Source organism: Pyrgilauda ruficollis, unplaced genomic scaffold (assembly GCF_017590135.1).
Source record: "Pyrgilauda ruficollis isolate IOZ18807 unplaced genomic scaffold, ASM1759013v1 scaffold70, whole genome shotgun sequence".
Lineage (NCBI taxonomy): Eukaryota > Metazoa > Chordata > Aves > Passeriformes > Passeridae > Pyrgilauda > Pyrgilauda ruficollis.
In genome coordinates, this window is record NW_024528822.1 from 2,192,412 (window position 1) to 2,336,590 (window position 144,179).

A 144,179-nucleotide genomic window follows, 5' to 3' on the forward strand; every position below is an offset into this window, starting at 1 on the left:
GCAACAACAAAAAAAGCAAAAACTGTTTAGTCCATCCTAGTTATTTGCTTGCATTCATGTTTTTAAAATATTTAATACCATCTTGAAATGGTTGAAAAAAACCCAGAGAACCAAGAAAAACTGATACAGCAGGCAGAGAATGGTCAAACAAAGACTGAATGAGAAGCAAAACTCAGCCTGACCACCTCTGACAGAATCACCCTTGCTCTCTCAAGTAGAGAAACCAATACTGTGCTTGAGAGAGCAGTCAGATGAATTTAAGACAAGTGGGAGCAAATTTTTTACATGAGCTCTCACATTGCTCTGATCCCCCTGCAATGCATGGCAAAACCAAATAAGCATCAGAATTTTTGTCATGACACCTTGCTGAAAGCAACTGGAAAGCTCTGGAAATCACAATCTAGCTGCCTGTTATTGTTAGGAAGTGCCATACACAGTTAGTGTCCCAGTTCCTGGGAGGTATGCTGCTTTAATACAAAGCTGATTTTAATCTGCTACTTTGAAGTGGTTGAATATAAACTGTTCACTTTCTTTCTTTGACAGGCACAATGGAAAATAGAAGTCCTTTATATTTGGAATGGAAAATAGACCTATTTTTTGTTTTGATATCCATTGTTAGATGAGAAGTGCATAAAAAAATTAGGACAACTCATCATGTCTTAGTGGCGTACGAGCCCTGCCAGTGCCTCTGTTCCAAGTTCCAATCAAAAACTGAAATGCAAGAGCAGAAAAATAGTAACATTTCCTTCTTCCAGCAAGAGCCCCAAAAGGACTGTAGGAAGTATTAATGAGAGAACACAGTATACAGTACAGACCTCTTCAATGTCCCATATCTTGAGAAATGCCAGAAGCGTCAAACTCAAAGTCCATTGGTAAGCTATATAGCCTTGATATCCCTTCATGTTCTGCCATTTCACATTATTTGTGCTAGAAATAGCAGGCTGCAAAACCCAGGTTAAGGAAAGGCTAGATACTGGTACTGCAAGTTTTTTGTGTTTAGCTGTGCATGACTCCTAGTCACTCCTTGTCCCACAGGTTTGCTGAGAGGCAAGCCAGACAAGCAGGGAATGAGGAAGAGGGGGGAAGATATAGGAAAGAGAATTAAGGACTCCAGAAAGAACATGAAAGAAAACTTTTATTGGATTTGTGCTCAGAGAAGGAAGTTGCTTTAGCAAACTAGAGCACAATATTCATGTTATATTCAAAGTTGCTTATCTGGAAGTTGTACTAGCCCCAAGAAAAACTGAATAATTCTCACCCTTCAGATAAACTTATGGGTTGTTTTCTAGTTTTGAAGGTGTTTTTAAAGTTGGATTTTTTCAATGCAAAAAAATGTGTCACTAGCCTTGGACTGCACAGATTTCTCAGCAGGAGAGATTTCTGAAGAGAAAGAAACACTTGGAAACTGATTTGACAGGCAATTTTTACTGTATAAAATTAATGGTAGCTGTTTGAAGCTTCACATGTGTCTGAAACATTAAAAAACCCACAGCTGAATTTTTGATCTGGAAGCACAGAAGATCAAAAAAGCATTATACTTTTGCCAAATGGTTCCAAAGTGTGGGGCAAAGCTGCTTACTTCTATGTATACATTTTAAGTCCTATTTGTAAGTTAACCATACTTATTTTTCCAGACTTGGAATTAATATTGGAAGCTACTGTAACTATTCTCTTGTACCAACTCAGATCTCACTTCTCCCCACAATATACAAAAAAGTGTCCTTTCCTCACCTTTTGTCTCCTACAATGCATAGATTTCATCATGTCATGGATAAAGACTGTATCTCACTACACTTTTTTCCTGGATGTTCTTTGAAATCAAAAGACTTCATTACAAAAAGTAAATCTCTTAAGAGTATAAATTGTTAGTGAGAGCAACAGTAAGAACTAGGGGCACACAATTTGCTGTGCAGGTCGGTCCTGCAGATTGCAACTCCCCTACACACTGCATACCCACAGAGAGGCAGACATTAGCACTGCTGTGAGCCTCAAGGCTGCACTGTTTCTTAGTGGAAAATGATATAGCATTAAAAATGAGATCTTTCATCTTGTATTTCCTTAGTAGATTCTTTTATTGTGGTGATAAATTTGGAACAATGAGATTATTTGATTAAACTTTCTCAGTCACTGCTGAATGGACTACCCTGCTTGTAGAATTAATAAAAAGGCCAAGACACCTCATTAACATGCTCGGTATTGAGCTGGATTGGCAGCAGCACAGCTTAATCCTACCAAAGGCCATTTGCCGAAGAAAGTCAGAAAGCTTTTAAATCATATTCTTAAAGGTTGAGTCAGGAGATGACCTTGCAAAAGCTGTAGTCCTAACTGTCCAGACTTCCATTCTGCCCATTCATGCTAGAGCTGCTTACTGCACAGAACAATATGTTAAATATTATGGTTTCTCCATATGCAATTCAATGCATCAGGCTTTATTTTGCTGTGCATGCTGATTGGAAAGCTAAATACAAAAGCTTAGTTTTGAAAAAGCCACATATGCCAATGTCCTCTAGCAGGGTTTTTGTGTTTAACTGTTCTTTCTCTCTTTTTTGGTAGCTGGAAGTATCCTAGCATCACATGATGGTCTAAAGGTACATTTTCATTTACAAGAATTGATACAGACATACCACACCACTTTAACTGTTGCCTCACAGTCTGTATAAGCAAATGCAGCTCAGAAGGATATGAACAAAGTGGATGAAAAGCATGGGTACATAATCACGCCTATCAAAACATCACAAGATCAAGATTAATGATGTCATTGTTAAAAATCATTCATCTGTGACACAAAACTATAGCAAAATTTATTATCAAGTAAATTGCATTATTGTCCTAATACACAACAGCCTATAAAAGAGATCTCAACCTTCTGTTTTGGAAGCAGTGCTTAGATTATTTACTTAAATATGTAAAGTGAATGTCCCAGGTAGTTAAATAATTCTTTGTATCTGGTCACCTAGGTGAAAATAGTTTTTTTCTATATAGACACAAGCAACTGCATTTCTCAACAGAAGCACACTAGTTTCAAGTCATTAAAATTTATGCAAAGTTACCTCTAAGCTCAATTAACCTACTTCATGCCAGTGAAACTTCACCAGCTTACTAGACTTGTTTCCAGTGTCTAGTCTCTGAGCTCACAGGTAGGCTCTCATTGTGAAGGGTGACATGATTTTTGTGATCAATTGCTTTAATGTACTCTCAAAAGAAATGTGACCACAAGAGAATTTTATTGCAAATATCTTCTTCTATTTTTGCTTAAGCTAAACACATAAGAGGGTCTTAAAAGTTCATAGAACCTTGTGTTCCTCTCTTGGTAATGTTTCTTCTAAAGTGCATTTTGCTATTCCTTTTTCTAGGCTATCTTTATTAGTGTTAAGCTAAAGATTTTCCTTGTATAAAGGTTTTCCTTTGCTGGCCCTTGCAAAATTCCTGTTAAGGTAAAAATGGGGAATGTGAAAAAATTAAAAAATTGAGCCCTATTAACATGATAAATATGAGGAGGGCAAGCTAACACCATCCATGTAGGTAAGGATGGGATCACATTATGCTTACATATCTGCATTAGAAAAGGGACACTCCCCTTATCTGTCTTGCAATACAAATATTGTCCTTGAAAGAGTAATCCAAAGACAAAAATTACAAGTTTTCCTAAGACAGAGGACTCCATGGCACTTCAGGAAATGACAGTGCTGTGTGAAACAGAGGATCTGTAAGAATGTTTCTCCCCCACAGTCTTCTTCAGGTCACTGTGAGGTTTTTTTAAATTGAGTATTTGGCTTTAGAAATAAGTAAAAATGTTAGCCTTGACATTTAGAATCTGTAGTAAATAGAGAAAACAAATATATTGCAAACCTCCCTAACTGGATTTTTTAATGCCTGACAGAAATAAAAAATGTAGTTGTATCAAGTAGCTAAAAAGAAAAATAAATAGAATAAATAATTTTTCTTTTCTTGTTCTCCTGCATTTGAGATTTCACACATTAAAAAGTTGAAAACCAGCAACTTTTTATGCTTTACAGTGCAATGAAGATGCAATTTGCACCTTTTGTGTCTCACATGGGATTTTTATATTGCCTTGGATGCACTTTCATAAACATCAAAAAAGAAATAAAGTAACCCAAATAAAACACAGCCACTGTTACTTCCTGAACACTGAGCTACAGGCAATCCTTCAGTACTCATACACATTTGTGACAAGGGTTTTAACCCTCAGCTACTACTAAAATGATTGTCTTGTATCCTCAAATATATTTCTCTACTAAACCAAAACAAATTCTCATCACAACATATTTTAGCCTGGCTTTTGACATCTCTTAGGGAGAAAATTTTTATTTATTCCTTTTGTTGTCATATATAAAAGAGCCTTTTTTGTGGCTTCTCCTCCCACCTGCTCAATTGTGAGTTACTATGATACCATTCAAGACAAAAGCCCACCCACACAATGCAGTTATTGAGGTGGCTGTTCTATGCCTCCAATTCACTTTGGCTGCATTAGTCCATAAAAAACAACCTGGTCCTTGCAAAGCCAAATCATGCTCCCTTCCCTCCCTCCTCCTGTTGTTGTGGATATTCTTTCCTCCGCCTGGTGTAATATTCTTCAATATTATACACAAACAGAGATACTGTAGTATACAGAAGCCATTTTTTAAGCCTAATTTTAACAGCCAAATTAAAAAAAAAAAAACCTCAGCAGAAATATTCAGCTCTGCTCATGACTTTGAAGAGATACACAACAAATATGCACTTTACCAACAGCAGTTTTCCATCCTAAAACAATAAAGTGCTTTGCTTAGACATGTTTGCTGCAGCCTCCATGAGCATTATGGAAGTAGCAGGACACACACATCAAAGCATGGATTCAGTCTTGTCCATCTCTTCTCCACAGTAGAGACATCAATCTCCATTGCTCACTGGCAGCAGCTATTTCATGTGCCAGGCAAAAATCACGCCAGTAAAAACACAGATTCAATATTAGATTTTGAGGGAAGTGTTGCTGCTGTTGCTGCTATTACACCATTTAGTGTTTTGTATTGCATTAGTCAATAGCTACCTCTTTATTTGTGGCCTCCTTGCTTTTTTTTGTTTTATTACATTTTAGTTGTCAAACAAGATTGAAAGGAAATAAATCCTGGGGCTTTTGTAATGACTTGTTTTCCCTTTTCTGAATGCCCATTCTCTGGTTAAGTATGAAGGCTTTTTTCATCCCCCCCCCCCCCCCCCCCAGAGTTATCATTTAATCTGATGAAATTTAATTACTCTTGATTCTTATGCTTTACTCATGTGTGCTCATCAGCTCTCTGGCCTATGAGCCAGCTCAGAGCTGCAGAGTGTTATCTGTGTCATACCTTTCAGAAATGCAGTTTGTAGCACTAACTTTCAGAAAGGTTCTTTGGTGACATTTTGTAAAGATAAAAAATGAAGTGCAAAAGAGATTTCCATGCAGCCTGAAATGCAGGGGGGTGTTAGGAGGAGCAATGCTTGCCTGCTTCCATGGCTCCAATTTCACCACATGGAATCACAGAATATATTGAGTTGGAAGGGACTCACAAGGATCGTCAAAGTCCCACTCCTGGCCCTGCACAGCACCATCCTCAGGAGTCTTACCATGTGTCTGAGAGTGTTTCCCCAATGCTTCTTGGACTCAGGCAGGAACATGAGTGAGGCAGTCATCAAAATGACAGAAAAGAACAGAAAAGAAGCAGCCAAATCACAAGGGAAAAGTAAACAGCACCAAGGAAAAAAAAAAAAAAAAAAAAAAAACCACAAAAAAAACCCCAAAAAACCACGAGCCTCCTCCCACTACTCAAAAGCAGAAAAATGAAATTTTGGAATGAAAAAATTGTGAACATCATTGAGAACTCATTAATATGGAATCTAAATAGCTGAGCATCATACAAGAGGACCCATAATTGTCCACCAGTGGTAACAATTATCAGCATGCCATTTTCTACTGAAGTTCAGCCTTCCCTCTCTTACCTTGTTCTAGAATAGGCAGGATGTCTGTGGAGCACCTGCTTATCACCTGAGGTCCATTTTACTGCAGAGGTTTGCACTTTGTGCTGTCTGTGTTGTGGTATTGCTTGACACAGACCAACAAGACAAGCAAATATATACAGTGGAAAGGTCAGGGAATGACCAATTAATCTGATTTACAGAAAGTTCCTGAGATATAAAGAAGGTAAGACCTCTCATGTGGCTGTGGCTGAGGATAAAAAGGTAACTATTATGCTCTTCACTAATCAATTATATTTTTTACTTGAGTTTAAAAACTTTTTTAAACCCACACTTCATTTCTATACCTTTTCTAAGCATCTGTTGATTTTATTTGGTTTTAAGTTACTCTACCTACATGGATTCAATTGCCAGTGTTAAGCAAAAAGGACAGAGAGCTGAAGGGATGCTAGGAAAATGTCCCCTGAGAACTGTGCAATTCTGTAATATGAAATTGCCCAGGTATGTGCCAGCATATACATGTTCTTACCCTCTGTTAGTGCCTTCCCAGTAAAGTATGTGTGTCTGCACACACACACACACACACACACACACACAGAGCTAGCCAGCTAGCTCCAGACCATGGCACTGATCAGTTCATTCTCCAAGCTGCTGTACCAGTTGTGGGCCCCACTGGAGGCTGCTCACATGGGGCATTTTTGCCGTCTTCTGCAGGAACGTGGTCAGGCCCTAAATAAACAAAGGATCTAGCTGTAAAGGTGCACCAAGAGATTTATCTACCCTCCCTTCCTCTACCTGGGATCCAACTCAAGCATAAATTTTTTAATAGAAGAGCAGTTTTGTAGTTGCTGGCCACTTTGATCATCAAGGCTTTAAAAAACAACCCATTGGTTCTGTTCCTTTTGAAGTTGTACACAGCAGGATCATTAGCAGTAGAGAAGCAGACAGATGCAGTGTTCAGCATTAGGTTCCTACAGTCACCATAACAACATTAAGTAGGGATGCTGAGCTGTACCATCACTTAAAATGAGACTGACAAGTGCTGCAGAGTGGTGGGCAGGTGACATAGCTTTTGTTTGGAGGCTGTTCGCTCCAGCAGTGAGCCAGGAACATAGAAAATGACTAAAAAAAGAAGTGAGGGCACTCTGTGCTTGACAGAACAACTGGAAACTTTAAGCTCTGCTTGTCTCCTGGGAAGAGATGAAGTTTTGCAGGCCTTGGTAATTAATTGCGCAGCTTCTAGTTCTGGCTAGTCTGCAGCTTCTGCTCTGATTGTCAAGCTAGAAAAGCTTCTGTAAAAGATTGTCTTCTTTCCTCTCTTCCTCTGTCACCCCAACTCTATGGACCATGATTAGATGCAACTGTAATGAGCTCGGTTCAAAATTTGAGAGTCATTTATGCATAAGCACTTGTGTTAGATCTTCCTTTTCTAAACATATTATTGGTGGAAAGTAGTGGTTGAGGAATCATATAAGAAAAGTTTCATATTTCTCCAGAAACTAGATGTTTAAACTGTGTTTAATAATTTCTAGGCAATTATAAACATTATCAACATTAATTAACAGTCTCAGCTTATCTGCAACAAGATAACAACTTGTGGCACTCAAAGTCATAAATCCTTTCCAGTGACAGCTCCATGACTGTGAAGTGCAAAAATCCTTCATATTGATTGCTTAGTTCTAGACTGTCAGGCAATATAAATGGGTAATCAAGGACCTGGTTAAAACTGCAAAACAATTGTTAGCAATATGTATTTTAAGTTGAACTGAAGTGATTCCTAAATTTCTATCCCACTTGGAGATAAAGAGAGCCCTGAGGTACAACACTGGATACTTTATGGCAGAAGATGGTGCAACTGGCCTCAATCTGCATGTGACCAGTTGTTCTACGACAGTGTCTAGTCAAGAATCACTTCTATCAAAACAGCATTTCTCAGTGCTGTAGGTAGCTTTGACTTTCTTTCAGATTATGACAGGAGACCCCAAGATAGAGATTTAGTATCACCAAAACCTTATGGTTGACGTGGAAGTGAAAGCCCAGTTCCTAGTTCTGACATCTAACCCACAACACCCAACAAATGATAGTGAAGCTTCAAGCACGCACATTTTACAGCAGCTGACAGTAATCCTGCAATACACTTCACTATAGAGTCACCTGGTATGACTTTTCCAAACCAAAAAAACCCACCCAAAAATCCATAAGCAGCAGTCAAGTAAGATGAGCTCACCTTGGAGATAAGAATAGTTTGACATTCAAACAACAGCACAAGAGTTTGCTGTCAGGAAGAAAGGGGTAGGGGAAAATAGAGAAGGACCTTATTTTAAGACTTGTTTACCATCATAGTATTGGCGAATTTATGCTGAGTTACTGTTAAGCATTATTTGTGGTAACAATAGGCACAAGCACCAAAAGGGAATTCCCAGTTGAATGAGTTTTGGTGCTATATAGCATCAAGACACTAGGCTGTCTCAGTAGACATAAGTGAAAAATGGCATTTCTTAGGAGTTTAGAGAGGTTAATTTCAGAGAAGCCTACAGCCTCCAGGTGGTGCAAAAGCAAGGCTTAGAACAGGTGAATTTAGCGCAAAGCTCCATGTAGAAGGTTCTACTGCTGCCACATTTTGCCACACTCTATTACTAGCACTTCTTGTCCATGCAATGTAATATACTAATTTGTCTAAGATGTGATAATACTAGCTTAGTAAAACATATCTACAAGGTTCAGCATTAGAATGAAAATCAACAATACCACACTGACACAAACCTCTTTATTCCACCAAGTGCATTCTTGTTAGAATAATAGCAGCTCTGTTTTCCATTGTTCATGCATTTGTAGTTTTCCACTGCTTTGAAGATTACAATGAGTGTATTGATTTTCTCATGTCTGCACATACAAAACTACAATATAGCTCTGCTGTGGAAAAGTCCTGCATACTAATATCCTAGCTGGTGTGTCAAGGGAGCTGCTTGTGGGCACTGATCTCTACTTCATGCTGAAAGAAACGGAGCCCTCTTTTTAGAGTAAATTAGAAACATGACAGATTCTACAAAGATACAAATCAAATAACTTCAGCAATTCTAAAAGGAGCATTCCGTGCTTATGCCAAAGCAAACTCTGAGCTTACTAACTGAGCAATTTTTATGTCTAGTACTATGAAAACTTGCAGGAATCAAAGAGCAAGAACTTTGGAGCAGAATCAAAAAGCAATGTACCTGTGCATCTCAGTACCCAACATTTTATCAGAATAATCCCCCGAAACAGCAAAATGTTTTGGCCCAGTGCAGTACAAAGTGCAGTAGCATAAGCACTACTACCCCTAAATATGACAAGTGTTTGTAACTTTAATCACATGGACATCCTTTTTTAAAATAACATTCTACCACATATTTTGGAAATTTTTGGGAGGAAATAATAGTACATGCTGGCCTTTGATTTAGTGAACATGAAAGTTGAATGCAGTGCATAGTGCTCATTATAGGCTGCACCATCTTAGAGCAAAACAGTTCAGAGGACAGGTAAAGGTAAAATCTAAACAGAAAACAAAAACAAACAAACAAAAACAAAACAAAACAAAACCACCATGTCTGATGGATAAAAGCTCTAAGAAAGGAAGACAAAGATTGCAGAAGATTAATTTAATCCTAGGATTCCCAGGCTGGCTGGGACTGTCATGTGTCTCTTTCCATGCTGGTGTTGGTGTTCATCTAGTACCTCCAGCACTGCTGGGTAAAAGCCCATCAAAGCTTTTTTACTGACATGATGGTGTAAAAAATTAGATTGGCTTCTTGAGTTCTTGAGCGTTTGTGGAAGCACTGAAGTTTTATGTTAACGCTCCACACCAGGAACAATGAAGACACCATAAAACAGCAGAATACCTCATACCTTCATTCTGACATGAAGACAGTGCTTTTAAAACATGAATGAACATGCCTTTCATCAACACTTCACATTTATTTATTGTTTCAGTCACTTATATCCAGCCACTTTTCTGATGACCCTGTCTGCAGCTTTCACCAGGACTCTTTCAACATTTTTTGCTTAACAAGAACAGGACACAGGTGTGTGTCCACCTGTCCTGTTTCCTGAAGAAATCCTAATAATTTATTAGTGATTGGTCTAATCACTAATGAAACAGTGTGGAACTTCAGGATTGTGTTCTTCTCCTTTCACTTCTCTCCCTTAATGGCTCACTGACCATACCTGAATAAAAAACCTAATAAGCTTGATTGAATGAGCTTTGATCTTCCTAAACATCTGAGACATGGCTATAGCACTGACCTAGGGAAAAAAGTGAGATTGAACATCCTCCAGCACTCATTTGATATGGAAATAAGTCTCCAACTTGCACTGTTTTTATATTGTCATATCTCCATCCTGACACTTTTAAGTCAGTGGCCAGATTTGCCTTTTCTAGAGGGACTAGAGTCTGCTGGCAAGGTTCTTAGAATGTAACTACTGGCCTTGTTAGAAGACAAATATTTCTTCTGGATTCCAAGGAGGTTCTGAGTCAGAGTCATACAGCTGAGATGTCTGACCAAAGGAACACTCACCAGCTTAATAATGGCAGCTTCTAGAATACTGCAGTTCAGTGTCTCTTTTTCATGCATATTCAAGACTTTAGTCATCATCTTTATCCATCACAGAAATTCAATAAGAGCTTCAGAACTGACCCTTGATCAGATTATAGAGCTAAAGTCAATGTGAGAGATAATCTATTTTCTGTGGCCAGTGAGGATGCACCAGTTTCCCTTGAGGACTGCTATGGGCAGACATATGAAAACACTGTCATGTTAACACCTCTGTGATAACATAATTAGTTAAAAAGGGGAAAGTTGCTGTGCAAGGGCAATTACAGCTGGAGAGAGGAGTGAGAATATGTGGGAGTAACAGCCCTGCAGACACCAAGGTCAGAGAAGGAAGGGAAGGAGGTGCTTCTCATTGAGCAGGTTTGTTGGCAGTCCCCAGGAGGGACTTATGCTGGAGAAGTGTGTCAAAAAATGCAGCCCATTAGAAAGACTCCCACTGAAGAAATTCACAGAACTTTCCTCTGTGGGAGGCACCCCATGCTGGGGAAGAGTATGAGGACTCCTCCCCTGAGGAAGGTCCAGCAGAGAAAACATGATGAAGTCTTCCACAGCCCCCATTCCCTGTCCCTCGGTGCTGCTTATGAGAAAGGAGGTAGAGAAAATTAGGAGTAAAACTAAGGCCTGGGAAGAAGGGAGGGGTGAGGGGAAGGTGTCTTAACATTGCAGGTTTTTTTTTTTTCTCAGGATCCTACTCTGATGTGATCTGTAGTAAATTAAAACTGATTTCCCCAAATCAAGTCTGCTTTGCCTCTTGCAGTAAATGTTGAGTGATTCCTCCCTGTTCTGACTGTAATGCAGGAGCCTTTCATTATGCTTTTTTCTCCCCCTTCCCAGCTGAGGAAGGGAGTGACAGAGCAGCTGTGGTGGTGGGCACCTGGTGTCCTGCCAGTACCAACCCACCACATTTCTCTACTTAGCCATCAACACAAAAGAATTTTGTTACTGAAAAATATTGAGCTACTTGAACTCTAAGAACTGTTTTGCTTGCTAGAATGTCAAGGCTGACACTGACACATGCATGTTTTCATTTACAGGGAGAAAATGCATTTGAACAGAAGGGAAAGCAGATCAGACTTTGCAATACTTTTCAAAATACCGTCCATTTGCCTTGACTAGATAAGCTTTTATCAAGATCTTATAAAAAAAAAAAAAATTAACAGCATTTTTCTCCTCTTGCCTGCTTTGATCAGTTGAGAGGAAATTAAAAAGGCTGTCACTATTCGGCCTTAGCACCAGAATCCTATTGAGATGAATGGTGCAATTAACACCTCTGAAAACATTTGCTTGACCATTCAAGCAGTCCAGAACATCATCTTTCTCCATGTAAACTTTTTTATAGTTGGTATTTAGTAATATCAGTAAATGTCAGAGATATTAAGTAGAAAAATTTTTCTAATTTTCAAAACTCAACCTGTAGAGAATTCTTTTTCCTAAGAGGACTACATAACTTTTCACTGTCCTGGCCTGAACTGGAAACTTAAATATCATTAATCTGCAGGTAGAAAGATTGCATCCAGGTTTTGATTTTTAAAGCACATTAGCCTAACAAATTACCCATGTCCTGTTCTGAGCTCCTCTGTTCAGGAAGGACATTGAGGTGCTGGATTGTGTCCGGAGAAGGGCAGTGGAGCTGGTGAGGGGTCTGGAGCACAAGTCCTATAAGGAGCAGCTGAGGAAGAGCTGTTTAGCCTGGAGAAAAGGAGCTCAGGAGCACAACTGCTTGAAAGAAGGTTGTACCCAGGTGGGGGCTGGTCTCCCAGGCAACCAGTGACGGGATGAGAGGACTTAGTCTTAAGCTGTGCCAGGGGAGGTTTAGGTTGGACATGAAAAAAAAAAAAAAAAACTCACAGAAAGGGTGATTAAATATTGGAATAGACTGCCCAGGGTGGTGGTGGAGCCACCATCCCTGCAGGTGTTTAAGGAAAGACTGGACATGTCAGTGCCGTGGTCTAATTTGCAAGTGGTGCTTGGTCGTAGGTTGGACTCAATGATCTCAGAGGTCTTTTTCCACCTAAATGGGTTTTTTTAATTAGAAAACTCCAAACCAACAAACCCTTGGTTTTACCTATTCTTAGCAGCTCAATTGTTAATTTTAATCAAAAAGCCCTGTTAGAGTACAGTAGAATCAAACTGTATTCTAGTATTAGTGTTTGTCTACCCTTCATATGAAATAGGAGATCTAAAGATCTGCAGAAGAATTTGGGCAGGTGCCGTGGTTATGTAAATATTAATAGTTGTGTTTGTTTAGGTCTTTAGTTTTTGGAAAAGTTTGATCAGTTAGAACATGGGATGTTCACCCAAATATTTCAGAAATTACCTATTTGTAGATATCTAATACACCTTTTCCCAAGACAGGATATTTAGAAAGCATAATGTTATCTCCTTTTTGTGTGTACATCTACTACTGCCTATTTAGGACTACTTTAGAAGATGAACTATTGCATTCAGCAGTAGCCACTTACTTTCATTCAGAAAGGGATGTAGGGAAGAGCTCAATACTTCATCATCACACTTTTAATGCTATCTGGAGTCCTAAGCTGGTCGAGGGTGTTACCACCCCCTGTAAGCATTCCCAGTGCCAGACAGAGAGCATTACTGTGATTTGAAGTCAGGCATCCTCTCTGAGATCATTGAGAAGATAATTCAGCTCCAACTCATTCAACAGGATTCGCAGGGTTTTCAGAATAATTTCCTATAGATTATCTGTCTTCAGGAGCAAGAAAAATAAAAAACTATTAAATCAATATCAAGGAGATGGGAAATTTCACCTCCTGCTTTTCTTGAAGCATGGGAAGAGAGGGCAATCTGAAAAGCCAGTGTGCCCAGGATGAAGATGTTTATAGAGGTTCCCTTTACTGAGCTTTATTTATGGTTTATTTATGGTTTTCGTAGCTCCACAAGACAAATATCTTAATTTTGCAGTTCCATCAGATCAGCATTAACTATTGCAGAGGTCTTGTTGACTTTATACTTCAGTCTGTAAGATGCAGCAATAATGCTTATTTTCCAACCAAACTGAAGATCAAACCCAGCTTACCCAAACAGACACTTTGGAACAGAGTGAGGATGGGTTTAAATGGATCTCTCAACAGTGATAATAGAAACCTGCTGAGCACATAGATCACATGCCAGAGCAGGCATTAATACCAGCTTTATGTTAGTCCTCCTTTTCACTCTGGATAGGAATAGAAATTCAATCACCTGACAATGTTAGTGAGATATACATAATTTCCTTAGTTCCACTTTTCCTTCATGAATATCAATCCTTTCAAGCAAAGAGTAAACAAGGACTTTAGAGTAAGCAAGAGAGCTGTACTCTAATCTCCTATGCAATACGATGTGAAACACCTGGGAGGTTTGTCTTTACTAACACAGATTATGCAATATCTATTTTCCCACATTAAATATCTATACTTCAATGTTCAGTATTCTGGATTCTGTATTTCAAAGATGCATATCCTACTTCTTGCTAACACAATGAGTATTTGTATTCCACTAGCAATTTGTGATAGGTCCTATGATCATGAAGAGAAAAAATAGGTAAAGTACTTATATTTCTTGTTAAGATGGTTAAAAGATTGTTATAATATATTCCTCTAATTAAGTCAAGTAAACCATAACACAGCAGCATACAATAACAGCAGCCTAACACAGAGTGTACCTACTAGAGATCACTGGTTCAAAAGCTTTTCTAACTCAGTTAATGTATTATGTATGCGCTAAGTGGCTCCCCCTTCCAGCTTAATCAAGATTAACTGTTTGGATCACAAATCCTCTCTATTCTCACAGTACTGAAAACAATTACACAAGTACAAAGAAATTTAATATAAGAACTATGTAACTGAAAGTAGGAATCAGCATTGATCTACATTATGTTTAAGTTCTGCAGTTCTGTAAAAAAGTCAATTAATATTCAGTTATTACATAAAACATCTTCTGTAGAGTTGGATGTGTGCCTGAAGTGCATCAGCTTCTGAGGGGGGAGGTCACTAGAAGTACTTCAATAAGAGCTACTTTAAAATGAAGACCTGGGTATTGTGTTTTTCCTAGCAATTAACAAGTGTTTCTCTTCTTTCCTTGAGAAAGCCCAGTCCTAGATTCATTATCAGTATTTCTCAGCACATGCCTAATTGATCTTTAGCATAAAATCCCCAGCCATTGCCCAGAAGCAAGTTTTTCAAGGAATAGCTCCTCTGGCAGCGCAGCCTGTCCTTCAGCAGCCCTTCTCAGGCTGAAGCTCCAGCCTGTCTCAACCCTTACCAGCAAAGATCTTATTCCATTTGTTTTCTTCTGTCTTCCAGGCTCTGCAGTTAGATGATCACAAAAGTAACCACAGATTACTTCAGCTGAAGCAGAATTCCTAACAAGAGTATTCAGACACAGCTCTTCCTATTTTGAGAGTCATACACTGCAGTAGTAAGCATTCATACAGATGGAGTAGGTCCAGACTGTATTTGTGGAAACATTGAGCTAATTGTAATTCTTTAATTTTAAGTTTACTTCAGCAAGTATCAGTTATGAAAAGCTCATTATACTGTGGGTGCAATACTTATTCAATGTGTTTTTTCCAAAATAAGAATGAATCCCTTACTCAGAAAGTATCAATTTGGTTTTCTTGTAGCCTTTCTGTCAAATATTTTATAAAAAGCATTATATAAATCTGGCATTATCATGCCATCTTGGTATCAGTACTGTATTTTGTAAATCATATTTTCACAATTAAGGAGCATCAGAGATTCCACATGTGTTGAGGACTCTCCGTGTGTGGAGACACGAGGCTTGACTCCATTTCAGAAGGCTGATTTATTATGTTAAATATTATATTAAAATACTACATTAAGACTATACTAAAAGAACAGAGAGATCAGAAGGCTACAACAAGAATAGAACAGAATAACAAAATCCTGTGACTGCTCACAGCCTTGGCACAGGTGGCTGTGATTGGTCATCAATGGAAAACAATCCACATGGACCAATCATGGATGCACCTGTTGCATTCCACAGCAGCAGATAGTAATTGTTTACATTTCTCTCCTGAGGCTCCTCAGCTTCTCAGGAAAGGAAAAATCCCAGCAAAGGATTTTTCATAATACCATGGCTACACACTCTGTGTGTTCATCCTCTGTGACTTAAATTTGAAGTCTTGTTCTGTGTGGGACAGGGAGGGTTGTGGAGCTTGTCCTTTTCCCTCAAACAAGTATATGTTATAGCATGACTGAACCTCAGAACAGAGCATATTCCAAAGCCAGCTTTAATTTCTCTGTGTTGAGAGGTGCTTTACTGTGATTAAAATATGTGTTAAATTCTAAAAGACCTTATGTTTGAGTGAGGGAGCTGAGGAACTGTGGGGCATTGCCCTGTTGCTCACCAGTACTGGAGCAAGATACCCCTGTATGTTTTGGGCACTGACTCACTTCTCAAGTCTCTAAATTACCAGTTTCGCACTGGATTCTCACCAGCAACTTCTTTTGAGCTACATGGAAAGGTGAATGTGTCAAGCTCATGTCTGCTGACAGTAGACCAAGAAAAAGAAAGAACCAGATTCCAATTTTACTGCTCTGATTTTATGTTGTCACATAATTACAGAACTTCATTTCCTACCTATAAATGGAAAAGCTCGTTGCAGTACATTTTTGCAAGCATAATTGCATACCCGTGTAGTTCAATCCTCACTGTATTTTATACTGTGCATTTAAAAAGTTGCATTAGAAAAAAACTTGATGGTTGTTAGTTCTGAACATATTTAGGAAATTAAATCAAGCTTAAAACCAATGCTGAAATATTTGACACAAACATCAAAGGCAAATAATAATAGAAATATCTACTATGTACCCTGTTCTGCAGTTCCTTATTGCCTCTTTGGGTAGGAGAGGGAGCATGTACCAATTTACCTATACTAACAACAGCTTCTACAGAGTTGTGCACCTCTGATAAATAATGTTTTGCATGCACCTCATTAAATGTGTGGCAGGTGGAGTGGGTGGGAGGCAGAAAAAAGCCCCTTCTCCATGGTATCACTTGGGTGTAGTTCCAAGGACGTCCTTGTCTTCATTTTGCCCAGAAGAGCACACGCTGACTGATGTACTCTGTGTACCCAAACCTTCATCTACAGGCATTCTGGGTCTATGGACTGTGCAACATAAGGCCAAGAAAGTCTAGCCACCTCTAGACTAAATTTCAAAACACAAATGTGCTGCTTGTGGTCTGAAAGGCTGTTAAAAAAATTAATTAGCAAAACAGTTTAACAAAAGCAAAACATATATGCAGGCAAGAATATTTATTCCTTGATGCCCAAGTATGTGCAGTTGCCTCCCTCAGACCTTGTGAGACCAATTCTTGTATTCACACTATTTCGAAATCCCACTTCATTGCTTCCTGCTGTGCAATGGAGATGTAATCACTACAAGATGGGCCTGAACCTCTGTCTTACACAGTCCAGTCAGGTAAAACCTATTTCTTCCCTTTCCAGTTCCCTCACAGTTTTTGGCCTATTGTCTTCTCTTGTTCTATGTGAATTTATAGGTGTGTTCTTCAGTGGCAAACACATCTCCTTTTTATTTCTGGTATGACTGAAATAAAATGGTAGAGTCCAAACAAACTTAGTGGTTGGCAGTCTTCAAGCAAGCCCATGGGAACACACTTTGCATAAATCTATTCACACATTCCCATAAAATAGTAGGTGGAAAGTGGAGGGAAGTAAGAAAGATATCAGTTATCTTAATACTATTTTCTTCATCGTCATGAAAATCAATTATGTCTTTTTTCCTTGATCTGTACCATTATTTGTAACCTGGACCATTATTAGAGCTTTATGAAGGACAAAAGAAAAAAGCAAACCATAATGCTTTAAGCAGCATAAGCTCTATGTGGCATTACAGATGAGTTTAGGTCTCGGGGATCCATGCAAACACTATCTACAAATTTCACAGCTTAACACTTCCAGAAGAACAATTGTCTTTCTGACAAAACAGAGTCTCCCTGGTGAAAGCAAGATTGCACTTAATGATATTTTAAAAAAACCCCAAACCTCATTATTAAAAAAAAAAAATCTATTAAACAAGTAACGTAATATTTATTTAAAAGGCAGCTTGAGAAATTGTTTATTCTGATTATTTTAAAATTTGATGCTTTCAAGTTGTGATTCCAGTTAGTGTAGGAACCTTGCAATAATAAAATTGTCTAGGAAACAGGGATTCATAACAAAGTATTCGTTTCAACTGAAAATTGCTGTCAATAATTTCTTTTCCCATCCAACCTTTCACCAGTGTGTTCCTGATATCCAAAACCCCAAGAAGCAAAGTTGATTTTCTACATTATATACAGGCAAATCAGGGAAAGTCAACCACAGTCCCCCACACACTGAACAAAAATGCATTGGCATAAAAATACATGGTAACCACAGGGCAGAGAAGTACAGAGGTAAAAGCATCTCCTGTTCTCTTCAGTAAAAACAGACTGAGCAAGGTGCAAGTTTTTGTTCAGAGCTGGCACTGAGGGGGCCTTTCCTTCAGCCACCAGGTTGTGTGTTACAGAACCCAACGCCAAAACTGTCTTAGTCATCTCCTGATAAAAGACATCTACAGTTGTGCAGTTACAGCTTCAAGAACAAAAATGTCAGCCCTGTAGCCCTTGTGAACCTGCAGTGTGGTCATGACCCTGCCTTCTTGCATCCTCATTCCAAACATATTTTTTAAAATTTGATGTTTCTTTAAGCAGAGTTTCATTACCTGGTGGGTTGTACTGCAGCAGGAAGCCACTGGGGCAACTACTGCAGCATGAATTTTTGAAGTGAATGGACAACATTATTACTAAAGTTTTATCTCATATAGGAACACAGACAAAGATGTAACAAAGTCCCAGGCTTTAGAGAGCATGGATGTTCTCTGCCATACCACCACTGCTCTCTTTTAGGTTTTAATGACATTGCACATATGCTTCCACCTTCCCTGTTGTCACTTTCTCAAGAGCCATCGAAGGCCATCCCTCTACATAGGCAAACAGCCCCCAAGAGCCAGAGCTGGCTGTTATTTCCCTCAGATACCATTTCAGTGATTTAGTTCCAAAACAACAGGATATGAGCCAGATTGTTGGCCAAACAGAACACAGAAAGGCAGGATGTGCCTGGGGTGGCATGAAGATTTCCAGTGGTTTTACTTCTGTCTCTCTATGGCTGTTCCCAGAAGCTCACCATGCCAAGATTAACATTGATAGAGTTGGTACCCATGGCATTCCTTGCTGGGAGCAAAAGCTGTCTTGATGAGATGACAGCCATGCTCTCTGGCCACTGCATTCACTTGGCTGAAAATTGTTGGATTTAGAAGCCTGGGAGGAGTTAAGACACCCAAAAACATGCTCATTGAACTTTCCATTAAATTTCTCATGCTCCCCGCAAAGTACCACAGAAAATCTCATGGGAAGGTAGGAAAGGACCTTTATGTAGAGATCTTTTGGGCTAAGTTAGAAAGGAGAGGGCACTTGCAATGGACATTTATGACCCAGGGATCTCCCAGAAGTAGCCAGGCCACATCCATGCACTCATGACTTCACTCCAAAGACAGACACACAGCAGCAGGTGCTGTGGAAGAAATGTGCTCTGCACCCCATCCAGCGTGTCCCCAGCCTGGCGGTGCAGGAGGCCAGGGCTTCCCACACACCTGCTCAGCTGAGGCACATCGCCACCCCAGTGTCACCTGTACCACCAAGGGCAGCACGCTGCTCCAGAGGGAGGCAAGCTGAGCTGCTGGCTCCTCTCCACACATCATGAAGAAGGTAAAATTATGCAAAAGCTAACACAATTTCAACCATAGTTAAACTTTCCTGGAAGGCTCTTTACAGGGTTTAATAAAGATTAAAGCAGTAGACTGCTTGAAAAACTATTGTCACAACTACAGAAGTTAATACAGAGTATATTCTCTACTGAGACATTTCAAGAATATAAATTTAATATGCAATTGAAATGATGATTTAAGTTCCCTATGGATTTTCAGGGAACTTTCTAAGGAGATCTGCCATGGCAAAAACCCATTAACTTATATCAGACTCTCAAGGAATCTCCCATAAACTGATTAGCATCCAAACCAGAAAGTACATGACTTAGCCTCTATTTCCTCTGAGAAGTTTATTTCTAGCCCTCCCCTGCCTCTTAGTCCTAAAATACCTTTAGAAACTTATGATCCTTTCTAAAAAAAGATACTGAAAGTCGGGTTTCTGCCAAAGTCATAATTAATAGTCAAGCAACCAGACTCACATACTTGCCTCATTTTTTCTGTGTTTAATAAATAGATATTCTAATACAGATAACAATTTTTATTGATGACACAGAGGTATAATGGTTTTTAAATTAAGAGAAAAAAAAGAAAGTAATATCAAATTATAACCTCTGAAATAATGAAGATAAAAAACAAAAAAGAGGAATACATTGATTTGCTCCATGAATGGTTTCCTGAAAGTTAAATTTCATGCAAAGCTAAAACATGGGCTTTCTCATTTGAAATTTTTAATAGTTTAGGATTACATAGATAATTATGGGGTTTGTTTTCTTTTTCCATGCAGACAGCTATGTACTATAGTCAATAGTCAGGCTCACTGTTGACAAAATAAATGAACTACATTTTAAAATCTTTCGTTGTGAGGAATTTGCTTCAACTGTCTAATCACTTCACAACAATTCTTTGCACTCATTTGACTTTCTAACAGTCTCTTAAAAAAATTGGAGTAGGTAAACACAATGCTCTAGTGCAATATCAGCCTCAGCAGCCCACAGAGAGTTCCCCTACCTTCTGCATCCTTTACCCCTCGACATCAGATCAGCCCACTTTCCAATATAATTACTTTAACACCTCATAACCCATGTGGAGGTACAAGCACCCTTTTCTTTCCACTGTAGCAGCCTGAAAGAGTTAAAAGAAGCCTGCTTCCTCCTCTTGCCCAAATTGCCTATTAGGCAGGATTACTCTAGAAGGAAGCTTCTCAAGACAGTCCTGGAAAGGGTGAAAAATTAGAAAGGTTCATAAGAGATCTACATGTAGGAAATTAATAAGAGAACCCTTTGCAGGCTCACATGGGAAGTGTGAGGGATCTTATTTTAAACAAATCTCCCCATGTCCCTCATATCAACAAAAATTAGGTCCAGAGTCCATCTGCTGATATGGAATTCTGACCCACTCTTGCTGTAGTATCAATGGTGCTAATTTGTGGTCTCTTAACTGGGGCTGGGTGGCGTAGGTGTCTATGCCCCAGGCACCCTGGGGGAGAGGGAGCCCTAAAAAACCCTTACTTGGGCTTCTGCAGGTGGCTGTGGGAAGAGGGAGATGCCTGTGCTTGTGCTGGGTAGCACAGCAGGTGAAGGCTATTGGAGGAGGTGCAGTGTGACCTCAGTTGGGAGATGTTAGCTCAAAGTCCCTATTCAGAAGTGCTGTAATTGGCAGAACTGTGCTTCAGGAAGCTGCCAGCTGCTGACAACTGGTGAGCACAGAATGAATAGTTAACGGTGTGGGTCCTTCAGCCTGCCCCTGCATGCAATCTCGTCCTCTGGTTTGGTCTAGTAGTCCAGAACAAGTCCCTGCTTCCTCTCACCCCAAAACTTGGTAGCTGGCACATTTTTGTTCAGTGTGTGGGGGACTGTGGTTGACTTTCCCTGATATGCCTGTATATAATGTAGAAAATCAACTTTGCTTCTTGGGGTTTTGGGTATCAGGAACACACTGGTGAAAGGTTGGATGGGAAAAGAAATTACTGACAGCAATTTTCAGTTGAAACGAATACTTTGTTATGAATCCCTGTTTCCTAGACAATTTTATTATTGCAAGGTTCCTACACTAATTGGAATCACAACTTGAAAGCATCAAATTTTAAAATAATCAGAATAAACAATTTCTCCATCAACCAAGTTGTGACCGGAGAGTAAAATTGATTAATGAAGCAAATTCTCCCTTCTTACCTCACAGTAAAGTTCTGGATGTAGGCATGTTTCTATAGTTACAACAATGTCCTCAGAAGAATTTGTTGGTTTATCTCCTGGTAATAATTCTTTGGAGCCTTACAATGTTTAGAATTTAAAACATCTTTCTTCTCCACAGAAAGCAGATTGTTTCTTCATTTATAAAGAACAACCAAAACTGAAGAACATAGTGACTGACATTTAATACTACTAAAATAGGATATTTTTACAATTTTATAATGCCAACAAACACCCCAAACCAGCCCTTCCCCACCCCAAAATAACTACGCATGGGAGGAATATCTGTGAAATATGCTGAAAAGGATGGATGAGGTGGTCTTTTCATTTTGTAGAGCAGGACAACATCCCATGACAAGAAAGAAGGTCAAGGTGTTGTTTCTAAAACAACAATAATTTCAATTCAAAATTAAACCATTCTATACACTCCAGAATACCATGTAGTATCTTTTTCATAGGATGCAGGTTTTGAGAAACACTTTTCTTGTTTGCAGGTGCCTTTGTACAAAGGCTTAGGAGCATGTATTTTTATGCCAATGCAATAGAAAAACTGCTTGAATTTCCAGAAACACTTGGACTTTTTTTTTACATTTCCCTGACAACATAAAAATGGCATAATACAGCTCCTTCATGCTGGCTCTTTGCAAGGGGTCCTCTACACTTTCAGAAGGATCAGTGTATTTCAGTCAGTCTTTGCATTGTGCTTAAATTAGTTTGTAGAGAATAGGGTCTTTTATTCTTCCCATTATTTTTGCTAAATATGAGCTCCATGCCTTTTCTCCCTGTCTAAACAGATCTTTAGGGCAGAATGCATACTGGACCATCTTCTTTTCAGGTGAGTTTATGGGTCAGTACAAGTTATCTATCCAGAATATAGGAATTTGATTTATGTGGCATTCTGTGTCCTTGCAGAGCATGTTCTGGTACACTCCTGGGGTTCTGTAGACCATCCCTTCTATTCTAAAAGATGTTGGCGACTACCATTCTGACCTTTATTTGTTTATTTTGGAAACTGTCCCAAATCTGGACATGGTCCTGGGCAACCTGCTCTAGCGAAAGCCTTGTTGAGCCAGAGGCTCAACTAGACTAGATCATCCCCAGAGGTGCCTTCCAACCTCAACCATTCTGTGATTGGAGGGGGTTACGTTTTGCCTTGCCTGCAACTTTCTGCAGAGGTATTGCCATGCATCTCAAAGCTGTAAGACCCAGCCAAGCCTTCTTTTTACACACGCTCATTTTGTGCAGTGCTGGCCACGGGGACAGATAGTGGGAGGCAAGGAGAGGCACGCAGAGCTATTACACAGGATGTGCAGAAGTCACTAGGGAAAACAATTCTCCTCATTACCTGGGAAGAGGTAACAAACACCCAGCAGGCTGCAAAGTAAGCAGCAGAGCTCTGGCAGGTGTGCTCTGTGTTCCTGTGGGACCCCATGACTGCACTCCCGGAGGCTCCAGGGCTGTTGTGCCTCTTTCTGCTCCAACAGGGATCTGGAACAGATAGAGAAAACACTGATGGTGCTCACAAGGAGGGTTTAGGAAATCTGCCAGTAGGATAAAGAATCCTCTGACATCCTATATCCTCTTCAAGCACTATTGATCTGCTCTTAGGCTCCAGTTTTCAGTATCCATAGTTGTTGGTTGACTTACCTACACAGATATACACATAGATAAACTTACAGATTTTTACCAACTTGAGAAACGTTGCATAAAACCCAGGAATAAGCATTAGTAATGGAATATTAACCTTTTTACTATTGCTAATCTGTTGTTTTAAACTTACAATTCCTTGAACACAGAGAGAACCTGAACTGTGGCAAAGAAACAGCTACAAGTACAATATACTCCATGATTTTTTGTGGTTTGTATTCTGTAAACACTTTCACTTGTGCTCTGACAGTGCTATTAATCTGGGCAAGCAAAAATTGTCATAATCAGTGTTTAGAGACTAGTAAACTGGGAAGAAAAACAAAAGAAAGTAACTCTATTCATGGGAGGAACACCTGTGGATATGGCAGATGTCTATGTCATGGCTCCTACACATGGAGCCAAATAGCTCTGCAGAGGTAATTTTGCAGCCTAAAAGTGTTAAACTTTAAGAGAATTTGTAACTATTTGTCCTTGCTTTAGGTATTTTTCTCCTCAGAGTTTTCAAGATAATGCTCAGAAACTGACAATCACATTTGCATCACCTCACAGAAACTGTAATTTCTGTCATGATTTTGCTCATTACTCTCAAATATGCCAAAACCCCTGCATGCTACTTGTTTCTAAACTGGCAATGTGCAAGACTTTAGTCTATTTCAATGCACCTTTTTGGTATTTGATCCCAGGTACATAACAACTAAAAACCCATGAAAACTGAAACCAGTTGAAAACTGGTATGAAGGCTGAAGCCTACAGTGTCCATTTGTTTTTTCACACAGTTTGCTATGTCTAAGACTTTAGATTTTCCATCTTCAACATCTTTTGTGTTGGAATCCATAAAATAAGCTAAATAATTATATTTTATCTCAGCATTTTTTCTGAACTGGAATACATGTGAAAATTTCTCATCTCCTAAAAAAAAAGGCACTGTAGATGGTGTGTATTTTTCTGTATGTAAGAAACATCACTATACTTATAGTTCACTTACAATAATAAAATGGATGGATAGGTTCTCAATGACCATTCATAATATGATGTTCACACTGATATGCACAGAAATCCTGGGAAATAGACAGAGATAATATTTATTTCTGAGAAAATAGTTTATTTTCATTTGAAGATTCTTACTTGCTTGTACTAGGATTCATGAGAGTATTTATTTTTCAATATACATGATCTTTATCTTACCTGTCAAGTTCTCCTTACTGCCTGAAATAAAACCAGTGCACTCCTAGTGTATGGACTGTGGGTAGGTCTGCAAACCAGACAAATCCTAATAATACCTGTTAAAATGTCTCTCCACATTTCTGTGAGATGAATCAGAATTGATGTGTGCAGTAAGCATCTTCTTATGCAGTGTCCCCACTTCTGGCCAGACTGAATCCTGGTTACTTCTGCCAGGAGAGTCCTGCTTTTCAGCACTTCTCTACAGGTCCATTTGCAATTTCATGAAAAGTTATAGGGTTTTTTCCCTCAAGACTATCCCAGTTGAGTGTTGGGTCATGCAAATTCCTTGGAAGGGTATCCAACTTCTCTCTGAATAGTGAACATGCCAGCCCACTTTCCCCTGAAATTTGTTGGGATAGAGCTTTGAATCTAACTGAATCTAACTCATCAGCCTCTGAGGGATAATTAAGCTATATATTCTATTTTTCTGTCTAATATTCTGTCTATTTTAAGGTATTAGAAAGCAAAACACTGGGATTCTTAAGCCATTAAACAAACCAGTTCCAAAGTACATAACCAGCTCAAAGGTTTTGAACTGCAAACATCCCAGGCAAAAGAAAGGACTATGCTGCCTTTCTGTCAGTGGTGTCATTTTAATACAAATCTTCCTTGTCACAAGATCTTTAATGAAAACAGCCCTTTACTCAAATAGCATTATCTGAGGGAGGATGAAGTTAAAGAGCTGTGATGGAGTGAAGTAAAGAATTTTAAAAGTTGTATAATCAAAAGGAGTCTTTTGTGACTCATTCAGTTATTTCATGCCAGTATAAGCCCATACTTTCACCATGTTTTCATTGATTTTCATCATATACAAATAATACTTAATTTTGAGTTTAATGTGTTCTGTATAAAGACAGAAAGATATTTAAAAGTATAATGGTAATCATCTGCCTATAGCACAGAATATGATACCTGGATGAATTTTATTGACTTTCTTCATGGTACTCTGGAGCAGGAATTTGGAGACCCTGCAGTCTTCCGAGCTAGAAATAGAATAGATGGAGCAGATGACTGATATGTCCTGGAAAATGAGGTTTTACTTTTTGATTAAGCACATTTTAATTCATTTTGGGTTACTTGTGTAGTACTGGCTGTTCAGTACGGTGAGGTGGGGTGTTGCACTTAAAATTATTATACACCAGAGTATAATAGGGGGTTGGAAAGAAAAATGTTTGGAAATCAAGAAGGGAGAGAGCTACTATTCCTCTTGCAGCTTTACCATGCTGTGCTTACTGCACCCTCTCTTCTGGATGTTTATAGACAGCGTTCTGCAGAGGACCTTCCTACTTCAGATCATGGGATCAACCTGCTTGCAGAATGAGCCAAGGCTGTGCAAGTTGCTAAATCAACTCCTGTGCCTGTTGTAGGAACTGGAAAGTACTCAACAGATGAGTCAGAAAGGATGAGCTCATGGCTCAAGCAGATGAATGCTGCAGAGGATACAGTTTTCCTGCCACTACCTCAGCCTCAGATGACTGTCAAGTGCTACAAGTCACCTACTGTAATAATTTGCACTAATAAGCTGCATTTGATGAGATCCAGGGTTGGATTTGTCCAAGCACTGGATCACACAGCAATGACTGCTTTCAAAAACCCAGGCTAGTCCTTGTGACCCAGCTGCTCCTTCCCACTGGAACAGTTAACAGAAGGTAACAGTGAGCAGAGGTCCCCTGTATTCAGGATTGCCCTCCCACGTTTCATCAGGCTAATACTGTGAACATGAAAACCAGAGAGATTAATGGTTTAGAGCTGTCTAATGCCACGGAAATATGAAATTCCACTTTGGAGGCACTGGTGTGTGCAGTATGGAGGAGCTGCTATAGTTGCTAATCATTTTGCTTTGCCCCAAAACACTCCAAACTCTAATCTAGCCTGGAGCCAGCAGTAGAATGAAAACCACCCTGAAGATGGTTTTGCAGCATCAGTAGCCTCTGTACTGCTAAAAAAAAAATGCATTCAGATAGCATTACTTTTGCAAACCAAACACCTTCATATAGGAAGCCTTGACATTGCGACAGACCATGAAATTACAATATTGTGTTGCCTATGGATGCCTTAACGTAGCCTTCATTTAAATGGTACTTTGGCTGGAAATAGAAAGACTGTGCAACAACAAATTGCATACAGATTTTCAGGCTAAATGATCTTTAGGGCTCATGTCAGATACGAACTTTTAATCCATGATCCCCTGCTCCACACAAAGCTCCGTGCCAATCTCCACTGTCTTCAGCGGGTAAGGTAGGTTTGTGTAAACTGTAAGTCAAACTGGCATCTGGATAAAAATAAACTGCATTTGAAGCTTTTTTGCCAGCGTTAACTTGAATACCAAAGAAAGATTATGCCTCTATTTCTAGTACTGCTCTCTCCTAAGTCTTTTTGAGACTGTGTATTCTCCAGCTACCCTGAATGCAATCCTTCCCATTTCCAGGACCAGCAGGTCTTTTAAGACAATGGGAGACAATGATCTTATTTTAAAGACAAGCAAAGAGAGGAAGATATGAAAGCTGTCTAAAAACCTGGTGAAGCAAATGGAGTTCACAGTTCCTTACTTATCTCTTTGGACCTAACTGTCTAATGTGAGCATTTTCATTCTGCTTTATTGTAAAAAACAATGTTCATTTGAACAAAAAAAGGTACTGTAAATATAAAAATATTGAGTCCAAGATTATGATACTATTTTTGTAATAATCACAATAGATTTATGGAACATTTTTGGTGTAGCACAGCAGTCCTCTGTTTCAAATCACTGAACAGTTTCAGGCAAGACTCAACTAATTTACTGCTGATGAAACTAAATTAACTATCCAATGTCTATGCTGCTAAAGAATGCTCTAGCAAAGGGACATAGCTCTAAAACCCATGCACATTGCAGTCTACCACTTGTGAAATACTTATCAATAATATTCATTCATGGGAAGAGCAGAAATCTGAGATACAGCATTGGTTTCACTTCAGTCTGTTCACAAAAACTAGAAATTATATTACAATTTTAAAGTCAGTTTTAAATTCAAACACTATAATTCAATAAACACTTTAAAAAATGTTTCTCCTATAGTTACATGATTCTTGAAGAATATGTATAATATTAACAGAAACCTTTACTGACATTTGGCTAACTGTCAATTTTTTTTTATTTTTGGAAGGTGCAAATTCATCAGGCAACCAGTTCCTTTGTGTTGCTAACAATTAGTGTTCCTGGTAATTAATGTATTACATAAGCTGTTTTTTTTAAAATTTTCTTTTATTTCAAGCCCATGCAGTACCTTTGTTGTCCATTCACTGTATGTTTGAGAACCTTAAGAGAAAAGATCTGCAGTATAACCAAAGTTCTCACTGCAGCAATAGTTTTACTTCTCTGAATGTCCAGGTATCACCAATGTGTCTGGACTCCCCCACATTTCTGGGGGGTGACCTCCCATGTTACCTACGTTGCAAGAGAAGGTAACATCATAATGTTTGGACCTTACTGCAGCAAATTTATGCACAAGACTGGACACTGCAACTCTAATTATCACTAAAAGAGAGAGAATTTTCCAGATGAATCCATTCTATTAAAAGCACACCTGGGATTTTACTGTACCAAACAGAATAGCCATAGCCAACAGTTTGTAGCTGTTTAGGGCTGGCAAGCAAAGGATCCTAGTCACTGCAAAGAGAGGGATGGCTACTGAAACAAAGCCATGGCAAGCTCTGAAAGGAGTGTGAGAAAAGCTATTTTGCCTTACGTGAACATGCTGGCCAAAACCAACCCAGAACACCCCACAAATGTACAACCAACAAGAAGGCAACAACCAACATAGCACTGCAATATCTGCACTGTGAAATATCACTGCAACTCACTGGAGTAGAGATGCCAGCCACAGCAGAACAGCACTCACTGCATTTTCAGCTCAGGCAACAGCTGCAGCAAAACATTTACCAGAGAAACCCTAGGCCTGAGGCAAAGCTAAAGCACTGAGGTGTCATTTTGCCACACGCTGATAGGGAAGCTAGGCTTGCCAGGAGGTTTTGGTCAAGTCTGTACTGAGTAGTGAGGCCAGTCACTAGGTTTTTAATTGCTCTCTCACCCCCAGTTCAGGGTCCTGAAGTGCAAGATACAAAATAAGAAAGTTTCACAGAGCTTCCTGGCAGGCAGACTTCACTCTCTACAAGATATCACACAGTTATGTTGAACTGGTTTGTGTTGGCTTGAGCTCTTCTGCAAAACTCTTCAAAATTCTTCAAGATTCAGGATTCAGGTGGGCTTAGATTAATACATTTTGCTCTCTTGCAGGTGTATACAGCTGCTGATGCTAGAGGCAAGAGTAGGACAAAGGAGGCTGAAGATCTGAAATATGGCAGCAGTGACTGCCTTTGGTGGAGATTAGAGCCAATTTGTGCAGAAACACTCTATCTGAACAGTATTTATTTGTGCACTGTGGGTGTTAATACAACTCAGGGCCATCTGCACAAGCTGCATGAAAGTCTTTGCAGAGACTCTTAGGAAGCTTCTTATTCTCTCAAAGCAATTCCCATTAGTTTCCATGGGAGATCCAAAGTAATATCATGGGAGGTCACAGGCCCATTAAAATTTGCAAATGATAACTGTAGCTTCCCATTGGTGTAACACTTTTACAGGGATGCCCAGCAAATTTAGACAAAATTCAGTGTATTCAAGCCTGATCAGAGATCACAGTGAGTGAGAATAGTCACCATTCTAAAATCAATTGCAGCTTTCATGAGTTAGGTGCAATTTTCAGAGCAATCATGTCAATTCTGCAGATAATCATTCTGCAAGATTCGAATATAAATTGTATGATATCAAAGGGAGAGAAAAAGCCAATTCTTTTTGAGTTCATATGACTGCAAGTGAAAGGTAGCAAGAAACATCAGGGAGTCACTTTTAACAGAAGTACAGATAGCAGGTGTTTAATTAGCCTCAGATCATACATATCTGACTGAAAATGTGTCATGCATAGGTAGCACTTCCACAAGAGACTAGGCTGATAATCCGTACTTTCAGAAAATATGTAGAGAATCATCCTGGCCACAAATAATCACAAACTGACTGCTGCAGACCTGCATAGAGGATAACTTTGTGCATAAAACATCTCAAAGTATACATTCAGTGAGGCTGTAGTTTGTATATGATAGAAAAAACCTTTCTGCCAGACCTTCCCCATCAGAGATGTGCAATTTACATTTAATGAAAACAACCTATGGTAAGTTTTTGAGTTGCTTGGATTTATTTCCAATCCATCTGACTAAGATGAAGACATGTCATGTTTAGGATCTATACCAGTACATTTGGGGAATGATTTTGTAGAGCTATATTAACAGCTATAGGTTTAAAGCTACTTGACTTCTTGTGCCAAGAAGAGAGAAAAGACAGTGATGGGTTGATCATGGGAAAGATGCTGGTGCCAGGGAGAGTTAAATGTATATAAGTAATCCCATTTCCATACAAATGAGACACCAGTTAGGGAACGCACATTTCTTCTTTATCCAGTTGTTGCTGGATAAAGAATCTACTAGAATCTACTAGCACGTCTCTGGGGACTCCTCCTCAGCCACCAGCCTGCAGGAGAACAAATAAACACAAATTTCGGTCTGTATGAAAAAAGAGACTGTAAACAAAAGCTCTTTATGACCCAAACAGATTTCTGAAAATGCTTCTTGATGAAGCTTACAAATTTTCTTGTGCCTGTCTATACTAAGATTTCTCCTGGCCTCCAATGCTTCTCATGAATCCCTGAAATGCAGGTTTTAGAAGTACAAGGAGCCACTTCAGCCAGAAGAATGACAGCTTAGCTTAGTCCAGAAATGAACCTGATTTATGATGGAACAAGACCAAGAATTAAAGGATGGTCTTTGGAGACTCTGCTTTAAGCTGGAGAGATAAATTATTTTTATGCTTGGATGCTCCTATTTACATTATACCTGATGTCAGTAGTTTAACAACTTAATATTTCTTCGAACAATCATGAGATAAGAGGATTTCAGAATTGCTTCACATCTATATTAGTAGATTACTGGCTAAGTTGCAAAAGTTCTCTGACTTCCAATTTGTCAGGAAATAGAGATGAGATAGTTTATCATTAAACAACCAAAGATTTCTTTTTTTTGTGTGAGCTTTTCTCCCTAAGTATTCAAATCCCCTTCTTATTCACATACCTGTGGACCATAATCAAGTTACCTCTTAACCATCAACTGCAATAAGCAAATAGATTAAATTTTCTACCTTTTTCCTGCCATTTAAATTTTTTTCTTAAACTCTTTTGAGCAAAGCATAGTACAAAAGAGTATTAGCTCTAGAGCGGGTTGTTTTATTCCTGCAGTGGTGGTATTATCAGCCTGTAGAGAAAGAGCATATCCTTTCTGCTCATGTGATATTTCTCTGCTTATACATCCTTTGGTCCAGTACCAGGTAGTTTCTTTACTGTCACAAACAGGTATTTGAAGAGTACTATAAGGCACATCAGAGTAGTGTACTGTGTTATTCCCCTTCCCTCAGGAGAAAAAGTACAAATTCATTAATTAACCAGAATTCAGTCCCTCTCTTTGTCTTTAATATTCACTGATCATGGACTGTTCTTGTTTTTTAAAAATTAAATATTTATTTACAGAATATGAAACAGGTTTATAATGGTACCGGTCATTTTAGTATCTTGAGTAAATACTGTATTCATGCTTCTATTATGCAAATGTCTTTAGATTCTAAACAAGTAAAGTATAATAAAATTAGAAAGTAAAAAATAAAAATATATTTATACATATGTGTAATATATGTGTGTTAATATGTCAAAAGAATGATTTTAAAAATACTTGTTAACATGGGGGGGGTTGTGGCATAATCCTCCCTCACTCCGTTTCGTGTAGCACATTTGTCTTTTGAGTTACCCCTGTGCTCTTCTTGTTTTTTTCCAGAACCACATTCTTCTCCCCCACAAAAATGTAGTGTGATCATGCTTTGCTCACAGGCACCTGTAGAAATTAATTTTTAAAGTAGAGACATGTTTTTAGAGATAATTCTGCTAGCAGACACAAAATAATCCTGAGCCAGTGGCAACACCTTGTTTGGAAAAGTAATATTTAGAGATTTGACAGGTGTTTTGCCGTAGGCAGGGACAGCCCTATGGTAGGTGACCTGAAATTCCCCGTGACAATGCAGATCCTTTCTGCACACAAAGGAGCTGCTTATCTCTGTAGTTCCCTGGATCTGGGCACGGCTGCAGACACCCTGCAGGAAGTCCCATCACGGAACCAGGGGCGCTCCATCCCTCCCCGTTCTGTTTGTCAGTAATTACCGCAGATAACATCACACCTGTGCTAAGTGCTGATCTCTTCTGTCTTTCACCAGCTGGTGGCTCAGTCAAGGCCCACCTTTTTCCTTTTAATTTCGAGAGCATCAATTAAAGAAAAAAAAAAATGAAATCCCAACACATTAATAGATCCAGATTTATAGCAAACTCAAAATTATACCCCAGTGTGTTATGACTTTTTTTTTTTTCTTAATCAGTGGAAAGGGGGTTTGTGAAAGTTTCCACATGTTATATAGATCCTATTGTTTGTCAGTTTGTTATTCCAAATATTCATTAGACACTCAACAGATAATTTAGACTTCTGAAAAACCACAAGTGGTCCGCAGCTTCTGAACCCAAGGCTGCTTTCTCACTTGAGGCACTTCAAAATATCTTTTTGTGATATGTACACTTAAAAAATGAAATTTGCAATGGAAAGTGCAATCCCAGAAGGTCTACTTCTCAAGAGCTAATGGGATTTATAAATCCCATTTTCACATGCCACTTTTATACACCATAAACACATGAGCCCAGTTTCTGACTATTTATTTCCAGACTTTTTCATCAGCTGCATGTTTTGATCTCCTTTTTTTCTCCAGTAGAACTTCTTCATGCTTTTTAGGTAGATGCAAATCATCTATGAATATTAAGTAACACAGAAAACAAGTAGAGATAATAGATGACTTCCACTGCTCTCCAAGTTACTTCCATGTCCCATAGACTTTTAGCCATGCTCTTCTGGAAAAAGAAAATTAAGGTGGCTGCTCAGTCTGCCTGTGAGAAACAGATGTGGGAACTAGGGCTTGTGTGTGAGCCTGAGAGGAAGCGTGTCTTAGCTGCTACTAAAGGATGGAAACACCTGCTGGCAGGTCAAACAGAATGCAAAATCCATGCTAAAATTGAAGAAGAGCACTGAGGTACATGATCCCAAGCATCAGAAGGACAGAGGGCCTCTGAAAGTGAAACCAGGACAGTGCTGGCCTGGGCAGTCAGTGAGCAGTCCAGCAATATTTTGACAAGAATCATCCTTCTAACATTCAAACTAAAAAGTGACTTATTTGTCTGGTGAAGGTCAATAGGATAAGAGCACCTAAAAATTTCAGCCTATTGATTACTTGAAGATAAAAACCCATTTATATAAGAGAATGTGTGCAACACTTGGGCTAAGTGAAGGTGGATATACACCTTCCCTCCAAAGTGATGAGGACAGCACAACTATTTTTTTCATAAGTAAAACCATGTACCTGGAAAGCAAGTTGTGACATCACTTATGCTCAACTAATTGAGAGAAGTCAGGGTGTGAACGCCCTGGTCCCAGACTGGTGCTGAGGACCTGCTGGAGGATGAAAGCACTCAGGTAAGATGCAAAACCAAACCTCTACCCTCTGCAGGTGTCACTTTTTGAGGACAAGGGCAGGGAACAGCAAAGTGTTCAAAGAGATCAGGTAAGACTTGGGTGACACAGGTGCAATGGAAAGCTGGAAGAAGACATGAGACTGGGACAACACCCTCCCTCAAGAGTGTGGCCATGCTCAGTTAATTTGCTTCCTTGGTCTTTCTGCAAAGGAGGAAAAAGAAGTATTTGTATCCAGAGAAGAGGCACTCATACTCATTTTTTTAGTCAGGTGGACCAATACAATAGGAATGAAGCTTTTTGATACCTCACATGGCCCTTCCAGTGTTCAAAGATGCCTCAGGAGAACTTCATCAATGAGTTTTGGTCAAATTAAGTGACCTGAACACACTGAAAAAATGAGATTAGGAACATTTTTAAAATCAGAAATGGTTTAATCAGAAACGGTTTCTTTGAATTGTCCATATTTTCAAATTCCTTTAATTAATTTTGAAAGATCAAATTATAATTGTACTAATGTGTTGTTAACATTTAATAAAGAAAGGGGTGATTAAAAGTTTCCCCTCTCAACAGAAGTACTTTTCATACCAAAGTGTCTTGTCAAGAACTCACAAAGCTGAACTTTTCCTTTCAGATTAAAGTACCTATTTCTTTTCCTTTTCTGCTCAGTCACAAAACCAGGAGAAAGAACTCCATTCCATTAGCAATTCCACCCAGAGAGTAGGCAGCAGAGAATAATCTGCTGTATGAGAGACTGCCTTGTGTGATGCTGACTGTACAGAGGAGGCAAGGGATGCACAGACAAACCAGACCCACATGGGACTTCTCCATGCCCCTTCCCCTAGCCCTTCTGCTGACCCATTCCTGTCACTCAAACCCTATGATTTCCCACACTGAAAGCAGTTCCTGAAATGCTGTTTAGCTGTTGCTTCAGCTGCATCACTTTTACAAGTAATCTTTATTTTACCTGTCGTGCCAAATGTGCAGCATACTGCCTGGCATTGGCAGTGCAGGCATTATCCAGTCCTGCAGTTCTGGGGGGAGTGTTACAAATTTGAGCCTGACCATCTCCTGGCATGTCAGCCATTGACCTTCATAGAGAATTTCTACTGAACACACCTGCGACAAATCTCTTTTCTCCTTCCCTTTTCTTGGATTATGAGCAAAATAAAGCACAGCCTATGACATTGATGGTCTTGTAATATTGGTTGAACTCTCTGGATGCTAGGAAACATTACAGCTGAGGTCATTTTTTCAAACAGTATATTGAATTACATGTTTCCACTTGCCTTTTGTTTTGCTTTTTCCTGTGGGACCCATTTGTACACTGAAAAAAGTAGGAGCTTGCTTTATACAGCTATTCAGTGTTTTATCTCACCTTCATTGTCTTGTCTGACCATGCTATTTCTGGGTTTTTTTTTTCATGAAAAGAAAAATGTTGCTTCTTTTGTGTTTTTCTGCACACTCACACTAATGTCTGAGTACATAAAAATAGGTGCATTTATTGCCACAGAAATCTGTTGTTGAGGGACTTTTGCTTTGTCTTTCTTTCTAGGTGGAGGATAAAGAGAAATTGAAATGTCAGAGCATCCACTCATTGCTTGGTCAGCATCAGACGGGTGAGATTTCTCCTTACAGAGCACTCACATTATACAAACTTGTAACACATGATAATGAGAGAGTTCTATAACAGCAGATGTGCTGTGGGCATGGTGACACTTGGACTAGTTCAGGTATTGTAAGTGAACTAGCAGTGGGAGTCCCAAAGGATTGCAGTATTTGCATTGTGCTAGGGAGCGCCAGCCCTCTCACGACCCCGTGCCACCTCACCTAGGCACTACCTCTAGCTTTGAAGCCCAGTTCCTAGCTGTTTAGTAGTGGTATGTTGGAGTGTTGAGTGCCTTTGTAAGTCTTAAATCAGAAAATAGGGAGAATAAATTACAGGATTTGTCTGCACAGCAAAATGAGGCGTTTCATCTGCACAAACAGCTGAGGGCAGCTTATGCTGTCGGAGAAGGAGATTCAAGCAGGCTGTGTCACACAGGGAAGGACCCAGGTGGTGGTGGATGCTCACTATTCATGGCCCATGTACTCAGGCAAAACTTTTTGTTTATGGTTCTGTTTGTGACTTGCAGAAGCAAATACACCACACTTACTAGGTGGTTATACATGGTAATTCTAAAATGAGGCCACTCTGTCTGTTCCCAAAGGCTGTCACAGTGTCTAAGCAGTGATTCAGGTGGGAGCTCAGTGCCTGAAGTTTCTTGCCTGATGTCAGCATTTAATTGCCAGACAGCTCCCTCTCATAGAGGTTTAGAACATGCGTTTTGCAAAGTTTCACCCTCAAAACTGCATCTTACTGTGAAGAAAAGCAACAATGCACTTTTCTTCCAAAAGCTGTCACTGGCAACAGTAACAAAGTAAAGTGTAGAGAATTAAAGTCATTCTGTCCATGTGATCTACAATAGTTCAAACCATTGCCCCTTCTCTCTGTGTCTTACTTCCTTGTGGTCCCTTTTGGCATGGACCCTCTTTCTAGTCTTTCTTCCTTTGGTGTCCCATCCTGTGTTCTTCTCCTCCTGCTTCCCTCAGCTTGTAAGCTCAGCTTTCAAAACTCCTGCTCCACCATCTGCACCCATGGGACCTCACCCAGCTCTGCCAAATCTTTGTGCAGCTCTTGTTCCCAAACACATTGGAAAGTAATCAGCATTCCATGTTGCTACAGACATGGGCAGAAAGTCCAAAGAGAGTGGTTTCTCTTTTGCTGTCTTCAAGACCAACAATCAAAGCAACTGATTCTTCTGCCCAAGAGCCCTGGCCCTCTCTCTGTCAAGTGATGTACAACTGGTCCCACAGCAAACACAGGGCACAGAGAGCAAGTGACCCACAGAGAGTATAAAAAGCAAATTGCCCAGCTGTTGAGTTGATGAAAGCTTAGAGCTGACAGTGTCTGAAAAAGCATTACTTCTTCCAGTGAACACCAGATATTTATTATGAAGTCTGGTCTGAGTTTGAAGGCAGTATTTTTTGACTAAAAATTTTTGCAAATGTGTGAAACCTTGAATCTGGGTGTACTGTTAATGCCAGCTGAAGAGCTTGGGAGACACTGGCGTTCTACACACAGAGTTCACAGGATTCAGTATTTTCACTTTTTTCCTTTCACTCAGCCTTAGTGTTTTGGTAGAATAGAGAATTGAAACCACAATTTTTTGAAAGAAACAAACTGAAATACAGCCATAAAGAGTTTATACTCCGCAGTCTTTAGAAGGAAGTATCCGCTGTTAAGGTTTGTCCACAGGTGACCAGATCTTAGGCTGAACTAACAGGAGAACAGGGTGGAAAAGCACCAAACATTGCACAGAAGAGATAAAACAACTGGCCAGACACACCTAGGGCTCAGTAATCCAACAAGAACTAGAAAAAACTACCAGGCATTTCAGCAAGTGAAATGGAGCATTGGAAACTTCCTTTAGGTGAAACCCCAAGAGATAGGGATGTGCTGATTTATTGGCTGTCACTGAGGTCAAATCAACAAAACTGAGCCCTGTAGGTGAAAATTAAATAGAGGCAGGTTGGTTATTTGGGAAAGGGAAGGTGTTAAAAGAGATTGCTAGGTGAAACAACTCATATGATTTGGGCTCTGTGGATTACTTGTCAAACATCCATGCAGCAACATCTCAACACAACCTGGAGCAGGACAATAAATCTGCTGTTGTAACCATGCATCTGGCTTCCTGCCCTTGTCAGAGGGCGCAAGAGTGTGAACTCAAATGTCAGGCTGGATGGGTTTGGAGGATGGACCAAACACCACCTTAACATCAAGGGTCCTAAGCAATCTTCCTAACACAAACCCAACTTCGTTATTTATTTTTGTTTTAATGAGGATTCAGCACAAGAAAAAGTGTTTAGAAGTAGCTCTGTTGAGGCAGAACGCTGCTCTAAGCTTGTTTACACTCTCCTGCCACACTGTCCTTGGTAGCAGCCCTTGGCTTAGCATGGCCATGAGAATGGGATTGAGATCCAGGACTTTTCCTTGAGCACCATGATTCCTGGTTGACCATGATCCTTGGTTGACCACCATAACTCTTGGTTGATCACCATGATTCTTAGTTGACCTCCATGACTCTTGATTGACCCCCATGATCCTTGGTCAACCACCATGACCCTTGGTTGACCACCATGATCCTTGGTTGACAGAATGAGGTCTGTGCTGCAGCCACACCTTGGTGCTCTGCCTTTACCCTGTCTCACTTGTTTTCCTTCATTAATACACTGCTCAGGGGAGGTTGAGGGACTTGGCAAAGCTGGGCCATTTCTGGAGCTGCCTGAGTAAAGAAGTACATGGGAGCTTGTGTCAGTCTGTCCTGTATGTGTGCCTTTGTCCTCTTTCTCCTTTATTCCCTGTTGAGTATTTTCCCTGGTTAGCAGAGCAGAAATGAAACTTCAGCAATACAGAAAAATCCTGGGGGTGCAGTCTCTTTTGAGCCAGTGGAGGACTTTGCTAATTACCCCACGAAGAAAGTTAGGGAGAGAAAAAAATCCTTTCATGGGAAAAAAAAACCAATAAAATAGATGTGTTTGTAGCTGACAGCCAGCTAAGGACAAAATCAGAAGTAAGAGCTCTGGCAGGCTGCAGCCATGCAGTGTGATTTTTCCCAATCTAGTCATAGGAAGGGGGGTTTGACAAATCAAACACAAAAAAAGCTGTAATTCTGCATGTCTCAGGCAATTCCATCAGTGAAGTTTGGTACAAGAATAAAAAAACCCAAACAAAACAAAACAAAACTAAAATCCCCTGACTCCTCTGCCATGTTGCTTGGTGTGGGATGCCACTGGGACATCCTAGCCTTGTGGGCAGAGAAAAGCCCTACCAACATAATGGCTTCCTGCAAGCCACAGCTCCCTTGGCTGGGGCCGTGTGAGATGCAGGCAGAGCATGAACCTCTCTTAAGGAAAACAAACCAAGGGGAAGTGCTGCAGGCACGTGGAGGCCTGTGATTGCAGCTGCAGGTCCCCAAATGATACTTCCATGCAGGGCACCTTCACAAAGGCTCGCACCCCTATTCCATGTAGGCTTTTTCATTGTGCCCTGTGCTGGTCCTCCAGGAGCAGCTCCAGGGCCTGGGCTTGGTGCTTTACCTTGAGAGGATACCCTCAGTCAGAAGGTAGTGACAAGCACCTTGGGCCAAGAGACATGGCATTTATGCAGGAAAGAAGAGAGGGGTCCTGTCCTCAGCTCATGCTTACTGGGGTGCTCAGGTGCTGTGTGCCCTCCACAGCTACAGGTCCTGTTTCCCTGTGGGGTCAAGCAGAGCCTCAGAACATGTCCATATGCACCACAGACCACGGTATTGGTGAGGTTTTCATACCAGCCCAGAGGCAGCCTGGCTGTCCAGCTCCTGTGTACACCGCTGTGCCTCAGCCCTAGGTGATCATCTTCTTCTCACAGGCCCAGCACAAGTATCGTGGCGTCCCATGTCCTACTTCTACAGGTGACCACCAAGCAGGAAATGCACCTGAGCTGTTGCATGTGGGAAAGATGTTTTCTGTGTGAAATTTCACTCAACCTAAACACAGCCAAGTGCTGGCCTTAGGAGGAGATTGGACAGAGCTCATATCATTACAGGTATGCTTGAGGCACCAATATATGCTTCCACCTTCCCACAGGAGGATGTCCCATGCAAAAATCTCTCCCAGATAAGCATAGTAGAGACATGTCAGACTTCCAGCCTCTGACAGTCTACATTTTGCTGAAGGTTGCTTCATTTTTTGGAGCTTCATGAGCATTTAACCCTAATGCCTGACACCCCATGGGGTGGGGTGAGCAGTCAGCTCTTTAGTATTCACTTGGCATCACAGTGGGGAGATTTCTTCTCCTGGGAAGTGTCTGGAGGAACTGGGTTTGTAATGGTACCAGAGACTCACCATGGAGGCACTTTTGCATCCCAATAGGTTTTAAATAGGTTTTTTATAACAGTGTTGGGTTTTGTTGTTTTTTGTTTGTTTGGTTGGGATTTTTTGGGGATTTTTGGGGGGGAGTATTTTGGTTTTTTTGGGTTTTTTGGGTTTTTTTGGGTTTGTTTTTTTTTTTTTTTGGATGAATTGGGCAGGGAAAGAAGAGCCCAAGGGATCCCCAAAAGGGGATGGTTCAGCAGGAGGTGGTCAGAGGACAAGGGTGACAGGGGTGAAGGGAAGACTGGGAGAAGAAAGGAATGGGCAGTCAAGGAGAAAGCAATGAGGACTTAAGGCAGTTACAGACATTGATGAGGTGTCATTTATGACATTGATATGGGTGACAGCTGGGATTTTATGAAGCATTTGATAGAGAGACATGCTTTTTAGGCATTTTGAATCTTTTCCACTGCTGTGTGATATGGGAAATGCAGCTGCAAGAAGGCATATGGCTCAGATAAGAGGAAGCTAATAAACATATGAATGAGGTTTAAACCCAGCTAGATCAAAGGAATATATTTGGCTATTCTCATAACAAGGGCTTTATCCTTGCCTTGCTATTTCCCTCAGATAGGAAACGCATCCTTTAGTCCCAGGGCAGTTTAGCCTTTTTCTCTAGGTCTCTAAACAGCACTTGTGAGAATCTAAAAAGAAATCTTCTACTTTACACTTGGTTCCAGCACAGCCCTCTGATTCCTTTCTAGTCTCAGCAACTCACTCCCCAGCATCACTCTCAGTCCTTCACAGCTGCACCCAGCCCAGGCACCAGCTCAAACCCCTCATCAGCCCTGGCACCCCTGGATCAGGCCAGGATGCTCCACAGCTCTGACCCTAAACTGGAGAAAGGTACAAGCAAGCAAGAGATGGACACTTGGGCCTTATCTTTTTCCAGGAGTGAGGCCAGAGCAGTTGAACATACATGGATGCACTGGCTTGGATAGTCTGCCTGCAAGGCTGCTCACACCTCCTGCCCCCACCAGCACTGATAAGAGCCACCATCACTCTCTGCTGCAAGCCCCCAGTCCACAGCTAAAGCTGTCAGGATTTGTTTTACCAGGTGGATTGTTTTCCTTACGTTTTCATGATATTCCTTTTAATCTCTCCACAGAGGAGAAACTCTTGCCCTTCAAACCAGCCTCTCCCCATCCAGCCACTGATTGCCATCACCTACATCAACTGCCTGGCTTCATTGAGGCCAGTTAGAGGTGGAGCTGCCCCAACCCCAGAGGACACACTTTTTTTCTTTAAGAAGCTCCACAGATCACTCTGTGCCTGTACACTCATGTTAATGCAGCAAAGTTAGCAAACATGTTCAGCTAAAAGAAAATTATAACATCCTAAAGATAGCATTGAATATGATTTGGGGGCAGGATTTTGTCTACTTGAGGAATATTAACTCACCCTTTAGGTAATATCTACTTTATCTGTTGAAAAAAAAAATACAGCTTTGTTTACTCTCTGTTGGTATTTGCCCAACAGACAGTATTGTCTAGTTTTGAAAACACATCAGGCCACACAAAAGAGCTGCCAGGCTCTTACTGAGCTGACGATTCCTTTTTGTATCATCGTTTTCCTTATCTTGGGATCCAGGCTGTCATCTTTAATTATTTTTAAATGAACTGCCACATCTTTATCAGAATATTTTATCCCCTGGTCACTCTTTTATCTCTTCCTTATACATAAAAGCCAAGAACTGTAATTTGTTTTATTTATTGGTGTTTTGTCCCATTGCTTCTTAAATTGAGGAAACTTCCTTTATATTCTGGCTCTCTAGTGTGAGTGCCCTTCCTGGCTTTCCAGCAGACTTTTCTCACATTCTGGATGATGAAATGCTGTGTCCTCCTTCCAGTTTGCCTGGAACATATCAGCTCTGTGATGCTGGAGAAGAAAGACTCCTGCAGTCTCGAATAGGTGATGCACGAGCCCAGCTGTTCTGTCTGCATTATTCCATTTCTTCTGCTTCATCAACCACAGATCTAATGTCTTGGTTACTGTGTCCTTCCCCACCAGCCCAAACATCATGGCCCTTTCCTGTGTACACCAATTTCCTTTATTTTAATTCCAGCCTCATACTCACAAAAATCAAAGTCTGATTTACACAGTCTAGTCCCACACAGCATGGGCAATATAGATAAATGCCTAGGTAGCTATATTTCTATTGGTTCAGCACAACACATGCATCCAGTGATCAACAGAACACAAATTTGGAAAAGTGGGGATCAAGTAAAATAGGTTTTTAGCATTTTCATCACAGACAGAATGCAATAAGGTAGCTCTATACCATGATATCCAAAGAGTCATTTGATAATCTACATGTGCCTCTCGAGAGCCATTTATTTAATATTTTACCATATTAGGCTTAAAATGAAGACATACTCTGTGTAGAATTGCAATCACATGAACGTGCAAATACAAGAGGATGGGACATGCAGGTAGAGTAGAAGTGGAGTAAGTATACAGACTAGGAAGAAGTGAGGGTGGGACACCGGACAACAAGCTTCCCTGGTAGAGACAAGAACTTGATGAGAAGAGCCCAAAGAGTGGTGTAGAGCACCCCACAGAGCAATCAGAGCTCCACACCAGAGAGCAGAACAGTAACTGGCATGAGAGCAGAAGCTGAAATGAAAGCTGACAGTGGAACAAATGTTGGTTGGTGAAACACAGGCTGATTATGTACCAGTTAGCATTGATTCGTGTGCCAAGAATAACAGCAGGCACTGCAACAGAGTGGGGGAGTGTGAGGCACTGAGAAAGAGCTCAGCACAACAGAGCAGAAGATGATTAAACAAACAAACAAACAAACAAACAAGCCCTCACCCCGAGGAGGAAATTATTAAAGCAGCATGAACATGGAGCTGCAGCCGTCTTCTGTGGGAAGCAAATTCTGTGGTGAGCCCGCAGACAAGGAAAGCCCACAAATGGCAAGTCCACATTACTAGGGAAAAATGGATTGGTGAGAGCTGCTAGCCAGCATATGTTTGACCTTTCTGAGGAAAGTGGGCATAAGCACCTTCATTAATGACCATGGCAGGGAGAAGAGCCGGCCTGGAAGGAGGTTTGATTTCCGGACCATCTGCGATCCCGCCTGCCAAGCAAGGGGAAGGCACCAGCCAGCCCGGGCCCTGGCCAGTATTCCTCCTCACAGGCAAGGGAAGGTGAGACAGGCTTCTCCTCACTTCTCATGTGCAGGGAATCTCATTTAACTCTTGAGCACTTGGGAACCTGTTGGGAACTCTGCAAACAAAAGGCACTGCTCACTTGAGAAGAGGCAGATCTGGGCTCTCTGTGACCACCTCTTACTGGGAAAAAGGGAAGGACAGCAAGCAGAAACACCCAATGGATTAAACCATTTTAGGTCTTGTATTTCACATGGACAGCCAGTGTTTTGGTATCCATCAAGACAAAAGACACTTCCTTTTTTTCTTCCAAGCACACTCAGCAAGTATTTTTCATCTCTTTTGTTATATTTTATCAATGAGCAAGGGTAAAGCTGGAAGATAGCAAAACCCATCATGCTCACTGAAAAGAATATGTGATCATAGAAATATCTGACTGTTACATACAAATACATACAGATGGGAAGTGCTGTGAAAAAAACACAGATTGGTTGGCCTCATCTCTACAGAAGAGTTTAGTACCGTGACTCACAAGAACTTGTTTGCAAAGTTGAGATGTACTTCAAGAATTACAAACAACCTAAGGACTTGGGCAAACAGGACAGTATAAAAAGATCAATTGGTAGGGGTGTTACCAGCTCACAGAGGTAACTCAAATCACAAATCAGCCCATCTCCCTTCATGCCTATGGTGCCAGACAATGCCTGTATTTATAATGGATGACTGGATTCTGTCACTGGAAGAATTAGGTACTCCTGGAGCTAGTAAAAGTATGGAATGTGATGGGAAAAAGTGTGGCATAATTCACCTGGGATCAAAGAAGAAGTTGTGTTGCCTTGTGCTGAGATATTTTCAAGCGATGCTGAGAAGGAGGACCTGGTTACCCTGCAAAACCCTATGCTGCTGCTTAGGCTAAGTGCCACAGCCAGGATAGATGTGATAGTGGATCCAGGAACGGTCACATTTTAAGTTTTCCACGGTGTCATGGAAGGTACTGGCACTGGCTAAGTAACCACTACAGCCTCATTGAGCTGTCAGTGTGCACTTCTCATCAGCTGCCTTTCAAAAAGAGGATTTTAAGCAGACAAATGGGAAAAGGGCTACTCATGAGTTGATGTTCCCCTGTTTCTGAAGGATAGATCAAATAGCCTGTCTTGTGTAGATGTGTTAACAGAAGACTGAGAGAAGGTTGGATTACATTTGAGCAATAAATACAGGAAGAGAGAGGAATTATTTCCATTTAGATAAAAGCTGCTACAAGATTAAGCAGCTGTACGCTGAACCTGAAAGAATTTGGCTTGGAAAGAAGAAGATATTTAACTTTCAGAAATAAAGTGCCAGAGCAGCCTTTGAACAGGGATGCTGGGGGAAGGTATTTGACTGTTACAAGATAACTTTGTATTAATTTACAGAAGAGATTGTGTGAACACAGCAATGGTTCTTGGGTTTGGAAATGATGGTGTAATGTATGGAATTCCAATTGCTTTAGTGTTATTTAGAATTCCAGTCAAAAGGAGACTTAGTCACATGTGTTTATGACATAAGATATAGCTGCTGAATCTCATGCTAGGCCAGGTTCCTGGTTATCCCCCTGGTGCCAGGACAGATTTTCTCTTCTTTGCTCGATGCTGTTCATTTGGGTTTGTTTGAACTTTCTGTAGGGTACTACAGCTTTTTCATCCAGCACCAGGATGTTGGTCCAGGTGTGTGGATGCCTCAGTGGCACAGGGATAACTTTTCAGCAGTGCATGAATTTGCATCCCCCACTGGCCTCAGAGCGGTGCAGCAAGCAATTTTGCTTGCTCTTTTCCATGAAATTTTAAGTGGAATTAGATAAAATGGGGGAAGACTCTCATGTCTGGCAGCTGGGAGAGCATGAAACTGAAAAAGAATATGATGAAAAAAACCACTGCCATCTGCAGTTGAGATGTCCTTGCAACTGAGGGGCTTTTTCCTCTGAACTGAACTGAGTCCAGTCCTGCAAAGATTTCTGCACATCAGTAGATCTGGGTTGGGAGAGATGTTCTCATTTTGGGGAAAATTTGTCTACAAAAAACATGACTATTTGTAAAGTACAGCTTTCAGTCTGTGCCCTTCCCAAGCTAAACACTCGCCCAGGTTTTCTTGTTTTATTAGAACAAGAGAAAAAGATCCTATTAAGAAACAACAAATTGAAAACATTGCATATAAATACCTGAAAAGGTACAACCCATTTACACATAACCAACAGGGCTTTTATTTAAAGTGCACATTTTTAACCCAGGAATATTTCCCAGCTGCTAGTCTGTAATCTAAATGACCATGAAGTCTTCTTTCCTCAGCAGGAGCACTATTTAGTGAAAATCTCCTTCAGAACCAATCTTGGCAGCCATTAAGCATGCTGGATGTGCTTAGCCTAAACCATTTGACAGCAGCATGTCTCAGAGGACTGACAACTGGGTAAGACTTAAACCTATTAAAAACATATTTTCTGCCGTAGCTTAAATGCTTACCTGCAGCTGGTGTGAAGCCTAAGTCTCTATTTGTTTTGAATTTGTCCCTCAAACTGAATTGTCACAATTAACTTCCTGTAATCCACTTAGCTGGGTTTGAGGCTAAACAATACCACACAGAAGAATAGAAGTTAATGTTCTGATTTGTGCATGGCCTTGAAGTTTGGATGCAAAATAGGCCAAATTTATGTTAAGTTTGCTAAATTCCATGGGAATGTGCAATGTGGCTGCTCCATCAGGGTAAGAATATGAATTGAATCTAAGCAAGACAGGAACTGAAAATCACCTCTGATCTCACTGCCTGTACTTGCTTCCTCATAGTCCTTTAGAGACCACTTTGTCATTACAAAGATGAATTTGGACTCTTGAGATTGAGGGAGAAGCTCCAGGTCTCATACATGCTTCTGATTCTTGGATAAACTGTTTGTGTCAATGCTTTCATCTCTGGTAAAAAAGCAGCAAAAATACAAAGGGGACAGAATATGGCTGCATTTTTAAAGTGTGATAGAGCCATGGTCTACCAAGCAGAAGGGTTTATAAAATCATTAAACAAGATAAACTGGGCTTTTTTTCTGAGAGATGTGCAAAAATACAGGCTGAAATTGGAGTGGTAATTCCTTGCAATACTTGACACATAGGTTTTCTACCCATTTTATATCTCACATCTAACAAGATGTGAGGTTAAATGATGAGATGCAATTAAAATTGCCAGACTGACCACATGACTTCAGGGAATGCCTCACGGAGCTGCCAACATGATAGCATTAGCACACCATGGTGCTGCTGATGTAACATCTCTGAAAACATTTTAAACCAAGCCTGTATAGCATTCAAGTATGGTGACACTTTCTGGATTACAGGATGGCTGCAAAGAGTGACAGTGACATAAAGGTAGAAAAATAGAAGCCAATTGTTCTCTTAGCTGTCCACTAGATCAGTTTGGTGCAAACACATCATCTTGTTTCTTGGAATTCAATGAAATTATCTTATTGGGGGTCTTGCTGAACCAGGGCTGTGTGCTTTTCATTCATCCCTGCTTCTCTGCTCCAGATACCACCTCTGTGAGTTTCATCCAGGCTTATATTTTGCAGCTGGGAAAGAAAGTCCTGCGTAACCATTTGCCCAGGGGATCTATTTTTGTCCTTTTCAAGGTCAGTCTGCTGTCTATGTACTAATCATTACATTATTCTGTTTAGTCACATCTAAGGGCATTCAGGACTAAAACTTCTCAAAAACTTATTTTCATGTTGTGATTGGTTTGGGTTTCAATGCAGACTTTCAAATCAAAAACTGCAACTCTTATTAGCCTCCTTTGTGAGAAGATGATGTAGCAATACTTGCACCATCAAAATTATCAGTAGCTTGACAGATACATGCAAGGTTTTGGATTGTTTAGAGGTGGGACCTCACTGTCTGACTCAGGACATTGCCTTACCTCAGTACCATGGAGTGAAGTCTCTTGCCTCATCTTGAATAGGAAATTGCAGTCTCAGTTGCATTTTAATAACAACTAGACCTCACCAAGGGGGTCGCAGTACAACTGTCCCCAAGAACATCACAGGGGCACGGTCTATCACAGGGGGATGCTACTGCCCTGGAGCAACTCCAGGGGATGTAAGATTATTTTTTTTGGACCTGTACCCTGAAGTTAATAAAAATACATCTTCCTACTCTGTGCAATGCCCTCCCTGCAAGGGGTTTCACTCCTGACCTAAGGTGCATTTATGCATTCATATTTGTTCTCAGCACCTTGTAGATGCCTGAGGCACAGCCAGGAGGGCAGGAGGATTGGTGAGATGGCCCTATTGCCAAAAATGAGTGCTCTGAGATTGCCTGAAGTAAATGTGCAGTTGACCCTTCTGGCAGGTCTGCCCACGTTTCTTCTGGGCTCTGACAACCTCTTGCATCCCAAGGGTCTTCACAAGAGGCAAACAGCTTCTGCACAGCAGGCTGGGCAGAGGGACTAGGAGGCATTTACAAAGCTCCTGGCTCTTGCAGGGTGCAGCAGACTGTGTTTAAAATCAATGTCTCTGTGTCAGACACTTAGGAGCATTCAGGGCAGAGATGCTGCCACAGGCTCTCTGTCCCCATGCATCTCCTCCAGGTTAGTAGGTGTAGGGACAAGTATCAGGTGTGCTCTATGGGTGAGAAGAGGGATGAAGGGAAACCTGGGGTCCCCCAAAAGAAGGAAAGCATGGAGGCAGGGGCATGGTAGCTAATGCCATCTCCCTTTTCCACTCCATGGCCACAGCACAGCCCTCCGCAGAGCTACCACCCTGGGTATTGGCAGGAGTGTGGCACCCTGGTTTCAGTGCTGTGTTGAAAAATGCATGTTGAAAAACTGGACCGGGAATGAGGTGAGCTTTTGACAAGATGCTCAAGGTCAGCACTCCGAGGAGCATGGCCTGCTTCACCTATTAAAGAGGACAATTGAAGAACGCTCATCTTTTCAGGGCAAGCTGGTAGCTAATATAATGTGGTATGTCACTTAGCAGACAAACATGTAACAAAGTCCTATAGCAATGCTGGTTTTGGAACAATTAATTAGAAATTGCGCAGTTAGCCAAAGAAGATTAATTTTTTAACAGGGAAGGAAATTAGCATCAGGGGCAGAGGATAAGAGCTGGGACTGTTTCTGTCAGACCTGGAAATCCTATCTGCTCTAATACTGCAGATGTGTCTTGACTGCTGTACGAGGGCATGGAAGAGCATCAAAAGGGTCCTTTCTGCCTTTAAAAGAGAGAAATTCACCTTCTCCCTCCACTCCACTTGTAACAGATTGACTAGTTTTGTTCTAGTGGCACCACCTCTGATAATCCCGCTGTCGAATTATTCTCCTCCTCCCTTCACACTGCCTTGGGCAGTGGTCCCTCTCCAGGGGCTGGGTGGAGCAGGCTGACTGCCCCTGACCTTCCAAGTCCCACCATGGCCCCCCTTCACTGGCGAACTCTTCTACCTTTGGCCTCAGAGCAGCTGTGGTCTCTGCTCTTGTGCCCCATGGAAGCTGCTCTCCCTGCACCACTCCACATTCTTGAGGCTGATGTTGCTTGCAAACCTTCGCAGAGCAGACTGCCTGACTGCACGCTCTGCATGGGTCAGGAAAACCAGGGGCTTTTCTCAGCTCTCAGCAGGGTCAGCAATACCAGGTCAAGCTTCTCAGAAGAGGGGGTACAAAATGAGGGTCATTTTCTTCTTTTGTGTTGATTCTTCTCTCCACCGAACATGAAGCAGGAATTTGAGTTAAATGGAGTGTAGAATTTAATTTTTGCACAATAAATTTCAAACAGGGCTTCATTATTCCATGCAAATAGCATTAATCTGAAAACGTAGCCTACTAAACATTTGAGGGACTTTATCCCAAAGGTGATGTTGCACTTCATTACTGGGCAATGATATTTTTTGCATCTCTGTTCAGAAAGCATGCCTCAAATCACAGCTGGCAATCACTAAACTAATTTAACAGATCTTTGCCCATAATCCAGCCAGAAATGCAGAATTAGGATTTGCTAATTCCTATTTAAACTGACATTACAGTTTCCTGTCTTCTGTTTATGCAAACATGCCAATTAATTTTTGCCCACGGGCAGTTGAGATGGAAGCTTTACAGTTGTAGGATAATATGCCCAGATATAATACTGCAGGCCAGGATTCAATCAGTCTAATGCTCATAAGTAAAGCAGTAATACACTCAAAAAGAAAAATAAACCAATTTAATTCCTCTAGATGAACTATTAGTTTTTATGTCATTATGTTACCATTAGCACAAGCACTGGCTGACATGCACAGCACAGATGAGTGAATCACAGAGTCTTTTTGTACCAGACATTGGAAATAGTTTTAGAAATAAAGTGGCAGCTGCAGCTAATGCTAATGCATGGGGATGGGGCATTCCTGTCCCCTCACCTGGTCCCCATCATTAGGGCAGATGATGAAGTCCCTTTCTACTCTCTGAATCTCACCTTGCCACTACTGAGATGGCCCAGCTAGGTACTAGTGAGAGCTTAAGGACAGTCAGAGAATGCTGTAAGCCATCTTCCTGAATGGAGAAGAGAAATTCAGAAGGTTAAGGGGATCTCAAAAAAAAAAAAAAAAATCAGGCATAAAGAAGTGGCAGTTCTATGTGCTACTCCAGATACTTGCACATATGTACTGTACACACAAGACTGTGAAACCCCTGGGATAACACCAAATGGATTTGAGGAGTTTTGAAGCTTGAGGAAGAGTGGGTTTCTCTCTTTTTAAGGTAGAGAGTTCATTCCTGTCTTTCCAGACAGGCTAGGCACTAAAATTAAAGGCTGACCCAAGGCCAGGCAGTGCCTTGAGCAACTTTTGCCCTTGGAAAGCTTCAGCAGTGACAATGACCTACACTCCTGCTCAGGAGTCTGAACTCCAAGTAAACTTAAGACAGAAAAAGCTTGTTAGGATAAACAAGCACAACTTGCCTCAGGGGCCACAGGAGCCATCTACACTGTGGAAATGCCAAACCATTATCCTGATGCATCGAATATATGGTGCAACTGAAGAAACAGAGAGCTGCAGATAAATGTAGATAAATGGTGAAAAACTTAACTTCCATTAAACTTCATTTCAGATGTCTTTAGGCAATGTCCTTGCTCTTCCTTCTTCTAACTCCTAGTGACAGGCAACAAAGCCCAGCAAAAACTGTGTGGTCACTTAGTTTGCCAGGATGATTTCTCCCTGACATTGGCTGTCAGCCCGTGCACCTGCTCCCAGCCACACTGTCCCTTCCTCATTACCTAAATCTGTCATTTGGCCCCAGCTGCCACGAGTGAGATCGTCTTGTTATCAGCTGAGGAAATGGCAAACCTGCACCATCACCAGCAAAATAACTGCATCACAGTCCTCACACTCAGTGGTAACATGATCAACTTTCAAGATAATTGTGATAAGAACTCCGTGATAAAAAGTAAGTAGAATGGTAACTTAGGAAGCAATGAGACTGACAAGGTAGGCATTAAAACTACATACACCCAGTACCTAATCTGCATTAAGCAAGACGTAGTTTTGCAGAAGCAGTGTCCAGAATCTCAAAAATATGGTTTATGTTCGAAACAAGCAACAAGAAATTTTTTTGTCTCTCCAGAAGCTTTTTGATATATGTTGCAATACTGATGGTGCAGAGAAGAGAAACCCCATTCTCTTGTACTGGTGTACACTTGGAATAACACTGCTTCCCGTTAGAGTAACTTCATTTTGCTTCAGTAGAAAGCAGAATCTAGAAGAATGAATAATGGAATAATGTTAGGGCAGTGGTATTTTTAGCAACTTATGGTTCTTCTCACTACATTTGTGGCAACTGTTTACAAAGCAAATTCTAACGTGGAAATTCAAGATTTGGCATTAGCAAACAGGTTCTGTGCAAATTCCTATCTACCTAGAGGACAGCACTGTCCAAGTAACAGCACATAAAAGGCTTTCCCCTTTTCCCCATCCTTCCTATTTTCAAGAGCCCATTCCATGCAAGTTACCTGCTAACTGCAAAGCAGCTAACTTGAAACAGCTTTGTGGGAAATCTCCATTTGATCCTGTACAGGACAATCTCTCACTGACCAAAGCAGAGAGCAGGCACCTCAGTGTAGAATCTCCTCCACACACCACAACCACATTGACTTCCCATCCCTCCTAGATACTGTCATGGATCCAGAGCTGCACATTGGTGGGAGCGGGAACATCCTGGGGACTGGTTACTACACACTTGCCCCTTCCTTACACAAGTTTACATCTTGCTCCTGACCATTGCCAGAGACCAAACACTGGGCTAGACAAATATTTAATGCAATCCAGAACTGCTGGTCTTATGCAACCCCTCTGACATAAGCACCCAGCTAGGGAGGTTTTGCAGTGCTGACATTAAAACTGCAAACCGCCCCCATCCCTGGAGTTACCTACTTAGAAAGTAACTATTTTCAACCTCCAGCAAGTCTTCAGCACCCACACAAAGTGCCACCGGTGGACCTTGGGAAGAAACTTTGGGAAGAGAATACATTCATTAAGGGACAACATGGCTGTTACTCCGCTCCAAAATCAAAACTCGAGTGGGTTTTTCCATTTTCTTTTCTCCAACACAATGAGTATCCTGCTGGTCCTTTCCCTTGAAATAACAACAAAACAAACTTGTATTTAATGACTGACAGACAACAAGAAGATAGCAAATGTCAGCTGTAGCACAGGAATAAAGCTATTAATGGGATATATGCCTGGAACAATTGACAACAAGCGAGTGGGGACAGAACCCAGGCAATTCTTTTATGTGTACAAGTAATTTGCTTGCATTTCTAACTCTCTCGTGACTTTTTTGAGCACCGTTGCTTTATGAGCCATGCTCTCCATCTGGGTTTACATGCACCTGCTTCACAGTTTGCCTCTAGGTACGGGACGCACTTTATACTGAGGTTCTTGCATGATAATCTTTCTCCTTCAGATCTGGATTCCAGTTTCAACTCATTATATATGCTGGCTTCATGTGAAGATGTAAAAGCTATATGAAATGAGGGCCATTATTTTCAGCAGTTTTTCAGATTTCTCAAATATTGGAGCAGTTGTTTCGTAAGGACAGGATAAATGCTATGTCACTATTTTTTATTTGCTATAATCAGTCAGCATGTGAAACAAAACCAAACATACCTTGGACTGCTCTTTTTTTTTTTTCTTTTTTTTTTAAAGGAATAATCAGCACATACTAAGCCACAATTAATAACAAGGTTAGGTACAACACTGGCACTAACAGAGCCTCCTTGAGCTGAAGAAGGCTAACTAAAAGATGCACAGATGCAGACAGGATTTCACATGTCACTAAAGAAAATACTCCCACTTCATAGTGCAGGCAGGCAAAAGCCAGACTTTTTATTTAAGTTTAAAATAACAAATATTCACCTACGATCACAGTATACTGCTTAGTTTATCGCTTCTGCTTTGAATCCTGTGCTTTCATTTCACGTGTCTACATTTTGCATTTGTGTACACGCTGCAAAAGTAACTTTGTATATCATTTAACATTTGTGCATATCCTTTAGAGCTTAATATTACACGGAAATTAAAAGAAATTTTGAATTTTAAGATACTGAAAACAATCAAGAAAGTTCCACGGAAAGAAATAGTATAAATGTTTCTTATAGTACAGTACTCATAATTTTATGTCAGTGTCATTTTAATGCCATAGTTTTCAAATATTGACTGTATAAAGAGGAGACTAGGGGAAAAATTATCTAAAATGCCTTTCCTAAGTCTGTTAGACTCTGGTGATTTATGATATATGTACAGTATATAAATATATTTATGTATATATGTACATATATATTGGTTAACATTCATTATAAATAGAACTGTGTTAACCTAAGCAGTAGAAAAATAGCCACTTTCCTGGGAACATGCAAACACAATATGCTCTCACCTAATCTATAAAACTCAAAACAACCAAAACCTTTAGCTCTGATTTTCTACAAATATAGATTTCAATTGAAGACTTTCAGCTGATTTAACCATAAAGTAAGTTTTTCCAGTAAAGATATAAAAAATTGTTTGACACTAGCTATAATTAAGCTCAAACACAGTATATTTTGGGTTATTTACTTTCAAGTATTTTTCCCACGTGCGCTAAATCTAGACACGCTGCATTTGTTTTCTTTTACAGTGAATTATTATTCAGCTCTAAATACTAAAAGCCAAATTACAGGCAATCTGGCATGCTTGCACTGCAGGTAAAAGACTCTTCTCTACACTGTTCCTATGTGGGAGGCTGTCCTATTATGGCTATTTGTGCTCCAGATCTTTTGTTCATTGCAAAGCATTATCAAGATTCCCCTATCATAAGATTCTTAAGGCCAGAAGAGAAAATACTACAACCACTTAAATCTCGTCTCATGCTCACTGAAATTCATTCTGAGGTCCCTGCATTCAGCACAGTGACTGGCAGCTGGACTAAAACACCTCTGCTGTTACAGCCAAAGAGGTTCCAGCTTCAGAAGTTGAGCAAGATCTTGACTTTTTAATGACTTTTCCCAAGGGGAAAAAAATTCGGTTCCATCTGAACCAAATGTGACATTTTTCCTTTTTTCTTGCCATACGAAAAACTGAAAAATTGTTTTGCCCTGAAACATTCTCTTCTCCTCTAAAGTGTTCCAAGTACCAGCTAGAAAAGCAAGAGAAGAAATAGGAGCTATGTTCAAAGGTGATGCTGTTTCTGTTCCTCTGTGTACCCACCAGCTCAGCAGAGCACATGCTGGGCTGGACTGTGGGAGGAAGAGCACTGAGTCCTTCTGCTGAGCAGATTTCAACCATCTATTAGGAGAATGCCACAAGCACATGACTGTGCCAGTCATGTGTGGTACATGATGACTCGTTTTCATTCCATTCCATGCAGCTAAATACCCACTCCTGCCCATTTCAGAAGACTAAAATGCATCTATCGTCCCTACCATCTCACCTCATCCAGAGCTTTGCATTGCTTTTGCTATCTCTCAGTAAAATATTTCATACAAAAAGCAAACAGCACGGAAGACCCAAGGCACATTCTCTTCAGGACAACATTTTTCTGGTGACTGGAGGACCTTTTAAGGAAGTAGGAAATTAAGATGTAAATGGCATGGGCAAAGGAGGGATTGCAGTCTTATTTTTTCCTTCCTAGAATAATTGTTTACACCTGCAAGTTACTGGGTAATAGAGGGATGACCTAGATATTCCCCCCATCCACCAGATCTAGAGATACTGCTCTGAAAATATTTTCCAGATTAAGATGCTATCTATTGAATTAAAACTGTGACTATCAAATGTGCACATCCCAAAATCTGCTGTCAACCAGTTGCTCATTGAGTTGCATGCCCCCAGTTGCAAGCTGGGGCATGCAACTCAATGAGCTGGATGTCAGTGAAGGCCTAGTCTCCTAAACATGTTCAATGAAGGTGCTTGTGCAAGCCTTTCTCTCTGGCATCTCTGAATGCGGTACACCTAAATCCTTATCCCTCATCCAGAATGGCCTTATGTTCCCAGCCACATCTTATATTTATTCCCTCTTCCCAGGGTGGCTCCCACATTTTTCTCAAAAGTCTTTTCTATGTCAGAAGTGATGAATTCTTGTTAAAGTAGCACAGTCTTCCAGCTTTTATAATTTGAGAAAAAAATATGAGGCTTTCTATTTTTTATGGTAAGTAGCATAAATGCACCAGAACACCGGTATGGATACCCGTGTATTAATTGTTTAGAGAGCTGTCATTGGAAGTTGGGGACTGGGAATTCACAAAAGGCTCGTTTGCCTTCTGATCGTCCTTCATGGAGGCTGCTTGGTCTGAGATGGAAGAGAAGGAGAGCTGGTCATGTTCCATTATATGGACTTGGTCCTCTTCCTTGTCCTTCTTCACATAAAACAACTTCCTAAACTTTTTGAGTTCATGGAGTTCACAGAAAGTCTCAAGAACCACCAACATTGCGATAAGGCCCATCAACAGATAACCTGAGTGAAAAAAAAAAAAAAAAGAAAAAAAATTAATTACTAGCAGACCAGGTAGGGCTGGACCAGTTCCAAGCTTGTGACATTTCTCACCCCTGTCACCTCTGATCAGTATGTTAGTTTTCTTTATGGCATAATTTCAGAGCTTTGAACTGTGATATGTGTGGCTTTTTTCCTTTATTAATTCTACAACTAGAAGACCCCACATAAACAGAAAAAGTAATACCAGCGGCTTCAAATCTGTTACCACTGTGCAAGAAAAAAAAACATGTAAAGGTGCTAAAAAAAACATAATAATAAAAGTTTACCACATGCACACTCCCCTACTTACTTATGACTTTCATGATTAAGTGCCCTTCAAAAGATTTTGATCAAAAGATGGAAAACAAACTTTAGCACAATATCCTATATATCAAAAGCAGAAATAAAAATATGGGAGCTAATTATGGTCATAGGTTATTTGTATCAGTTTAGCAGGATAAATCACATACTACTTCATGAAAACTTTGGAATTATTTTCCTCTGAAATTAATAGATATACAACACCCTGAAATACCTGGAAAAACAAAGCAACTAGGAACGTGTACAAACCCAATAAAACCAAAATGAAAAATTATTGTAAAATTATTCCTGGAATTTGAAAAACCTGACACAGTTACTGCATCTTTTGGGCGCATTTGCAATGTTTTACTAAGGTAAATGGATTACCAAAAACCTGGAAGTCTTATATAAAATGTATTACAAATTATTTTAGCCATGTACTGACTGACTTCTTTCTAGAGGTAATAGTCAGCTCTCACAGACTGAGACTTTTGGAAATGGAGATCTCTATGACCAGCAGTACGCTGTGCTCTTTTTTTAATATATATTCTCCGAACATAAATGCGTATAGTTTAAAGGAAAATATTTAAATGAATACTTATTAATCTCAGTGTTTCATTAGATCCCTACTTCTGATCATTACAATTCAATAAGGAGCATGACTACTTATTTATTTTATCATTTCAATGAAGTAAATGAAGCAGAAGCTAAGTGCATAACCATTAGCAGAATGCACTTGTCCAAGAGCTGCACATTAAGTGTGCTGAAAAATATAATTTCCATATGGTCACTGTTCTGTTACCTAAAGGCATAAATATCTCACCTGTAGTTACAGATTGTTTACTGGCAGGAACACTCCTTTTCCTTCCAGGAGTACCATTAATCAATTTTTTTTAATACTGAATACTCATCTAAATCAGCAGTACAGCTAAAATTTATGAATTGTTTTTAAACTTTATATCATAGCATTGAATGAGAGCTATGCATTAACATAAGGAAGAAGTGACAAAGTTGTATTAATTGAAAAGCATCTGTAAATCTGCACTGAGAATTTGTCATTAAACCTGAAACTCAGTCCAGTTGATTGCTACTTGATTTAGAACAGAACTTGTGTTCTTCTAAAAATTCTTGAAAAGCCTGTAGTACTCATTAAGCATTTTCTGATGTAGAAGTCCAAATTATCTTACAGAAAATTTAGGCTCAGGAGAAAACATTTTATTTTGTTCCTTGAATTGCTCACATGAAAGGAAAGATAATAATTTAAAAGTTATAACCTTAATATCTATTGAAATTAGATATTCTAAGGTCGTAACTTTGCCTAAAAGCTTTTTCCTTTTAGTATTTTCTTTAGTATTTCCTGCAATTTACTTCCTAATTGTTGTACAGCTTGAAAAAGCTTTAATCTGAACCGTAATGTTTTCTTCAGATTTTGAGTTTTCAGAACAGCAAGCCTGTAACAAGCCTTTGCCATGTGTGACTTTCCATTCACTTCACCACTTAGCATCCCCAAATCAACTCTGCAGATCAGCAGGTTAATAATTAAAAGCTACCATTCATAAGATAAACAGGACAGGGAGAGGAGGAAATCTGCAACAGCAACAGGCCTGGTAGGATAATAACACAAAGTGTTCCATTGGCTACTTCAAGGTCCTGCTTCAAAGAATGAAACAACTTCTCTTCAGGTAAAACACAAAACCAAGTTAACACACTCTCTGCCTACATTATGACTGCTGGATCATGCACAGAAGCATAGTCGAATGCAGACCAGCCTAAGAAATGAACCTGACAGGAAAGGTTTGCTTTGGGTGTTTAGATCTTTTAACTGATGCTGCTGACGACACAAAGACTGTTCAGGTTGTAGCTGTATGAGAAACTGCCATGTTTCAAAACACTGCTGCTGGAAAATATTGCCCTCAGCATACATTTACTCAGAATACCAAAATAAAGGTAATTTTCTTCTTAAAATCTTCACTTTCTTAAAATCACTGAAAACTATTATTTCTGCTGTGTCAAATATAATGAAACAATTTAAATTTAGCATTCATGGTCTTCCTTTTCTACCATTTCAGTTGACTTGTCTGTCTTTGACAGCTGGTATGTACCAGCGCCAGCTTCAGCTACCTTCTGTTACAACTGGAATCAGAAACTTTGCTATCCCGCCTCGTTTTCCAGGGCTTCTTGATTAATTTCTGTCCAGCTGTCATCTAACCTTATGGGATGGCTTGAGGTTACACGGATCATCTTGGCTCTGCGATGCACTGAAATGTTAGTCCAAGATGCTCTTAACCATTTTCATAACAGTTACATGAGGGTTTTTTTCCTACTATTAATAAGAGACTAAATATCTGTGGTTAGAATAATGGAATTCTAGTTTTAGCTTTTTCTTCCTTAACTAAGAAAACTGACCTTACTTAACAGTTCCCTCTTTACACAGCTACCTAAATTAATGGCCAGTTTGCTAGCTGACAAATGATCATTATTCACAGAATGGAGAGAAGAAGTCTGATTGTCAGTTTGATGTTGATTTTTTTTTTTTTTAATATAAAATGCCTTTTACTTAGCTGGTTAGTTTGACACTTACATGTAATCCCAATTTTATACAGCTCTCGGAATTTTTGATTGTAGCCTTCTCCTGGCACATAGTCTCCAAGGCCAATGGTGCTCAGGGAAATGAAACAAAAATAAAAAGACTCCAAAAAATTCCAGTCATCTTCCAGAACAGAAAATATTGCTGCTGGGATTAAGAAGAAGCAGGAGACAGTGATGAAGCCGAGGACCATAGCATGGATGATTGCAACAACCTGCTTGGAGAAGCCCCAGCGGATGTGGAAGTAGAGCACCGGGCGCCTGGTGACGTACACAATGATGCGCTGCACCACGGCCGTCAGGAACAGCAGCGTGAACGGGATCCCGATGACCGAGTAGATGATGCAGAAGGCCTTTCCCCCATCAGATAAAGGCACTGTGTGTCCATAGCCTGCAACAAAGCACAGCAGGCATGGGTTGAGTCAAAGTCAGGAGCTCGGATGCCAGTCTGATATCAGCTGTATTGAGAAAGAAGAATAAGCTGCACTACCAGTAATTCTGAATTCTGCTGTTCTTGACAAATGCTGTTCAAAGGTCTGTTTTAAGCAGGCAGACAAAACTCAATACTAGCCACAAGCAAGTAAACCCAAATACTTTTATATTTCAAAACTGTGAACATCATTGTATAAATGCTTGTTTCAGAGAAGGAAGAAAGGCCTAGTCAGGAGCGGAAGCTTATACCAGAAAATCGGTATTTGATTCTGGGTTTTCCTGAACTTTTAATTTAGTTTTAGCAAGGGATATAACTTTTCTACCCACCTTGTAAACTGGAATCATACATACTTCAGAAAAATGTTCCTGCACCTACAGTAGTAACACACTCAAACATCTATTGTGAAAATCAATTAAATTACATAGAAGTACTATAATCAACATTCAAAGCTATCTAATTCCATGTCTCCACAGATTATATTCTATCAAAAGGTATCTAAAAGTAGAACAAACATTTTTCACAGCAAAATTCCATGGATCTAGCCCCTGTGGCTAGATTTTTGCCTCACCATCAGGTGGATGACTAGTGCTGCGTTCAGAGTACAGGAATGGATCCCCTGGTGTAGGGGCTGATGATAGGCAGCAATCCCAGTGTCACAAACCTGTGCAATTGTACCCAGTGCAAGTGGCTATGCTGCCAAAGCACACTCTGACAGACAGCATTTGGCTCTAAATGCAAGTCATCATCACAGAGGGAACAGTAAATCCAACATAAACCAGGAATGCTTTCTTCTGTTTGCCAACTAAGAAAAGGGGAAAAAAAAAAAAAAAAAAAAAAAAGAAAAAAGAGTATTTTGTTTTCATTGCAGCTAAGAAAAGGAAATCTCTTGAAATTTAGTCTGGGCAGCCTTTACACTGATATCAAACCAAGCAAGTGCAGAAGGCCCTACCAGTTCTGCAGCCCCAGATCAGCCAGCTCATTTGGGTTGTATTACTGCTGTACAGCAAGGCATTTTCCAGAGCTACTGCAACTAGCTATCTTGAGCAGTCCAGGCAGAACACACAGTGAATTCAGGGTAATGCTGCTTCTGATTTCTGAACTGCACTCTGCACCACCCCAGTCTGCACAGTGCAGCACTAGACTGGGCAGACATTCCATGAGGTCTCCTGGGAACTCTCCGCCTGTTCTCCTGTGAAACTGGCTGTTCTGCAAGTCCCTTCAAGTTTTATATGAATAAAAGAGATTTCTTCTCTACTTTGATGGATTTAATAATAGAATCATTTCTTTTTAAGTTTTCTAGATGAGTAAATAAAAAATAACATTTTCTTTTCTTAAGATGCATAAAGACACTTCCAGACAATGAGAGACAGGCAAAATGTCTTATCACTACAAAGTTCAAAGTCTTGTAGAAGAAACACATGAGGTGTAATTTCTCTGTGTTAGCTAACCCAACAGGAAATTTCAGTTGTACTTGAATTTTAATGATATTATGAATAATTTACCCAAGCTCAGTCTTTTGAGTCCTGGTAAATTGTATTAATTAATGGCTTTTTTTCCTGCTCACCTTCTGTTTGCTTTATCTGCTTTGAGATAAGAGGATTAGAACTGCACAGAGCAGTTCAATCAGATTTATGAAATTGCAGTGCCTAATAATGCTGGAGGTTTGACTGGCGTTTCTGACTACTGCCAAGCTGACGCTTTCTTGGCCCTGTCTATGAGAAGTCTTGCATCTTACATCCATCAGGGCATATCCCATCACTTAATGTTTGAAACTATGACTAAGCACGATTTTATCCACACTCATTTTTGTGTGACACTTTACTGCCCAGCTGCCATGGGGCTCTTCCATCATCCTTACTGCCTTAATTAATGTTGTATATTTGGTAAACTTAGTTGCTTCCCTCTTCCAGGTCATTTAGGAATAAGTCCAACAGCACAAGCCCAACACAGTTCTACAAGGAACAGCACTTGTGACAATGCCAGTCTTTCAAGAACTAACCATTTCTCCTACTCTCTCTGCTACCTTTACATATCTCAGGCTATGGCAATTCCTATTTTTTCCCAGTTTGCAACTGCTTTTACATAACTTTTCTTGACAATCTTAAGTGTCCAGAAAATTGCCTATAATCTTAGTTATTACTGTACAAAAGTCATCAAAACACCCCAAACCAACACAGATACACTTTAAAAGAGAGGAAATTAGAGATCTAATGCCCAAGATACTCCATTGTCTGCTTTCAGACACTTGTGCTCTATTACTTCCCATCTCTGCTCCTGCATCTGTTAGTACTTTGTACTGTGTCCTCTTCGGGGAGGTGTGTGTGCCCATTCGCCTTTTTCAGTGGAAAACACCATGACCAGGAGCATTACAGTCGCAATCCTAAGGTATTATTTTTGTTATGAGAAAAGGATGCTCACCAAAAGGGCACTGCTTATGAAGGTATTTTTTTATTCTATCAAGGTCACTTGCTATGGGTGACTAGAATTAAATCACCAATGCAGTCTGATAACTGCATTACTGATTATGAAGAAAACAAGATTTATTGAATGCTATATTTTCATATTGTATAATGAAAATATCAGAAAACAATCATCCATTTAAAAGCAGTGCCCACTGAAAAATCAAACTCTCAGATAACCTGGCCAAGCACTGCTACTCTCAGTGACACTAGAGATAAAGGATATCACTCAAAAAAAAAAAAAAAAAAATCCCCAAAAAAAAAAAAAAAAAAAAAAAGGAAAAGAATGCATCCAAGACCAGCAGAATTTGCCAAATGAAGTAAGACCAATGTATTGGTTCATCTAGCTCAATGTCTTGAGATAGACCATGCTGGATCGATTACATAAAGAGTAAAACTCACAAGATGTTGACAGCTGAGTTTCAGTTCTGTTCACATGTGGGGATGTTTTCCTGAAAAGTCTCTTATGGCTTGGAGGATTTCTACTATTATATGCTTACAGAAATATCGAAAATGTCTTTTCAGTTCTGATGTAATTCTGAAGGTTATCACAAAAGTGAAAACATACATACAAAATGTTTATTTTTAGAAATAATTTAAAATACTTATATTTTTCCAATTACTTTGCTGCTGAGTTATACACATCAATGATGTGTTCAATAAAAAATTTTCCTCTTGCTGTATTTGAAGTTAGTCTTCTGCTCTTACATCTTTCTAAAAAGGCTCAGTCATGATTTTTCTACACTTCTCAGTATGCTGTATCCCTCTTGTGCATGTTCCTCTTTCAGTTATTTTGTCTTCTGTCTTAGCTGTGACTAATTGCTCCCGTTAGATCACTCTGTAGGTAAATACATAGAAATGGCCATGATAGTCCAGGTAAGATGTATTTTCTCCCTCCATTTTTATATACACCATCAGACTCTGTTTTCCAGAGTCTCTAGGTAGCTTCCAAGAGTGTCCAATTCATAACAGCCTGTGTCAAACCCAGCACTGCCTTTGAGCATTTCACACTCTTCCGTCCTCTGTTAGCTTGGCACTTGTTGGCAGTGGGTGTTTTTCCCTTTCATCCTTCTCAGACACTGCTTTGACCAATCTAAGCAGTTGTGTATCATCGCTGCTTTGTCTCTTTATAGTTCAGTCTCTCCTGTAGCTCATTAATGAGCTCTTCTCTGTGTTAAGAGGCAGTGGCTGTGTTACAGGTCTTTCAGGACCCCAAAATGAGCATTTAGTGCCAGAGCGCAGAGGTGCTATGGTTCTGTTTTGTAATAACCCAGCCTAGACTTCCACACAAATCCCCAGATGATGCCCCAAAGGGTGGATGTTTGAATGGTGGAGATGGATCTGACATCAAGTGAGGCAAGTAACAGGCAAACACAACTGCTACAGCCCTCAGAAAGCTTCCCCCAGCCAGCCTTTCCCAGGTCATGGGAATGAAGCCTGGCAGGTGTGTACCAGACTGCAGCACTGCCTCTCTCTTCCACTGCCTATTGATAATTTAGAGGTTTAGTTTAGTCTTATTCCTTCTAAGACAGGTTTTGTCAAGCCACAGCCCCCTATGGCCCCAGGTGACCTGTTGCAACACTACCAGCCCTGTGCAGCACCCTGAGATTCTCAGGGCACAGAGAAGGTTATGTTCAGCACATCCAGTGTCCTCCCCAACACACCCATTCAGATGGCAGAATCACACCACGCAGCATAACACAGCAAGTGTGCTCATCCCTTTGCTGGTCTGACTCAGTGTCCTTGAAGAGCAGTCAGACCTTTAAGTCAGCTCATAATCTCAAAATACCCCAATAAATTAAGTGCATCATGTACTATGTATTTCTGAGTTATGCAAAAATCTTTAATTCATCCCAAGCATAACATGACTCACTGGAGTATGATGAAGATGGTCAATGATAATATTTACATAATTTCTAGACTTTCATTTTATAAGCCTTTGACATTTTCCACTGTGTTTATGAGTGAAATACATCATCTTCATAACTAGTCAATTATCTTCCAAGATGAAAAGGAAATGTCAGGTGATGGTAGATCTGTGCAGTAAGACAAATCATCTTGGTTACAGCTATGCTTTTCCCTGTAATAGCATAGTTGAAACCTAGTTTTATCAAGAAAGATGTATTTCATTTTTAAACTTATTGTGCTACCAAAGTGGAAACACTTTCAAAAAGTTCCCTAACACTGTTTTCCTAAACAAATCGGAGAACTTGGATTTCTAGCCAGGCTGAAATACGCCACCCTATATTGCAGAAATGAGGAGGGAAAATTCCACTGTGACAGGCATTTTTAAGCAGAGGAAATCCATTTGGAAATTACATTTTGCTATCTCCTCAGTTAATAAAACTGATTTTGTGTGCATTAGAAGAGGGAAGAGGAAGAGGTGTGGTAAACCAAAATTGATGAAATAATCAGAGGAGAGGAGAAGAGAGCGGAGGGGAGGATGAGATTTGTTTGAAACCTAGTTAATTTCACTAACAAAAGCTTACTATGCAGCCATCAAAGACTTGCACTGGCACAATTGGAGACATGATGAAGGGTGTGGCAGAAACCTCCTAAACCAGTTTTGCCACTGAAGAAAGAGTCATTAGGTTCATTCTCACACAGCACAAGTAAACATGATTTAAAAGTGATTTAGACTTCAAACTGAGGTGATTTAGTATGGTGCTGATCCAGTTCTCTTCAATAATATCATACCCCTCAAACCTCACTAGAATAAAAGTAGTAAAACAATATTCAAATTAATGTAACCATGAAGATTACATCTTCTTCACAGCAATATCTCACCTAATCACTTCTCAGAATAGAATTGTTTTGTTTTGCCAATTTCTAGAGTCAAGGCACTTCTTCCAAAAGTACAAACCAAGCAACCAAAACTCCAAAGAGATTCCAACACACTGATTTACATGCATCTCCTATGTGGTTATGTGGTTTTGATTCCTTCTGAGGCTGTTCTCTGCTGCCACTAGTTATCAAAGCCAAAGACTGCTAATTCCTCAGAGTCCATGTCCTGCAGCTAGGTTTGGACCATGGAAAGGACCGTGTCCATATAATCAATCTACAAATGTCACCTACTGCACCACGAAAAGCTGAAATGGCTTTTAACACAGTCAGTTTAGTAATAAATACTAAATACTAAATAAATACTCATATGACCAACTTGGCTGACTGTCAGAAATATCTGAACCAAAGAAACAAGGCATGGGCATATTTGCTTCTATGGTCAAAGCCAGTTTCAAAACCAATTTCTACCAGAACAGCTGTATGTCAGAACATTTTTATCTTGCAAGGCATTCAAAATCTGCTTTGTCTGTTCCTGCACAAGAAGCTATATTTCACCTGCAGAAATTTCAAAGAAACTGCATCCACAGGTGTTGGGAAAGGGGGATGCTAATTAATCAAACTGGGGAAAATGTTTGTATGAGGACAAGGGATACTTTCACACTTTATTCATATTTTTATGAAGAACAGCTTGCTCTACAGTCTTATGTTTGGTATTGTTTAAACTTCGTGTGGATTTGTACCACTGCTAGCAAACCACTGATATTCACTTCCTGTTCTTATACATTTTGTGTCAGCTTAAATAACTGGTGTGAAAATGGGTTTACTGCATATGGACATGCAACATATCCTCATTCAGAAATCATGGTGATCAGTAATAATTTTAAAAAATCCAAAATACTATGCTGGAAGCAAACTAGTAATGCTTCCAATTTCCTACTGAGTATGTTCTTAGTTGTCTGAAAAGCTTTCCTGCAATAAGCCCATCCCACCTCTGACTTCCCGGGGAGCCCTACAACAAAGGCTCTCATTGACTGGGACCTTTGAACAGAGTGGCACTTCTGGTGGAAAATAATTACCCATACAAAAATACATCAAAAATCTAGCAAATAATTTGTGTATATATGATTTTTAAATAAATGTAGTAAGCCCACAGAATTTAACATATAAATATTTAAAACTAAATTAAAACTAATGTGAAAGTATTTTATGTATCCTGTAATAATTTGGTTATTTAATACTTATTGTGCTACCAAAGCAGAATGAAAGTATTTCCTTGCCCTCAAAATGTCCAGCTTAAGTAAAAAAAAATACTAGCCAGTCAGTGAACATGAATGGAAATGTGGAAAAGAATGATCTGACAGGGGCAGTGTGCAACACAGCAGCATCCATATGCCACCTGCAGTATCACTCCCTAACCTACTACTCTTTCATGTATTCATATGCACTGGTGAGCTCCCCACAAAACCTCTCTTCTCCAGGCTCAGCAGTCCCAGTCTCTCCCAACCCTCACAGGAGAGATGCTCCAGTCCCTTCATTCCTTAGTAGCTCTTGGATAGACTCTCCAGTAGCTCCATGGTTTATTTTGCACTGGGGGATGCAGAACTGGAGCCAGCCCTTCAGGAGTGGCCTCACCAGTGCAGAGTAGAGGGGAAGGATCATGTCCCTCAATCTGCTGGCAGCGCTCCTGGTGCGGCCCAGGATAACATCAGCCCTCTCTCCCATCTGTGTGTGCTGCTGGCTCACCTGCCCCCATTAATTATGCAATGAAAACTAAAAGTGCTTTAAGTCTTTTCAAATGAGTCAAATGAGTATGACCAGAATAAAGCCATACATTATGTATCTACTAATTTTTTATGGAATTTCAGATGGAATCCACTGCACAGAAACCAAATGCAGACAAGATTAAGTACATCAGAAATCAGTATCTGCCCCCCACATCTTAAATGATTATTAGGAGTGTTTGGTGCACTATTATCTCTTCTCAACAAAAGTATCAGAGGGAAACACAGATCAAAAGACAGTAACTTTAACTGGAAAATGATAGCACCCTTTCCTGCCACCACCCAACACCGGGCCTTGCTTATCCTGCCTGGATAGATTACGTACGATCAAAACAGGTATTAGCAATCCAGGGGAACTGTTACACCCATCCAGTAGAGCCTGCATGAAAACACACATTCCTTACCACCAGAAAGATGCCTACCATGTGTGAGACAGGGCTCCAGGTAAGACACATTTAGAGAAAAATTACTGAACCATTTATTTACAACAAGTCCTGTATCTTTTTTGCTATTGTAAGACCATTTACATTCTTCTAGAGAGCTACATGCTGTCATTTCAATCAGCAAGAGAAAATCTGCAGACAGTGCAGGAAGATTCCTGGACACTACATATTTATAGATGGTAATTTACTATTCAAAACATGATCATTTTTGATACTCTTCACATACCAGCAAGGCAGCAGGAGAAACTGCAAGATGCCACAATAAAGACAATGGTTTTGTGTTAGGCTTGCGAGCAAAACTTTAAAACATGAAAATATTTTGGTTGCAATAGGAGCTTAGATCTTATATCTGAATGTCATGAAAAAAGTAGTATTTTATCATCTTACTTAAGAGATCAGATATCTGCCAATTCCTGCCCAAAATCGATTACTTTGACCAATGGAATGCAAAGTATAGCCACAGGAAAAAAAAAATAAAGGGAAAAAAAAATTGCATGGTCATCTTGTTTACATTAGTATTGTAGCACAGTAAGTGTCGGTGCACAGTGTAGACTACTTGGTAGCATGTACCTAAATGCAAGATTGTATTTAGGGAAGCCAGGGTTTACTTTAGATTTGCTCTACTCTGTTCACAAAGACTGCAAGTCCACTAAAAGCTGGGGTACTCTTTACTGCTTCAGGTTGTTTAATTAAAAAGAAGTCCAGTCTACATGCTCCAAAACTGTTCCACAAGTGTGAACCACAGCAGGAAGTCGAAATTATCTGTATGCACTTTTGATCTGAACCCAAGCAAAGGGCCAAGAAATAGGCAGACTTCAGCTGTCTTCAAAATGTGAAGTTGAATTCAGTCCTTCCCCAGCATCAGCTCCTCCACTGGTATTCCACAGCAGAGCTGTGCCAGACTGGCTTAATTTCACAGCTCCCCATACTTCCCTGATGGGCTCCAGATTTTTGAGAGGAAAGACTTTCACTTATTGTTTCTGAATTTTCATCATAGCTCAGTAAGATGAACAACAACAGTATTAAAGGTCTGTGAGGCTACCTGAATCCCAGGTCACTTGATAACGCACAAGGACACTCTATTAATTGAAGGGAAACTAAATACAACTCTGAGCCAAACCAAACAAATGCTAGTATCTCCTAATTCTCCTTTTCTGTCATCAGAAAGACCATCCATGTCTCTCTCACACCGCCACACACACCTACAGCCTGATGGGAATTGCAAATGCAGCAAGCAGTATCATTTTGTCCATTTACACTCACTGCTGTTTTAGACAGTATTTGCCCACAGCAAGTAAGTGAAAAACATCACAACCCTACAGCAGTGATGCTAATGATGAAGTGATTCCCATATCAGCAGTTAAGATGTGGGGGATGTGTAAAAGGAAGTACTTGTTACTAGAGCAGCACAAGAGCAGATGAATTCCACTGTACAGGAACCAAATGCAGACAAGATTAAGTACATCAGAAATCAGTATCTGCCCCCCACATCTTAAATGATTATTAGGAGTGTTTGGTGCACTATTATCTCTTCTCAACAAAAGTATCAGAGGGAAACACAGATCAAAAGACAGTAACTTTAACTGGAAAATGATAGCACCCTTTCCTGCCACCACCCAACACCGGGCCTTGCTCATCCCGCCTGGATAGATTACATATGACCAAAACAGGTATTAGCAATCCAGGGGAACTGTTACACCCATCCAGTAGAGCCTGCATGAAAACACACATTCCTTACCACCAGAAAGATGCCTACCATGTGTGAGACAGGGCTCCAGGTAAGACACATTTACCATTCCAGGGCTAGTAAATATGCCTGTTCCCTGCAGGAACATGTTCTCTGCAGGAAGAGCTTGTGCTCTCCAGGCACTCAGACAGCAGGCAAAGCTTTCCCATTTTCCCTGCAAGAGAAGATTTTTTTCAAACCCTGCCTTTCAGCTACATGGTTCCTATCAAGACTGCCTGTTGAGAAACTACTCTTTGTCGGGACATGCTAAACTTCCAGTCTGCCATGCAGTCAGTGTGGGCTGGTCCCATACTCCCACAGTGCCCTCACAATTTCAGTCATGTTTTCTGGATGTGTCATTAAAGATTTCCTGTCCTCTGTGTGCTCCACAGTGCTCCAGGGCAGGAGGACTAAATGTGAGTGACTTCAGCAGACAGAGGTCTGCTAAACCTCTGCACCAAAGCATGCAGGCCTTACTTCTATCACAGAGGACAGTCAAGAGGTATGCATGAATTTCTGGGTTTGCCATTTGGGTTTGCAGTTGTTTTTTGGTGGTTTTTTTAAGCTAACATAACTTTTTCTTTAAAGCTCAAAGTCTTTATACTGGAAATTGGTTCCTCTTACTGTCATCCTGGATTTAGATCCTATAAGAGTTTAGCTGCCATCCAACCAGGATCCATCTGGTGTTGGGCTATTTTTCTCCCACAGAACTCTCAATAACAGCACATTTTTAGAAATACCTATCCAAAACACAAATATCACATCTTTAGATCTGCCTCTAGCAAAAATTTAGCATAAACAAACAAACTCTTATTTCAGCAATTATTTTCTGTTATCTCAGATTCATTTTCCAATTGAGAAAGTAAAAATTACAAAAGTCTGTTGAATAAAACTCAACCAACAGGTCAAAAGCAAGGTGAGACTTCCTGAGGGCTCCCCTGAGAATTCAGCCAGGAAAATTCCAATTATTCTTTTATTAGTTTACTTGCCTGCTAGGCAACAGATGGTCAAAAATCTGTTATGAAAGTAGGGGCTCCAACAGACTTAATTATTAAGGTTTCCTAATAGAACAAACAACCTAATTCTCAGAAACTTAAATTTCCTAAAAGAGAAATGTGAGTGAGCTTTATTAGGAAAGTTTAATTTGTAGTCCTCTGAAACACTAGAAAACAAGATGAGCTTTTTGCAGTGAAATGTTCAGTAATGTGTGTGCAGTAGCATTGCCATAATAATGGATTTTTAAAGCCACTGATCACCAAGACTAACAAGCAATCAAAGAAACAAGTTCTTAAAAAACCTTCCTAAGAACTTCAATACCAACTTCAAGGTATTGAAAGAGGTTGTTGTGGTTTAATCCCAGGTGGCAACTAAGTACCATACAGCTCTTTGCTCCCTTCTCCCTCATGGTGGGGAGGAGAATTAGGAATAAAAAGTAAAACTTATGGGTTGAGATAATAAATTTTAGCAATTGAAACAAAGCCAAATACAGTAATAATTATTATAATAATGATATGGAGAATGAAAGGAATAAAAGCCAAGACAGAGAAAAGAAGCATGCACAATTGCTCATCACCTGCTGGCTGATGTCCATGCCATCACCAAGCAGCAATATGTCTTAGCTGCTAAAAGGAATTTTCCATAGGTGCAGTCGGCCTCTTTCAGCCAACTTTCCCCAGTTCATACACTGGGCATGATGTTCTGTGGTATGGAATATCCCTTTGGACAGTTTAGGGCAGGTGCCCTGGCCATGAGCCCTCACAGCTTCTTGTGCACCTGCTCCCTGGCAGATCATGGGAAAAGGAAAAGTCCTTGACTTGGAGTAAGCACTACTGAGCAGCAATTAAGCTTTCAGTGTCTTATCAACCTTATTCTCATAGGCAATACAGAACAGAGCACTGTACCTGCTACTAAGAAGAAAATAAACTCTATCCCAGCTGAAACCAGGTGCAAGCCTTTTTACAGTTCTTCCTTATTGTAGCACAGCAACCCGCAGCCAGGGAATAACATGCAATGACTCCCAATGATTTCAGAAGGCTGTAGCAATTGCTTTATTAAGCTGTACTATATTATACTACATACTATACTAAAACTATACTCTATCCTACTAAAGCAAACCCCACGACCCTTACCAGACAGTCACAACACAGCTTTGACCAAACTGGTCAAACAATCCAAACAACCATCACCAGAGTCCAATTAACAAATCACTTTTGGTAAACAATCTCCATAACACATTCCACATGTGTCGAACAACAGATGCAGCAAGTAGAGATAAGAATTGTTTTCTTCTTTGTATGAGCTTTCTCACAGACTTTCCCCAGGAGAAATCCTGGGAAGGTTGTACCTGCTACTCTCTGTCAAGAGACCTGTGGCCACACTTCCTGAGGTTCACCTTCCTGAGGTTCCCTACTTTTTTTTCAAAGTAGGGAAAAAAACCTTAATATGGACAATGTTTTGCAGAGAGAAAATGTCATTATTGATTAGACTTAGCCAGTAGCTTGTCCATTGTATTGATCTTCCCATTTCTCATGTTGATTCAGTAAAAACACATGTTGAGGAATTTCACCCTTAACTGCAGCATAGAAGTGCTATATCTTACACAATAGATTTCACACATCCAGATTTTATCTGTAATTCCTGAAGTCTGCACCTATGGAAAATTCCTTTTAGCAGCTAAGACATATTTAGCATCTAACTGGCAGTGAAGCTCAGAGGACACACACTTTCTGAAGAGACTGATAGAAGATGGATCTTTAAAGAAAAGGTCTGGAACCACGGATTCATTCCATGCTGCAACTTTGTCCTTCCACAGCCCCTCTAATTTTCATGTAACAGGTTTTCCAGTTCTATCAATTACTTCAGCTTTCTACCACTTGAAAGACCTTGTGTATGCATGGTGTACCACAGGGATGTGCCAGGTGCTACTGCTGAACCCAGCACCTGTGCACTGTAGTGCTCTGCTTGAAGCCGGGTACAGTTCACTAGAAAAGATTTCTAAAATTTAGAGAGATTTCTAAAAATTTATAATTCACACCTGTTACCATCCCAAATGCACCCTGGGATGTGTCAAAAGCTTTGAATGTGTTGCAGTGGCACTTACTGCAGTGTTTTAATCACATATCCAGTTACTGAAGAATACCTATCTAGTCTTGCAAACTTAATTTCTTGCACTGAAATGAGCCACGGTTTTTCTTCCTACCATCTGGAAATAAAAAGAAACAACCAGCTGCAAATTAGTAGGCTTTCCACCTCCACTTAGAAACAAAGATTGCTTTATTGCACCATCAGAAATTACAGAGCATGAAAACAGTGAAGGGAACTTGTATTGTGGGCAGTAAGGAATTACCACACAACATTAAAAAATTAGGCCATTTCACGCTGTAGAGTTAAAATCGAATCTGTAAGCAGCATCTTTGCATTAAAATGCAACCTCATGTAGAAGTAAGTGTTATCTACTAGATGCAGCAGGGGAATAGGAATATTTACTTCTAATCTTGTTACTGATTTGACATCTGGAACTCAGGGAAATTACAAGCATCAACTCCCTTGTCTGGCAGAGAAAGACACATAGTCCTTGCCTCTTTTTGTAAAATATTTCAATATTTCATATATAAGTCAGTCAGTCACCATAATGTATTTGAATGTGGATAAATCCTATTACTATCTTCTGTTTCAATAGCTATTTCTCAGAAACATGAAGATTTTAACAACACATAAAGCCAAACAGAAGCAAAACAATTTAACACAAATAGGAAAAAAATCACTAAAGCAACTAACAAAACCACACAGAACTGAAGTTCATCACACTCCACTTTCATGCAAGCACGTTCCATCTGGAATAATAAAGATAAATTACAGGACAATATTTACATAAGGACCAAAGTGAGATACTTTTAGATGAGATGGCTTATTCAAAACTCTAAATCACAGTCCTAAATATGATGCTTGATGATACTCTCACATCTGAATACAGTCTAGCTGAATATATTCACCATTTCTAGTTCAAAATAGAACACAAATTTGCAAAACTCAATGGGGAAATACTTCAGCTGTTGTGAGAACTAGTTTACTGAACCATAAACAGATTTTATAGATACACTAGTCCTATTCAATTACTCACATGTTTAAGACATCCCTCATAGCAAACAATAATCGTGGGAAACATAAATTTGATTAGTTACACTGGAATAAGGACAAACGGGATAATCACAGCTGTATGGCCTATCACTAAAAAAGGGGAAAGGAAAAGAACAGTGGTTGCACATACTATTTATGTTCACAAGCAGATAAAATGTAGAAGTTTCTGCTTATCTAGAAGTTATTTAGAAATAAACAGGAATGTAGCATTTAGAAAGGTAAACTACATACACAAGACATTTAGCCAGCAATGTAAAGACACAGACGAGCAACTTAAACACTCTGTGGTTTTCAAAATCTGTATTGTCTGTTTAGACTAATGACAATTTGTTTTAAAACAATGCACTTCACTTTGCTACAAAAATTTCTCTTGGCGGGATAGTTGATGATTCCAAAAATTCTTACAACTATAGGATGACTTTCCTATATATGTAGAAATACATAATTCTAACCTCTAAGGGCCAGAGTAAGATAGGCGTGCATATAATGAAAGCAGGCAACATTAAATTGAGTATGACAAAAAGTATGACAATTCATCAAAAAATACTCCAGTTGCCCAAACACAACTCTGGACTCACAAAGTCAGTCAAAGACCATCAACACTGACCAAAGATGTTGAGACCCATTTCCTTAAATCCAGTAAGGTAGCACAGATATCAGAAATTCTTAGCCACCATCCATGCTGAACGCTCATGTTCAGCACCCTTCTGCCAGCACTTGCATTTGCAAACAGTGACCAACATGGAAAAGGTTGGACTGACACAACCTGTGACTGTGTAAGGAAATCAGTATGCTGTACATGGCATCTCTCACACCTCAGCAAAAAGGGGAGGGTAATGTAAAATTATTGGTAATTCCAAAAGAAAGGCCTAGCACTGAAGAGCCTGAGCAGCAATGAATAAATTGATAATTAACACATCTTTACAAGGGACAGACTTCTTTACAAGTGTCTGGTCCTATGAATGCATCAAGTTTCTTGTAATTGTCAATGATAAGAATTTGTAAACTGGGTACAAGGGTATGACTGCATTACTTCCTTACTAACTCCAAAGACAATGCAATTTACACATAACAGTAGCCACCCAGCAGGAAAAAATGAAGTTCCCCTGAAGATATGTGGACCTGAAATACACCAGAGAGAAATATTTTAATGATGGCATCTGAATTAACAAAAAAGGAGTCCAGTTAAAATTCTTTCAGCTTTGCTAGCTGATATTTTAATCCTGTGTGAAATAACGCTCCTTGACAAGGGACAGCCAGCAATTGTCTGATACGTTATCAGTACAGGAAACACTTTCTCAGATTACCAGCTCTTTTCTTATATTTGGCTGCTCTTTTTTGATTCTTTCTGTGCTTCTGCCACGTAGCTACATTAAATGCCTAACTAATCCCAGAGTAACTGCTAGGAAAAATGTTGCTGTTGCCTCTGCCCCCTCTTGTATTGGCGGCAATTTGCTCAAATATAGCAACTCAGAGCAAACTAATCCAGCAGGAAGGGAATATGTTTCTTCCAGTCTGATAAAGTGACTTGGCCTACTGTTGTGGTCCTGTTGGCAACAGACCTAACACAGGGCTGGACCCTAGGATGAAAATCAGGGATCCAAGACATCTTCCTACCACTGGCAAAGCTGTTAGGTAGGCTCAGCCCATTTTGTTTTACAGCACCCTGAGCAAACCTTTGCTAGGTAAAGAGAGGCATCCAGCATGCTAAAGCAGAGAAAATGCTCCCACCTTCTCACAAAGGCTACTCAGGCATTTGATCAGTTACATGGGTGGCGTTATCTGCTGTGTAGTGTGTTTTCTACACATAGTACAAAACTGAACGATTCCCTAGAAGGGAGAGGCAATATTTCTGGATTCTCCACTGAAGTAAAGACACAGAAATGTGCATTGCAGACTTTGATGTGGCTTCTGTAACACTCTATTCAAGTAGCTGTGATTTCCTCTAATATTACTGAGCAGAAAAACTATTAATAAAGGAAAAGAAAAAAGAACATCAAATGCAAGAAGATAAAAATCTGCTGAAGTGCATCCACAGGATGGGAATCTGCTTACTGTATGGGAACACAGCCTAGCAGCAGAAATGGAAAACTGCAAGATAAAAACACACAGGTTCCTATTCTTGACCATACTAATGGCTCATACGTGGTCTTTCACTATTGTTTTTCCTTTGTCTTACCTTATCCTTTAGCGAAATACATACAGAAATGTCACTGTGATTTCTCAAGATGCAGAACATAACAGCAGAGCACTAATCAGCAAAGCAGCTTCTAGCATGCACATGCTTCAAGATCCACTGATAAAACATTATTCAGAAATGTGAAAGATTATCACCATCTTCCTCGTGACATCTAAGGACATGGTGTAATGTCGCTATAGAGCGCGACACAGTATAATAAGAGACGACTCCAACAGAAGGGCGAAAAAGGGCGTTTTATTAAACCAACATAACTTTTATAGTCTTTCCAGATATTGACACCCATCTGACACATATATAGTGCCCACTGGTCATAAAAGAGAAACAAAGCTCTCAATCAACACCCAGGGAGCCACGTCACTCTTGAGCCAGCCAGAGTCCATATCTCTCAACTCTCTCTTCTTCTTCTGGTCCCCATGGTAACGACCTTGGAATTCCTTTAGGAGAGATACAGGGCTTCTCCTTATCTTCAGGAGGCCTGCTGGCTCACAGGGACAACACAGAATGTCTTTCCCACAGTGTAATGCAAGACTAAAACCAGGAGCTCAAACTTCTGTTTGAGATGTTGAGAGAGATTCCATCTTTTGCTTTGATCGAGATTCATGGCTAACAATAACTCCTAGGATAAATGACATTTTCCTCAAAGCAGCACACAAAATACTCTCAGGTGGCAGCTAGAAAACCTGACCTGAACATTCAGGTGGCTTCACTGACTACACAGAGCTGCCCTAAAAGATACAACTGAAAATTAAAGATCTATCTTTCCACTATAGGTAGGCAGAATGTAAATACACAACAACTATAATAAAAAACTGCGGCCTAAATCTAAGGCCTGAGATTAGTCTTGGATTTAGATTTTTTCCTTATCAACATGAATTGTTGATTCACACAGCGCTGCACCCTGTAGTGTTCACAGTTCCTTGGATACCCCCAACCAGAGTTGCAGCAGTGGACCAGGAGCCAGGTTGGAGTCCTGGATTTCTCAACAGATGTGTAAATGCACAGAGGTAAATTAAACAATTCTCACATTAGAGAAATTCATTCCTAAGTACTAATCACTCAAATGATTTACGGCATTTTGCATTAATTTCTGTGCACCACTTAAGAGTTTACCGTAGCTGGCATTTTCAAATAGTAACAATAATACTTCTTTGAGCCCTGTCTGTTTTTGCTGTACTGCTCAGTCAGCATCCCAACACTAACCAAAACAGAGCCATGGAAATCACTGATCATCAAACTGTTAAGTTAGAAAAACTCTCCAAGATCACCAAGTCCAACCATCAACCTATATAACATATATAAATAAGTAACAACAGCCACTGTGTAGTGTTCAAAATTTAATTCCCCATTAGTAAATCATACAGCCTAGAGCTTCCAAAACTCTACAAGAGATGGAAGTTCTTTGGTTTGCTTTAGAGTTTTCTCATTTCCTTTAGGCTGTAGGCTTCAAAGGAAAAGGTATACGCAATTCTTGCACAGCATACAGCTGGGAAAATAGCTACGTTGAATATCATACAAAGCAGAGATTCCAAGGCCTTCCCATATTAATCTTAAGTACAATGATCAATTTTTTAGGCTCTTTTCCCCTTTCTGTGGAGGGAGATGTATGGACTACTACAATGAAGTCCCCAAGAGTTAAACATCCAAACTATTTAATTTTTAGCAGATCTCTGGATATGTTGCTACTGTCTGAACACGAGGAGGATTTTTCCACTTTAAAGCCACATACAGTAGAGTCTCAGCCTATCAGGGAAGAGGTGAAATCAGATTTTTGCCTTGTGTTTGCACTTGATGACTCTGAAGTAACATCTCATTTTCAAACTATATTGTAAACAAAAGAGGATACCTACTCTAACTTGCCTCTGGATTTTGGCACTAGTACTGCATGTTGCAATGTCTGAGGCTGCCAATCACATTTTAAAAGCCTGACTGAGCAAAATAGGTGTTCATAGCATGCCACATAGTTTTAAAATACCAAAGAAAGTAGAAGACCAAGTGTCATATAAGAGAAAATTCAATACAGACTTCAAAATAAAATCATGCCTAAGTCTCATTCCAGTCGGTGCTGCATCATTTGAGATTATCTGAAGGATTACTTTTGCCTCTCAATGCTGAGAAATGTTCTCATACTCGGAAATAATTATAGTTTTAGTTTGCATTTCGTAGAATGGTTTGGGTTGGAAGGGACCTTAAAAGTCATCTTGCTCCAACCCCCCTTGCCATGGGAAGGACACCTTTCATTACAGCAGGTTGCTCAGGGCCCCATCCAAACCTGGCCCTAAACATTTCCAGGGATGGGCCATCTATAACTAGATTCATCTCTCATTCTGCTCATTGGGAAAAAAAAACATGAACAATGATGTGTCTTAACCTTATCATTTCAATATCTAATTCTGGTTAGTCTCTTTTTTACCTGAAACCAACTTATATGTCTAGTCTTAGAAACCTTCTGTGAAGAAGCTACGGTTAAAGAATTTAAGGTTATCCCGCTGAGTCAATTTAAACAATGTTTAAAACACTGAAAGACACAGAAGGACATACTCATACTACAAATAGAATGAAATTCAGAGGTACATTTTAACCTTTCTATTTGAGTTATTTTAAGCATATTCAGAAAAAAATACTTGGTATATCAGACATCAAATGCATGAGAAGCAAAATGTATGACAAAGCCCCATTCTCATAGTACCAATGATCTTAAAAGCTGCATTTGCAATGATATTAAATTATGCTTGAAAACATTCTGTGCAGAGATTCTGGTCACACCAGAAGCTTTCAACTTGTAGCAGAGGACAGCAGAAAGCCTCTACTTGCTGTTGTCATAACAGTCTGGACTCACAATTTGCAGGACAAAGATGGAATTCTGCTGTGAAGTTTCTAGCACTAAATAGCATGCAACTTTGTCAGAGGGCACAGACTCAACTTCTCACACACAAGCAAAGGGTACTTGGAAGATTACTGGGCCAGCCTGTTCTGCTGGTAAAACCTGTTTCCCAGCACAGCCTGCAACTGGCATTTCCCTGGTTCCTCAAAGATGATGTGGTAACTTCCAAAGCTGCTGAGTGGCAACAGTGACTGGCACAGAATCAGTTTAGAGTACAGACCATGGTAATACTTAGGAAGAGTCAGCTAGTAAATATTTGGAGTCTGATGACAGCTGGTATACCACTTGGATTCATATGTGCTTTTCCTACAAGGACGCTGGTACATTCTGTTTTCAGATATGAATGAGTATCTTTTCCTTTCCAAGGGAAAGGAAATCCATATGTTCTTCCAAGAGGCACTTGGATACTTTCGTGAAGCACAGCCACTTGAAAAGCTTTGCTCCATTGATTCCTTTCAGTCCTGCTCTTAACCAGAACCACATTGCTATTTTGATCTCATAAGAAACAATCTGTTTAAGGTTTAGGCAGGGCTCTTCCGTGAAAAAGACAACTGGTACATTTCTCCTAGACCTTCTGGGTCACCATCAGTAACTACTGTAGGTCATCAGCTGAATTTAGTACAAATATCCTAACTCTCAAGCAGCTGAGGTCAGACCCAGAGAGATAGTAGCTATTTAAGCAGCCAATTCCCAAGAAACTTTTTATTACTGTTCTTTAATCCTGAAGGCATCAGAACTCTCATAGGAATTCTGATTTTTCCTCAAAATGCTAAACTTCTACTTCTTCACAGGCCAAGAAATATTCTGGTCTTCATATGGTTTAGTAGCTTATAACCTACTTTATAATTAACCTGGAGCAGTGACTAAAACAGGCATTAGTCCATAGATACGATGTTACTCGATTTAAAAAACCCCACAGATTATTAAAATGATGATGCAGTGGGCCAAAGGGAAACAAGTTTTAAAATATCAAAAGAACCAAAGAAAGAACCAAAACAACCAACAAGTAAATGAAAACAGGAGAAACAACAGGCTTAAAAGACCTTTAAAAATTATATCAGATATAAGTGAAAATTCTACCAAGTAATGGCCAGGAACTGCAGGATTTAGTTGTTAAGTTTTAGAAATCCTGCTCTGAAAGTATAAACGCCTTTTAACTTAGGACTTGATTTGGAGATGTCAGTAGAATAGTAATACAAATTCCTGCTTTACAAAAGGGTTGAAAACCAGAAAATGTTTAATGAAAGGCAATTTTGTGAGAGATTACTCTCTTGCTTTTAACTGTTTGTGTTTCAGCACAGGAGGAATGGCCCTAGGCCAAACACAGAAGGACTACAGAGGCAGTAGTTGCAGTCCTTCACCTGCTGAGAGCTGCTGGGGTGGCTCCTCATCATTAGGAACTTAGCAAGGCAAGAGGAACTGGAGGATACAGAAGTGAGGACAGGGTTTATAAGAAAGACACTCCATCCATCAGCAGCCAGCAGTGCTGGTGATCCATGGCTTCCCCAGTTTCTGTCAGGAGATGGTTTTAACTACTCACTGGCCTGTAAATAAGGCCAAATATTGGTTTAGAGCAACTCTTGACACCCTTTGTTTCAGCAAACACAAGCAGGATTTTTGGCTTAGCTGATTGCTGTAGTCCCATGAGAAACCAGGAGCTACGACCCTGCCTGGAACACAAGAAAGGGAGAAACCCAGATTTCCTCTCTGCTACTGTTTACTGCAGTAGAAGAAAACAAGACCTTTGTCCTGGGCATACAAGAGATAATGTGACCAATCTGTTGGCTGTACCTCATCTCTGGTAACCGAGTGCCTTCTGGTCTGAAGTCCAGAACTTAATACCTTTCTCAAAAATGTTTATTAACATGGATTTTGACAAAATACAGGGCTTTTGAAGATATTCACACCACACATTTTTGGTTTGTGTATTTTGGTAGGTTTGCTTGGTTTTGTCTTGTTGGGGTTTTTTTTCAGTTTGTGTGGGTTTTTAACTTGTCAAGTCCCTTCTTTTCTGGTTGTAAATATGATTTTTTTTCTTTTTTACTATTTAATTGAACATTCCCATGATTTTGTGTTGTAAGGCAGAGATACCAGAAGCATCCAAGGTAATTTCTAAGTATGACTCCATACATACTGAACTTCTTTCACAACTTCCCTAGATGGTGGTCTTTTTGTCTCCTCTTCCTAAGGAGTTCTAGAAAACCCTAGTTCAAATCCTTGTACTGAGAATAACATTAAGCTGAACTCAACCGAAATGTCCCACATCCCAGGAGACAGCATCATTACCCTGGGGCCAGACTAAAATATGACAGCAGCAAATCTGGAACTGTTCCATGGGTATAGAATGAAGGAACTTCCCTTGAGAAGAAAGGGAACACACAGGCAGACAGAATGACTCTGACTTTGTGTTTATACCACTTAATGCAAGAGGTAGGATGCCTGGTTACAGGACTATTGATCTGGAGGCCAACAGCCTTGGGGCCAGTAGCTGTGATTACCCTGTCCCAGAAAACCCTGCAGGCTTCAACCACTAGGCTTCAGATCCAAACAGATAGCTTACTGAATGTAATCCTTCTCCTCCAGCATCTTTCTCAACCTACCTCATGATGTCCTTTGCACTTAGAATGTCTCCTGTATAAAAACCACTCGTTTGAAGAGCACAGCACAACCTCCCTTGGCTTCCGAGATCATCCCCAGCAAATTACCTTTTCCTGTAATCTTATTTCCAAGCAACAAACAACTCTTAAAGTTCCCAAAGTTTCGCATCCTCACCCTGGAGAATAGCTGCAATTCATCACAACAATTTAAATAATCTACGAGTGCTGCAGTCAGAGCAACAGCACAATGAAGCTTCAGTGTTCTGCTGGAGTCAGGGGTGACTACCAGTGAGACAGATCTGAGTTTAATCCATCACCAAGTTTGTATATTTTCAGATAAGAGGCAACAGAGAATCTTATGTCAGGTCTCTAGACAGACATTTGGTATGAATTATGAAACACATTTATTCGGTGTGTATTAATGAGATAATACAGGCATCACCAGGGACACAGCCCACATATTCTGACAGCAGCAAAAATAACATTGCATTTTACATTGAATTCAAGCATGGGACAGAAAACCATGTTTTCCCTAAAGCCTCTGTAAACTGTCCTCTTATTTATTATTTATTACCTTAAGTTATATTCACATCTTTCTATACAGGTTTGAGAGATCCCAGTAGTTTCTTGCACCTGAGGGTTCTACTGTATGGGCCTACAAATCTTATGATGTCTTTGTAATGCTCCATTGTGATGCTTTCATGGCACTCGCCCATCTTCTATGGATTTGTTCAGATCTGTAATGCACACTAAATATGTACTGGATGTGAGGCCTGTTCCCTTGAGGGAGAAGGAAAGCAAGAAAATCAAGCACTTGTGAGAAGAACATGGAGAAAATCTTGCAGACTTCCAGGCTTCTCTTTCCCCAGTCTCTTCATACAGAATGCACTTTCTTTTGCAGTACATCACAACCTCACAGCCTGCTACTTGTCATAAACAGAGGCATAATTTAGTTTCTCTTGCAAGTTATCAATAGCAATGCTTATGAGAATCAGCTCAAATAGAGAACACCTTTATAAATCGAATTATAGATGCACTAACTCCTCATACAGCTTGGCAGTTAAATAACCTAAATGCAAAATTTCCCCTGAAAGCCATATTGAATCTTTACTTGCCCTTCAACCAAGCACCTTCAAAGTAACAGCCTCTGTCAGCATTTATCTGCAACTACTGAATTAATACTGCTCCTTACTCCATTCAAAATCCAGTGAGCAGAAACGCAAATTTCATTGTGGATCTTGGGTGACATTCTCTGAATGCAGCACAATACACCCATCCTCAGCACCAACAATGAGATTGGTACAGGCTGAATTATGGAGAAAATGCTGCTTTCACAAACCACTTTGCAGACAGCCACGTCACAAGCTTCAGAAGTTGTCAAATATGGACAATCCTCCCTTCTCTTATTGCCAAATGAGAGGCCAGCTGACCTCAATCAAAACATTTAAAACACGTGTTGCCATTGTCGAAGAGGCAACTTCTCACCTTTCCTCTGCAAATCTCTAAATCAGGACAAGGCTATCCTCACTTCCTTCTAATGGGTATCTTGCCAAGCCTATCACAGCAGAGAAGGATACAAAGCAGCTCTTCCTCAGCATCAAAAGTTATATGAAATCTCCAGCCACGCTTGTAGGTGGCACGGCTTGTAGATGAAGGCAAAAATACTCAAAGCTGGACAGCCTGTTTGTATAAAATGCCATGGAATATACTTGCACTGAGAAGACTCTTTCCAGAAACAAACATGAAACTACAGGCCCCGAGTTCCTAAATTGGCAGCTCCTTTCCTTCCCTACCTATTTTCCTTCAACAAGCAGAAGTCAGTGTACTTTTCTTATCTGTCAACATAACCAGTATCAATTTCTTTGGTTGCTTCATTCTGCTTACAACTCGTGTAACGCAGTATTCTCATATTGTACCAATATGGGATAAGATGTTACACACTGACAGCATGCCAAGATGAGTTAAAACACCACCTGCAAGGGTGAGTACAAAAAATTACCTCATTTTTATTGTTAGAAATACAAGACTTTAGTACAGATGGCACCAAACAAAGCCAACCAGAAAGAACTGCTTCAGCATAATGATTTGATGGCATCTAGCACTGAGACAAGCAGACCACAGATGTGTGTCAGGTATTAATTACAGGGAATTTCCAAGGCAGACACTACTTAAATGCACACAACTGTATATTCTTAGTGTTTAGGTTGTCAATTATTAACAACCAAAGTGCTTCACCTTACACACCACTCATATGGCATTCTGCACAACTGCTTAAGTTGCATAGGGAGGAATAAAGTCAGAAGAGAAACCTGCTGCCTGTCACTGCTACAATCTGCTGAAGCCTCACCACCAGTCCATTTCACTGCCCTTTGCTTGCCTGTCCTTCAGGCAGCTTGTGACAATCCTGTGACAGCCCATGTACACAGCAATATTAATTGCTTTCAAGCAGCAATTTGCCTTATTCTGCAATCTCCTTTAAGATTTTTTTTTTAATTCTTAACTGGCTTTATAATTTCCTTCAAGGATTTTCTCTAGTGAGTAAGAAGCCAAAGACTATAATAAGGATGGGAGGGAACAAGAAGAAAAGTCAGGGTTGCCAAATTTAAACACTTCCCCACAAGCTTTATATAGAAAACTGAAAGGCTATGAAAGAAGCCTTGTCCTCTGTACAAGGGGTAGGTGTGCATTTATTTACATATGAGAGACAAATTCACTCAGCTGAACATAAAGAACATCCCCAGGCGCTCCCTGTAATTTCAATTACACACAAAAACAGCTCTCAGCTGGCATCACCAGTAGCAGGGATCTGTTTTTCCCTCAGTGTACTTGGCAAAGGGAGGGCATTTCAGGTGTATACTTCATAACAATACAGCATATTTTGAATGCTCAAACACTTCTGAACAACTGTTTGAGGTGGCCAGGCGGGTTCTTCTGCTTGTTGTCCCTTTTAATGACCATTTCAAGAGACCTGAAAGATTTCTTGCACAAGTTCAGAGTCAACTGAGTGGAAAAAAATGCACCTCCCCAGAAACACCTGTGCTCTGGGGAGAATTTGAACAAGCATTGGAGGTACTGTACTTCCCTGAATTGATACTTGTCTACTTGTACAAACTCTAATTTATATTAAATAGGGATTAAATACAGCTGAAAGCCACTGCATAAAACAAGAAACAGATAGATTTGGTTAAAAAGGGCCCAAGTCAAAGGACTGTCAGACACAGAAGGAAGCAGCACCACTTGATGCCTGGTCTATTACATCAGCGATGACTGGATGAACTGTTTATGAAGCTGACAGAAATAATGAAAACTCACCTCGTACATGTCAGACCTCTGGGTTTTCTGCACACATGCCACGAAAGGGGTATTTTCAAAATAGTTTTCCATTCGGACAACGGTACCTTGAGTCTTCTTCCCTGGCAAGGCCTCTATGATCAAGCCAGCTAAACAGGCAAGGCCAGGCTATGCCTTGCCCTTCAGCAGACACGCAGTGGGAAAGAGATATCCCTGCCTGAGCTGTACTACTGAAGCCAAACATCCTGTAGCTGTGCATCAGCAGGAAGTGTTAAGGTGTTACCAACTCAGACCCACCTCCACTGTTCCAACTGTGAACATTTTTTGACTGAGTCATTAAAAAAAAAAAAAAAAAAAAAGCAGGACCTTTTTTAATACCCTTTTAAAAATTATTTTAATGTGAGTTACTACACTACAGAAAAAACTTATTATAAATAATAATATAAATAATTTATATAAAAATAGCTCTAGGACAAAATAATTTACATTTTATAGTACCTAACAGTATAACTGATTAGAAATGGAAAGAAGCAGGTCAATTCAGCTCCTTAAGTTTTAAGTGCTTTATAGCTTTACAGAAAGAAAAAGAAAAAAGAAAAAAATTGGGTGCTGAAGTACTATCACAGTTCTATCCTTTTTTCATCAGCAATATTCCTATATGTTGATTAATGCTTGCAAATTTATTCACTGAAAGCATTAAACTGCTTTAAGTGTGTCACTTTCTCTCTTCTTACAAACTCCAGTAATTAAGAAGTGGGAAGGTGAGGTGTCCTGGGGACACCCACAAACCTGTTTTACTTTTTAAAAACACAACTTCCTTGTAACCCTAATCTGTATACTCAATGACAACTATTTATAGGACAAGCATCGCCTGTTTGAGATCAGTCAGGAAGTACTAACATATGAACAGGTAAGCAAATTATTAAATGTCACTGTTAGTATCAGCTGGTTAAATTTCCCATAATAGAAGGAGTGCTAATTTGGGGTCAAGGAGGCAAAAAAAAAAAAAAAAAAAGAGTGCATATTTTATAGCAGTATCAATGTACTGCCAAGACACAAAGTCCTCTCTGGTTAGACAAATTTTGGGGTGATTTTTTTTAAAACTCTTCTTATTTGACAAGCCCTCCCTATTTGTGTCAGTGACCTGAACCCAGCTTCCCAGCACAAATGACTGCACTTATCCTTTAGAAGGCTTTCCACTATGATGGTAAGCGAAATGTAACTACTGTGAAAATAAGTCCTTGTAAAAACTATGGTCAGAGGAACGTTTCCTCGAGCTTTTCAAAACACCAATGCAAAATGCTATCTGGAAGAAAGGAAGCATTATCTTTCAGTCACTTATATGCAAATATTCCATGGAAATTGACAGTAAAACATGAAAATGAAATTTAACTTCATTATAACCGGGTTAGCAGTCCGTCCCCGTCCATCCGCGTGTGTGTATCCCCCCACCTCCGGGAAAGAATCAGCCAGAAAAGAAAACACCAAAGGAGAACGCAAAGGAGTCACCTCTAGCAGCATTTAAAAGTTCAAAGAAAGAGCCGGGCATCTCGCCGGATTTTCGAAACCGCCAACGATTTCAGCGTGGGGGAATCGGCAGCCTGGCTCTTGGCGCCGAATTCACGGGGGGTCACTCATGGGGGATGCATCCTAACAAAACGCGCCCGTCGCACGGGAGAGTTTGGGAAGTAGGCTGCCTCCAGAGCCCCCTCACGCCCAGCGCCGCGGGGCCGGCGGTCGCTCCGTGCCCCCCGCCCCGCGCGTGCCGCCGGCCCCGGCTGCCTCACACCGGCTCCGCCACCGCCGCGGGGCCCTCGGGGGTCCGGGCCTCCCCGGAAGGCCTCCGGCAGCGGGCGAACCGCCTTTGCCTTACCCGTGGTGGAGAGGACGGTGCTGGCGAAGAAGAGGGAGGAGGTGAAGTCCCAGTTCCAGTTTCCCGAGGCGTTGCTGAGCACCGAGACGCCGTAGTTGCTGGCCTCCAGCACCCGCATCAGGAACTGCTCCAGCTGCTGCTCCGAGAGGCAGGCGTGCTCCTCCAGGAAGCGCTGCTTCAGCTTGCCCAGCTCCTGGCGCAGCAGGTCTTCGTAGGGCAGCTCCACCGAGGAGAAGACCACGGCGCCGAACACCAGGTAGAGCAGGTAGCCCAGCACCAGCAGCGCGAAGCACCAGGCGGAGCGGTGCTGCTCCACCAGCCGCACGCAGGAGCTGCCCGCCAGCGACTGCAGCATCTTCCCGAGCCCGGGCCGGCTGAGCCCCGGGCCGGGCCAGGCCGCTGAGGGGAGCGGGGGCTGAAGGAGACAGGGAAGGGAAGGGGGAGCACGGCCGCCGGCTGCCCCCCGTGCGGCCGCTGGCTGACTTTGAGGGCGCGGAGCGGCGCTGATGTGGCGCTCACGTGGACGCGCGGCGCAGGTACCGCGGCGGAGGGAGGGACGCAGGGAGGAAGGGCCTCCCCTCCCTCCTCCTGCCGCCCGATGCTGCTCCCGCCGCCTCGTGTTGGGACGCCGGCGCCTTCTGTCGCTGCTGTTCCTTGTCTCCCAGTAACGCGTGGAATCCCCCGCTGGCGCTCAGAGAAACCGACCCGAGAGCCTCCCCCCGCCCCGCTGCGGCGGACGTTTATTCCCCTTTCCGCACAAAAATCTCTGGAGAATTCCTTGCCCCGCTGCTCCCCGCCCCCTGTTGTGAGAAACCCCCAAAGCAGCAATTCTTCCACTATTTATTTGTTGTTGTTGTTATTATTTGCTTATTTATTCATTCATTCACGTTTCAACGCAGAATAAGGTGACGAAGTGTGAAGCGGGAGGCTGGCTTTCATTCAGTGCAGGATGTGATGAATTCAAGGAGAAACCCAGATGTCAGGTGTTGAAGTCCTCCCTCAGGTCTGTAACTTCAAAATGGGGCCTGTTTGGGGGTGCAGTTTGAACCAGGTGACCTCCAGCAGCTCCCCAAACAAGCTAAAGGAATCTTTGCTCTTGTGAGACACTCTTTAATAGTGTGGAGTGCCTGGCTAGTGCTCAGTGCAGCACCCACGGCGAATACAAATGCACTGTGCAGGCAGCCCTCTGCGTAGCCCCAGCCAGAGATCTGCACAAGTTTCACTGTGAATGCTTCTTTCTTCATCCATCTCAAACTCCAACCAGCGACCACACAGTAAACTTGCCAGATGAGGCTCCCCACCAGATGAAAAGGAACAGTAAAAATTACAGCTTCCCAAACTATCCCTTAGGGTGAATAAAGACAGCTTCTAGTAAAGGAGAGACACAGGGTTTCCTGATCACAAAGCTGTGCCATGGCCCTTCCACCTCTCAGCTGATGGCAATTTATACAGACACAAAGCAGTAACTTGCAAATTAGAAATTTACTAGGGCTGAGCCAGGGAGTTTGGACAGAGTAAATAAAATCCAGCAACCTATCTTAAGCTGTGAAGTACCCATCTAAGCTTTAAGGACTACTGTGGGAAAAGAATAGAAAAATGAAAGGCAAAAAAAAAAATTCAGGCTAAAACCTTAAAATTATATGTCAACATTTCCTTTTATACAACAGCTACATGAAGCTATGGGATAAATCTGGCCTGACAGAACAGCTCATCCAGTTCCTGGTCTATTCCCCACTGCCACAGCTGGGTCATTCTAGGGCCCTGAACACATCCCCCACCCCCACGTTTCATTAAAATGTAAATGTGTTCTTATGCAAACAGCAGCTGCTTGAATGGTTGGTCAGTAGAGCACTGGGGGGATGTGGGAGGTACACAGGAGACAGACAGGCTGAGCAGGCAGACTCTCCATGACGTGCTGGGAGAACACGTGTGGTATTCGTGATAGGCAGTGGTCATGTCTTTGCTATAAAACAGAATTTTCCCTACCTTCAAGCCAAATATTTGTTTAAAGGTCAGAAAATGTTTGCCTAAGAACCTCTCTTCAGTTATAGGAAAGTGTGTCTGGGTAAGCTGAACCAGCCTCCTTCAGTTTTCCATTTTTATGAATCAGTCACTCTCCATATTTAGAAGCCTCTCACACTTGGAGGTTTGTTGCACTGAAGAGAAAAGGAGGACTCTCTGCTGAACAGAACCTGCAATACTCTCCTAACTCAGTTTTTATCTCCAAAGCTTTTTGGAGGTATGGGCTGAGGGGAACAATGGCAGAGTGTCACAGCTGTGTCACCAAAGCATTCAGTTCTTGCTTCAAAAGCAAACATTTGGACTGAGTTTTAGCCACCATTCTTGATATTAATATTTTAACTCAAAGTGCCTAACAGAACGAATAACTTAATTATATATTTCTTTGGAATAGGAAGGTGTCTTCATATTCAGTTTTCTGATTTGAGTGATTGTATTTACCATGATAATATCACATGTGAATGCAGTTATGGCATTCCAGCTTCATTCCACAGTATATATCCATTTACATGTTTTGCTAGTCAAGGATTAGGCTAGTCGAGGATTCAGTGTACTGAATTCCATGTTCTGTCCTGTATAACATGACTTCACAATATGCTTCAGCAGGGAGTGACTGAAATTGGGGAACAGGCTGCTACAGAACAGCCTTTTCGTAGCAGAAGTTTCATTCTATGGTGATCATTCCTCTTAATAAAATATGCATCCAGTTAATAAAGTGTACCACATCATCACATTGTACACCAACAATGCTCTGTGGTGACTGGGCTCCTTACTGTTGGAGAAGTCCAGCTGCAAGCAGAGTGAAGAAACCCACTATTGGTAGATACTGGTGTTCTTCATTGCACAAAACTCCCTCAGAGCTACAAAAAATGCAAACACAAGCTGCCTGTCTACAGGGACAGAAAAGAAGGCAGACATTCTAATCCACCATAGAACTGAGACAGAAACCACAGTTGTGTCCTGGGGTACTAGAAAACCACAGAGAAAATTAGTAGTCTCCAACTCTGCTGCTTAGGGAGGTAGGACAACTCCCCTATCACATCACTGGGGTAGCAGCTTCTATGGCATAGTCCAGAGGCTGAGAAAATCCTCTCTTGTACATTAGAAGTGTGAGGCCCTTTCAGAGCTATATGAGTTACTGACATTTTCTGTTGGGAGAATAGAAAATGAAGTAAAGAAGTGTTAATGGCAGTCTGTTCTTCTCTGAGATTTTTGGTTAACTAGAATAATCTTTAATTACAGAAATATTTCCAATGAAATGCTGAAGGGCTTGAGACATCAGAAGATAAGGAGGTGCTGGCTAGAGAAAAGACAGATGGGTGGCAGACAGCAACCAGAGAGGGGGATCACTGGACTCTAGTCTTTTGTCCAGTGACTGAAAATGACAATAGATAAAAATAGTAGCTTCAGTGAAAAGCAAGAATAGCTCACAGCAGTGCTCCAGAGCCTGGTCTGTGCTGGGTGGCATAGGCCAAAGAGGAGCTTTGACACGGACGCTCTGCTGCTGTAATCGCTGAGCTCTAGTCAGTGAGCAGGAATGAATCTGGGGAAAGGGAAACACCCATGTTTGGCACTGTTACTTCTATCAAGATTATAAAATATTTTCAGCACCAAAAAGAAAACTGAAAGTTACTCATATGCACAGAAACTTCAAGTTGACTGAAAGGATTATTTGTTTTCCATTTTTTTATCCCCCCCCCACAAAAGAGTAATCTCTTAGATCACAAAACTTTTTCCATCAGTCTTGGAAGAAAAAGCCCTTCCTCTCATTATGTTGTAGAACCTTAAGTCCCAGAAGCTGGGTAAATAAAATTAGTTACCAGGCAATACTTATCCTGCCAAACCTGTTCTGCTCTGGCATACGTACAGCATGAACTCACAGTACACAGAGGGAACAGAGGAGGTGGTGGTGAGGAATGGTGGGATGAACCAGGACAGTGTGGGAGGCAATGGAAAATTTAAGTGGGGAAAACGTGAAGCAGTATCAAAGCTGTGTCACCCTGACAGCTGAATATTGAATAGCACCAGAGAACTGATTTGTCCTTCAGAACCTTTCTTCAAATTTGGCATGGATATAAATTCAGTGGTTATGACAAGTTTGAAGTCTGATCAGTCCTAAATTATGTATACATGAAGAAAGATTGCCATTAATGTGAGAGTCTCTGAATTCATTTCTATTAATGATTCTCCCCCTAGAATATTTTTTAATGAAACTGATAAGAAGTAGAATCCTTCATTATTTAGTCTATCTGTTAAGTGAAGGCTGGAACATAATATATTTCCTTTTATAGAAGAATATTTTTCTGATCAATTGTTTCAAAATACTCAATTTGCAAGCTTTTGCAGAAGTTAGTACAAGGTTGGCTAGTGGCTCTGATTGAATGTCATCATTCAATGTGGGCAGGCAGGATGTGAATTTATAAGAATCACATCCTCACAGACACTAACACAAATGTAGTTAAGTTGAAAAGCTGTCAGAGGGGTTGCAATGTGTTCTGTTTCCAATGGGTAAGGTGTACAATTTTGGCTAAATGGAATCATCTAGATTTGGGTCAAATAAAGTAAAACTTACAAAAGTTGAGAGCCTGACTTTTCAGTGAAAAAAGTAATCTGTGAAGAGGGGATGCATTCCCGTCTTAATTTGGCAGGAGGATGGAGATGGAATAAGAGAGTACAGATGTATTTAGGTCTTTAAAATTATCAGCAGCATACTAATGACAGTAGATACATTGCTATGGAAGAAAAAGAGTCAGCAAATTTTGTGTCCATGTTCATGCCATTTCCAACAAAACGTGGCTGGCTAAATTCTACTTGAGAGGGAAGGGAGAAAGCTTGAGATTTAGTAGTTTCCTCAAAAAAAAAAAAAACCAAACCAAACCAAACCAAAACAAACAAACAAAAAAAAACCCCAAACATTTTATGTGATTTATTTAATGGTGCAATGCTGTCCACAAAGGTTAAGACCACTGATGTGTGATAGCAAAGGAATGAATGTGCCTAGTTTGGACTTATATTTAGGGGAAGGTTTGCATCATGAAGTAGTAGTGTTTAGAATCAAGGAAGTTTATATGCATGGTCAGGCACAATTTCTTTCTTGAGTGAGTCATCCTTGTTCAGCGTAAATATAATTTTCCTTAGAGTTGCAATAAGTATTCATATCTAACCAATGATCTTGCTGTCCAGTTAGAATAACTGATAGATAACTCTTTTATTAAGATAAGCATTTTATGTCCTGGAAAAGTAGTGTCATGTATATTTGCCATCGGGTTTACCAATGACATTATCCAGAAAGCAGCTTGGTTTCTCTAAGAGGTATAGGTCCAATGGGGATGAGGGCTGCATATATGTACATAAATACACACACCCATCTATATAAATATATGGTCTTGTATATATAGCATGCTTCTTCAAACTCCTTACTATTATATTCCAAATTGTGCCATATCCTTGTAGAAAGGTAATTACCTGTTATTTGTAGGATTGTGTTAACACTAAAGAAATGTACTAGCTCAGAGTATTCAGTATGTCAACATGGCCTTATTAGTGAATTGCATTAGATAAAATTCAACATTTTCAATAAAGTGACCTTGCGTTCCTAAGTCCTGTGACAGTCATCCAGCAGAATCAGTCTTTTTAATCTCTTGTTCAAGATGTTGAAAAGGCAAATGATTGATATACTTAATACTTTGTACTGAAAAATTAGGGTTCAAGTAAAAAAATACTTTGTATGTCTTCCATCTACTCTGTAGAATTTTTTGTCCTTCTTCTCCCAGCTTGGCAATCTGCTCTTAAAGGTGGTCATGGTGGGAAATAAAATAATGCAGTAGCTAAAGTGGGCTCACACAGCTGTGGATATCCAAGCCTCCATCCTGGTCTTCCCAGTTCTGAGACCAATTTTGGTTTTGTCTTGAAGATGTTGTGTCAGTTCTTGGGCACCCAGGAAATGATGGTGTCAGCAAAGCCCACCAGCTTTCTCTGGGCCAGTTTCAAAACATACAGACTTAGAATGGATTACACACTGAATGGTCTGTCTGTAATTACTTTTTACAGTAGTTGGACTCTATTTCCATGGTTTCTGATTGTGGCTAACTAGGGCCCAATCCTGGTCTTAGTTTAGTGGTCCTGTTGGGCTATAGTGTACATCCTTTTGCCTCTTTTAATTCAGTTTGCATCGCTGTAGAATTTGTGTACTTGTTGTAAAATCAATTTTATGCAACAGTCTGAGTTGAACTTGTGTTACAGTGGCGGACAAATACTTGGACCCAGCCGTGGTGACATTCTCTCTGACAGCTCATGCACCCTTTTGCCCATTCACGGAAAGGTCACATTAACTTGTCAAAACAGCTTTCAGCTTCAGCTCCATTTGACTCTGTGTTCCTGGGCCACAGCATGTGTACACAGCACACCACTGCTCTGTGAGGCCTCCTTGCCCTGGGCTATGAGGTTGGAGGAAACAATATGTTCATGCTTGGACTGGATATACTGGGGCCAGTGCGCTGGAGCTTGGTCTGGACACTGACTGCTCTTTGGCTCTGCCTTAGTCAGCTGGGCTCCAGCGACTGGAGATGTTTCTAAGGCTGTTATCCTTTGTAGCAGTCAATGTCTTCATGCCTGCAACGCAATGGTTCCAGCCCATAGGAGACCTAGTGGATAGTGCATATCATCTCCAGGCTAAGATTCCTTGCTAAAGTAGAGAGGTCTAGTGCTGGATGTAGCTGCCTCCATGTGGATCATACAGGGCAGGTTCTTAGGATGAGTTTCAGATGCTGCCTAGCTGCTGCCCAAGAAATAATCAGCTGTGGAAGAAGTAGGGTTGAAGATTTGGGAAAGGATCTCTTTCCTGCTGCATCCACAGCTGATAGCTAGGATCTACTGCAGCTTGGCTTTTCACGGCTCTAGGCTCCTAGAGAGCAATGCTAGTGAGAGTCCATCTTTGCCGTGTCTAATGTGAAATACATTCTAACCCAGATACTCGGGCATACCTGAAAACAACACTTGTATCTGACCATGTGTATTTCCTGTGCTGTTTGGATCCTACAGTTTGAAGGAGCTTAATGTTTAACTGTAGGGTCACATAAGTTCCAATGCTTCCCTGAAAATGTCCCAGCAGGATGGAGGACTCAGGCAACCTCTTTCCTGGGGCACAGGCTTTACAGCCAGCACATGGTGGAGGGAAACACTGAAACGGGCACCCTTCTCTCTTTGTTTCTGCAGGGCTAATCCATGTGTTTCTGTGGTCGGTCCTGACAGCTCAGAGGCCTAAAAGTTCTTCTCTGAGAGTGCAGCACAAATCAACACACTGTACCAGAGACCCTCAGCCATGGCATTTATTCCTTGTAGCTGAAGGCCCACATTACCCCAATGAAGTAAGCAGGAATTACTACTCCTCGATGAGAAAACACAGACAAACCATCTAATTTGTGATACTCCCACCTAACCATGCTATTTAGACAGGTCTATTTTCCAGGCAACCCTTCTGCCTCAGCAGTGTTAAATTTTAATAAGTGCTATTCATTGCCTCACTGAACCAATGTCTGGAACAGCCCATGGGTACTATTGCCACATGCACCTGCTATAATGAACACCAAAGCCTATTTCAGTGACCTGAATCTTTTGAAAATTTAGTCCTTTATTTTTATCCACTTACAGTGAGCACAAGCTACAGTGTCCTACTTTTTCTCAACTGTGTCATCTGACTCATCAATCAAAACTGAGGCTGAATCTTCTTATCACCCACTGACTTTCAATCAACCTAACAAACTGATCAGAAGTACAAAGGAAAGGTTTTGTCACTCAGCTCTATACCTTTGCAAATCTTGAGTCATGTGAGATATTATAAAGTTTACAAAAAATACAATTTCAGTAAGGCCAAATCCTACACTCTTCCTTGGAAAGGTGCACTTAGATAGAAAGAACATCACAGGGCAAAGAGAAAAACTTCTGTGAAGTAAGGCAACTTTAATATGAGCTTTTGTACTAGTGGGTTGCTTAATTTTAAATATAATACAATGGTAGTATCATTTTATCCACTTCCATCAGAGTCCACTGTACACTCTTATAACATTTACCTGATACAGAAATATAAAAGATACTTGGCCTACAGGCTGTTAAAGAAATGGCTTAAAATGTAGGTCTATCCTGAAGAACCTCTGTTAAAAATGTGACAGGTTTTTCCCCTGCACTTTAGAAAATGCATGAAGCAGTTTAAAATAACGTGTCACCATCACCCCTACCTCCAAAATAAGGTTTTCTTGTTGTTCTGGCAAAACAAGTGTCAGTGACCTGATCCTATTCTGTCTGACTCATGAGACATATATAGGAAACAATTACAACACATGCTAGAAGATAATTCCTTCCTTCCTCTTAGAAACTCCCAGAATCCAGCCTCTGATCCTTCAAAAAGTCTTCAGCCTGGCCAGGAATAAAAAGACTGAAATATCCCAGTTTCCAAGGAAAACAATACACATTTCTCACTGTGCCACCATTTGTCTTCTGATGCCTCACACCTGATTTTAAGACAGATCTAAAAAAAACATTGAAAATATGTTAGGTTGGGACCTACCATTCGCAGCCCTTTTGAACATTGCCAACTGTGGATTTTCTTTTTCTGCTGCATTGTGATTGTCTCTACCTCCCCCACTTCTTTGTTTAAACTAGTCCTACCAGTGCCTCTTCTTGCTCCTAGTTAAAGTCCTCGTCTCCTACACATCCCATAAAGTAAATTTAGGACTGTATTTTCATAATCAGAAAAATGAAATAAAATTAACACTGTATATATTTTTCAAGCTATCCTTTCATAAATTAAGTCCTAAGCAGTACCTCAGTGCATACAACTAATGATCAAATCCTAAACCAGGCTGCAGAACTGACCATCAGCATAGGTTTTCCAATGAAACTGAATGGGTGTTAAATTAATTTTGGGACAGTAGATACACAGCTTAATATTAGCAATCTTGCTAACAGGGTTTATGCTTTGGATGAACCTCTGTTTCCAAGTCAACCACCTCATCACCTCATCATACACCTCATCAACATAAAACCAATCAAAATATTAATAATTTATATAAAGTTATAACTAATAGTAATCAAATGTATTGCCACAATGACAATTACTTTTATTTTGTGTTCATTAAATAAATTGAAGTTTTTTACCAGGCAGTGCTCAGAGAAGGAAAGATGAAAGAGAAACCCTAACATTATTGGTTGTTGGAGTTAATTTTAATATCACCAGTAATGGGACAAATGAATAGTTTTAATATTGTACTGATGTCTTCTGTTTCACTGCAGTTAAATTCTTACCATGGGGAAGTTTGACTATAAAATACAAAGGCTTTCATATGCAGTGTGCCTACCATGCCACATTAAATGTTTATTTTTGAAAAGCATTATTTTGTTGCAATTTACCTGCAGCAGCACAAAACTCTGTTGGTAAACAAAAATAAATCTGCTGATGAAATTCAGTACATGTAAAACATATTATTTTGAAAAGGAAATTATTGTCTGTAGAGGAAGGAAAGTATTGTCTGTAGAGAAGCAACTTCTGGGCTGTATACTCTTCTTCAGTTAATCTGAGCTTTGATTACAATAATGTAGTTTAAAACAGTTCATTCCAAGGAGTGAGATCAGAAGAATCAGACTGTAATAAAAGAATGTTTCAGTAAGATTTTTGTGAGAATTGTGCATGATGATACATATTTGACATTAAGCTTCACTGATACTAAGCATTTAGGTTAGTGCTGAGTAGACCCCTTAGTCTTCAAAGAATTCTCAGTTGCATTCCACAAGGGAAACAAGCATGAGAACTCAAGGAGAATATGCAGCAAGCAGCTAGAGGCTAAATGAGATCCTGTCAGAATTTCAGTAAGGACAAATCTCCGCTAGCCAAGATCAGTGAAAAGCTCCTGTGGAGTTACCTCAGATGTTTAAGGCAACTAGAAGAGAATTACTATTTGTCATGTAAAAATAGTTACAAGAATCACACAATGAGTGAGGTTTTATGAGATTATATTGATGAAGAAAATTATGATGGTTATTCCTACTATCCAAAACCATAGCAATTTGGTCCAGGGTTACAAAGAACCTCAATATTATTGAATATTTATATCTTTATGCTCTTATCAAATCTATTCAGCCATAAAATTTATCTAATGTATTATATTACTGTGCTATAATTACTGAACAACTTAATTTTGAGCACTGAAAAGAGAGAAAATTTCAGTGCTTTAAATCTCCTGACAGCTTGCGAGTGAGGAAATTTTGGTTTTCTGATTTTCTATCTGAAAAATGGAGTAATAGAAATAGAAGATTACTTTCTGAAAGCCAGTCACCATGAGATTGGGAGAGGTGTTTAATAACACAGTCAGGAGTGCCAGCAAACCCCTACTGGCATCATTAGGAGTTGACATGTACAGTTGATAGCAGTACTTTTTTACAATCTCATGAAGGACTTCCCAGCCTCCTAAACCTCTAATCCCCAGTGACTGAAGTCCCTGCATGGAGGAGAAAGCAATGATGGAATCAGTTGCCTGCTGCCTGGAAATGAAACCTGTGTGCAAAGCACAGGGAAAGCGGATTTTTCTACAGCATGTGGAAGGGATGTCTGATTTCCAAGCTGGCCTGTGCCAGAAAGTTTCATTCCCTGGCAGGGTCTTACCTTGCTCCTTTTCTGGGCCACACTCTTTACCTGTCAGTAATTCCTGCAGGATTTTCTGAATGCTTGTATGCATGCAGCCATGTCCAAAACTCATCCAAGTATAAAGGGCTGATGGTGACTGGCAGCAGAGCAGTTGTTCTCTGCTGCCAGTCACCATCAGCCCTTTCTACTTGACACCCTTCCCTGCGAATGATTCAAAAACATAACTCCCACTAAAGAACAACTGTTGTTTCCAGTTTAAATGGCAATGGCTGAAGGATCCTATTGGTGTGCAGTCCTTACCTTCCAGCACAGCACCTCAGCACCTCCGTCACAGCTGGCCTGAGTGACTTCCCATGGTGTCTGGGCTGTGGTGGAAATGCTGGGCATATGCCAGGAACACTGCAGCTGCTGGATTGCTGCCTTTTCCCTCATGTGGCTTTATGTGGCTCATGTATGGTTTTCCACAGGCAAAGGGGACAGCAGACCTGAAGGACCATTGCACAAAATAACCTGTAACAGCTCAGGAAAGCCAAGAGTCTTGCGGTTAATTCCCTAAACGCCAATTCTGAAACTTAAAGATAGACACTCCAGAATTTTTTAGCCACAGACTTCTTTCTACTTAGACATTTCCATTCATATTCTGTGATAGATAGACATTATTTTGGGAGAACAAAATGGGCTATTACCACAGGATCATATAAATTCTCCCTGTCTTCTGGGAAGTTCAGACTGCAAGATAATCTGGATGTAACTATCCTAAAACATTAAACATTTATGAAAAATATATATCACGGCATCTTACATACAATTGTGCAATATACTTTCATGACTTTGCTCCCAAGGCACTTCTTTTAGATATTAAATTGATGAAAAATGGCGTGAGGTTTTGCAGCAAGAAAAGATCTCTCCTCCAACCCCCCAAATGAACTCCCTAAGACATATTTCTCCTGCTTCATGTTAAAGCAGAAAACTGCATTTCCACCTCATCATTTTATATTGTAATGGTTCTGGTTATGAAAATGGAATAATCAAGAAAGCTATTTTTAAAATAGCTTCACTAAACTATAGAGGAAATTATATTGTCTGCTGAGTTAGAAAATCTGTCTACAATTAGATTTAAATGTCGCTCCTTTCAGTGCATTTTGGCTTTTCTGCAGACTGTAGTCCTTATGAAGTATATAGTTCCAGAGCATAGCCTTCCTCTTTTGCAAGTTATGACCCTGTGGCATGGGAGATGATGTGTTTATGTCAGCTGTAAAAGATAATCCAATAGTTGATGCAGTCTCATTCCTGTGGCATAATTTGTTTTCATTTACTTTTCTATATGTATTGTGTGTTGTAAGATTGTGAGGAAAATTATTCGTCTGTAGCTAAGGATAGTACATAATTTTACTATAAATGTCTCTATTTTGAATTTACAAGTGATGCTTGTGTATATGAAATGCTATTTACATAAAGAACAGTGGAATTTCAACGATTGTAGTATTGTTCCTCATTCTGCAATCTTACCATATACATAATGAAACAAAGTTATTAGTATGAAAGATATTTATATAGCTGTCCTTTTGCAGAAAAAATGCTAACTGACCAGCTCTCGTTGGGGTTTTTTATTGCCTGCAATAATCCCATCATTTTATGAGGTTAGGTTTTTTACTCATCCACCTGTGGTGGCTGTTTCCAAATTGAGATTTGTTTTCTGAAAACGATGCTGAAGAGTAAAAAGTGACTCCTAAAGAAACTGTTGACACCATATTGCTAGTTCATCTGGATATCAAGACATTGCTGTGCTTTAGTGTCTTCTGGGTACACCTACAGTATACATGATATGTATGGGGTGGAGAGATGGAGAGAGGAGGAGGAGGACACACAAGCAGCTTGTGGTGTTCCCTGGCCACCTTGCAGCTTTGCCACGTGTCCTAGTGGTGTGCAAGTAGTTACTGCAGTGCTGGCAAACCTCCATGATCCTTTCCTCCTTGTCTTCCGGTCCACTTCTAACATTTGACCAGATCAGATATGTTCCCCAAATCAGTCTCTGAGCAGTGACAGGGAGGGGAGGAAATAGGGAATAAAGGTGCACAAGGCCAGATCATCAGCCAGCATTGAGCAGAGAAAACAAGACCAATGTAGATGGCTTGTCACACCTGCAGTTCGGATGTGGATGCCTTCATCCTTGAGAACAGCAGACCTGACCCTCTTCTCTACCAGGTACACCTTGTTCTCAGGTATTCAACCACTGCTGGATTTGTGTTTAAATCAACTGAAGTATAATACAGTGGAAATATTTTCCCTTCGGGACCTCTGGTTTTCAGAAGATATAGTTCCCCTCGTTAGCCAGAAATGAACTGTAAAAATCACACCTCAGCCCATATGAATTTTGACTGTACTTGAAACTTTAACCTCATTAAACTGTTAATTTTAAACTCTGGCATAAAAAGAAAAAAATGAACAATTTTTACATTTTGTAGGTAAGGTAATATCTCCCATTTTGGTGGCCTTTGTACCACACAATGTTGAGTTCAGACATTTCAAATCTAATTAGGGCATATACATGGACTTCTACAAACTTGTGATGTAAGTAAGTAGAGCCATGATTTCCAGCTCAGGTGACCCAGCCTGCCTGGCTCTCCTTGCTTACCAACGATGTAGCTCGTGAAACAATGCAATTCCTTTTATCAAAAAGTCCTGACTCCAAAGATCTGTCACTGCAAACAGTCATGGGAGCAAATCACATGCCAGCCTAAAAAATCAATATTGAAGAATAAATTGAACTATAATAGCGTGTCTGTCTGGTTATTTAAAAATAGATGAACAAAGAAAATGCAAAGCACACAAAGCAGCCAAGAAAGGTTTACAGAGATTACTCAAAGGCTGAAAAAGTGCAAGGAAACTCCCCTTCGAGAAACAGCCTAGCTCAACACCCTCTGAAATCAGAGAAATGGCTTGTTCCCATGACTTTGAAAGTCTTCTCAAACACATAATTTGTGTCTTCCCAAACACAAGAGACAGTAGCTAATTTCCTTTTTTGCTTATATGCTCCTACTAAGGCCCATTGATAGAGCCCAAATAAGGCAAAAGGGAAGGGTCTTGGACGTGTAGCAATTCAGCCTTCAGGCCATAAACTTTCAAGGAAATGGCACACAGCAAATCCATCAACAAACAGTGAGCTGAGAATGTCTCAAGAGGGCTTATTAAATTTGCAGGAGAACTATGAACACATTCAAAAGGTTGTACTGAATACTGCTATCAAACCTCTGAACTGTTACAAGCATATTCTGGTGATACTCTTGAGGCTTCTTCTAACATTCTAGAGAAGACGCAGTTTCCCTTTAAACTCCACAGGGTACTTCAAAAGTCTGCAAGGGTTATAACTTTCTGGTAAATATCATTGTATCAAACATTTCTTTTAAAATTCTCTTTCAAAAGAAAAAGTAATGAAAAGCAAACAAATAAAAACACTTAGAAAACAAGGTTTTGACTATCAAGAAAAAGTGGGGACAGCTGAAAAAATTTAGTATATGTGAATATAGTGAAACTCAAGGATTTATAAAGAAATTAATGACATTAATTAATCACTAGCAGGGATCTACAAATAATTATACATTAAAAGCTTCTTAAAGGGACATTTTAGCTGGACAAACATCTCTTGACATCTGGATCCATAGGAATAAACCTTTCTGGGTGCCATATTAGAGTCAGCAGGTTTTCTCTAGAGACTAACTTTAAAATGCTAATAATTTTTCAAAAGGTATCTGTGAATTATTCCTAGAATTATCCTGTGCAGCTGCTCCATTTCTCATTTCTCATTTCTTTTGGGGTTGTCCTCACTGGACAGGGGGAACCTGTGAGCTCCAACTTGATCGGTTGTTCCTCAGAAATCAGCCAGGGGATTCATCATGGGAAGGCCTGATCTGATACCAGTTCCCTAAATGTTGTGCTTGAGTCAGCTCCTGGCTCAATGGTTATCAGAAGCCTGAAGTGATTTTCCTGAAGAAGCTGAAATAATTGAGGTGTGTTAGCTTGTTTTACAAGAAGTCCACCCTGCTTTTAATCAGCTAATTACCTTGCAGTCTTATTGCTGGTTGTTCTTTTCTAATGCATTGTGAAATCTGCTGAATCTGGAGGCAGAGCAATTATGACACCTCAGGTTCATTTGTGATTACAGTTTGTCACTGTGGAAGCAGTGACTGTTCTCACACCTCACATTGCATCAGAGAAACTCAGAGCATTTTATGAACACTCAGAACAGTTGGAAGAATATATCAATTACTAATAAGATACATTCTTATGTTTGAACATTATATGCTGTCTTTTCTTCTCAGAATGTTTTCCAGTATACAAATACACTAACAGCTTCATTCTCTGTGGCACTATATACAGTCTATGATCAATCTAACAGGGTTTAGGGTAGGAAGCAAAACTATGGTTGCTAGAGAAAAGGACAGAAACCACTCTGAGATGCAAAAAGTAAATATTCAGTTAGAATTTGGCTTAGGATATGAAAGCTAAAATCTGCGTACTCTTGGAAATGAAATAATGCGGTTTTTAATGACTGCTGTGTCAAGGGTGTGCCCTTACAACTGTTTAAACACAGCTCCTGTTAGCACCAGTCTGGATTTTATGTTAACACAAGGTCGGAGAGATGAGTCATGCACAATACTAGCGGGTCACGGAACCCACACCCGGGTGAGTGTCCTCTACACTAGCTGGCCATTAGTGGTGTGTGACCGCTCTGCTTAAGGTGGCACAACCGCAGCACTCAGCAGGGACAGGATGGAATTTCTCTCTGTCCACAGCAGAGAGCATGCACTCCCATCCTGGGTCACACAAAGGACGGGCAAACATGCAGAGGAAGGGCAAGGTTTAGGTAGGGACAGGCAGCCACATCATTCTATTCATTCTTGGGCTCTGTGCAATAGATGAGGGTTATGGATATGGGAAAATAGCTGATGCAGGGGTTTGGCACACATGTGAGAGAAGGCAGCCATCCTGGCACCCTGCAGTGCCAGAAGTGTTGGTGCTGAGGCAGGGGCTATTTGGTACCTGTGTGAGGGCATGTGCCAAAGAGCCTGCTGGCTAATGGTGGGATGGTTGAGGCTGAAAGAGTCTTAAGTATTTTTGAGTAGTTGTGCCACTGGTAAGAGAGAGGCTGTTTTACAGGCAGAGAACTGAGATAGTGATGAGGTGACTAAATTAAACCCAAACATGGGAGACAGCCAAGAAATTAACTAACATCTCCATATTCCCTGCCCAGGTTCTTAAAGAAGACAGCGTTATGTGCTCTACATTTTATCTCTGCCTCTGTGAGAGGCTGTCCCTGTTGAACAGTGTGCACTGCTTTGCATGCTAACAAAATACTGTGCATGATGAAAGGCTCAAAGCCAATAGCTGTAGCAGTCTTACTTAAAAATGCAATTAAAACCCTGGAATGAGTTACTGTTAGCCAAAGGGGCTAGGAAAAAAACAGAAGGTTGGACTGGATGGGGTTTTTTCCCTCTAACTTACTGGAGTGGGAATGGAGCTGGAGAGATAACACAGCAATTAAAAATGAGAAATGGATGAAATTAATGATGAAAATGGCTGAGAGAGGCTGAACTTTTTAGCTTTTTTTTTTTTAAATCTGTCTATATTATGTTAAATATAGAAGTCTGAATAATCAAGAAGTCAGAATGATGCTGTAAAATTAATTGCTAATTAAGAACACAGGAAAAGTAAATTAAAAATGTAAAATATATTATTAAATGGCTCTTGTTAGGCATATCTCTAAGGAGCTAGAGGAATTGTGGTGTGTGAATGGATTTGATGGGATGCTGTAGGGTGTTTGCTTCTTCTGGGTTTATGTACCTAAAGGCAGTGCTGAGTTACAAGACTCACACCTCTGTAGTCATGGTGAGGGAGTCACTTCCAACACCACAACAGTCCATGGAAAGACCAGAACAAATAAAGTGTTTTCTGTCAGGGATAGATATGATGAAACATAATGATGATAGTTAGGTACTGCTTCACCCAGCTTATTACAGTGTTCTTATGACCAGGACTTTCGAGCCTTACTGATATTGAGTTCACACTGGCTCTGTATTCCCTTAACTCCATCAGCTTCCAAAGGAAAAAAAAAAAGGAAGGAAACTCAGAGATGGAAACGAGGCATCTTCAAAGGGCAAAGTTGCCACTTCAGTTACTGTACCAGCACTAAGCTCAGAAGGGTAAACTTCAAAGGGAGTGAAGCCTCTTTTCTCCATCAGCTGGGTGAAGCAAATATGACACATATCAATGCAGACAGAGTTTTTTTCTAAATCCAGAGCTAAGAAAACATCTTTCATGCATCTAAAGACTTGGAAATCAAAATTGATTCCCTCTCAATTTCATCCTTGTGCTTTAATCCTTTAATCAGAAATGATCCCTGGCAAGAATATTTGTTAATAAGAACCTGCAGCGAACTGTAGAGTTGGTATACCTCAAAAAGCTGCTGAAATTGCAAAAATAGCCAGCAGCAGGACAAGACAGAAAAATATCCAGGGATAAGTGGTTCATCTTTCCATTGTGTACCAGCCTTGCCTTCTGCTGAAGATTTATGCATCCTTGATCATTTGCATCTGCTGCCTGGGCTCTGAAAGCAGTGTGGAGTGACTGTGCACTGGGTAGTCTGGAGGGAACGTTCCAGTTGTCACATAAGGAAAGCACTGCTGTGCTGGTGTGAAAGAGAGAAAACAGCTCTGACAAGCAGACCATGTCTGAATTATTAAAATGCTACCTGCCCTGGCTGCTGGAGTCCTGTATCCAGCATTAGTGCATTGTGTGCTACAAACAGGTGGCACCAGGGAGTTTAAGAAAGCAAGGGAAAAGCTATGTTGCATATTGTGGTTTTTTTCCTATAAGCTGCTAATTAAAACCAGACATATTTTAAAAAACCCAAAAAACAAAACAAAAAAAAAAAAAAAAAAAAAATCCAACCAAACAAACAAAAAAAAAACCAGCCCCATAAACCAAAATATTTTCTTTGCCCTGCCCTTCCTGAGCAACCTAACTGGGACAGGGCTGTCTGCATGCTGCCATTCCCAGCAGGACATTGTGTCCACCATTCCTGATCCACATAAACATCCCAGAGAGGACAGAGGGATGGCAACTCACTGGCAGCATGTCTCACTCATCATTTTGAGCTGGAATAAGGGTAGAGGTCTGAAACCCCCAGCTCAGTCAGGAAATAAGCATAGAACCTCATCACACTCCATCTCAGAGACCAGCTAAAGCAAAAGCCATCAGTGTGTAAGATGTGACAGCAGAAGACCCCAAGCCACTAAATGGACAAATAATCTCTTTTAACTTGTGCTTCCAGGGCTTATTCCCAATGGCCTCCACCCTGCCCTTCAAATCAGCTGGAATAAGGCTGGGTTCATCAAATTCCAGTGGCTTCCCCTGGATGATTCCTCTTTATGCATGTGTGAAGAGGAAGGCAGGAGAAGCTTGAGTGGCATTTTTAACAGCTTTAGCCTGCAGCAGCCATCAATGTGTCACTGGTAAAGGAAGCTGAGTGTACCAGTGTATCTAATTCCTTCATAGTAGCCACCACTGGTAAAACACTACAGACGCTCTGTAATATGCACTAAGGGATTATTAAGTGGGGGCAAAGGAAAGCAGAGATTAATAGCATGAATGTTATGTGGAATTTTATGACACATTTTTTCCTTAACCTGTTTGTAGTCTTGAACTCCAGCGCATCCCATTTGGTATTTTCCAGGCAGCATTTTGGTATTTAGTCAGAAGGGAAGATCTACTGCAGGCAAATGAAAGATGAGCAAAATATTTCCATCCAATTCTGCCATGAATGCTGTCTGGTCACCTACGCATTTCTTGTTCAGAAACCCTGGGATAAATTTTCATGAAACTGTAAAAATGCACACTGAGAAAACAAGCAGTGCACAAACTGGGAAAAGCAAGGATCACAGCAGAAAGATACACTTGAATCTCTTTGTCCGATTTGTTTTAACACCTTGTACTTGTTTAGATTGATCCACACAATGTTTCATCAGCTCCTTTGACTTGGCCTCAGTGTTATTCCTTTGACTTTACTTATTCCCTCTTCTGTCATCAGAAAATATGGGGAAAAAAAAGGCCTACCTCCACTGGGTGTGGAATGCATCACTCTCTGCCCTAATGAGGATGCTGTTCCTTGATGTGCTCCCTCTTCCATGTCTTCTCTGTTCAGATCTGCTCTTTTAATGATCACCTGCACCAACCTCTGAGATTCAAATGAATTCCCCACACAACTTTCCCCATTTGTTTGTCACTATTGAGAGTTTTATGACAAAAACACAGCTAACTAACATTACTTGGCACATTCCCCTTTGGTTTTCTGAGAGATAGTAATGTGGATATACTCCTGCAATGTTACACAGGGGGTCAAATGCATCCCCAAGACTTCTACCTTCTGTAAGTAAAAATCATCAGCACTAAACTCATGTATGAATTCATCACCTGCAACTCTCATTCTGCCTTCAGGACTAGGTGCTATTGAACCATACAAAAATAAAATTCCACATTAAATTCATGCTATTAATCTCTGTTTTGCTTTAGCCCCACTTAATAAGCCCTTAGTGCACGTTATAGTCCATAGTGTTTTACCAGTGATGGCTACTTTCAAGGAATTAGATACACTGGTACACTCAGGTTCCTTTACCAGTCACACAAAATAAATGAGAAAATTTTAAGAAGAGCTTCTGATGGCTTTGAATTGCCTGATTAGCACAAAATTATGGCTGCAATGCACTAAAAAACCCACTCCATAATCAGTGTAATTAAAACCTTATGTACCTCCTCCTGTTTCCTCCACAGAGTGGTCATTTGTTAAATTGCCTCATAAGGCTCCTGCATCAGCTTTACATTTCAGCCTGATTTCATGGTGTAATAGGGCTCTCACAATCACTCTTTGTGCTTGCTTACTTGCAGGTAGGTGTGTCAGCACTTGTCTAATGACTACTGTACTAACCAGGCAATTTCAGTTGAAGTTTTGGAGGTCTCAGAGGTATTCTGGTCCTGTAAGATTTACAACAACAGAAAACTCTGTGGAGGGAGAATTTTCTGTACGTGCTTTTCCTGATAGAAATGTAAATACCATCCACGTTATTAGATGTAAGGGAATCCACTCAGAAGCCCAGTTAAGCTTTATTAGTACTCCAGTTTGCCAAACAATTTGTAAGTAACCCAATCATCTCACATGTACAGAACCATTGCAAAATAAGGAAAACTGGGACCTCTGGGAGGCTTCTAAACCAACCAGCTGGATAAATTATACTGTCTCATACCTGCTAAACATCTGTCTAAAACCTGTTGAAGATTCCCAGCCCTGAGGTCTCCCCAGGCAATTGTATGAGCAAACAGCTTTATTCTGCACTGCCTTATGCTACGGCTGAAACTTTGTAATACATTAGAGAAGCTCTGTAAAATGTGGTTCAAAGCCTGCAGTTTGTGGCTGCATTTGCAGCAATTTTTTAAATTTCAATTTAGAGTAGTCTAGGTAAGGCATGGAAGGTAAAAGCAATGCTGCAGCATTGATTTCTCTCAGGGACATGACAGTTGCATAAAGGGCTTTGCTAATTATAGCCACCAGCTATTAACAGACCCCACAAAAGCCACAGCAGCACTGCTGCTATTTGGTGCCTGCCACAGTGTATAGCTCTGCCAGCTGAAAGCATCTGTCAGACTTTAGAATTGATTTCCAAAGGTAATGACCCAGCAGGCCCCTGCAATAAAATAAGGGTGGACTTGAGTCTGAGAGGTCTTTCTGATGGTGATTTGCTGCCAGAGCACTTTCCTGCAGCACACCTGGTTTTAATTGATGGGACTTCTCAGAGCTGGATCCATTATGCATTGCTTAGTCAGCATCAGGACTTTAATCCCAGAGAGGTTACTAACAAAGCTCCCTTAAATTTATTTTGGAAATGATATGGACCATCCTGGAGATGAGAAAGTGCAGGCAGAAATATACATTTCAGTTATCTGTTCATAAAAGACTCAAGGATGTCATTGCTTCCTAAAAAGCCAGCAACTATTTTCCAAGTTAAATGGGATGGATCAGTCTGGGTAAAAATTATTGTCTTCATGCAGATTTTTCACTGCCTAAACATAAGCTACATTTGGAGGGATATGTGATAATTTTATACACAGTTTAAAACAGTGCTTTGAGGAGGATTAGGAAATGCCATCTTTTCTCTGGCTTGAGGGAGTCCCAACTGCTTGTTCTTTTCCTTCCTGCCCAGCTGACACCAAACTTCTGCTCACTGCCTGTCTGGGTCCCTAGGCTCTGGCTATACATGCTGTAAGGTTTTGGGAAAGAGGCAGCTGAAGCAATATCCAGGAAAAATAATCTGAACAAGTTTTCTTGACCAGACCTTAGCTCGTTGCCTCTCCCAACCTTTCCCTAGGAATAAAAATTTAGTGTGAAATTTTCTTTGGTCAAAATCCTTGGTTCTCTTTTCAGCATCTTAAAAACCTACAAGCTGCTGCAGTTTGGCAGCAGCTCCCTCTGCTCTCTCGGCTGCCTGGGGGCCATTCTTCTATCAGGTTTGGCTGCCATTGGCTTACTGCAAGAGGGTAATTCCTCAAAAGAGTCAGATAACTTCATAGAACAAGACAGTGATGCCATTCACACCTTCTTCTCCCTAAGCCTGCCTTCTTGCCAAAAAATGACAAAATATTTAAGCATAACATAACTTTTTAATGGTTTGTAGCATTTGGAGTTGAAAATCCAAGCAATAATTGTGCTAATGAGATATAAAGTATGTTTTTGGCAGCTGAACACTTTTTCACTTTTTTGTTGGCATTGTCATTGATTTGTTTATTTGTTGCTTTCTTTTCATCATTGCTGGCTCTTATTTGTATGCAATAAATGCCATTTACAGCTGTCCTTGAGAAAACTGCTGCAGCTTCCAAAACCTGGTTTTCTATTTCTTCCTTTTTTTTTCCTTCCTTTTTTAAAATTTTTTTGTTTTTTCCTTGTTTCAAAAGTAAAAGCTTTTTGACTTTCAGGCCATTGGCATGCTGTGGAATTTTTCCCTGGAAAGGGTAATGACTTTCTCACCAGAGCAGTGCAGCAAAGCGCCAGGGGAATAAATATGGGGACTTGCCATTACAACAGATAGGAGAGAAATGAAGTGCCTGTCCTCAGGGGCCTCAGTACTGGGTTGAATGATCACATTCCCATTTCAGTTCTTAATTGCACAATGAGCAGGATGGAATGGAGTAGATCCAGGGGGATCTGCAAAGGAAAAAAGCAAATACTCAGCCAGAGCTTGCTGCAGAGAAGAGCTTGCTGCTCTTCAGCTTACACATTTTGAGTATAAGGAGCAGCTCTATCTAAACAAAGCCATTTTCATAGGGAAATCCCTTAAAAAACTGGCGATTCAATTCTGTTTTCCTCCTAAGATGGGTCTTTGCTGAGCTGGGCCCAGGGAGAGGCGAGCTGAGGTGTGAGGGCAGGGAAGGAGAGGCTGCGGGGCGTTGCACAGTGCCGCTCAGTGTGCTGAGCAGCGGTCACTGGCAGCTGGAAGGCTGAAGTCCTCAGGGCTTCTGCCCTGCTGGGTTTGGGGCTGTGTGTAGGTGTGCTCTGCCTGCAGAGGAGCCCCACCCACACATGAAGGACTTTCAGCTTCCCAGCATACCGTGAGGAATGGAAGCATCAGTTCAGCTGCAGGGGAAGGATGCCTCAGTTCTCTTAAGCGCATTAATGTGATCTGCGTGAGCCCAAAAAGCCCTCGCTGTGAGAGCTGGGTCACCAGCTCTGTGTAGGAGCACTGCTGTGCAGTGCTGGTGGCATGGAGCAGGACTGGGAGTCTTTAAGCAGAGCCTTTAAAATGGATAGGAGGCTGATTTCCCAGTTTCCCCTGTCACACCTGTGGTGTGGCACCCGGCAGGTTTTTGGCATTTCTTAGGAAGACACAACTGATTCTGTCCAGTGAGTTGTCCTGTGACGCTGGTTTGAAATAATGTAAATAGAAAGTGAATTCTGTGCTTGAATTTAAAACTACTAATATGTGGGTAGCTCTTAGAATTAAGGAGCAGAGCACAGAATGTCTGCTGGATCTACCATGTGTCTCTGGCATGCAATAACTGGCATTCGTTTCTTCTTTTACTCTTTGGAGATATTGCTTGAAAAATCTACTACTTACCAGGTCAGTGAATCAGTAGATGCTCTGTTTCTCCTTGTACTAGATCTGCACTAAGCACAGCAAGAAAAAACAGCCTCTCAGACCATGGATGTTCGTGATTTGTAACACACAAAACATACATCAAAGCTATATGTTCCAGCACTTTGTGTTCTACATCACCATTTCTCCACCATTGTGTATACTTGGTGAACAGTTGAGTTTTTAGGTTATTAATAAAGAGGAGAGATGATTTCCAAAATTACAGAATTATCTGTAACTGAAAGAGCTACAGACTGACCAAAATACACCTTGTAGCTTGCTTGGGATTATACCAGAAGCACCTTTCTGGCACTCAGCAGGCATTCCTGAGAGCTGCCCTGCTGCATTGAGAGCAGCTGCAGATGACAATCCCACCACCCCAGCATGACTTCTGCTGCGCTGACACAGCCCCACTGTCTCTAATTCTGCTCCTTGACAGAGGATCAGACCTACCCAGGGCACACTGCTGCTGGGAAAACAATGCAGTACACACATAAAATAAAAACAACCAGGAATCACAAGGGTACATAAAAGAGCATACACTTTGTGCTGACTGACGTCAATGCAAGAGCAAGTCACTGGAGATTGAGGCTGTACTCTGGCAGAAGCTTTTCCTGCTTCTGTCTGGCCTCTGATTCTTTCCTTCCTTATTGCTTTACTCAGCAGTCAAAGCATGTAATACACCATGTAGTTATACTGCAACACATCTGTAATGCTCCAACATGAAACCCAAAACAAAATAAAGACCAAGGTGGGATGTCACCAGCTTTCTAACAGAGAGCAGCACATGTATGAGAGAGGACATTTCCACAGGGCTTGGAGTGAACCACTGATGTATCCCAATTTGTTCCTTGATACCCAGGTAAGCAAAAGGAAAGAAGGAGTTAAGAAGTTGCTGCCATGTCAGTATCTGTTTGCTGCTGACACTCAGCCTAGGTAATCATTTACACCCATGTTCAGTGTTTGTGAAACTCTCCCCAGATTGCACTTCAAATTAATTTTGCACTCGTAAGGAGTGATGAGATGAATGCTCAGGAACAATGCATTTCTATCTACTTCCATGTGTCAACCTTGAGTAGCCCCAGGCTTCAGAAAATTCAGGATTATTTTTTTTTACAGCTACCTGCAAGATGTAGCTTTTGTGTTCAGCTATAGGTTGCTCAAAAGGACTGGTGCCCCCTGTGCCTGCTTTCTGAATCCTAAAGGAAACTGAAAGAGACCACCATCCATGAGATATCAGGATTTACATTTCCTTAAGTGTATGCCTTGAAATATATCCCAGTTCCAGACCAAGAAGTGTTGTATCGTGTTTTTTGTTTTACCAGTGGGTCTATGGTTTAATTTGTGATTTAGTAGTTTTCCTTGGTGCTGGTAGGTTACTGTAGTTCCTGGAACATAAATGAGGATGTTACATAGCTTTTAGAAAAGCAAAGAAGAAAACAGTGATGTGGGACTCTGTTCCAAAGTCTGAATTAATTTTTAGTTTGTTGCTGGAGGAACATTTTGATATTTGATTTTGCTGCACCAGGGAGTTTTCTTTCCATTTCAAGAGTCTGAAAATTGATTTTCCATAACCAGGTAGCATGATATCTCAAAGATCTAGGAATCACTGTACCAGGTTTCTTGAATCCATTAATAGCTATGGTTTTTTTATTAGCCTAGTAGAAGGATAAGGAGGAGGCAGGTGGCAGTCAATGGACAAATAATCTTCAAAATGTGGAAAATACCAAGCAGTATAAAAGATGCTGGCCGTAGCAAGATTTTTGCAAGTGCTGCTGACTACCAGGGAGATAATTCACACTCAGGTATATGAAGCTGCACTTGATTTGTGCAGAATGATGAAGGACAAACAAGGCAATGCAGAAGGACCTCATATCTATTCAGGAACTTCCCTACATTTCCCTTTAAGCAGCCCAGACAACAGCCATATTCTAAGTCTAAATGTCATCTGAAAATCTGGGCCTCATCACAGAACTTAAATCTCTGGTTTATAAAGGTTATTGAATTTTTGCACATGATAAAATGCCGGGTTGAAATATGCCTCAGAATTAGAGCTGGATGAGAAAGACATGGTCAGCTTTAGCTCACAGAGGATTTAGATGTCTTAAAATCTGGTTTTCCTCCCATTTCGTTATTTCTAGCGTTCTAGAAACTGCCAAATTTCTAGAATAGTATTCTAGATTTCTAAAGTTTGTATTTCTAAAGTTTGTGTACACTGGAAGGGAACAATCTACACTGAGGTAGACCAGGAGCCCAGGAGGCAAAAGTGCCACTGTCCTGCCAGTGCCTGGAGGAATCCAAACCCCTGGATCCCTGACAGCCACGTGGGAAATGAAAATACAATTTGTATGTATGGTAGGTGGGAGACAACTACTGTCAGAGGGAAAAGTGGCTTCTAAACAGAAATTGTCAGGTTGTGCACAGGAATTTGTACATGATACTAATCAAAGAGCTGCTGTGACTGCTGGGATTATTTTGAATATATATATATTATTTTGAATATATATGGCATATATATGCATTGCAGTGCTATGTGACATCTAAAAGAAATTCCCTTCACTTGAAATTTATTCATTATTTATTATTGATTATTTCAGCAGATTTGGAACTTCATGATTGGAGAGTCCTTTTGTACTCAGTACAATCTCATTCTTAGTTTGGTTTGTAAAATCAGATTGATATTAAAGTGCATGTAGATGAAGTTATGTCTGTCTCCTTTTTACACCTTGTAATGGATGTGCACTAAAAGATTAGTTTGCAAAGAGTACATACCGTAACATGGAGAAGAATATAATCAAAGGACAGAATGCCCTTCCTTGTGATTTGGCTAAGGACAAGTTGAATTCTGATATTCATCTAGTTCAAATGAAGCATACTTAAGGTGTTCATTCTTGTACCTGTGGTTTATTTACTAATATGATTGTATATAATCTTGACACCTTTAAGTTATATTTGTATGTACTTTCAAAACATCTTAGCTCTTGGTGCATGATGACCCAATCCATTTCTTGGCAGCTGGATTTAACCATGTCAGAAAACAACAGATTACTACAGAGCTAACACTGTTGAACTTTGCCAGTTAAAGGTCTGTTCTAATTTTTCCTATTCTGTAGAAATCAGAATTGAAGCACAGTTTACTTGGCATCTTCTCAGGTGTTTCTGTTGCCGGGTGCAAGTTTCCTGTGTACATAAAAGCACATGGTCTTTATCAGTGTATCCAGTTACACCTTACAGCTGATCAAAAGTGACACTATGTACAAAAATGTCACCCATTTATTGTGTTAGCCTTCTGCTCCAAGCACCCTGGACATGCCCTTTGCATTCACAGCAGGCCTTGGAAACATGTGCATTGGTTTTACAAGCAGCCCAATAACCTCCAGAGTATTTTAGGTATGATTTGGATAGTGTGCTGAGATCATGCTTGGCAATTATTTTGAGCTGGTTTCAGCCTTGCAGAAGTGAGGACAGACTAATTAGACTTGGACTCCCTAGCTGGAAAGAAGAGACAGCTGAGAAGGGAGATAATAGGGGTTTATAATGATAACTGAAGTAAACACAGAACAATTACTCAATCTTCCACCCACTATGAGAATTAGAAGACACCCCAATTATCAGCAGCAGGATTAAAACAATGAGAAAGAAATGCCTTTTCCCCTAACATCCAATTAAACTGTGAAACTAAGGGCTCATGGAGGTTGCAGAGGCTAAACTTATAATAAATAAATTAAAAAGGGGATCAGACAAATTCATGGAAGCATCCATGTCCACCAGTGGTCAGGGAATGTGACAGTCTGGATGCAGCCTTGGGCTCGGGAAGCCCCTTGAAAGGAACCTGTAGCTGGGAAGGCACTACTTTGCATTTGTCCTGCTTTATGCTCCCTCATAAGAATCTGTTTCTGGCCGCAGCTGGAGGCACGATGGGTGGATCTTTCAACTCACACTGTATAGGTGTTCTGTATTTCCATTACAGCATTCAGCACATGCAGCACATCTGCTTTCTTCTCCAAGATCACCAGCGGGGAGGAAACAGGAGATCTTTATCCAGTGTTACTGGTTTGTGCCTTTTGCTGTTTGTGACCTTTTCCCCTTAGGAGAAGTGTAGCCACAGGGCACAGTTCTCCATTCAGTAGAATTGAAGTTGTGAGAGACTCAAGATTATGATCTCTCTTGAAAATAAAATTTATTTCATTACAGGAATTAAAGAATCTCTCTACATACAACAAAAACCTATTTCAGATATCAGACAGTAATAAAAAACCCAAACACCTTCTAAACCAAGGAAATCACTAAGGAATCATTATATACAAATTTCAAGGTGACATATCACCTCACCAAAGAGATGGAAAGTGTCCTTTTAGGAGCTCACAAATCAAAGAGAAGAATAATCTGAGAGACACAAAACTGAATCAATATACTTTCTACTTTCCTCCTGAATGAAAATTGCTTTCACTATAGTTTTCTCTTTTAAAAAACCAAAAGGGGGGAAAATGATACGACAAAAACTCAAAGAAGTAATATAGATCCCTTTCAGAGTTCTTTCAAAGTTGATTTTAGATTGTAATTTGCCTGGGATTGCATCTTGAACAGTCTCTTGGCTTCCTATCTGCTGGTCCAGGTTGAATGAAAGGCACAGTTGCTGCAGGTAAAATAAGCTTTTTCTTTTGAAAGGGTGCCAACTTGTGTTCTCTGCCATCAGCAAATGAACCAAATGGTTCTTCTGAGGAGATATGAATTTGCAGACAGCTCAGCTATTTGAAGCCCTGGCATAATAAGGCATAATAATACCAAGAGAAAAAAAAAAAAAAAAAAAAAAAAACCACCCTTGCAAAAGATAAAATAATTAAATAATTCCTTCTATAGCATCCATAAACACAAAACAAAGAGATAACAATTATATCATTATCCACCTAATTTAAACTGATGTGAAGAAAGCATGCAAGAGGATTTCAGGAAATTTCAAAATCACTAATGCTACAGCTCAAATATACAGAAAATGTTTACCTTTTGATCCAGTGTAATTCTATCAATATATAGGTTGCAGGTAATACAACCTTCTGTGTGGCAATCCATTGCCCACCAAAAAAAAAAAAAAAAAGCAGTTTAGAGAGCCAGATCGTGCTGTCTCTGCCCACCTTCTGCCATTTGCTTCCCCGGAGAAGCTCCAGCCCAGCTTGCTGCTTGTGGAAATGGCCCAAGCCAGATGGGAAGGGAAGCTTCTCCTCAGGAGCAGGCATGGCAGGTGAGGCTGCAGGAGCACTCTCCAGAGCAGGCTGCAGAGGCTGGGTGAGATTCCACCTTCAGTGGAATGTTTGGCCTCTTTGCCAGCGCGTTGCCCATGCAGTGGGGCTGGGAGAGCAAGGCATATCCCCAAACCTCCCAGACGTCCTAAACAAACTTTCCTTTATTATAACTGTTTAGATAAAGACCCAGATGTTTTATGGAAGCAACTGAGAGGCAAATACCTTCAATTCCCCGTTGCTATCCTCCAGTAGCAGGCAGCCCCCTCAGGGCTGGAGGGCCAATCCCAGATTAAAAGCCTGGCAGGCAGCTGCTGGGCGGCCGTGTACCAGCACCCAGACTGTGTCTGTGTCTGCGCCTCAGCCGCCGTGCTGGTGGCAGAGATTAATCATCAGGCTGGTTTTCTTCTGCTGAAAAAGGTGTCTTTTCCCTTTTGTTTTCTCTTGTTGAGGCGCCATTTCATTTTATTTCATTATTTCATTTCATTTCATTTCAGCAAGGAATATGAAAATACTGTCTTGGAGCCCACAGCATCAAGTGAGGGAGGAAAACCACCCCCCACCAAAAAGTCCTAATTAAAACTCTACACAGGAATAGAAAGGCATGTTTTGATCTTAATACTGTGATTTGGGAAAAGCTTTATCCTGGTGATTTTGGAAGCTTTCTGGCTGCCCCTTGCTGAGCAGAGCTGCAAAAAGCTCAGGACTGTATGGATCACACAGCAGTGCTCATGTTCTCTGCCAGCTTGCTAGGTAGGAGCTGTTTTCCAATCCATACATCATGTACAGTGTGCTCCTGTATTTCCATGAAAGCTGGAGCATTTTGTCAGAAAAGACTTATTCCGTGACAAAGTCAGCTGTACAACAAGAAAAGACAGATCTTGGAGGGTAGCAGCATGGGGGAGGCTGAGCCACATGCATCCATAGGGCTGATGCAGCAGCAAGGGTTGTGAAGGACAGGAAGCCAGTCCAGTGCAGTGTTACTGGGAAAAAAGGTGCTGACAGGATAAGCAGAAGAATAGAGACAGGATCAGCAGCCAGCCTGGTCCACCTTTCTTGGCTCTGGCAAGCACATCCTCGATCTGCATTTTATCTTGGCAAACTCATGGTTCATGAGGATTTTCTACAAAAGTCCTTGTAAAAGCGTGATGCTGTAGTGTTCATGGATGGCTGCTTTGGCATGTAATACTGACGTACTTCATTGCAGAGAGAAAAATCACTGTAAACCTGAGGAGTTATGTATTTGCCCAGTAAACTGTTCAGACAGGGGGAACTTTGTCAGACATTTCCTGTAGAGGCTGCCTGCAGAAAGTGTGACAAAAAGGTAAAATCCATGTCATGCCTCATCTGGCAAATTCAAAAGCCCTCTGATCCGAGTCTGAAGGTGAAAACATAAACCAGTAGTTCCAGTTCACTGTGGTTTGCACACTCCAGAGGCTTTTCTAATAGCAAAACCTATTTGAACTTTACTTAGGAAGCAACACTAGATGAGAACTGGTTGTATATTTCAGGCTGGAAATATGCCTGGTTCTGTCAGCATACCTCAGCCACCTGAATGTGGGGTCATTAGTCAGGGAGAGATGTTGGCATGACACAGGTTCAGAGTGCTGTGTGTTTTTACAAATAATCAGGGGAAAGCAGAGATGTAAAGTTTATTCTAAAAGATAACAGCAGCTAAGGCTACAAAGGCAATGACATCCCCAGAAGTTATTGTTTCCCAATGCTGCAGGTAACGTGCAGGATCTAGGGCTATTTGCCCTGAAGATTTACAACCAGGACCCAAAGCTGTCATCTGCTTTGAGAGGGGTTAGCTTGAGTGGAATACAGAATAAATGAGCTAGTAGGAAAAACAAAAAGGCATAAAGAATAGAGAGGGGAGTAATAAATGAGTTGTTGAGCTTATGACATTTCAATGAGAATAATCCTTTCTCAGACCACAAAAACATTTAGAGAGAGGAAATGTTGCAATAAACCTCAGAGAGGCACTGATGAGAGACTGTAAATTCAATTCCAAATGTTTGAGACGTTGTTAAGTGGACTAATATTAAGTGGGATTATAAGTATAATGGCATATAATACAGCTTTTAAGTAACTAGGGAAGCATTATGTGAACTGACAGTGGTGATCAGTGGCTGTGGGACCTTAATAAATTTATGAGAGTTTATTACTAAATTTCATTTATTGCTATCATAGGAAATGCTCATGCATGAGAACTTTACATGAATTGAAATAATTGATCATCCAGGGAGATGTCTAAATGCATTTAGTGGAAACTTTCAAATACAAATTTCAAATTAACAAGAAAAAAAGAAGTTAAAATCTATTCAGGAAATATTGTTGTTAGCAGGACAATGCCAACCCCCTTAGGCAGGAAATAAATGTTCCCTGTTGTATTTGATCTTGACTGCAAGGGAAGAAAAGTTTTAAGCTCTCCCAGTACAGATACTCTCCCCAAAGACTCAACAGTCCCAATGAGCAGCAGTGAAATCAATTCACTATAGGTCTGAGTACCAGCATGGGCTCTGGTTGCTCATGTGCAATAATTGCAGCCTCACATTCAGCAAGTTACTGCTGTGCTCTAAATCCAGGGAAAAAGCCATGGGGGTTTCTTCAACATGAGTTGTTCAGGCTGGAAGGTGGCTCCAGGGCCATCTAGTCCAGCATCTGCTCAGCTTTCCCCAAGGAGGGGTGATATAGAGAGATGGGAACATGAGTGTTTTGTTCCTTCAGGCTGAGCTTGGGGGGAGCACAGGGTCACCTCCCTTCCCTGCACAACTGTAAGCCGCTTGTGGAAATTATCTAGAGTCACCAATGGCCACAGCTGAGCCCCAGGAGTGGTGAGGGAAGGAAGGAGGGGGAGAAGGAAAGAAGAAGGTGTCAGAAAAATGATGAAAGGTAGGGGAAGGGGAGGTGTAAGGCATAAGAGAAAGAACAAAAAAAAAAAAAAAAAAAAAAAAAAAAAAAAAAAAAAAAAAAAAAAACAAAAAAAAAAAACAAAGAAGGATCAGAAATAAACTAAGAAATTGATCAAAGAGAAAATGTACTTGAGGAATGGGCAAAGGACAGTAAAAATTACTAAATAGAAGAGGAAGTCAATGACAGAAATTGAGGTTGCTTTTACAGAAGTCCAGTGTCAGATGTCACTGAGCCTAAATTGGGTCTTTTTATGTTTGAGTAAGATTTCTTTTGATGGATTTTGTGGATTTTCATAGTAGTCCAAAGAGCTCCTCTTTCAGTACAATTTCAATTGTACAAGAGTAGGTGATGCCAAAACATCATGACTGACAGATATGGAAAGCTAAAGGAAGATAAGATTAAAAGACTGCAGGTTATACTGTAGGCACAATGAATTACATGTTGGGGAAGCCCACCCTTGGCTAAGGTCCTGAGCAAGTAAGAAAGAAATCAAATCATGTAGTCTGGAGCCACGTAATTTAGCTGGGACCTAAATGACAGCAGTCAGGATCCAGGGAGACCTTCCCAGTGTGAATCTCCATATCTTTCTCTACTAACCTCACCCATCTTTACAACTTTCAAACTGTAAATATCATCCCTTATTCACTCCTAGGTCTTACTATCAGTTTGCCTAGCCTTTTTTTCAGGCATTTTTATTTGAAAGCCTTAAAATATATGTATATTCCATGAGTTTGACTGCTTGGTAAATGAATTTGTTAGAAGACTTTCAGTAAATTAAACTGTTTAACAATGTGAGATAGTTTTCCATAGGATAGTGCCAAAATGAACAATCAGATCCAAGAAGCAGGACTGATTTTTACTGCAGCAGAAGCACTGTCAAAACCCTGGAGAAAGCATCTGGCAAATTAACAGAATATTAAATACAACCAAATAATATAAAGTCAAGAGACATCTCCTGTGTAGCCTTGGGAGTTTATTAAATGTGTTCATTTTTTTAAGGCAGATGGTGACCTTTGGAACCTCTCTGCTGTACAAGTCTGGGAATGAGCTGGGAGCTGAAATCAAAAGAGTTTTCATGTCAGAGGGCATCTGCAAAGAGCAAGTGGTGAGAGAGCAGAGCTCTTTACACCTCCAGTACTTCAGAAGCAGGCAGTAGGACACTGCCATTTTAAGCTAACATTTGTACTTGGCCAAGATGGTTTTTTGCTGATACATTTTCAGTCAGAGAACCCTCTGTGTGTCATTGGCTCTGCATCATCAGGATGCAAACACAGGTCCACCTCCACTAAGCCACCTGTGGAATACACAGGCAGTGGGAAAGCAAATGGGGGGAAGGAGAAATCAGAGTCTGTCATGATCATCAGTTATGACAACTGTCCCTCTGTACTCTCACTGGTGAGGACACACCTCGGGTACTGTGTCCAGTTGTTGGCCCCTCACTTCAAGAAAGACATTGGAGGGCAACAGAGATAGCAAAGGTCCTAGAGAAGAAGTCATGAAGAACAGCTGAGGGAACTGGGGTTGTTTAGCCTGCAGAAGGGAAGTCCTTAGCATTCTCTACAGCTGTGTGAAAGGAGGGTGTAGCCAGGTGGGGGTTGGTCCCTTCTCCCAGGCAACAAGTGACGGGACAAGAAGACATAATCTCAAGCTACACCAGGGGAGGTTTAGGTTGGACATCAGAAAGGAATTTTTCACTGAAAATATGGTCAGCCATTGGAGGGGGTTGCCCAGGGAGGTGGTGGAGTCACTGTCCCTGGAGGAATTCCAGAAATTACTGGATGAGGCAGTTAGTACTATGGTTTTGTTGACAAGGTGGTGTTCTGCCACAGGTTGGACCCCATGATATTGGAGGTCTTTTCCAGCTGTAATGATTCTATGATTCTATGACCTATTCTCTTTGTCTTTCCCTTTTCATCTATGTCCGTTTCTAACCATTAGCCTGTTAGAAAAAAATAAATTGGAGTTGTCTATCATTTTCCACTTGTGTGTGTGAAGTGTTACAAGGCAGCAAAATGATGTCTGAGCGCCACGGTGTGGGTTGAAGTCTGCTCTGTACACTGGATCTGCTTCTCTGACATCTCTTTGAAGTGCAGATGTAAACATCCTTGGTCATGAGTCATTAAGAGTCTGAGAGGTTTTGAATGAAGGCTGGGCAGCTCAGTGAACCAGTATGTTTTTAATGAAACTGTAAATTAATAAAAAAATTCATTTGGCACATTTTTGACATATTTTCTCTCTTATTTCCACGTATATTAGGAATGGAGATCTAGGGTAAATAAGGACAGAAGAGTAAACTCTCACTGGAGAATTACTAGCTTCAGCTCTACTTTTGAAATTAATTTCTTGTCTTTCTTGCTCCAAAATGGGAGAGCAGGAACACTGTGTCTTATGTCCTGTCCCTGGTGACAAGATTTATGAAGCCTTTGATCAGATTTTTCAGCACACAAAGCAGAGTCTGAGTCACTGAGATGTTCCTGTGGCAGCACCCTGGGAGGCTCAAAGGACTAACTTAGCAATATGACAATTCTTGTTGCATACGTGTCCCTCACCAAGCCCTAACTCATGGCAGCACCCCTTACTACCCTCTTCTGTCTGGATGCAGGTGTGGAACAGGGACACTGTGCTTAGGAGAGCTGGCTGCTTCCATCCCATTTCCTCCTGGGCTCCCGGCAGCACCTGGCCCAACGTGTTCATCTCCCACTAGAAAATCAGCATGTATTATTTACATTCACTTAAACTGAAAGCATCCCTCCTCTTCTTTCCCCTTGCATCCTGTTTCTCATGTCTTGAAATTGTAATAACCCATTCTTGCCCCTTTGTATCTGCTAGTCTGAAATCTTGTTTTCAGAATACGCATACACACACTTGGGAGCTCAAGCCCCATAAAAATAAGAAATCAGCTTTTATGAACTGATGTGCTTGTGGGAGTATATGGTGGTGACTTTGAATCTCAGTATCAAAAGAAGAGTGATCTCCTGAGATTTCATTTGGAGTTCTACAAATACTTCATGTTTTCATTTTAAAAAACAAATTTTTGTGCATTTTCAAGCTGAAATGAAACTTCTGGAGATCTCAAAATGTCTCCCTTCTGAGAGAGAATCTAAGGTGAATGGAACATAATATACAAAACTAGTCCCAAGAAATAATGCAGAGAATATGACAAGGAAAGAAGTTCATTCCTCTAGTAGAGATCAGGTATCAAGGTCACAATCCACACATCTTTTGCCAGAAAAGATCTTGCAGAGACAAAGCTTCCTGCATCTAAGAAAATCTCTGGACTATAGTATGTGACTCTTGCTATCCACTCAGTTTTCATCTTTATTCCCATCTAAATAATTTTGAAGAGCAGAGATGAACAAAAATATAAATACTGAGGAGCACAGGCAGCTCCAGGACTAAAAAATTGATACACCTTGCACTGAAGACATTCAAGAGTGAAAGCTGAATGAGCTCTGGATGTATCCCTAAATCCTGTAATCAGTCATGAAGTAGTAAATCTTTTTTGTTGTAGTTAAATAAATTGCCTAAGGTAAAAACATAGTTGATTGCTTTCAATAGAGATTGGATCTTGAAAAAAGAACAAAAAGGTTTTTTTCCTCACAAAAAGGCATTTTCCTTTGCAATTCTCAGTATTATTTTGAATGCAGGAGGAGCAGCACTGGAGACTCACTTGAACAGCAAGCTCAGCAGGAGCTGGAGGCTTGGAGCTGCTGCCTCACCCAGGAAAAAACCCTTTTTTTTGGAGGTGATAGGGTTCCTGCTGAGGCAAATGTAGCAGGAGTCATGAAACACAGAATGTTTCATCAAACCTCTGTCTGTGATGAGGAGAAGCCTTGGCTTTTTGTTGGTGCTGGTGTCAGGTGGGAGGGATGAGCCCACCACATCTCAACTCTTGTGAGCAGGTACTGGAGGAGCTCAGAGTAGTGAAAGCACCACTACCTCCTACTCAGGAGTGTGCCAGAGAGCAAACACAGGACAAGAGGGCAGCAACCATCATGAAATGGTCTCCCCCTCCACTGTCTCCCTCCAAAAAGACTGATATCACCACCCTCTCTGGTCCCTAGTGCTGACAGTGAAATCTCAGCAGGAGCCTGTCTTGCTCCCTTCACTGACAGTCAAGGGTCAGATTTAGGGCCTATGGAAGAAATGGGACTTGCCTGACTCTAAGGGAGGGTCTGAATCCCCTTTCCTCCCAAAAGCTTCAGGTACTGGAAGGATCAACTTGAAGAGAGCAAACTGGTTTTGCCACAGAGCAGAGTCTCTCAGAGGCTGGTTCATGCCTTCCTGCACCTACTGAGTTAGTCGTAAAGGAAATGGTGCCATTTGGTACCAGATGGTTCAGTGGGTTTAAGATTAAACCTTTACAAGCCAGCAAACACTTCACTTGCTTTAATTAGATCCTCATCTTTCAGTCAGAATTGTAGTTGTAGTTGCACAAGCTGATGGAACAATTTTAAAGAGATGCACTGTAAGACAACTGTCTTGAACACCACCATCTTACTTAAAAGGCACAAAATAGTCTTGTTGAATGCAGTAATGATTTGATATTTGGGAGAATGCCTATTCCTCTCATCCTTTAAAACTTGCACAATATCCTGATTCAGTCCTGGAAGTGTTGGTGCAACTCAAGGGACCAAACAGTCAGGGGCAGCACAATCTAGTGCTTTGTGGCCAAGAACTCTGAAAGAATCACTTTGGCCAACACCAGATTTTATTGCTAAAAAGTAAGGATATGAAGACCTTGATAAGCAAGGAGACAATAGGATCAAATGAAAAGAAGACTTTCTGTAAGCAAAAAATTCTTACTGGGGCCATGAGGGCATTTTGTGTTTTAGGAGGGACTTTGTTTTTGTGAACATATGCTATTTCTCCAGTGCTTTCTCTTTAAAACCTTTGATAAACACTTAGAAACTTCTGGCACTCAAGGGCAAACCATGAAGCCCAGTGATGCTTACAGAGTCTAAAATAATAGTCTGTTTGCTGGCCTAGCCACCATGTTTACATTTATGAGGGTATCTTTACTGGTACCTGCCACACATGATTTAAAGTGCACTTGAGGAAGTCTCCTGCTGTGACTTCTTCATTCTTTGAAAGCTACTGCAAAAAAAGTTGGCAGATTGAACGATTGAAATGATTTATAGTGCTTGTCTGTTGGGTGAATGATTAAACAGCACAAGTCTGGAGGAAGAAATAACACAAAAGGTAATTCATGTGCACTTGAGTTGGTAGAAATACCTTATAAAATACACTGTACAGTTTGAGAAACAACATTTAATGGTGGGTGATTACCAGTGATATTCAAAGACATCTCAACTGATGTTATGTATTATAATCTAACTTCTTCCACCAATTGTAGCATTTTATATTTTCCACTCTTCTTTTCCTCGTAGATCTGACATGAGCCATACAGCAGAGCCTACAGCACCTAAGACTTCAACAACAGCTTTTGCTTCTTTTTCTGATAGAGAATTTTAGAGCAATTACCAGTCAATGTAAAATAATGTATAATTCCACACCTAGCTTTGTAAGGAATTATAGATTGAAAGGCTCCAAAATTGCTGCAATTACCATCTCCTAAAAGGGAATCATTGTAAATAAAAATACAGTAGATGATCTGAACAAAATGGAGAAGAAAATCACACTAAGCACCTGGTGTGTTTGCAAGGCTGCAGTGTTACATCTAGTACAGCAGGTGGAAAAACATGCCATCCATATGATTTGTGGTATAGACACTGCCAGAGATACCACCCCAAGTAAAAATATTATGTATAAGGGTTTCCCTTTCTTTTCGTGAAGGAATTTTGTATGATCAATTGCTTAAACTCTGATCCACAATGATGTCACTTCTGCTATTCAAGACTTAGATAGGTTGCGTTTTAAAAATGTCAAGGAACAGATCAGTGTAGAAAGTATTTCTCTTCCTCTCATTCACCCACCAGACACTTGGCATAAAGTTAAACTAAACTTACTTAATTTGAAACTTAATTTGTAACAAAGAAGGAAAGGAGGGAAACGTGGCTGTGCTACATTAAACCTCAGGCAGTCCTTTAGCTTCAAAGAGTGCATCACCATGAAGGGAAAAGGCAGTTCAGACCCAGATTCAAATTTGCAAGGAAGCCTCCCATAGTCTAAAAGAATCTCATGAAAATGACAGATAATGACAGCAGCAGAAGTAAAATCTAAATGGCCCAAAAACAGCTATAGTAATATTTAAGTATAATCAGACTATTTAAATCTCAATATTAAAAATGAAGAGGCTAATCCGTGTTTTATAAAAGACAGCTAAAAATAGGACTAACAAAACTAAAAATAGAGCAGAGAACAAGAAAGGGTTTATTAAATAAGGAAGACAGTACCCAAGGAGATCTCTAAATGAACAATAGCAGGAAAACATTTCCAATTTCTTGTAGGTAGAAGAAAAAGTGCAACAAAAGGTAAGGGGAACAACTTATCTCCAGTCTGCTTTGTAGAATGGTTGTAAAGATGATTGAAAACATTTCTAAAGGCACAACTGTCACAATACATCATAAAATACTTCTACAGAGAAGATTTACGATGGCATGAGCAAAAGGGAAAGGCTGTGGGGACAATCAAAATTCAATCCCTTCCATTTGCAAAAACAGGGAACTTTGACTGTTTCTGTGATCTGAACTGCAGGGACTGGAGCTTTATGGTGACATGGGAATTTTTCCACTGAGTTTATAATAAGATGAAACCATTGTTAAAGAAAAAAAAAAAAAAGAAACACTGAAGAAATGTACCAAAATTAGTTACTGCATTTCAAATGCTGGTCACCAGCAGTGAGAGCCTTTCTTGAGAGAACATAGGGTCCTCTGACTGGAATGAAAAATACTTTGTTCAGTAAAGTCCCTGCTTTGTACTGGACTTAACCATATCACAATCAAGACTTAAAAGGCAAAATATGGTCATCTGTGAGGATGGTTGAATGCAGAGCACAGCTGCAAGACATGGTCCCTCACTGAGCTACCAAGAATATTTTGGAGCCCCTTCTCTGTACTGAAAATGTGATTATAATGTTATCTCTCTATTTCAAAACTATTATAACTTTGCCATTTAATACAAAGGCAAGTGGTGCCATCAGGAGCAATTGCTTGGTTGCTACTATCTAGACTCCTGGTAACGTCCTTCATGCCAAACATCTGGTTAAGCCTGAATTATTTGTAAATGGCAGCTCTTAGTATTTTGTTAAACTGAGAGTAGCTGTCCCATACCCTGAATAGTTTGTAGTTTAAGGATGAAACCTCAAACTCCATATCTAAAGGCAAAACTATTACAGAGTTCAGTTTAGAAATTAACAAGATTTGGATCTGGAAGTGGATCCAATTCTACCCACATATCACTGTCAAAAGAGTGAAGGATGTTATGCAACCATAAGCTACACCAGCACAAAATGTATTTAGAACATAAAGATGTTTTGCAGAAGTGAAGAAATTTAAAATAACTTTAAATCTAAGCAAGCTTGTAATCAGGCCCCTAAGACCAACCTTAATACCTCCAGTTGGTTCTAGTCTTTTATGGTGATTATGAAGTCTTCATTTCACAAGTGTGAAATCAGGTCAGTAAAAAGTGAGACATATTTATAGATGAGTAATGATGAAAATTAGAAAGAAACAATAATAAACTAAGAGAAAACAAGAACGGTGCTAGAAGTCTCTACCAAAGACATTGATCTGATAACTTGATTGACCTGGTATGAAATCAGATGTGGTGAGAGGAGAGAAGGGCTGGCTGGAAAAACTCCCAAGTTTAATAATATTTGATGGTAACTTGGGGCAAGAATGTGCCCTGGCCACTCCTGAAATTACTAATTAATTCCCTATGGGCAATAGGCTTAAGAGGCTTTTGAAATGATAAGCTTATGCCACACACACTGCCACAGGAGTGCTGGAGGAGGAAATACCTACACTTTATATATATTTTTAAAAGTCCTATGAGTGGGGATTAACCATTACAAGCATGCTGGGATGCTGAGAATGTACTTGCTTTCAGGGTCATCCAAACTGACTTTTCCCGCCAGAAAAATGAAAAGCTGCCTCTCTTTTACCCAAACGTGGCCAAAAAAAAATTTTCTATTATCCATATCTCAATTTGGGCAAACCTGTTGTTTCAGAAATAATGTAAAAGGACTTGGAGAAAATCCTGGGTCATGGGTGGTTTTAAAGTTACCTGTAGGTCAGTGAAAGGACAGTGATTGAGACCAGAAGATGACTGGGAAGGTGTTGGCGTGGGACCAGCATCATCAATGCAATAGTGGGACCAGGAGATGGGAAAAGAAGGTTAGGTTAGCTTCAATTCATCATTGAAGATGAATCATCTCATTCCTTGCCAACACTTCATGAAGAAATTTTTATTAGCTTACCAAGAACCTACTTGGTGTCACGTCTCTTGAAGATTTCTGCACTGTCCTCACTGGTTCGGGGCATGGGGAGAACAGTTTGTTCTGCTACAGAAGATCTCCATGGATCTGTAAATATAGCTTTATATAAAATAAAAGAAGATAGATCATACAGACAGATAGATGTGGTTTTATTTCTCTCTTAGAAAATATAATCCTTGTGTTTATATTCCTAAGCACCTAATTAGTTAAAACAAATGCTCCTCATTTCGCATTGATAAGACTTGAGAAAGTAAAAAGTATTTTCTGTAACTTGATAGCTTTGAGTTACAGGTATTTTATTTTATTACAGAAATTTTAAATAGCATAAGCTAATCAAATTTAAACAGCAAAAGAAATTACTAATACTCTGAATGTTAGAAGACACATGGATATAAGCCAACAAATTGGCTAAATAAGTGTCTGGTGAATATTACCTAAATGTTTTTCCCCTTAGGAACATTACTAAGCTTCATTTAATTTATTAATATGGTTTAGTAGATATTATTTCAATTATGAAAATATAGTAATATGAAGCAAGCAGGATCTTCTTCTAGGTGATGCCTTGCTCATTTTGTTCCGCTTTAGGTTTACAAAAATACGGCCATGCCTGTGTATGAAGGAAATGTAATTCAGCATACTGGAATTACTGCCAGAATTATACATGCCACCCAGGAAATTGGCCCAATCACCTTAACAGGATTATTCCTATTGGTTATAAGAGCTGAAACATATTCTGCAGTGCACTTAATACCTCATTTGAAGCACGCTGGACATATTAAGCCTAATTAGTCAGCAGTGTAAGATCAAGAAATACACACAAATTTGTTGCTGGCTTGACACAACACTGCATCACAGTCCTTGACTTCAGTATGTTACAAAGATGTTCTCAATATATTTTCCTCTTAGTTCTGTTTGTTTCTTTCCATTCCCTGTTTCTTTCTGTTCCCTGTGGCTGAACACGCATATTAAGTTTTGAAATTCTTGGATAAAAATACTCCACAAATGTGGGGGTAGAATCTCACATTATCCAACAAATAGTCAGCAACCCACAGCAGTTTGATTCCTTCCCAACAGGTTTGAAACTGAAACAGTTGTCATGATAACCTTACCAGTTCTCTGAATTATCCAGTTCTCTCCCTCCTCAAACACTGCATAGAAACTTCAGTGTGTGAGTCACCCTGCCTTTATTACAAGTGTGCTGAGGCACACTGAAGAGATTTCATTAGAATTCTCTGCAGGCAGGAATAGATTATAATAAGATTACTGTCACCAGCAGAGGGAAACTGCAAAGGTAGATAAGAAATTCTAAAGGTTGCTGGAGGTGTAAGGGATGCTAGAAAAATAGGATTCTTTTGAAATAAACAAACAAATCAAATCCCCTTAGGGAACTGATAACAGCAAAATTGCGGAAATGGTTGAAGAATTGTGTGGTAGAAACATTCCACATTTGCTAGAAGTGCTAGTGGAAAAGAATTTGCAGATCATATGAATTTTAAAATGAAGACTATGAGGTTAACTACTTTAAACTTTAACTCTCAGAAGAAAAATATAGCACTCTTCTTTTAAGTAATTCATTTTACAGAACAGCTGGTATAATATACTGCTTAGAGCTGTACCCTCCAGCTGGATCTAAAACTTGTCCCAGGTACAGGAGGAGAGGTTCTGGGTAGCACAAACCAGGTGACTGCAAGACAAACCTAAAAGAAAGCACCATTTCTACACTTACATGCAGACTTATTGATAAACAGTATAAAATAAACACTGATTTCCACCCCAGGTCAACCCACACCTTCGCTTCCTTGTAACATTTTGAAGGTGTCACGTTCTCAGGACCTTTGTGTTACACTTAGAAGGAATAAAAGTTCAAAACACAAGCAAAGCTAATTGATTGCCACCTTTAAAGCCTTCTTTTGCTGTTTTTCTACTTTGACAGCAACAACTGAGAAATTTAACAGCAATTATGATACAGGTCTGCTGGGAATTGCTGGTTGTCACAGCATGTGACATTTTCTGATTGTTTCATTTTAGCCTCTCATCTGACCACATCTGTCTGCTCTCTTCTGTCTGCCTTTATTTTTCTGCTCTTTGGGAGAAGAATTACTATTTTTTTTCTGTCTTTCTGCTTACAAAGTGTCCTGCAACTCTGAATGAACTGCCACCATGCCATGACATAATAACAACAGTAAAGAATTTTCAGGGGCCAAGAATAGGCAAATAGGCAAAAATGGAAGATGGGGAAAACTTCCATCCATCCTTTTCCTTTCAGATGGGAGACTCAGCAGGAACACAAATCCCCCATGTGCTTTATGGGACAACAGATTGAGTGTGTGATTTGAGTTCCAACACACATTTTATTAAAAAGAATGTTTTTATTCAAGTTTCTCCCAAAAGATATGTACATACCCCTTTTTCATCTCTCCCAATCTCTTTCCATAAATAGGTGAAATTTGTCAAATCTAACAAAAGGAGCCCTCTATTCCTAGGAATGTTTTTATGTTGACTGGTAAGGAGAAGTGGCAAAGACCAGGAAAGCCAACAGAAACATGTTTAGTGCATTCTCTCTTGCAGGGGCCCTGCCAAGTCTACTTCTATAATAAAATGCCCTCTCTTGTTGCAAGTTATGAATATTATAAACATTGTTACAATGAACAGTTCCCTGCCTCTTATTTTTCAGAAATAGGGAATACCATATATTCTGTATATTTGTGGCATTTGTCAAAGATTATATTACTGTGACCAAAACTGTGCTAAAGATAGAAGTGTGGTCCTGCAGTATCCAGCCTGGCTAGCTGCAATGAATTTCTTAACTATTAGAGATATTCTTGTATATCAACACTCTAAGCATTTAAATTAAAAAAAAAATAAATCATGCAAACAGTTAATATAGTTCTGACCTACCTTCACAATGCCTTCTCGCTCTTCTATATATAACCATAACAAGAGATTTAGTGCAAAACTTACCAATACAAAATTTTTGGAATTCAATCCTGTCTCTGAATACCTACACTTTATGTCAAGAGTAACATATTTCATTCATTCATCCACTCATCAACACCCTTCCCATCCTTACAAACTTCACTTATACGCATTTGAACTCTGGTGAGACAGAAAGCGCAACTTACATTGCTTTCTAATTGCAAAGCAAACCCTTGGTCTTTTTCGTGTTTTCTCACTGCAGCTCAAAATAGAGATCCCCTAAAGCCATATGTTATTTCCTAGAAACATGGTAATATGAGTAAATCTGATTTATGCTGTTATGTGAATACTTGTACCTATGTACATTTGATTTCTAAGCGAAGGTGCAGGACTGAAACATTGCTGAACAACATGCAGGTTTTGGTGCTGATTTCTTTTTCTTGAGCATGGGGTACAAATTTGGCTTTCACACATTTTCACTGTCCTGTGAATGTGCTTTTTAATCCTTAGTTGGACAGTGAAGGTATTCAAAGAATCTTTTCCACCTGCAGTGAATGTCACAGTTTTCAAGAACCTGCTTCATTGACTACAGGGATAAGACTGGACTATACAGTCATTGCTGACACTTGCATAATATTATGATTGCAGTAGGTCTGTTTTAATCACAGCAGTTTAAGAAAAAATGGTTGTTAATGACTAAAGCATTTGGATGGATCTCCAGGGAACACACAGTGCAAGTATGAACTCTCATAATCCCATTTCTGAGAATACTGTGTGTTGGATCCTCTGGTAAAAAGAGACTGCAGCTACATCAGATGCATCTATATGGAAATTGCTGCACATATTCAGTCTACATGGCCAGTCAGTCCTCAGTCTCTCTCTTGGGACTGCCAAAGGCACTGATTAGTGGACTGTTTTGTTATCTGGGTGCTTCTTCACTAGGAGTACAAATAACATGATTACTGTGCTCAATAAAGACAAAAAAAAAAGGCTATAACATTAAAAAGGTAGGATTTGGTGCAGTGATTTGAACAACAGTGCTCCATTTTGCTTTACCAGTTCTTTCACTCAGCCACTGCGGTGAAGTCCCAGGATGTTTCACTACTGAAGAATATTGGCTTTATAAATAAGATCCAAGACACAAAGTTTTTGAAATCAAGGGTCAGGTAATGGTCAGAGCTTTCTAGCCCTCAAAAATCATCTTGTGTTGTTTAGCACACCTTTTTTAAGGGAACATCATTTGAAAACATACTCTTTTTTTGGTGTGTCAGCCATTGCTAAAGAGATAAATGGAGCTTTCTCTACTTTTAAGTCTGTCAACTTAACTAAGGTATATGATTTCCACAGAGCTTGGTTTGCAAGCATTCATCTTATGCATTTAGGTATGTAGGGCTGAACTGGTGTACTGCTTTCTAATCCTTGACTCACAGCTCACAAGAAGACCTTAGAAGAGGTTCAAAGTTCTTCTTCCATCACAGACTTGGGGAAAATGGAGCTGAAATGGCAAATCACTGTATCTGTCTTCCAACTGCAAGGCCAAATTAGCTGTGCATAAGACATTCCTGAGAGACTGGCATTTGAAAACACCCATGCTGGAGAACCTACACTAGGACAACTCCAATTTTAATGTCTGTACTGTCAGAAAGATTTTCCACAAAAGTCAGCATACTCCTCACGTGCTCATCTGTTACATCCATAGTGTGCCCACAGAAAAGCCTGCTCCTCTCTCTATTCCAGCTATTGTTTGACAGCCATTTCCATGCATCTCAGGTTCCAGTTACTGGTCCAAGACATATTCTGACTGCTGTGATGTTATGGGAAAGAAAAAGAGCTTTCTGTCTCCTTGCTCTCTTTAGCACATCAATCATAAACTGATCCTGTCCTTATCTTGGTATTTGCAAATAATTTACTCCTTTCTGTTTGTTCATTTCTTCCCTCTCTCTCCTGAGCTTTGTGTTTACTAAACTGAATCACTATAGGGAAAATGGGATCTCCATCCATAGAAATAATAATAATTTGACTGGACAATACCCCTAGCAACACGTTCTAATGAAAAAACCTTCTTTGAGCAGACAGTTTGACCAGATGACCTTCAGATGTCCCTCTCAGACTAAACTATTCCATGATTAATATTTGCAGTTGGAACATTTAGGATGAATGTCTAAATTAGCCTTTACAAAAGGATCATCTGCTCCACATTAATTGTCAAGCAACAGATTTCCTTTCACATCCTTCTCTTCTATCCATGACAGATGAATCATTATCTCATTGTGAGAGAAAGGTGTAACTCTTTAAAAAACCTAATGCAGTGACAGTTCTTTGCTGAATAAGTATGTCCTGAGGTTTAATTGGGTGAGGGAATTACACCTTTTTCCTCATTTGAACCTGGTCACAAAGTCTCTGCTTTTGATTACCTATTCTGATTGATTGCCACTGGGCTTTTGCATTTCACATTCTAAAAAATTTTCCTTCCTCCTCACAGGGGCTGCTCTGCTCACAAATATTCACATATTTAAGCATTCTAATCTACTGGCATTAGCCAGCATGAGTTTTCCCCTCTCAGCTTTGTGCTTTCCAAAGGCTAAAAACACAGCAGGAATGATGGCTCTTGCTCTCCTGGGTGACTGAGTCACTGGTTCAACTAAATGAAACTCCATTAATTATGAAGGAGTTAGCAATAAATAAATAAAGTCTCATCTGTGAAGATTTGCTTTATCAGGTTTAACCATAACTAATTGCTTCTTTAGTAAGTGTCAGAATAAGTGAACAAATTTTTTATGTTGCAGCAAGTGTACTTGAGTGTCTTTTAAAGGAACAGCTTTTTATTGCTGATTGCATTTCATTGGGTGAGCATATAAATAAGAAACTTATTATCCATCTAGGAGCTCTTGTATCTTTCTCCTTAAACATAATTATTTCAGTTCAAAGTCTTCCCTTTACTTCCAGTAAACAATATAATTCAGGATTTTAATGCACAATCCACTCTTTTCCTACCCATCATGGGCACTGCAATGCAACAGAGGTGAGTGTTCTGCCAAAAAATCTGCACATCTTGTCCATATCCATCCAGTTGGGACCAATCAGCTATGACTTAGAAAATCAGATCAGGAGGCCAGTCATGCCTCTGGAAAAGTCACATTCATGAAGTGCAAGGTTCAGTCTCTGTGCAGATTGTTAGGAAAAAATACAGGTCTAAGGTGTTTATTGTAAGAATGGATTGGTCACAAAGTATTTTGTGCACCCAGGGTAAACAATGAAATGTAATGATTGCAATATTGTGGAGTGCTCTACAAACTCTCCCCTGCAGCCTTAAGGCAGTAACCTCATCACAGCAGCATTGTCCTGATGAATAAATCATTTCAATCACAGGACAGCCATGAAGAATCTCTCTCTGCTCTGCTAGATGTATGCTTAGCAAAGCACCATCTTTGACCATGAGCTTTCTGTTTTCTGTGTGCTATTCACTAATCTTTTGTTCTAAGAGGTGATTCATCATGGAGTACCACAACTCTCACTGCTAAATTAGCATTAAGAAACCATGAAATATCTCAAAGTACAATTAACATCCTCTCTGTTCTTCTCTCCATATATGTACCAACAGATCAAAATATTTTCAATATTTTACTTGCGATTTCTCTTATGCAAGAAATACTTTAAAAGATGTTAATTTTCCATTGAAGTTCCAGGAGTGAGAAGGTAATCTTACACTGCTCAGTAGAGGATAGAGGTATTTTGAAAATATCTGCACTGGAAGCCTATTTATCCCAACTGTTTCACCGTTTTTTCTTTTGGGGCTTTTCATGAAAACACCAAATATATAAGCATTTTCCAACAAAAAAAAAAAAAAAAAAAACAAACCAAACCAAACCAAAACAAAACAAAAAAAAAAAACACCAAAAAAAAAACAGCAGCTCCTTTTTTGTTTTAATAAAATACAACTTTGTAAATTTTTGAACAATTATCCACTTCTCAGAGCAAAGAATGCCAAAGCTGTCAACAGTTTATAATCCATGTATCATCCAGTCACAGAGCTTCCTTTTTTCCCTTAGTGGGCAGAGTCTGTCAAGAGTAATTAATTGGTCAGGGAGGAGGGAAGGAAAGTGCTGAATGATGCTGAAGGTTTCATGCTAGTCAAAACCTCAGTATCACATCGTTATTTGTGGAGAGGGAGATGAAGACCACAGCCTTTTTGTGTGCAGGAAAGACAGTCATCTTCACACGTCTTGCACATCGGCCACCTGACTATAGGATGTGCATTTACTGCTTGAATCATAGCTGGACTCCAGAGAGAACATCCACAGAGATGGAGAATGGCAAATGGTCCTTGTCATGAAGGATGTCCTTGTGAACAGGAGGTGGTCCTGGAGCCAAGCACAGGGCTCAGGGTGCACTCTCAAATTCAGTGGCTGCAGCTCATCACCAGCCCTGGTATTCACATGAAGATAAAGTCCTCTTCTCAAACTTCAAATATAACTGCTCACATTTGTTAACTAAATGGTTCTTCTCAGAGCTGCTAGGTACCTCCTACAGCAGGAACCTTGGAGAAGATCATTTATTACTGATGTATTTTTAATAGAGCAGCTGTCTCTGAGGAAATCATTGATCATTGCAACTAATGACCAGAATATCATACAGTGTAATTAATAATTGTATCAGCACCAGCTAGTCATTTGAAAAAGAGAATTTTTGACCTTTATAGGGTTTCTAATCCTATAATAATACCTATGATAGAGGCTGGGAAAAAAAAATACAAATTTTAGGGCTCAGAAAACATTTAATTGGAATACACTTGGATACAAAGTAAAAAGTGGTCACAGAACCATTATATGTAATTTGTCATTATTTCTGAGTGCAGCCACAGTCAGTGAAACTGAAAGATCCTACCTCCTGCATAAAATGAATATGTATTTGCAAATGAGGAGAATTACATCTATGGCCTTTATTTGCAATATGTTCTTGTTCTTTTGCCTCATTCTAGCCTTTCTTATTTTGAGCCTTTAAATAATCTTTAAATATGCGCCTGAGCAGTCAAAAAGAAAAAAGTGCATGTCAGGCTGACATTGAATCAAGCAAGAAAACAAAAGCAGGAGAAGAGAAGGATGCAAAACAACACACAAAAACTTGAGACCTCTTGGTCTCAACATAAAAAGGACTTGAGTGAAACAAACAGAGCTCCAAGACAATCTCACACATTTATTGATCAGCTGGTGGGAAGGGCTAATTGGTTGATACTTTCTTTGAGCCTAGCAGTGAGGATTTGGAGAATGTAAAATTGAGGTGTTTCAGATATACTGAGAGAAAGGAGCAGGTCAAGGACAGTGTGACAGAGCAGAAGAAACTGGAGATATAAGCTCTGAGGAATGCAGAAATTTAAAGCCCAGTAAAACAAAATGACAACAGAGAAATACACAAGAGAGCAGTTAAGTATTACTTTGTACAAGCAACAGAAATTGTGTAAATCTGAGATAATTGCCAGCGTGTTAAATAATCAAGAAAGAAAGAACAAACCCCACCTAACACGGACTACTTACAATGGTAAACATCTCTGCATATGTAACAACATTAGAACACAATGGATTTATTCATAGGTGTCTAATCTAAATGGCCTTGTTTGATTATCAGTCATACTTCCCAGATATGATTTCTTCCATAATAGAATGGTACCTGGAATTCCAGCAGTGCATTTTAAGAGTCAGACGTAAAGACTATGCCAGGAGGGACCAGCAGGGTCTATCTGGGACGTGACCTTTCTTCCACATGAGGCTGTATCTGTGGATAGGCAGCAACTCTACACTGGGAAGTTAAGCAACACTTTTCACAGAGTGCTTCTTCCAGGAACTCAAAAGAGAAAAATAACATCATATCGTACAGAGCCTACTAGCAAATGTTTCAGTGAAACAATAACCTTTGAGACCAGGTATGGATGAACCTCTCTGTTTTTCTCCTTGCAAGGCAACATTTATCCAGCTGCTGTAAGCAGCTGCCCCATCTGTCTCTGAGGCTGCTCCCACCAGAACTAAAATGTGGTTGGGTTCTACTGTGAAAGGAGACCCAGACCTAGGACAAGGCCAGGTGGAAAACATGGAAAAAACGGCTACTGGTTCCAGTTATTTATGGCATCATGACAACTGTCCCTTACAGTTCCCATGGAGGCACCAAATCATGCCTGGCAGGAGGGTCGTTCTTTGGCATGTTTTCCCTCAGGATGCAGGCATGTCCCTTGCAGGCTGCCATGCAAAGCAGCTGCCTAGAGAAAGAGCCAACTCTCCTACAAAGTATACTTTAGATCACTTGATCATAGGTTTCTTTATCATCACTGCACTTCACATACTTAAAGGTAACAGGAAAAAGAAATGCTGAAAACATGCACATTCTGTGAGAACATTCTAAGTTCCTTAAAAGTTTTCACCATCCTGCTTCATCACCTCAAAATGCCCATTTGTACATTCAATACATTCAATGAAGACCAAAGGATGCTTATTCCTGTGAGCATAAGTCCTGAAAGGTTTAGCAGGAAGAGTGAGAAAGAGATGTGGCTCAATAAGAAAAAACTCAAAGAAACCACAATCTTCTGTAGATTAAATGGTAAATCACAAATAGAAAAGCAGTAATCTAACTAAAGGCTCCTACAAACACAGCCTCCTCCAACAGTGAAGAAAATCTGGCCAGGAAAAGATTTCATTTATGGAGTGCTTTATAAAGAGAGAAAGAAAAAAGAAATTGAATGGATACCCTGCCCTGAGAGGTCTTGACTTTTAATCACAGATTTGAAATGTATTTTCTGCTCCTCTGCTGTCTAGTTTTCTGGACACTAAGTCTCCCTTTGTGTTGGTCATTATCCCATCAAAGTGTCAACCATCACTGTCTCCCACTTTGCCTGGTCTTTGGGTCCCCAGCTGCAACGTCGTACCTATCCTTGGGGCTTGGTTTATTCAGCACAAAAGCAAAATGTGAAGTGCTATGCTGCAGTAAGCTTAAGTTGCTTGGAGGAGCAGGATTTTGACCTTTCCCCCTATCTGTTCTTAGAGACTTGCATCAAGGTGAGATTTCTACAGCCCACTGTAGAAAATACTGCAGTCCAGAGTATTGGCACTGCACACAATTCTGTAGCTGTACACTTGGACACTTCTGAGGACAGGCCAAAAAGAAAGTAAAATTGAAGCCACAGAGAGATATTGCAACCACTGTTCTCTCTCATAACATCATCTCTTCATCTGGAAGGAGCAAGGAGCTGTTCAGAGAAGACCCAGAGCAGGGAACCTTGGGGAAATATTTACAAGATTGTCTCTGACAACCCAAGGAAGTTCTGACTGGAGCAGATGGTGCTGTGCTTGCCTTTGGTGCCTTTAAGCCAATCCTCTGAGGGCAATCACCCTTTCAAATGATTTGTACAACATGATCTGGACAAATACTTTTTCCCATTTTCCAGATAAGATATTGTTGTATTCCATTTTATTTAAATGGTATGCTCTGTCTCACCCCTCCAAAATGTATGGTATGTTCTAAGCCTGTGGTCCTGCCCTGAACTATCCTGTATCTGTCATCCCATTGGCCCAGTGTGATTCCGCGCCCACTTCAATTCCCCTCTTAAGCTGTGCTAGGAGATCAGTCTTTCTCTTAGCCCTTCCGCTCTCTCAGCCTCTTCCCCCCTCTTGCCCCTTCCCTCCCCTAGCCTCCTTCCCCCTTCCCCCTTTTCCCTCAGTAATTATGCGGTTCCCGGGGTTGGGATCCCAAATAAACCTTCATCTCATCAGCACCCTCAGAAGCCGTGTGGAGTCTCCTTGCCTGCCTGCTGCTGCCAGCCAACTCACAGCCTAGGGGGGCCTCCGGGGACATCCCCGGGGTGCCCCCACCCCAAAACGCACCGCAACAAGATATCCTGATAGACCAAGAAAGAATGAAAACTAACTTCTTACAAGCTTAGTCAGATACTGAGGGAAAGACAAGCCAGGTCTACGAAGAAGAGGAATCTAAGTGAGCACAACAGTGACATCCAGAGGGCAGAGACCAGCAAGCAAGATTTTACCTAATATAAATAAGAAAATAACCACCAACACCACCACTGGAGGTGAGTTGCAAGATCTCTTGATAGTAGGTTTCTCACCTCCCACAGATTCTGCTTTCTCTGTGTACCTGACCACCCAGGAAAAGGAAGGGATAGGGAACACTTCTTAGACATAAACGACTGACATATCCCTCCTTTTGTAGGGCAAATGAAGATGGATCTTCCTACAATAAATGAAACAGGAGTGCACATGAGGTGCAGCACCACACAAAGTAGTCCATTCTGGAGTAGTCCCAGACTTATGAGGTGACTCAAGCAGTGTTACTGCTCCAGGCAGGCTTGTCACCACTGCTCCAGGTGAACATCCCCTGCTCTTTTCTCTGCCACACTGGGCATGTTGTGGGCTGTCTTTCTGCAGCTCTGGCTGACCAAAATGGATTTTTAGTTTTTCCCCATTGTATGAGTGCTCTCTGTCTCTCAGTCCCTTATGCCAGCCCACATCTTGCCCACTCCACTTTCTGCCTCTCTTCCAAATCTGTGATTCGACACGCTTTAAAAAAGTACAACACAAATATATACAGAAGCCGGTAGCTGTTTTCTGCAGTTTTCACCAGGGAGATTTAGTGTCTAGAAAATGGGACAGTAGGGGAGCAGAAGATGTGCTTCAAACTGAAATTGTTTGCTCTAAGGAAACCCCAAGACCACAGGATCCCTGTAATCATTTATATGACACGTGGTGCTCCAGCTGCTTCAGGAGCAGGGATTTCAGACTCCTCACACATTAAGACAAAGAGTGCTGTAGGAGGGATGGTTGTGCAGTGCCTGCTTGACCCATCCAGATCAAACTGGGAGGGTGTTAGATCAGGATAGATTTACTGTACGTGGCAGCAGGTGAAAAGGGGCATGTTCTGCCCTCCTGCAAGGCAGGCTTGAGCAGGCTGGGTTTCACTTGTCTGCAGGCTTAGCAGGGCTTCTGTTTCTTCAGGCAGGAATAGAAATCCCAGAGGGGGAGACCATTATCCTATTTACTGAGTCACGATGATTCACTTAGCATTCAGCTTTCATCAGATACAGCAGCTACTGGAGTTTAAACTAAATCTGTTTCCATCCTGCTGTTATTTCAGTTTTTCACTGGCTTATCCAACTTCCCAGAAACTTACACTTTCTGAGAGAAGAAAGTAGAAAGCAAGTCTGGGTGTTTATTTATTTATTGAAGATACATTTGGAGAAGCTTATTTTAAGTGTAAAGTACAAGGAGACTAGGCAGAGGACAAAGCACACAGTATTGTTGAAATCTTCAAAAACTACGTCTTGTTTAGAAAACAGCTTTTATGTCATTGAATGAAATGTTCTAACCTACCGAGAAAACAACTTCAATGAAAGACATTATGCAAAATGCTCCTTTTTTTTTGAAAATTCAGCCCAAACTGTGGCATAGCCAATTACGAACAGGGTCTTCCTGACAGGGGACCAAGCAGACAGCTGTGTCCAGGAGTTAGCAAAGGGCAATGGCACAGCTTCCATGTGAGTGCCAGGAGCAGCAGAGCACTGTAGCCCAGCACTGTAACCCTGACCAGCTCTGTGGCAGTAACATAACACTGGGAGAAGAGGGTGTGAAGATGGACACCAGAGCGACAGAGACAAGTTCTCCTTAAGACTGACTTGGAACAAGAAATCTTGCAAAAGGGAGGCTTCTTTCTCCTCAAAACCCAGTGCTACAGAAAACCTGATGTTGTGCTCAGGATCAGAGGGAGCCTGCAGAGAAGAACCGCTCTTTCCCTCCACCCTGGAGATTGCCTCGTGCTCCATAAATTCTCAGTGGGCATCTGGATGCTGCTGTGCATCTCAGATGGACACAGACATTTTCAGATCATATTTACTTGCAAATGTTTAGGAGGACTTTTGCTTTCAGCTACATACCAAACCTCACCCCTTTTGAAGTCAACAAAAATTCCCATAGATTTCAATGGGACTTTGATTTCAGTCTGTATATCCATCTGTCCCCCATTCAAATTAGCAAGCATGGTTTGAGCTTGAAGACATATGATAAATTATAATTTTTACTGAGCAAGGAAGACATATCAGTTTAAAAGACATAACATTACATGCAGCTGAGCTGTGTTCCAGTAATACTCCTTGAAACAGTGCTACTGTCCCAGTTTGATATATTCTTCCAGGTCCTCCTTGCATCTCCAAGGAAAGAGGTTTCCCAGAAGCCATTTAAAAAATATCAAACATTACAAGCCACAGGAACATGCCTGTGAAAAATCCTCCACAATGAGTAGCAATAATTCCAGAAGGAGCAAGTTAGGACTGATAATATATTTCCAAAATGCATTTTTGACAGCTCCAGTGGCTTGATCTATTTTTCATGGCAAAACAACAGTTTTAAAAAGTGACTTTAACCTTTGCTCATACAGCTTGTACTTCCCTGCTCCCCAAAGGCTACAGATCCTTCAGGCTCCCAAGGCTCAAGACTAGCATTTAAGGTACTTGAATCCTCACAAGAGAATGTCAGATTTGTGAATGATCCAGGAGCCAAAGCCCCTTAAGGCAGAGCTGGGACCAAGAAAGTCACAAGATCACCAACACCTTCAACTCCCAGGTCTGTGGCAGTACTTGCAGGCACCATGTCCAGCTCCAACCTGGTGAAGCACAGGTTGCTGTGAAATGCCTTGGGAGGACTTTCAAGCACTCCTATGTGCTTGATGAGAAACAGAAGATGCACACCTCACATCTAAATGAACGTGGTAGTTTCTTGGGCTGCTGTATTTGTCCATTCCAAAGGGCCATTTTCCACAAATGTTCGAGGAAGAAGCACCTGGCACAATTTTTTTTTTTTTTTTTTTTTTTTTTTTTTTTTTTTTACTTGGGATGTATCAGAATAAGTTCTTTTCTTCAGCCAGTTTTAGCCCTGAATGGTTTTGTTGGTTTTTTTTTTTTTTTTCAGTGTTACCACTATATTTTGTTTATACTAAATCAGAAAGGAAAATTTAGGGAGTGTAAAATCACTGCTTTTTGCTAGAATAGGAAAGATTTGGTTATCTCTTCTTTCTGTAAAGGGCTACTGCCATGGCTAGTGAGTGGAAGAAAGAAGTAGTGGAATTAGGTCTAGAAAAGGCTGAATTTATTATATACCTTTTGCTTCATTCTTTGCAAGGAAGGGGAACACTAGCTAGACACCTATGCACTGTTTAATGTCTCTTTTCTCCAGCTGGCCTGCATTCCCTCCTCTAATTACCTGAAGGTAATAGCATTCATCCAGGAGTGAAGACACTTAACACACTGAACAGTCTCAAAGAACTTTGGAGGATGGGAAAGGTCCTACAGCAATGGCTATGATGCTTGCTCTTCCTACCAAGATATAATAAATAAATTGAAAAATAGAAGCTCCTGTAAAATTACACTTTAGTCACCTTAATTGTGACAGGAGAAAGACCAAGTCTGGATCTATTGAAACTGCTATATGCACTGACTCGAGTGATGTACTAGGAAATTCCCTTCCAAAGGGTCCAACCCAAAATTTTATCCTGTTTTGGGGCAGGGTTAAAATTCAGAGTGTTTCTCCCATTTATCAAGTTCAGTCTCAAGGCAACAAACTGGAACAGATTTTGGGAAGTGCAGAATAGCACACCACAGAGTGGGAGAGAAAGGCGATGAGGGAGGGCTCCTCAGGTCTGCAGCGTTAGATTTGCTTCAGGTACATAAGAAGAAAAAGTAATTTACAAAATGAGGGAAGTAATTATTCCTCTGCTTAGCACTGGGTGGTGGGGGGGGGGGGGGGGGGGGGGGGGGCGTGTCACAATAATAACACATCTACTTTTGGAGAAAGTGCACTTAAAAATGCAGGGAAAAGTCACAGTCCAAATTGGAGCAACATTAATGATCAAAGGTTCAGAAATATTATTTGTAAGGAAAAGATGAAAGAGCTGAACTCGTTTAATGTGCAGAGGAAAAGAAGAGGGGAGCAGAACAACAGTCTCCAAACATAAAAAGGGATTTTATCAAGAGAGATTATACTGTCTTATTATTAGATTATATTTTATCAAAGAGATTATACTCTCTGTCCACATGGTAAAGAAAGGAATTTAGTTGAATTTCTCATTATAAAACGCCACTATTTCTGTTAAAAAAGGGTGCACATCTGTCAGGGATTATACAGGTAAAGCTAATGGCATGTCAAAGAAGGGCAGCAGTCCCCTTGACATCTCCTTTGGAGATTGATTTCTTTTGATTACATTATTTTATCTGTCCTCAGTCATTTAAGTGCCCACATCATAACTGCTAATAACAAAAGCAGAGCTCCCTTCCCTTTGTAACCACTTTTCTCCACTGTATGTATTATTGTGCATAATGACCATATCATTAAGTGTCAGCAGGACTAAAGGTTTTCTGTATTTTTGTTTCCAAGCACAGAAGCAACAGACTTAGAGAGGATAAATGCAGCATAACTGTTGATTCTGCTAATGAGGGAGAAGAAAAAGGTCAGGATCAATATAGAAGGAAAATGCTCCACATGAAGTGTGAGGATAAAAGCAAATGTTAAAGAAAGAAATGCAGAAAACCGAAGTTCCTTAGCAACCCAGAGTGACAACTACTACAGAGAAAAACAGTAGCACACCAAGAGATATTTGTTTCTCTGAAATTCATTATACTGTCTATTAGAGTAAATGGGCAGGAGATCTTTCTCCTTTTTGATGCCTTTATTAATCCTTGCTTAACAGTTGGCTATTTTAGCTTCTTCACATGAAACAAACATTCATATTTTCTTGATTCCTTCATGAATTGAGGAATTTGTGGACCTATGTCAAACCTATTTTAACCTAATGAAGTAACAGTGAATATAACACAGAACAATCCTTCACCAATTCCTGCAGCTTAGAGAATCTTGCTCAATTTTTGTGCTTCCCCCATCCTCGCTCACCAAGGAATACCCTCTAAATGAAATTATTTACTCCCCTCCAAAAATTTGCGACTTTTTACACTTGGATAGAGGAAACCTCATGTGCTTGGGAACAAAGTAGGGAAACACCAGCCAAAGTAGGCTGTTCTGGGCTGTGAGAAAACAGCCTTAGTGACAGTCTGCTATTGAAGAAAAGGGATGTTGTTGAGTTGAGAGTGGTTGGGACAAGGTTTGGAAAAGATTTGGAAAGGATTCTGTTAAGGAGTTCTAAGGAGAGGAAGATAGGCTGGAAGGAGGAAGGGAGCTACTAAGATGGGGAGCCAGATGAGAGCAAGGTAGGTCAGCAGGACTGGGTCCCACTCTGCCGTGTATTGTGGCACCAAGCAGTGAGGGATTACTGATGCGTAGCAGACTGTCTCAGTTTATCCCCCTAAAAAACATCCTGTTTTTCTTGATAGAGTGAGGAGGCCAGGGTGGGAAGGAGAGCTGTCTTTGCCCCTCACCAGGCACCTCACATTAAGAATAAGTTACAGTGGATTTACTATGAAGCCTGCATAGAGAGGAGTCCAGTTTTGTGCTGTCAATGATGCTATAGAGAAATGGGCATTGGCCTTTAGTCCCTTCCGACTGCCATCCCAAATCTAACGCAGATGACCTAAACCAGGACACTCAATGATATTTGACCTGAAGGTCAGGATACAGAGGCATCTGTCAGTGGTCAGAAATCAAGTGTTTTGTGGTGCTTCTCTTTGAAGTGCTCCCAGCCCAGGTCTGCATTGGCTGCTGACACTGATCCACTACCAGGAGCACTTCAGCACCCTTGACTCTGGAGGCAGGTGTGGCTTCTCTGAGCACTGACAAGAGCAGTATCATTTCCCAGCTGAGTGCTCTCCTAAATGATTACAATGCAGAGCAGTGGCTTGAATTGCATAGTGTGACTGTGGCAGGTTAGCAAATACTAGGACTGTGGAACTAAGTTGGTTTTTCTCAGCTTGATGCTGAAATAGACATTGTGACTGTTTGGACCAAAATGCTGCATTTCCTGTTTGTGTCATGAGCCTCTTCTGCAAGGCAGGTAAGGGTAGATGGGATCTGGGAAACCTAAAAAGAGCTGCACTGAAACCTTAGATGTCAAATGTTTCATCTTACACTTGTCAAACGTTTCAAATGTTTGCTCCTACATTTACAACTTTTTTTTTTTTTTTTTTTTTTACATCTTGATATTTTTTTGTCACAGAAGAGTCAAAAACATCTTGTATGGGATGTGTGTGTGTGCGTGTACTTTATATAAAGGGTGACTGTAAAAGAGGGTGATTTTTCATTTTCTCACATTAAAGAAGTAAAGTCCTACCATAAAATTTTATTAAAAGAGATGCTTGAACACATCTGGTATTCCATCATCCTGACTCAAAACATAACTTGATAGAGAAGAACTAATTTTCACCAAAGCCAACCAGAAGACAAAAGATCACAACAAAATACTGACTAGCTCTTCCCCACCACACCATGCTTTCCCATGCAGGAAAACAGGAGTGTGAGTTCCTGACTCCTGCCCCTTGCAAGTGATGTGAGATCCAATAATTTTCGGGTCTGGCCAAACCCCCTTCCCAGCTACTGTAAAAGATTAACCCTGTCCTGGCTGAAACCAGGACACAAGCAAACAAGCTGACTTCAGGAGAAGCTGGTGCAGTTGCCTTTGCTAAGGAATTGCAGAGCATCATACAGTGTCATCCACTAAGCTGTCTTCAATCCCAGAGCAGATAACGATGATGCAAAGATGATATGATTTCTGAGTATTCCAGGCACTTGGGATAGCAAAAATAAAAAAGCAAACAAAAGACCCCTTTGTCTTGTCACAAAAGTGAAATTATTTTGTTTGACAATCTATTTAAGTCATTACTATATCTTATTTCAGGGTATGTGCTAGTGAGTCACCACCACATCTTGCCTATAATAAGGAAAAAGAGGTTGTTTACAAGAGCATCAAAGTGTCTCCTTGTATAAGCCAGGAGCAAGGAGTCTTTCCCTTTAAAAAACAGTAATATAATTCTTACATGACACTCTCCTTTCACTGAGAAAAAGGTTTTGAACTTCAGCAAATGAAAAGTAGCTCATATATTATATACCTTGGTATATATACCTTGTCTATGTTCCTAAAACCTTGTAGTACCAGGGCAAAAGGAGTTTTCAAAATCACCATTAAGATGAGGTATCAGTATGGCTCAGGTGGAAGGGACTGACTACAGACCCAGAAAGGAAAAAGGACAAGTCTGAGAAAAGGTCCTTCTGTCACGTTATTTAATAACTTGTGGGGCCACTAGCACAAGCCAAGGAACTCCTCCTGATGTGGAGCTTCCTGCTTAGCCTGCCTGCTTGCTGTGAAGAGATCTCATTTGGGTTTCACACATCACTGGTAGAATCAAGGAAATACTTTCCAAAGGAGCTGACAAATATAAAATTTATAAAGATCCTACACTAATACATGGATCTGTAACTGGAGTTCTGCTGCTCAACTTTTCTTCCCTGCACCAGCTATAACAAATGTCATGTAAACAAACATCAGATACACAAGAGATTGCTGTTCTCTATCAGAAAAGGGAATTAATTAATCTGATTTAAACACCTGTTGGACAGCTTTAAGTCTTTCCGTTGTATTTTTTACCAATATTCAAATAGTCACAAGTTTGTAATGGCTGTTAAACAAAATGATTGCAGCCATCTAAAATCAAAACTAATTTTTTTGCAATGACACAAGCACAAGTTTATCTCCTCCTTTTTTAAGTTCATAATCAAAGCTCAGTTTTTTCACAAATCCAGGATGCTCTCCCACAGAATGCCAGGAGAAAATCTAATTTATTGACATCCCAGCAGCACGTAACAGCATTTACATGGTAGTTACACAGGTATGCAGCTATCAGAGAGAATGTTGTTTATAAAGATATAAAGATAAATATTTTTTTTCTTTAATACAAAAAGGTGATGTGTCCACATTTCTGACATTCACATATGCATGCAGTCCATGGGATCCAGTGAGCTTAACTGACAAGGTGATTTAAAAATGCAGGCCCAGCAACTTGCTTCTGCTGTGGAAGTGCATTTGTCCATAGCCATTTGAATACAATAACTGGCAGAATTTGTCCATTTGAATACAATAACTGGCAGAATTTGCAATTACAAGCACTGGCAGACATAATCTCTATCATCTGCTGCACCTTAAGTCAATTACAGAAACTGGTGGCTTCAGTTACTGAATCATAACCTTTAAAACTCAACAGCAAATTTAACCCCAGAACCAAAGTAAAGTACTGCTCAGACAGGCAAGCTGCACTTGCATATCAAGTGCAGCTTTGAGAAAAATCAGCAACCATGGAATCTGAAAGCATGAGGGCCTTTTCTGACGAAAGCTCATGTAACATTTGCCATAAGAACCTGATGCCTGCAGGTCTTTGGAGGTCTGTGATCAAAACCAGCCCTCAGTGGGTGCCCCATGAGGTGCAGCAGAATTGCCTCTGTGCTGTAGGCATTCAGAAGTACTCTTGTCTGGCTCCAAGGGGCATCAATCTGGCTCACTACAGTGTGATCACTTTTTTTTTTTTATCAGATCTTCCATCCATCACTTAATATTGCTTGACTAAGTCTCCTGCCCCATCCTGTCTCTAGCAGCTTCTAGAAAATATATTTGGATGGGCAGATAGGAATTAACTTCTCACTGACAGAATTATCCCCAAATCTTTGAATTCAGTTGTGTCAAGTCTGCAAGTTTTCAGCTACCACTTTTCAAGACCAAAATTACATTACAGAACTGTACAGTGTAGCTTAAGGAAGGGGTGTCTGTCTGGCTTTGACAGCACTGGATCCTTATCAAGGTTATCTTTTCAAGCCAGCTTGATGCACTGGTGTTGACCATGTTTAATTGTATGAGCTGTCTGCCCTTTACTGCAGCACAAACATTCAGTGAGATGGGGTATTTCAGATGCCATGGCTCCTTGTTCATTTCACAGCGTGAGCAAGGATCAACACGGAGGATGATCCGAGTGTTGGAGAGTGGGTTAGGAGCCCAAAGACCCAGTCTGTATTCTGCAAGCATCTCCTGCTCACAAACACAGGAAGGGAGGGAATACAGGCTGTCTATGCAGAAGATCTTGGAAGAAAAATGCCATGTGAAAGATCACCATCCCTGTCTGACATTTCAGGTGAGTCTCACAGGCAAACATGAAATAATACTGCTACCCAAAACATAATTCTTAAATCGAAGGTGCCAGTTGCTGCTGCATTATCTGGGAGCCACCTGTATCTCTCAAAAACTGTTTGCACCAGCTCCCTGACATTATCACTTTGTGTTATTTGCTGCCTCCCAAAATGTCAGCTGCCTAACCTTTCCAGGCTGCTCTTACACAGTCTGGTTTTCCAAAGCTCATTAAATATACCGAAGACCGACAGTCCTGTGTAAACCTTGCAATCAAGCCAAGCTGCAAAGGGTTCAAAGGTCTTGGTGTTCCAGCTCAGACTTTGCGTATGTCTCATTTCTGGATGCTTGTCAAACTGTGAGAAAAGGAGTGTTTTTTTCTTTTTAATGGTATAGACAGTGCTACTTACAACTAGCTGATTTCCTTTACAAACATACTGCAATCATAAATATTCCCTGGCTGTACAGGGAAGCAATCATCAGCAAAAGTCAGTTCAAGGCCTACGATTTGGTTTTCTGAATTTCCTCTAATCTGTGCCTATTGTTTAGATTAATCCCCAGTAAGAATGTCTGGCACAATGGGCACTTTATGAGTGTGTAGGAAATTGTGAGACTACTGCCACATCAACAGACAGGTCAGTATTAATGATATTCCAGATACTATGCATTATTAAATTTCTGACGGGAAAAGATCACCATTAAAATAAATTCTTCCAGTCCAATATCCTGTTTGGTTTGGGATTTTTTTAAAGGAAAAGCAGTAAACCAGGGTTTGGTGTTGTCTCAAACTGACTAAAAATAAAGAAAATCCCAACCAAAACCTCTCTTCCAACCAGTGAGTTTAATTACCAAAAGTTTCTGTGAATTGTAATTGAGGATTATTCCAGTGATAGGTTGTCACACATAGGATGACGAAAGGCTGACGAGAAAATGTGCTCTTCCTTCCAACACTGGGAAATGTTTCCTTAAAGAGGCAAGGTATAAATTAATAGGTTTCCTGTAACATAATGAATGAAGTGCAGATCAAATGTTACTCACTTATCAGTTGTGCATCAAATAATAGACAAGTTGCCAGAGAGACTTCAAAAATTCTGTCTCTCTTTTGTTCCTTTCCACAACCTTATATTTCTTATCAAAACATTTAAGAAGAGACGATGAGGATTCAAAGAATTAAGTTTTGTACCTGAACTTCTCTCATGACCTTCATCAATGGAACCGGATACATATTGTTTTTCAATGGATGTGAACTGCACACT

General features: G+C 40.4%; 1 protein-coding gene across 1 annotated transcript; it reads right to left on the minus strand.

Annotated features, from left to right (window-relative positions):
* Window positions 1-51,476: 51,476 nt before the first annotated feature.
* On the minus strand, window positions 51,477-83,887 carry KCNK1 (potassium two pore domain channel subfamily K member 1). Its single transcript, XM_041485487.1, has 3 exons — window positions 83,533-83,887; window positions 56,923-57,318; window positions 51,477-54,023 (listed from the first exon to the last, which is right to left on the minus strand). The coding sequence occupies exons 1-3, from the start codon at window positions 83,885-83,887 to the stop codon at window positions 53,764-53,766; spliced, it is 1,011 nt and encodes a 336-aa protein (XP_041341421.1). The 3' UTR covers window positions 51,477-53,763.
* Between the last annotated feature and the right edge of the window lie 60,292 nt (window positions 83,888-144,179).

Excerpts from the sequence above, each read along its gene's own strand:
- KCNK1 (XM_041485487.1), bottom strand. The coding sequence starts at position 83,887 with ATGCTGCAGTCGCTGGCGGGCAGCTCCTGCGTGCGGCTGGTGGAGCAG. Across the intron at positions 57,319-83,532 it reads CACCGTCCTCTCCACCACGG|GCTATGGACACACAGTGCCT; the intron begins GTAAGGCAAAGG and ends GCTTTGTTGCAG. Across the intron at positions 54,024-56,922 it reads GTATAAAATTGGGATTACAT|GTTATCTGTTGATGGGCCTT; the intron begins GTAAGTGTCAAA and ends TTTTTCACTCAG.